Source organism: Podarcis tiliguerta (assembly GCF_965153285.1).
Source record: "Podarcis tiliguerta genome assembly, chromosome: 18".
Taxonomy (NCBI): Eukaryota; Metazoa; Chordata; class Lepidosauria; order Squamata; family Lacertidae; genus Podarcis; species Podarcis tiliguerta.
In genome coordinates, this window is record NC_139551.1 from 1,580,004 (window position 1) to 1,714,054 (window position 134,051).

Sequence of the window (134,051 nt, forward strand, 5' to 3'; positions counted from 1 at the left end):
GTCCCAATTCTACGACTCTATAATTTATTTGAGTGCTGGGTTCCCTCACAACTCTACGACTCTGTAATTTATTATGTCAGGGGAAGTGATTTTGGAAACATCCGTGCAAAAACTGGATACCAACCTCAGGATATCCGGAAAACTTCCTTGAAAGGAAAAGAAAAGGAAATTGTGTTCCGAGTGCGGAGGACTGAATTTGAAACCGGTAAAATTAGAAGCTGGTCGAAGCCAAAAATCACATCTTCAGCTATCCCTGTTCTCATTCTTATTTCATTTTGTACAATTTGCGCATCACTCGCTTGTAAAACAACAACAACAACGCCTTGAGGCAGTTTAAGAAAAGAATAAAAATAATTAAATGGCAGGTTAAAATGATCCCTGGCGAAGATATTTGGGTAAGTCATACCTGGAATAGGAGACAGCAACGCAGAGTCTTTCTGTATGACTTAGTTGGCAAAATTTAGGAGCCGAGGTTGAGTTATCAAGTTCAAGTTCAGGTCTGGCTAATAAATTCAGATTTATTCAAAAGCCACTTTTTTATTCTCCACTGCCGCCATCTGCTGGTAGCTTCGAGAACACTGTCCCACCATCTCGTCCTCTGTCGTCCCCTTCTCCTTGCGCCCTCCATCTTTCCCAACACCAGGGTCTTTTCCAGGGAGTCTTCTCCTGAGGTGGCCAAAGTCTTGGAGCCTCAGCTTCAGGATCTGTCCTTCCAGTGAGCACTCAGGGCTGATTTCCTTCAGAATGGAGAGGTTTGATCTTCTTGCAGTCCATGGGACTCTCAAGAGTCTCCTCCAGCACCAGAATTCAAAAGCATCCATTCTTCACCGATCAGCCTTCTTGATGGTCCAGCTCTCACTTCCGTACATCACTACTGGGAAAACCATGGCTTTAACTATACAGACCTTTGTTGGCAAGGTGATGTCTCTGCTTTTTAAGATGCTGTCTAGGTTTGTCATTGCTTTTCTCCCAAGAAGCAGGCGTCTTTTAATTTTGTGGCTGCTGTCACCATCTGCAGTGATCATGGAACCCAATGATCCCATTGATCCATGAAGGAGATATAATGTTTTAGGTAACGATATAACAAGGACAGGAAATGAAGCGAAATGCAAAGATGCAAAGTTTACCGTAATTTTGCAAACTGTCGGACAGGAGGGAGGGAAGTCAATAGGTTCAGTCAAGCCGAAGAGACAAAATAAGAGGGTACGAAGTGATTATAAACCGATTAAAATCATTTATAAGACTCTCAGGCTACCCAGCGTAACCTTGGGAACTCCCTGCTGGTATTGGGAATCGCTTGGATTTTCAGCATCTATTTAAGATAGGGGAACAAACCCACCTCCTTTGGCCCACAGGTGCGGAGCAGGCGAGAATACCTTTGCCCTGTCGGTACTTCGTTTATCGGCAATAGATATTGATGAATCGCAGAGTCGCGTGGGACCCCCTGAGATCATCCAGCTGAACCCCCTGCGAGGCAGGAATCTCGGCCAAAACACCCGTTATCGACAGCCACCCAACTACTGTTTTGAAACCTCCAAGGAACGAGAGTCTGAAGCATCCCGACAGTTTTAAAGTAGGATTGTCGTTTTCCCCTTGTTTTTATCTTTTCGTCAAACTGCTCCGAGGTCTTTTGTGCGCCTGTGTGTTTTACATCCAAGCGGAAACGAAAAACGAATTTGTTTCACTTCTTCAGATTTCATGCATGCACACAAAAGGTTATACAGTGGTGCCCCGCAAGACGAATGCCTCGCAAGACGGAAAACCCGCTAGACGAAAGGGTTTTCCATTTTTCAATGCACTTCGCAGGACGAATTTCCCTATGGGCTTGCTTCGCAAGACGAAAATGTCTTGCGAGTCTTGAGATATTTTTTCGCTCCCCACCCCTTTTCTAAGCCGCTAAACCACTAGCAGCTAATCCGCTAATCCCTTAAGCCTTTAATAGCCGCTAAACCACTAATAGTGCTAATAGCGCTAATCCGCTAAGCTGCTAATAGGGTTGCTTCGCAAGACGAAAAAACCGCTAGACAAAGAGACTCATGGAACGAATTAATTTCGTCTTGCGAGGCACCACTGTATCAAGAACAAACTTAGTTGGTCTCTAAGGTGCTACTGGACATTTTTATTTTTTAATAGGTTTTGACAGCATCAGACCAACACGGTTACCTACCTGAATCTAGAATTTGTTCCACGTTATTTGATTCTAAGGTACGTTCAAGGAGTTCAAGGTTGTGCGAATGTTTCTCTTCCTGAAGACACTGCGAAGTCTGCCCTGTCGCCTGGGTCACTGCCGGCGATTTATGAGTTATGTGCTTTGATTTGTGGGGACGGAAAGTGGGAAAACCGGGATGCTGAGAGTCGCTGCCCACAGGAAAGCCAGCGAGTAGGCGATTAGAATTTAAAGCTCGAAACATGTTTTAAAAGTACAATGGGACCTTGGTTCCAAAACGCCAAAAACCCGGAAGTGAGTGTTCTGGTTTTTGAACATTTTTCGGAAGCCGGATGTCCGGCGCGGCTGTCGGCTATTGTTTCCGGGGCGCCTGCACCAATCAGAAGCTGCGCCGTGGTTTCCAAACATTTCAGAAGTCAAACGGATTTCTGGAATGGAGTAAGTTTGTTTTTGCTATTTATTTTGCATTATTGTTTTTGAAGCTTTTTCGGTTCATTTGTTTTTGTGACTGTGTGGAACCCAGTTCAGCTACTGATGAATTGACTGTGCGACTGTGGAAATGGATAAAAGCCCCCCATCCAAACAATGACTATCATCAGTGCAGTAAGAAAAAAATATAGTTTAATTTTTATCATCTACAATACTGTCCTATTTATTTTATAGTACAGCACATTGATTATTGCTTTCATTTTATGGATCGATGGTCTCGTTAGCAAAATTCACATTAAATGGCTGTTTTAGGGGTTGTTCTTAAAAGTCTGGAACGGGTTAATCCATTTGAATTACTTTCTATGGGCAAGCATGCCTTGCTTTTGGAACGGACTTCGAGAACGGATTAAGTTTGAGAACCAAGGTACCACTGGATCGTATATGAATATCTCATAAGCGTAAATGTCTCCAACGGACGTTAGCTTGTGAGGTTGCCAAATGCACACATTGGCCGCAGCACCTCTGCTTATTCGGGTTGCCAACTTACCAAAGGACCCAGGTGCATTTTTAAATTTTCTGGCAATGTGGCTTGACAAGAGTTCCCAGGGCCAGACATTTGGCCCCCTCAATGCTAGGATGTTCCCCCCAGAATCTGTTGTAAGGCACGATACATGCTTAAACTTTGAAAGTTTACCCACAATAACGCCCAGACCCGACCCTGCCGGCTGCACGACGCAAGTGCTTCATCGGTAGCAAAAAAAGTCTTTATTCTTCTTATTGTTTTATTCTTATTATTAAGAAGGCTCTGAAAGTTCAAAAAAATAAATCTCTGCATACAATTCTCGTAATCAGCAAGTGATATCACCAAATATATATATGAGAAGAACTTTAGCCGCGGTCAGGTTAAAGCTCCGTCCCCCGTCCCAGCCCCCTTCCCTCCTCCCCCCTTCTTTAAAAAATAAAATATATTTTAGTTCTTAAAATTTATTCAATAAAGTAAATTATTCTCCCCTAGAAATTCCCTAAATATACACAGAAGTAAAAAATAAAAGTTTTCTTTTTTAAAAAACAAAACAAAACCCAGGCCGAGAAAAAGAAAAATGAAGAGATAGTGGGGTGTAACCAAGCCCCTACTCTTGAGTAGGCCCACTGAAATTAATGGACTCATTCGTTAAAATGGGTCTAACCCCAAATACAGGCAAATTTTCCTTTCTGTGTGTGCGTATTCATGACTTATATTGGCATAATGGGTGATTCGCCCCATCTTTTCCGATCGTGGTGAACCCCCAAAGGACCCCCCACTTCTGGGGGGGGGGTGGAGGGGGGACAGCGGGTTTTTATTTGTCTTACCAACAAAAATTATATATGTATGTCCACCTAAATATGTCTGAGCTCTAATGTTAGCTATAACTGGAGAAGACTCATTGCAAAAAACCAAGAGTTTGATGCAATTTAAACCCACTGAACGGGTTTACTCTGCGTACGGCTAAGGAAGATAGACACATCGGGCTGGATCGGGCATTTACACAGAGTAGACCCATTGCGATCCATGGGCATGGCCAACATCAGCCCAGGGACATGAATAACGGCTGCATTTGCGGCACCACAAAGTCCTGGGAAGCGTAGTTTGTTCAGGGCGCTGAGAGTGGTGAGGTGACCCCCCCGGCCCCCTTTGGAAAAAACTACAATTCCCAGAGTTCCCTGGGAAGAGGAGCTGGTTGCCAAACTACCTTGGGAACTATAGCGCGAGAGGGCAGCGGGGTGCGGGTCTCCTAGCAACTCTCAGTGCCGTAAACTATACTTCCCAGAATCCTCAGGACTGTTCAAAGCGGCGCTGTTCTGCTTTAAATGCATGGTTGTGGATTTGGCCCGTTGACAGAGGTTCTGCAGAACGGAGCCGAGCGCAAGCCACAAACCCGGAACCGCAGACCACCCCCCAAGAAAAATATGTATATGCAAAAATATTAATAGACGGTGTTCTCGATTAAAGAACAACATCCGTGGCCCCTTTCTTAGTGCATGCGGACCTCGGTTTTCGCTCGGTGCGTTAGTGTTCGTAAAAAAAGAGAGAACAAAAATACTGCTATTTGGAGGGAAAGGTTGCGCCCGGATTGAGTTAAAGCTATCCTGTAAACAATATTGTTTTAAAATACATTTCCGTCGGCCCAACTCTTGAAACCGGCGCGGCGCTTCCATCCCCGCCCTCCCACTCCCCTGAATTCATTTCACTCCCCTCCCGCCCACCTCCAAATCTCGCTTATTACGCAGCGAAGGCGTAACCTACGGATGCGTTTTGGGCGCCCCTCTCCCTCCCCGCCGCATTCCGCCGTGTTTGTGTGTGCTTTTTTATATATAAAAAAGGTTGATAGAAACAGTTTTGAAGTTCGCAAAAAGCCGGCCGTGTTTTTGTAAAGTGGGGTGGGAAAACGGGGCCGCCGGACCCCTGGGAACCCGCCGCGCCTACGAGAAAATGTGGATGGCTTGCGTGGCGGGCGTGTGGCAGGCCGGGCACTCGGGGTCGGAGCGGCCGCAGATGCGCATTGCGCACTCCATGCAGAAGAGGTTGTGGCCGCAGGGCACCAATGCGGCAATCACCTCGCTCTCGAAACAGACCATGCACTCGCGGGAAGCTTTGCGGGGGCCCTCGGAAGCGGTGGAGTCGGTGGGGGAACCCGACGCGGCCGAGAGGCTCCCGGGCAGCGACGACGACGACGACGAGTAGCCGGTGCTGTTGGAGAAGGACGAGAGGGATCCCTGCGGCGGCAGCCACGGGACGGCGCTGACCGGATCGCTCGGGATCCGGCGGGCCAGCGGGTGCTCCAGGGCCGCCGCGGCCTCCGGGAAGGTGGGCGAGTGCCGCGGCGTGCTCTTGCGCCGTTGCGAAGCGCCGCTGTGCGAGGAGGAGGAAGATCGGCTGAAGGCCTGGAGCGGGTCGGCGGGGGGCTCGAACGGAGACCAGATGTGGGCCGGTGCCGCCAGCTCCAAGGGGAGGAAGTCGAAGGCAAAGTCGCCGTCGTCCGAGCCCAGAGCGTCGCCGAAGGGGAAGCTGCCGGAGCCGCCGCCGAACGGGCTGCTGGGGGCTCCGTCGGGAACGGGGCCGCCGAAATAGGTCTCCGCCGGGGAAGGGTCGCTGCGGAGGCTGGGCAGGGCGCGGCGGGCCGGATTGGGGGCTTTGGACCAGAGGCTGGAGGGTCCGCCGGACAGGAGGTCCAGGCAGACGTCGGTGCCGTTGGAGTGGAAGTCGTTGTCGGTGTTGACGTCAACGAAGGAGCCGGTGCGCATGGTGATGTGGGCCTCGATTTCCTCCCGCGCCCGGTCGACGTTCTCGGGCATGCCGGTCACCTCGAAGACGGGCTCCTTGTCTCGGCTGGGGGTGACGATGTACGTGTGGGTCTGCTGCTGGATGCGTTTGATGGTGGCGCCTTTGGGGCCCACAACCAGGCCCACAACTCGGTACGGGACGCGGACCTGGATGGTCGTCTGCCCCGGGAGGTTCGGGGGGCCAAGGATCGAGCCCCCTGTGCCGCTGGCTTTGTTCCGCGTGGCTCGGATCATGGAGAAATGTTCTGCGGCCGAGAGGATCTCACGCTTGGCCATTTCGACGTCTTCTTTCCTCCCCGTCACGATGAAGACCGGCTCCTCGCCTCGCACCGGGGTCTTGATATAGGTGTTGGTTTTTGCCCGCAAGGCTTTGATCTTGCACCCTGGAGCCAGGCGGAAGAGAAACGGTCGAAATGTTAGCTCTCGGTCGAAATAAACATTCAAAAGCACCGTATTTTTCGCTCTATAAGATGCACCAAACCACACGACGCACCTAGTTTTTGGAGGAGGAAAACAAGAAAAAAAAATATTCTGAATCTCAGAAGCCAGAACAGCAAGAGGGATCGCTGCGCAGTGAAAGCAGCAATCCCTCTTGCTGTTCTGGCTTCTGGGATAGCTGCGCAGCCTGCATTCGCTCCATAAGACGCACACACACTTCCCCTTCTTTTTAGGAGGGAAAAAGTGAGTCTTATAGAACAAAAAATACGGTACTTTTCCAAGAAAACCAGCGTCCTTAAAGATTGTTTTTGTATGCTACAACTGCAGGTAGAATTTTGTTAGCTAAGAATTGGAAAACACAAGAAGTCCCAACAGTGAAGGAATGGCAGATGAAGATGATGGACTTTTCGGAAGAGTCCGCGACCAGGAGGAGGAGGAATACCAGAAGGAATGGATGAAATTCAAAGACTATTTAGTTAAATACGCTAAGGTAACTTAACTGGGAAAACTTGCAAATATCAGCTAGGCTTAGGATTTAAACAGGTGATGTTAGAGAATAAAATGTTTAAAGTCAAAATGAAAAGAAAGAATGATGCTAACTGATTTAAGTTAAATTTTATAAGAGATTTAGTTTTGGAAAACTCTTACACTGAAATTCAGCCAGGGGGATTAGAGGAAGTCACCTAACAATGTTATGAAGATTGGATTAAGTATAGATAAGATTTATGTTTGTTTGCTTGTTTTAAAATTTTTGGAAAATCAATAAAAAAATTTGAAAAAAAGAAAGAAAACAAACCAGCGTTGATTGGGGGATAATTCAGACCGAAATACCCAGGTGCCAAAAAGGTTATTTATGTATGTCACTACTGCGGCTAGGGCCGGATTCAGGTTTGATGTGGCCCTCAGCTCCTGAAGATAACGGGGCCCTTTCTATGTCCAGCTGTCCTTTGTCAACAACAAACTGTCACTGTTTTTGCGTGTGTTGAATATATGCTAGATGGTCATTGATGGACCTCATAGGTATCTCATACCATTTGCACGTAACAAAATATGTATTTTATCAAAGTAAGTGTTGAACTGAAATACAATTAAGAAGAAGTATATTAATAGTGAAATACAATTAAGAAGAAGTATATTAAGAGTGAAATAATTATTAAGCTCTAACTTAAAATGATGTTTTTTTTATCCACGACAAACTTAATAATGCAAACACATTGGCATTTGGCAATAACAAAAGTTCCTTTAGAAACACACTTTAGAAAGACTCATCATCTAGTCTCTGGAAACTTGCTATAAAGGTAAAGGTACCCCTGCCCGTACGGGCCAGTCTTGACAGACTCTAGGGTTGTGCGCCCATCTCACTCAAAGAGGCCGGGGGCCAGCGCTGTCCGAAGACACTTCCGGGTCACGTGGCCAGCGTGACAAAGCTGCATCTGGCGAGCCAGAGCCGCACACGGAAACGCCGTTTACCTTCCCGCTAGTAAGCGGTCCCTATTTATCTACTTGCACCCGGAGGTACTTTCGAGCTGCTAGGTTGGCAGACGCTGGGACCGAACAACGGGAGCGCACCCCGCCGCGGGGATTCGAACCGCCGACCTTTCAGTCAGCAAGCCCTAGGCGCTGAGGCTTTAGCCCACAGCGCCACCCGCATCCCCGGAAACTTGCTATAACGTGAAATAATAATAATACTGACATCACAGGAGCCTAGACAACCCAAAACACTGTTCCTGTATGGAGGTTTTATTTCATTTGCTTTTTATCTTATATTTTGGAAATGTACATCCAGGTATTTCCCCCCCCCTTCAATTTTTGGGGGACCCCCCAAGAGAGTGGGACCCTAAACTAGAGCTTGTTTAGCTTGTACGTAAATCTGGCACTGAACCCAAGGCATCCCTCCCTTTTCTTCTGTGCAAAAAAATTGAAGCTGAGAATGGTCTAAATTTAAGATGGGCGTGGCCTAGGGGGCGGGGAGATGGGTGTGTGAGCTCCCGGAACGGCCCAATCGGAAGCAGGGAGCGTGATGTCACTGCTTTCGAGACAGTGTGCACCTCTCACAAAGGGAACAAAGCGAAGATTAAACAAAGGGGAGGGGGGCGTGTTGAGAGATGCACACCCCCTAAAAAAAACCCGTTAGGGGGAAAATAAGAAAATATAAAAACACCCAAGCAAAACCCCAAAGCAAGAAGTTGGGAATTCAGGAAGATTGCACAGGAGATGAAGGAACAAAAGCAAGGAAGGTTGCAGAATATGGGAAGCCCAGCCTTAGATATATAGAGATTTGGGGAAATGCTGGGTGTGTGTGTGTGTGTGTGGAATTGCACGTCACAACCGGTTCCACGCTTAAAGCAGGAAGGGTGCGATACTGTACCATTTTGGGGTGTGTTTTTTTGCAAAACCTAAACGGATGCTTTAAAACTAGGTTTGCTTTCATCTGTATTTTATTTTTTTGCAAAAAGCAAAGGGGCGACGGTTTAATATTCGACCTACTCTCCTTTCTAGGCTGTTTTTTTTTTTAAAAAAAATCTATCTTCCTTTGCCAAGCAGGGAATCAAAGACATTAGTTTGCTTTTTAAAAAATAGAGAGGGGTTTTGTTTGGAAAAGGTGAAGTTTGGAAGCGCATCTCAAAACACAAGACAAAGACGCAAATGGCAACACCAAGGTTCATCAAGAATTTTGGGGGTGGGGGTGGGGAAATGACTGATGGCAAAGTTAGTCCTACTCAGAGTAAGCCCACTGAAATCCAGGCCCGTTCGTTCTAGGCCCATCGACCCTGAGCAGAGCTAGGTGGAATGCAAGCCTTTTTTATTTTTATTTTAATTTCAGTGGAAGGTTCAAAAGGTTCGACCGTTTTACCTGGGTCGTGTTGGGAGGCAAACCTTGCACACAGGCTGACATGGGTCTCCCAGAGAGGAGGGATTCCACCCACCCACTTCCAATATCAAAAATCTCTTCCCCCAAACTCTCTCTTTCTGCGTCTCTCCTTGTTATAAAAGCGAGGGCAGGTCTGAACAGATATAAAAACAGACACTGATTTATTTCACTTTGGGATGGGAAAAAAGTCAAGCGCTTCCCAAACTCCCTTCCCTTCTCGCTGTTCCTAGGATACAGAAGAACAAAAGGATTTGGGGTTTGTGTGGGGTTCCCCCCCCCCAGTCACCCCAAAGCAGAAATGGGATAGGCCTAGAGTTTAAGGCAGTTCATGGCTTGGGGGAATCTTTTGAGGCCTTAAAATCTGCGAGAAAAAGCTCTACAGGGCTGCTTTTATAAACTCAGGTGGTAAGCAATTTGGTGGGGGTATTTTTTTTGGTGGGGGAGGATGTCACTGAGAGGTAAACTACCCCCCTCTCAATTTCCATCCTACGTTGAAAAACGGTAAACATATATTTATGTTAGACCATTTTTTTGGAGGAAGGGTGTCCTCTAGCTTAGCTCCCAATATCCCCCCCCCCTGCAAGCATGCCTGTCCTCTAATTCCACCCTCGCCCCACGAAAATCCCATTTCTAAGAGAGAGAGAAATGGCTCTAACTTTGGGGTTTTTCTTCGTAAGGCACTGCCTAAAAGATGCCCATTTTATTTCTTGGTTAAAAGAAAGTTAAGGGGGCGGGAGAGAGGGGCAGGCTGCACTGAAAAAACAGGGCCTCCCATGCAAAAATAATAATGACCCCCCCAAAGGAAACTCACAAGTGAGTTTTACTAAGTGGGTGTCTTGGCAATGCAAGTGGGGTACAAATAATTTGCGCATTTTGGAAAGGGTCTCCCCGTCACGGCTCTTCACCTGCGGGGCTCCTGTTCCAAGGTGGGCAAAGCAAACCAGTGCCCCCCCAACCCCCCCCGGGGGTTCCCCATCAATTGAAGGTTTTGATTTACCTTGCCTGCCCACAATTTCGGCCACATGTTCCGAGCTGGGCACTGAGACGCACTCGGTCATGTTGACGCTCCTCTTGCGGCTTCCGATGCTGCCCAGGTGCTGCCCGGCCAGCAGGGGGGGCTGTGGGGCGTGGGGGGGCCCCAAGTGGGCCGGGAAGGCCCCGAAGATCTCGGGGGGCGGCGGGGCGCTGCCGCCTTCGGGGCCCAGGAGGGGCAGAGCCGACACCGCTCCTCCTGCTCCTCCGGCGTAGGCAAAGCGGTCCAGCCCCTCTGCCTCTTCCAGAAGCGGTCCATGGTCTCCGTCTTTCTCCTGGTGCTGATGTTGCTGCTGCGCCGCCGCATCCTCCTCCTCTTCTCCTCCTCCTCTACCCTCCTCCTCCGCCTTTCCTCTAGCTGCTTCCTCCTCCTCATCCTTAGCCAAGCCCAAGATGGAGAGCTGGTCCAGCGCGAAGCGGAGAGCGGCGGAGGGGTCCTCTTCTTCTTCTTCTTCTCCATCATTCTCAGCATCCTCATCCCTCTGGTGGTCCTCTGTCGCAGGCGGAGAGGAAGGATGCTCCGAGAGGTCTCCCTTGGGGAGGAGGATGCTGTTGGGGTCGAAGCAAGCGGGGGGCGGGATCTGGGGGTTCAGTAGCAAGCTGCCCAAGCCGGGAGGGGGGCAGCAGGTGCCGGGGCCCCCCTCCAGCTGGTAGAGGGCGCTGGGCATGGCAGGCCCCCGACCCCCTCCTTCCTCTCCCTCCTCCTCCTCCTCCTCCTCTTCCTCCTGCTGGCCCCCCAGCCTGGGACCCCCGGCTTTTGGGGGGCTGCGCACCGCCCCCAGCCGCCGCCCGCCTTTGCGCGCGCCCCAGCCCCTTCGCCCAGCCCCCCTCTTTTGTTTGCAAGCCCATCCAAGGGAGGAAGAGGAGGAGAGAGAGAGAGAGAGAGAGGGAGGGAAGGAAGGAAGGAGGAAGAGATGGAGGAGGAGGAGGGGATGCCAGCCACAGCTGCCCCGCACCCACCAGGCGCCCGAGCCTCGCCCCGCGACGCCCGCGCGTCACCCGGTGCCCAACAATGAGAGCCGGCGCCGGGAGGAGCGGCCGGGAGCGCGCATGCGCCCAGGGGGGGGAGAAGCAGGGGGAGGGCAAATCACAGCCACGCCCTCCTCGCCTCCTCCCCCTCCGTTGCCCTGGACTCTTGGGGGGCAACTGGCAGGGACTGGGGGGGCGATTGCTGCTGCTGCGGGTCGTCTGTCTGTCTGTTTCTTTCTTTCTTTTTCTCCACCCTCCCTCTCTCCGTCGCTGCTTCATTCCTTCCATCCCTCTTTCCTTTCATCCTTCCTTCCCTCCCTCTCTCACTTTATTTCCATCCTTCCTCTCCTTTCCTTCCTTCCTTCCCTCCCTTTCCTTTCATCCCTCCTTCCTTCCGTCTCTATCCTTCCTTTCTTCTCTCCCTCCCTCTTTCTTTTCATCCTTCCTTCACTTTCTCCTTTAGCCCCTTCCGTCCCTTTCCTTCCTTCTCTCCCTCCCTTTCCTTCCATCCTTCCCTTCCATCTCTATCCTTCCTTCCTTTTCTTTCCTTCTCTCCCTCCCTTTTCTTTCATCCTTCCTTCCTTCCCTTTCGCCTTTATCCCCTTCCGTCCCTTGATTTCCTTCCTTCCTTTCGTTTTTCATCCTTCCTTCCTTCCCTTCCATCTGTTATCCTTCCTTCCTTCCTTCTCTCCCTCCCTCCCTCCCTTTCCTTCCATCCTTCTCTTTCTCCTTCAGCCCCTTCCTCCCCACTTCCCTTCCATCCCTCCCTTTTCCCTTCCATCCTTCCTCCCCTTTCCTTCCTTCTCTCCCACCCTCCCTTTGCTTTCACCCCTCCTCCCTTCCCTTTTCCCTTCCAGCCCCTTCCTTCCCTCTTTCCTTCCTTCCCTTTCCTTCTCTCCCTCCCTCTTTCCTCCCCCCCTCTCTTTTTTAAAGGATGCTGATGCCATCTAAAAGGAAGCTGGGCATTTTAGAGTGTGTGTGTCCCCCTCCAATTACTTACAAAAGGATCCCAGATATAGCAGTGTGTGTGTGTGTGTATATATATACACACACACATATATATATGTGTGTGTGTGTGTGTGTATATATATATGTGTGTGTGTGTGTATATATGTGTGTGTGTATATATATATATATATATATATATGCTTTCGTAGATTTTCACGGGTACAGGAATGCAGGTTTTGGTGTCCTCGGGTGTCTTCCCGTGTAAAAGTTGGGGTGTCTAGGCGACGTTTCGACGAGGTCTCACTCGTCATCTTCAGGCTGGTGCTTTCGGCTTCTTGTTACTGGAACAGAGCAGAACACTGAGCAGACTGTTACTGGAACAGAGCAGAACACTGAGATCCTGCTCTGTTCCAGTAACAAGAAGCCGAAAGCACCAGCCTGAAGATGACGAGTGAGACCTCGTCGAAACGTCGCCTAGACACCCCAACTTTTACACGGGAAGACACCCGAGGACACCAAAACCTGCATATATATATATATATATATATTGCTTTGGGCTGCATAAGGAAACCCCCTTATGCAGAAGACCACAGGGTCCATGTGAAGAAATATCTCCCACCCTGCCTGTTGGCGATTCTCTTTCCGTGGTTCAAAAGGACAGTCCCACCCCTATTTAGATGCCAAGACTGGACCTGTCCCTGCGACCAAGCTATCTACCTCCTACTTTGTGTGTTCTGTTCCCTTATTTTAACTGATCACAGTTTAGGAATTCCTTATTGTAACTGACAAGTGCAAGCTGCTCTCATTATTATTCGTGGATATTTAATTTTGCCGCTCACGACTATATTCTAACGGATTGTCAAATGCTGCTTTATTTGATAGTTGTTTATTTTAAAGTTACTGTGGCGACTTTTGGTATTGGATCAGATTGTTCTGCCTGGATACGGAGGTCCAGCTCTGAGGGCCTCCTGGCGGTTCCCTCCCTGCGAGAAGTGAGGTTGCAGGGAACCAGGCAGAGGGCCTTCTCGGTGGTGGCGCCCTTTGCCATCAGATGCCAAGGAGATAAACAACTACGACATTTCCCTATTTAGGGAAGCTTTTAATATTTGATGTATTATTGTATTTTGCTGGAAGCCACCCAGAGTGGCTGGGGAAACCCAGGCAGATGGGCGGGGTATAAATAATAATAATTATTATTATTACTACAACGTGCACGATCTTTGTCGTCCATTTTGTTTGCAGCTTGCAAACCGCCTTAAGGCGGGATACAAATTAAAAGTGAAATGAAATTTATAAACCCCTCGTGGAGGGTGCCAAACTTTTTGGAGTTTCCCTGCTACTTCACTGGATCAGAACCACCCAAGCAAGGAGAAGCGAAGAGTGAGCTTGGTAAGCGATCTGGGCAAAATGCAGATCTGGTAGAATTAACCCGAGCCTTGAAAAAAGCACATAGAACTGAAACAGGGAGTGGTAAAGTGTGGAGCTCTTCCCAACTTCCTCCTTCAACACTATTATTATTATTATTAGAATCATAGAGTTGGAAGAGACCACAAGGGCCATCGAGTCCAACCCCCTGCCAAGCAGGAAACACCATCAGAGCACTCCTGACATACGGTTGTCAAGCCTCTGCTTAAAGACCTCCAAAGAAGGAGACTCCACCACACTCCTTGGCAGCAAATTCCACTGTCGAACAGCTCTTACGGTCAGGAAGTTCTTCCTAATGTTGAGGTGGAATCTTCTTTCTTGTAGTTTGGATCCATTGCTCCGTGTCCGCTTCTCTGGAGCAGCAGAAAACAACCTTTCTCCCTCCTCTATGTGACATCCTTTTATATATTTGAACATGGCTATCATATCACCCCTTAACCTCCTCTTCTCCAGGCTAAACATGCCCAGCTCCCTTAGCCGTTCCTCATAAGGCATCGTTTCCAGGCCTTTGACCATTTATTATTATTATTATTATTATTATTATTATTATTATTTCCAAATGGGCAAAGTACGGAACAGTCTGACCACCTCATTGAGCAAAAGCCCAGCGGGCTCAGAGATTTCCTGAGTGCCAGGAGGAGATCACAAGAGCAATTGCGGCAAATTTTTAAAAAGGCAAAATGCTTGATCCTTTTCCTCCACCTCCCGGTCCTTTTCCAACTCCACAGCCATGGGGTCGCATGACAACTTGCATTCACGCTCGACGTTTTCTCACCAAGCGTTGAAACACACCGGAAGAACGTATGCAAAACACTGTTTTCTTTTTTCCTTTTTAATTACAAAACTAATAGTTCCCCCCAAACAAATATTACAAATATGATCAAGGCTGAAAGGACATCATCGGTTAGTGCTAAGGAGGCGAGGCGGGGCTCCCAGATCGCTGCGAAATATCTAAAAGCTGCAAAACCGCACTACACCCCACCCCGCAAAAGCAGTCGATACAAAAGTCGCTTCAAGGAATAAAAGAAACTCGCTTCGGGCAGGGACCGTCGGGTTGTGACGAGACGCCGCAAAAATAAGTTGTCTGTGCGGCAGGAACGAGGTTTCTGCCACGGCAACATCGGAGGGAAAGAGAGAAGCTTGCTGGCGCTGTTTTTACTGCCGGCGAAAGCTTAAGAGGAAAAGGGTTTGCGTGGAGTTACCTGAAAAGGTGGAAAGGCAGGTGGAGAAAAAAAAGGAGAGGGAGGAAAGAAAGACAGGCATCTGTGTGTGTGTAAAAAACTGGCAAATCCCTCCATAAATTCACCTCTCCTAACATTCCCTACCCAAAAGGGAGTCTCAAAAACTGCTTCGGAACGGAGTGAAAACCCGTGCTTCTGGGATTAAGACAAACATACACAAATCCGAAATGGACAAAATTCAGTAGCAGGGATGGCCAGTGAACTGGGTGAAGGGCAAGGCTTCCCTCTCCAATAGGGAAAAGCAGCGTATCAGAAGCAGCAGCAGAGCCTCATTTCCCCCCCACCCCAAAGAAACAATCCCATATGTTGGTTTGGAAGCACCAATGTGGAGCTAGAAGGTGGGGTGGCACTGGAGATTGGATTTGGAGGGCAGGTGCCGCTGCGCTGACCCAAAACCGAAAACTGCATGGGTCCCGGGCGGCGAAAACAAGCCAGGATTTTCCGTCACAGGTTCCTGTCATTGTGTGTGCCTCCAGAAAGACATGGTTTAAATAGGTTCAGAACAAGCCTGGGTAAAAGTAAAAGCCACGGGTTTCTGAATGGCAACGGTGCAATTTAAACCTGCAGAGTTTTGCACGGCAACAGTGCGATTAAAACCTAGATTTCTGCATGGCAGTCGTGCAATTTAAATCAACAGATTTTTGCACGGCAACGGTGGAATTAAAACCCAGATTTCTGTGCGGCAACGGTGCAATTAAAACCCAGATTTCTGCATGGCAACGGTGCAATTAAAACTCGCAGGTCTTTGCACGGCGACGTGCCGGCTCCTCAGGCAAGGGCTGCGCTAATTCCAAGCAAGTCTGATTTGGGGACAGCTTTGTGTTGTGGGGTGTACGATGCTGAACACGTCTAATAAGCCAGACTCTGCAATCGTTGCAAAACCAGATCAGTTCAGCTCGCCTCTTCTGAGGACACGCGCCGCTTCCGATCTATCGCTTTCAATTGCGTGAGACGAGCAAAAGGCCACACCTGCCGCCCAAAAGCAAATGATTTGAATCTAGTAAAACGGATTTGGGGAGGTCAGTATATGCCCTCCTCCTCCTCGCAATGCAACGGTCGTGAAAAACACACAAATGATATAGCACCTTTAAGCTTACAAAAGTTTTCTCCGAAAGGGTCGTCCCCCCCGACATTGCCACTGGATAAATGGACTTTTGTGTGTGTAATCCCAAACCTCTGCGCTTTCGAGAGATCCACACAAACGGCTGGAAACTTTAGGGGTCCCCGAGACGGTCACCGTTCCCCTCATATGGGAAGGAACCCCCCCCGTTACACCTCTGGGAAGACCGGACAGTCTGGAAAAGTTAACATGAAAACACACAAACGCACACACAAATCCCATACCGAGATTTCGCAGAAGGAAGGATTATCTACAACTGGAGCAAACAAGCCAAGTCCGGGACAGGTGGTCCCCATTTAGAAACGGCGCCTCTACCTTAAGCCAAAAGAGGACGTAAAGTTTGGGTACGTGTGTGCTACCTAATAATAAAAAACCGAGAACCGGGGAAGCAGGCTCAAATTGCTTCGCTGCGCCCTGGAAATGAAAGACGGATCAGTTAACATTTGCAGTTTCTCTGCGTTCCTTCCCTGTCAACACTTGAGGAAATGACAATTGGGGGGTGGTGGGTTGAGAGAGGAGAGAGAGAGAAAGAGTTTGCGTAAAGTCCATCTTCAAGCTACCCAGGATCTACTGAGCCACTGGATTCTCGAGTGTCCGGCAAATAAAGGCTGAAGACGGCCGGAGGCTGAAGGCATCTCCAGCTGCCTGCGGAGACGACATGCGACGCTGTCCGACGGCAAGCTCGCCTCTTCGCGGGGCGAGGAAAGGCTAGGATTCTCAAGAGGGACTCCCTGAAGAAGAGAGGAAGAGAGAGAGACTTGATCCATCACAGAGGAGTAGGTAAAGGGACCCCTGACCATTAGGTCCAGTCGTGGCCGACTCTGGGGTTGCGGCGCTCATCTCGCTTTACTGGCCATGGGAGCCGGCGTACAGCTTCCGGGTCATGTGGCCAGCAGGACTAAGCCGCTTCTGGCAAACCAGAGCAGCGCACGGAAACGCCGTTTACCTCCCCGCCGGAGCGGTACCTATTTATCTACTTGCACTTTGCCGTGCTTTCGAACTGCTAGGTTGGCAGGAGCAGGGACCGAGCAACGGGAGCTCACCCCATCATTGCGGGGATTCGAACCGCCGACCTTCTGATCGGCAAGCCCTAGGCTCTGTGGTTTAGCGAGATAAGCTTGGCGTTAAATGCGGACTGAATCAGCTGCCTCGATGGCTGATCATTGACGGAACTCTATATCCGGGGCAGCCGACAGTCCAATCTTTCCACCGACCGAGATGAGAAAGCAACAAGGTCGAAAGCGGAGAGGAGGCGGCCGAGGGAACGCTCCACGAGGGAGGGGGTTCGGAAAAGGGTGAGGGGCTGCCAGCTCTGCAGGGAAGGGGGCTCCTGAGCCCCACAGGGACGCGGCAGGATGAACGCAATTGGTCAAGGGAGCTGTGGACCCAAAAAGGTTGCAAACCTCTGGCTTGCACTGACGGGCAGCAGTCCTCTAGGGATTCAGACATGGAAATAGCCTTTCCTGCTTGCATGTTTTGACACGGAGCAACAGAGATTCCCTCGGGGCAACTGAGGGTGTTGTTACCTGGACTATACGCTCTCCACCTCCGTCCCGCGATCCACCTCCTCTTCCTCCTCCTCTTCCTCCCCGTCTTCGTCCCCCAGGGCCTTCTCCTCGGGCGCCTCGCCGTCCCGCGCGATCTCCTCTACGTGAGCGAGCATGTCCGCCATCAGAGCTTCTTCCAGCCTCTTTCGCACTTGTTGAACGAGTTCTTCCTGTTTCCTGTCCGGGGAAGGGAAGGGAAGCTGGATGAGGCTGGGGGAGGGCGGCATAGCCCCCTCCCCAAACAACCGCCTGTCTTGGCAGCTGCTCTGATGTTTCCGCCACACGCCTGGGAGACCAGAGCAGAGGTCCCTTTGCGGTCAAGAGGGTGGAACCCTCAAGGTGCAATAATATTAATAATAATAATAATAATAAAATTTTTTACTTATATCCTGCCCTCCCCAGCCGAAGCCAGGCTCAGGGCGGCTAGCAACAATAAAACAGTACAACATTCTAAAATCATTTCATTCTAAAATTAATTCAAATCAAATTGATGGCAACCATTAGGCTAAAGTTCTGTGAGGATTGCCAAAGGAGGGAGACAGGCTGTGCCCTGGCCAAAGGCCTGGTGGAACAGCTCTGTCTTGCAGGCCCTGCGGAAAGGTGTCAAGTCCCACAGGGCCCTAGTCTCTTGGGACAGAGTGTTCTGCCAGCTCGGGGATGAAAAGGCCCTGGCTCTGGTCGAGGCCAGAACAGAAGAACAGAAATAATGGCCACGAGAGGAAGAAAATGTTGGTGTTTGGAAATACTAGGCACTGTTAAGGCCAGCTCAGCTAAACAAGGATATTGTAGAGATTGAAGAAGAAGAAGAAGAAGAAGAAGAAGAATACAGCGGTACCTCGGGTTAAGAACTTAATTCGTTCCGGAGGTCCGTTCTTAACCTGAAACTGTTCTTAACCTGAAGGACCAGTTTCGCTAATGGGGCCTCCCGCTGCCGCCGCGCAATTTCTGTTCTCATCCTAAAGCATAGTTCTTGACCTGAGGTACTATTTCTGGGTTAGGGGAGTCTGTAACCTGAAGCATCTGTAACCCAAGGGACCACTGTAATAATAGCAGCAGTAGTAATAATAATAATAATAATAATAGTGAAAGAGAGAGAGGATGAGAGAGATAAAGAAAGAGAAAGACAGAGAGAAAGAAAGAAAGAAAGAAAGAAAGGGGGAGAGAGGGAAAGAGGGGGAGAGATAAAGAAAGAGGGAGAAAGAGAGAGAGAAAGAAAGAAAGAAAGAAAGAAAGATAAAGACAGAAAGAGACACAGAGATAAAGACGGGGAAAGAGAAGGAAGGAAAGAGAAAGAGAGAGAGAGAGAGAGAGAGAGACAGAGATAAAGAGGGGGAAAGAGAAGGAAGGAAGGAAGGAAAGAAAGAAAGAAAGAAAGGGGGGAGGGAAAGAGGGGGAGAGATAAAGAAAGAGGGAGAAAGAAAGAAAGAAAGAGAAACAGAAAGGGGGAAAGAGAGAGAGATAAAGAGAGAGACAGAGAGAGATAAAGAGAGGGAAAGAAAGAAAGAAAGAAAGAAAGAAAGAAAGAGAGAGAGAGAGAGAAAGAAAGGAAGGAAGGAAGGGGGAAAGAGGAAAGAGGGGGAGAGATAAAGAAAGAGGGAGAAAGAGAGAAAGAAAAAGAAAGAAAGAAAGAAAGAAAGAAAGAAAGAAAGAGAAACAGAAAGGGGGAAAGAGAGAGAGAGAGGGAGAGATAAAGAGAGAGACAGACAGAGATAAAGAAAGAGAGATAAAGACAGAAAGAGACACAGAGATAAAGAGGGGGAGAGAGAAGGAAGGAAGGAAGGGAAGAAAGAGAGAGAGACAGAAAGAGAGAGAGAGACCTTCTCCCTGCTCCAGGGAGCGTCACTGACCTGATGTCCTCGTCGGTCACCATGAAGGCTTTGCAGAGGGGCTGGGAGGTGTTCAGCCAGACCCCGGGGTTCTTCTCCACGGCGGCCGAGAGCTGCCCGGTGATGGGCATCGTGCTGGTGTGCAGGGCGCTGGCGATGGCGGAGAGGAGGGTCTCGTCGGTGCAGCCGGGCCCCACGCCTGCAGGGGTGCCAGAGGAGACACGGGGCATGGGGTCACTGCACGGCTGATGGCATTCATTCCCACCCCCCAATATAGTCCGACCCCCACAAGGTTTGAGGGACAGTGGACCAGTCCCCTGTTGAAAAAGTCAGCTGGGTTCAGGCCTTATAAACCTGGGACCCGCCAGATATTTTGGACCACAGCTGGAGGGCGCCAGGTTGACAAACGCTGTTTTAGGTGTCTACATATAGGGCGGTCCCAAAACAGGCAAGGGGGGCACAGGAGGTATAACCAACCAGCAGGCTTTGAAAAGATCTGCTATCACCGATCCAAGTCCGTTGGTGTTTGTTGACTTAATTAATCTACAGCGGTACCTCGGGTTAAGTACTTAATTCTTTCCGGAGGTCCGCTCTTAGCCTGAAACTGTTCTTAACCTGAAGCACCACTTTAGCTAATGGGGCCTCCCGCTGCCGCGATTTCTGTTCTCATCCTGATGCAAAGTTCTTAACCTCAAGCGCTATTTCTGGGTTAGCGGAGTCTGTAACCTGAAGCGTCTGTAACCCGAGGTACCACTGTACATCATTCTAACTGGATCTTAAATAAATGGGTTAACGTTTTAAATTTTGCCGCACTGTTGTACAGTGGTACCTCGGGTTCTGAATAATGCTTTTTTATATATTAGGGTAAGGGGCACCCCGGGGGCGAGTTTACGGTGGCCCAATAAGGTTCTGCAACTGCTGTTTTTGGAATGCTTTATTACGTTTTCGTATATATTGGAAGCTGCCCAGAGTGGCTGGGGCAGCCCAGTCAGATGGGAGGGGTGCAAATAATAATGCGAGGAGTGAGGTTACAGGGAACCAGGCAGAGGGCCTTCTCGGTGGTGGCTCCCACCCTGTGGAACGCCCATCAGACATCAAGGAAATAAATAACTTACTTTTAAGATATCTGAAGGCAGCCCTGTTTCGGAAAGTTTTTAATGTTTAATGCTGTATTGTGTTTTTAATACTGTATTCGGTTGGGAGCCACTCAGAGCGGCTGGGGAAACCCAGCCAGATGGGCAGAGTATAAATAATAAATTATTATTACCCTATTTTTTGCTCTGTAAGACTCACTTTTTCCCTGCTAAAAAGCAAGGGGAAATGTGTGTGCATCTTATGGAGCAAATGCAGGCTGCGCAGCTATCCCAGAAGCCAGAACAGCAAGAGGGATTGCTGCTTTCGCTGCGCAGCGATCCCTCTTGCTGTTCTGGCTTCTGAGATTCAGAATATGTTTTTTCTTGTTTTCCTCCTCCAAAAACTAGGTGTGTCTTGTGCTCTGGTGCGTCTTATAGAGCGAAAAATACGGTATATTTCCTCTGGTGGCATCTAGTTGACCCCAGAGGCAGGATGCGGGACTAGGCAACTTATCGTTTATTTGCAGCGATCAAAAAAGGGCACAGTACCTTGCAAACCTTTCGGGAGGTCCATGGTCTTCACCAACTCCTCTGCGATATCGAAGGCGTTTAGGCCGCTGAGCTTCTTCTCCCAGAAGAGCTGGGAAAAGAAGGAGAGAAAAGAGTGTTAAGTGCATTTCTCTGAACATCACGAGCGCCACGAAAACACCAGCTGCCCACACATTTAAAAGCACACGGCGCGAATCCTTGGGAAAGGCTTGTTTGTTAAGGGTGCTGTGAAACTTTATTTCCCACGGTTCTTTTCTTTTTTTGGGTGCAGGTGGGGAGACGCCATGGGCACACAGTCCAATACTGGCTCTCAGGCAGAGAGAATCCTTTCCAAATGTCATTTATTTAAAATTATTAACTCCTACTTGCATGCCAACAAAGGTCCGTATAGTTAAATCCACGGTTTCCCCAGTAGTGATGTATGGAAGTGAGAGCTGGACCATCAAGAAGGCTGATCGCCGAAGAATGGAGGCTTTTGAATTCTGGTGCTGGAGGAGACTCTGGAGAGTCCCATGGACTGCAAGAAGATCAAACCTCTCCATTCTGAAGGAAATCAGCCCTGAGTGCTCACTGGAAGGACAGATCCTGAAGCTGAGGCTCCAAGACTTTGGCCACCTCATGAGAAGAGAAGACTCCCTGGAAAAGACCCTGATGTTGGGAAAGATGGAGGGCACAAGGAGAAGGGGACGACGGAGGACGAGATGGTGGGACAGTGTTCTCGAAGCGACCAGCATGAGTTTGACCAAACTGCGGGAGGCAGTGGAAGACGGGAGTGGCTGGCGTGCTCTGGTCTAGGGGGTCACAAAGAGGCGGACACGACTAAATGACTCAACAACAAAAACACTTGCATGCCAGTTGGATTTTATGGGTAAAGCAAAGGGAAGGAGAAAATATTTAACGGTTTGGAACAATAGCTTCCCCCTCCCCACAAAAACCCCCAGAAGATAACCACTAATGACCTTTTTCATCAACAGCTTTGAGGTTTCATTGCAACCGAGAGGAATGCAAATCGCGTGAAATAAAACACTGCTGACCTTTTTCTGATTCCGTAACATCTGTAGTTAACGTTTACCTTTAGACGGACAGCCGTAAGCGGCAAGAATTACTAGGTGCTATTCTGCATCCGTAAAGGGGTGTTATCCCTGCCACTAAAGTACTTCTGAAAGCAATTTAAAAGGACTGGAAGGGGGGGAAATAGTAATTTGCACGCCGCTGTTCTAGGCAGATGTTTCTGAAGCGACTCATGGCACAGAGGAAACATAATATGAGGACAGGGTGTCGGTTAAAGCATATTTTCATACTGATCGATTGAGGACAACTTATTCCCAAAATAGGTAAAGGGACCCCTGACCATTAGGTCCAGTCGTGGCCGACTCTGGGGTTGCGGCGCTCATCTCGCTTTATTGGCCGAGGGAGCCGGCGTCCAGCTTCCGGGTCATGTGGCCAGCAGGACTAAGCCGCTTCTGGCGAACCAGAGCAGCGCACGGAAATGCTGTTTACCTTCCCGCCGGAGTGGGACCTATTTATCTACTTGCACTTTGACGTGCTTTCAAACTGCTAGGTTGGCAGGAGCAGGGACTGAGCAATGGGAGCTCACCCCGTCATTGCGGGGATTCGAACCGCCAACCTTCTGATCAGCAAGTTCTAGGCTCTGTGGTTTAACCCACAGCGCCAACCGTGTCCCCTATTCCCAAAATACAGGTATCCAAAAACTTCATTGGAACGAGGACAGGAAGAAATGCCACGGACACACAGGAAATCCTGAAAATGTCCTGGGGCTGGAGGTCATGAGCAGCTCAGAATCCTTAGTCCAGACTCCAGCTCAGGCAAACGCAGACTCACTGAATACATATCACACAGGAATCCGGGTGACGACACTGGTGTCATTCAGATAACAGCTCTCTCGATAAATTTGGCAACCTTCTCTGTTGTCGAGCTGTTCTGGTTGGCTAGGAGTGAGAACAATTTGGCTTCGCAAGAGCGGCCCAGGATGGCAGATAGGAGCGGCGTAATGGTCTCGTCCCTGAGATCTTTATATAGGGAGCAAGACAAGAGGACGTGTGACACCGTCTCTACATAGCCAGCTCCACAGGATCCTATGATTATTATCATTATGTTTTATTATTATTATTTTATTACTTCTGCCAAGTTTTAAGTACTGAGATTATTAAGTTACCTAGGGTTTTAATAGGTCACAAGATTCTATGGCAACTATATCTGTAATGTACAGTGGTGCCTTGCAAGACGAAAAGAATCCGTTCCGTGAGTCTCTTCGTCTAGCGGTTTTTTCGTCTTGCGAAGCAAGCCCATTAGCGGATTAGCGCTATTAGTGGCTATTAAAGGTTTAAGGGATTAGCGGATTAGCTGCTAAAAGGCTATTAGCAGCTTAGTGCCTTAGAAAAGGGGGTGGGGAGCGAAAAAAAACCCCCCAGGAATCGCAAGACATTTTCGTCTTGCGAAGCAAGCCCACAGCAAATTCGTCCTGCGAAGCACCTCCAAAACGGAAAACCCTTTCGTCTAGCGGGTTTTCCGTCTTGTGAGGCATTCGTCTTGCGGGGCACCACTGTATTTCTGTTGGTGTTTGCCCTTTGATGCTATGGCCTGTCGGCTACGCAAATAAAGTCTACTACTACTACATATCACACAGGTGTGCGCCCACCAGGACCCGCTTACCTGGCGGGGTTGGTCGACTGCCTTTTGGGGGTCCGTCTTGACTTTATTGTTTGGGTGGTTTGTGATTTTGGTGACGGGCTGCTTGAAGATCGACGCCGTCTGCCGGACGGGGAGCGCCGTGTTCAGGTCGGGTTTGCCCTGGAAACAGAACGACGGAGAGGCAGGTGACCCCAACAGATCGAAAACGGCGCACCTTGATGCTTTGCCTTGCCCCTTCTCCCACTTATTAAACTTGTGCAGCTGTCGATAACCTTGCGAGCAAGCCCTTCTTAGCCTGCGAACCTTCCACCACCCCATCGTAAATCGATAACCATCATGCCAGCTCTGGACTTTTCACCCAGTGGCTTTTCTGTAACCTCCTTAATCAACCTTTGCCAAAAAAAATAATTGTACAGTGGTACCTCGGATTATGGGACGCGGGTGGCGCTGTGGGTAAAACCTCAGCGCCTAGGGCTTGCCGATCATCAGGTCGGCAGTTCGAATCCCCGCGGCGGGGTGCGCTCCCGTTGCTCGGTCCCAGCGCCTGCCAACCTAGCAGTTCGAAAGCACCCCCGGGTGCAAGTAGATAAATAGGGACCGCTTACTAGCGGGAAAGTAAACGGCGTTTCCGTGTGCGGCTCTGGCTCGCCAGAGCAGCGATGTCACGCTGGCCACGTGACCCGGAAGTGTCTCCGGACAGCGCTGGCTCCCAGCCTCTTAAGTGAGATGGGCGCACAACCCTAGAGTCGGACACGACTGGCCCGTACGGGCAGGGGTACCTTTACCTTGGGTTAAGTACTTAATTCGTTCTGGAGGTCCGTTCTTAACCTGAAACTGTTCTTAACCCGAAGCACCACTTTAGCTATTGGGGCCTCCTGCTGCTGCCGTGCCGCCGGAGCACGATTTCTGTTCTCATCCTGAAGCAGTTCTTAACCCGAGGTACTATTTCTGGGTTAGCGGAGTCTGCAACCTGAAGCGTCTGTAACCTGAAGCGTATGTCTCCCGAGGTACCACTGTACATATTTACACACCCACCACATGTGAACCTAAGTCCCTGTTTCCTGGCATCCAACATATCACACAAATAATCCTTGTTTCTTTGATTTGATACAACTGCTGTTCAATACCATCTCTAAACTAAACTTATAGATGCTTTATTTTAGAGTGGAACCTCAGTTCTCAGACGTCTCCACTGACAAATAATTTGGAACCCGAACACTGACAACCCGGAAGTGAGTGCTTCCGTTTTCGAACGCGCCTTGGAAGACGAACGGCTTCCAAGGTGTCCGTCTCTATTTTTTCAATGGATTTCGTCGACAGCCCTTTGATTTTCAGCTTTCAAACATTATTTATTCATTCCTTCAATTTATACGCCACCCTATACCTGGAAGTCTCAGGGCGGTTCACAAACAAGACCACAACATATAAAATCAAACCAAAAACTATAACCCAATAACCCCCCCCCCAAAAAAAAACCACATTCCAAAAGGGTGTTAGATGTCAATAAGATCAACCAAAGGCCTGGTTAAAAAGGAATGTTTTTGCCTGGCGCCTAAAGGTGTATAATGAAGGCGCCAGGCGAACTTCCTTTGGGAGGGCATCCCACAGGCGGGGAGCCACTGCAGAGAAGGCCCTGTTCTTCCAGAACGGATTACGTTCGAAAACCGAGATTCCACTGTATCATTTAGGGACAACTTTTTCAAAGCCCGTTTCTCGGAAGAGCGGGAAGCTTTGTGCTTCTGCAACAAAACTCCAGCCCCACGCGTTCCCCAAATCTCCTCCTCCTTGAGAGGATAGGAGCGAAGATTTATGGAGATTGCAGAGGTTAAGCATCCTTGCAAGTTGTTTTTTTGCGCTGCCTGCAACGTAGCAGGGCTGCCTTTCGCACAAAAGGTCTGGGGAGGCTGGCATGGCGAGGATCAAGCCCTAAGGGGCTCCGGGAAGGGGGGAGAGAGACCGGGACTCACCTTGGCCTGGCTGGAGCAGTCGTAACGCATCCGCTGCCTGTTTTTGTTCACTTTGCTCATGAGCATCTTTCCCGTCCGGAAGTCGAAGGTGCTCAGGTCCATGGAGTTGCCGAGGTAACGGGCCAGCTGAGGCTTGCTCCGGAATTTCTTCCCGCTCGGGCTGGGGGGGGGGGACAGAGGGAGAGAAATTATGGCTTCTGGGGGCGTCAGCACGAGGGCGAACCGGGTGCGGCAAAACAAAATCCGTTCGGGGCAGAGCTGCCCTAGGAAAACAACACAGCCGCAAAGCAAAGAAAAAGCAGAAAACTTCTTCCGTCTCTTCCCATTGCAGGGAACTTTTTGAGGGCCACATGGCTCTAGAGGGCAGGGCCGTAGGCAAATTTGTTGCAGCAACAGGTGAGGCTCTTACCGTTTTTTTGTTTTGCAACGGGACGGCACAAAACGAGGTTTCTGGACACCTCGACTTTTAATCCGGGTGAGTGAGAGGAATTATCACTGGTTAGGTATGCATTCCAGCCAGCCAAAAGCAGAGGAGCAGGCCCAGCGAGGGGGTGGGAGTCCCAAGGGCCAGGGAAAACAGCTTGGAGGGCTGCATCTAATCCCTATGTCCCTCTGGCAGGTGTGCAGAAAGCCCACAAGCGTGAAAGAGAAGCAACTGATGGAGGGAGATGGCGGAGAGAGTCTTTGTTAGAAATTAGCCAGGGGCCAGGCGCGTTTTGCACCCGGCTATCGGCAGCTTAAAAGGGACACAGGTGGCGCTGTGGTCTAAACCACAGAGCCTAGGACTTGCCGATCAGAAGGTCGGTGGTTCGAATCCCCGCAATGACGGGGTGAGCTCCCGTTGCTCGGTCCCTGCTCCTGCCAACCTAGCAGTTCAAAAGCACGTCAAAGTGCAAGTAGATAAATAGGTCCCGCTCCGGCGGGAAGGCAAACGGCGTTTCCGTGCACTGCTCTGGTTCGCCAGAGGTGGCTTAGTCCTGCTGGCCACGTGACCCGGAAGCTGTACACCGGCTCCCTCGGCCAGTAAAGCGAGATGAGCGCCGCAACCCCAGAGTCGGCCACAACTGGACCTAACAATCAGGGGTCCCTTTACCTTTATTTGCCACTTGCGACCAAGCGAAGACGCCCGGGCGCCAGGAATGTCGCCTGACGTCTCGGTGCATGCCTGGGGATGCTCGGATCTGGACCGTTTTGATGCACTTTGACCCCCATCCTGTGGAATTCATGTTATGAATGGCCAGCGTCACTTTTAAGAAGAAGCGCGGCAGGTCGGTATATAACGTTTGCAATCAAAACGATTCCCAATTCGCTGCGCAAAAGCGTCTTCGCTCCCGAAATTCGTTCCGATTGTGCAGATAAATCAGAACGGACAGAATTCTACAGGATGGGGTCTTAAGCGTGTGAGAAAAGCCAGGATCCAAGGCTCTCCAGGCATGCAGCTCCAAGGTGGCGGAGACACCCAGGAATCTTCACTTGGTGGCCATTAACTTCTCCCGTCTCCCTAAATCTGCACGAACAAGTTTGCTGTTCAGATACGTACACAAGCGTCGCATTACTGACCTCCTAGGACCGATTCAACTTTCCCAACAGGCTGAATTTTCAGCGCTTTGTTTCAGTTTCAATTCACAACCCCCTAGACACACACACACACATCAACACCCCACAAAAAGCCAAGCAAACGCAGAATTTTGTGCGCAAAAATAAAAGTGCGTAAAAAGCGCCCGAAACTCGAAACCCGCGCAATTCTGAAGTTTCGGGCGCTTCGGCGGGAGAGAGAAGCCTCCCGTCGTGGGGTTTGGAAACAAGGGAGTATGTCTCCCTTTTGTGAACAGCAAGCGCAAGGCTGTGCGACTCCTCACCCCCCCCCCCCGAGCCTGAAACCAATATTTTCCATTGTAAAGGAGCAAAAAGGAGAAAGCAGCTGAGAAACGATTCCGCACGCTCCCCTCCCGCTCCTCACAAGTACGCTCGCTTTGTGAGGTTTTCAATGGCTTGCCCCAGCCGCCGAGGAACAAAATATAAAAAGCGGGTTAAATCTCCCCCCCCCCTTTGCGATTCTTTCGCTCTTTTATTTAAAGCGCTCAACTTGCAAATTCAGACTTTTGGGAGCACGGGGCGGGAGATTAAGATGAATGCAGCCCCTATTCAAGGTGGCCAAAGAGCCTTCCGTATGTCCCAACTCTGTACGGGCAAGCAGAAATCTCTTTGTTCCCCTCTTTAGCGAGGAAGGGGGAAAAAAAAAAGGTTTTGCAAATGGATCCCGTCTCCTATTATCCATAAAAGCCAGCTTGGTTGCACCTCCCCTTTCTGGCTCCAGACGCCAGACATTTTTCAAAGCCTGGAAAAGAAAGAAAATACCACGCGAGGGGCTTGCTTTTTTGAAGAACACCCGCCGCCACTGCAAAAAAAACAAAAACCCCTGAGAATTAAACAATGGATTATGCAGAGGGGCCGTTTCCAAACTTTCTTTCTGCAAGGAAAGGCCTTCTGTGCTGCAGAGGATTCTGGGAAAGGCTCCATGACGGCGGCTGGATGTGGCCCCCGGGCTTCCGTTCTGGCCCTTGGAAGTGTCTTCCATGCGCGGGTGGAAATGTGCTGGAGAGGGAGAACCGGGTGTGTGTGCCCCTTGTGTGAAAATTGTACTGGGCCAAGGCAAAAATTGCAAACCTTTGCCCCGCCCACTTCCTCCCTGGCCCCGCCCACCGCTGGCAGGCGGCCCTCACGAGGCTGCCGGGAAGGAAAAACGGCCCCTAGGCTGCAAAGAGCTCCCTGTTCTACGTCCGAAAACACAACGGCATGAGGAGTTCGCCTGTGGCCCCATATCCCATCAGGTTGCATAGCCCAGGCGCCCAAATCACATCCGAATAATCTCGAACCCATAGCTCCAAGTTTCAAGAGATTCTGAGTCAACACCAGTCCCTCTATGGTGGTTGTGGATTCCCCTTCCTTGGAGGTTTCCAAGCACAGAGGTTGGCCGGCCACCGGTCATGGATGCGTCAGCCGAGATTCCTGCTTTGCAGCGGGTTGGAATGGATGACCCCTGGGGTTCCCTCACAACTCTGCGATTCAAACGCTTGTTACGCCCAGGCTGGAGGATAGATAGAGGTTCGCAAGCGCTTTGCCGCGGTGCAAAACCCAAAATTCGCATTGGTTCACTGCAACCCTGGCTCCGGGAAGGCTGCGGAAAACAGACTTCAACCTCCGGGTTGGAGAACATTCCCGACCCCGGTACAAACGACACGATTGTTGCATGAACGCTGTGGTTAGTCGGAACAAACTTTGCTGCAAACCGGCAAAGCAACACCAAGGCAGCCTTCGCCACCCACCCCAAGTTTCCTGTGCATGCTACCCCACGGAAACAACAGGAAACTATGTGATTTGCTGATCTTCAATTTCACTGTTTACTATTATAGTGGTGCCTCGCAAGACGAAATTAATTCGTTCTGCGAGTTTTTTCGTCTTGTGAATTTTTTCGTCTTGCGAAGCACCACTGTGCATTGACGGTTTCCCATAGGAATGCATTGGCGGTTTTAAGAAAAAGGCGCAAGACGTTTTCGTCTTGCGAAGCAAGCCCATAGGGAAATCCGTCTTGCGAAGCAATTCAGAAAACGAAAAACTCTTTCATCTTGCGAGGCATTCGTCTTGCGAGGTACCACTGTATATTCCTGTTTACTATTATATTCCTGACAGATCGTGAAGCTGAGGCTCCAAGACTTTGGCCACCTCATGAGAAGAGAAGACTCCCTGGAAAAGACCCTGATGTTGGGAAAGATGGAGGGCACAAGGAGAAGGGGACGACGGAGGACGAGATGGTGGGACAGTGTTCTCGAAGCTCCCAGCATGAGTTTGACCAAACTGTGAGAGGCAGTGGAAGACAGGAGGGCCTGGCCTGCTCTGGTCCAGGGGGTCACAAAGAGGCGGACACAACTAAACAACAACAACAACATTATATTCCTAGTGGATGAGTGAATATTGCTTTGTTTTAAACTTACTGTGACTTTTTTGGGATTGGATCAGACGGTCATTAGTAACGTTTGATGTTTTATTATGTTTTTATGCGTTTTGGAAGCTGCCCAGAGTGTGGCATTAACAACAACAGGAAAGAACAACAACAACAAGAACAACAACAACAGGAGACTTGAGAGCTCTCAAACCCAGCCAGATTGGCGGGGTATAAATAATAAAACAAAAATGGAACTTAGTAAGATTTTGGAGCGCAGAAATAAAGAAAATAATCAAATCTAGCGTGTGGATAAATATAATTTATCCAAATTATATCATTAGGTATTTGAACGACAGGTATTAATAATTGTATCGTAAACTGGCATTGTTCTAATGAGGCTGTTATTCGACTGCAATCAAAAACTACTAAAAATCATTATATTTTTAAAAAATCATTGTTATTCACAGTGGGGTATCCCTGAATAACTACAGCCATAGAAAGATGCTCTTTAACAGACCTCTCTCAATGCAACAGGCTGACACACACACACACACCCTCCCCAAATAACAAAACAGGCTGCAATTGCTTCTACTGCCTGCTGGCTATAATGGTTCTTATTAGACAGGAACCCCCCCCCACATGCCCCACAGCGCACCTATAGTCTGCACACAACCACATATCTAACCTGCGACAGCTGCAGTCCCCCCCCCCAAAAAAAAACGTGGATGCAATAGCATTTTGAGAGATCCAGCGAAACAACCCACCCCAGGTTTGCTTTGGAAAAGGGACCCCTATGAACCGTTCAGCCCCCCTCCCCAGCCTGTCCAGGGGGGTCCACTAGTGGGGGATCCACCTGCCTAGATCAGCCCCCTCCCCAAAGACCCTCACCTATGCAAGGGGGGGGGGTTGAGTCCAGCACCTGGCAAGGGAGCCAATAACCGGAAGACAATCTGCAGTGACAGCTTCCCAATTTTTTATTTTCTTATCTAATGGCTGCATTCCTCCTCTCTAATACACAGAACTTGGTTCTGTCCCTGACCCCCCCCCAATAATAAACCTTGGTGCAAGCAGCACTGGGGGGGGGGTTATTATTTCCTGCATTCATCTGTCAATCCGTTGCTATGTGAACGGCTCCCGAACTGTCACAGTGTCCCCATGCAGCACAGCCACAATTTTCTAGGCGGAAAAGCTCCGTGTTTACGTTGCCCCCCCCAGGGGGGGGCGCTCATGCATCAGAGACACCCCATGGCCAATGCAGACACCCCATAACCTCAATGCAAAAAGGCAGAGAAATTATATTTTCACTGCAGGAATATTCCCACTCCCCCTTTCAAGACCCGTACAACGGGGTTGCAACCCTCTAAAGCGCACACAGGCAATAATTCCATGTATTCTCTCCCCCCCCCATAAAAAAATCAATAGGGTGCCCATTCAATCTGAAACTCACCCCGTAACCCGCCTGCTCCCCCCCAAATCTTTTGCAAAATCAAAACTAGCTACTGGGTGGCGGCGATTTGCAACAGGACTATGACGAATTTTCTCTCTCTCTCCCCTTCCTTCCTTCCTTCTCTCCCTCTCAGTCTCTCTCTTTTTTCTTTTTCTCCCCCCCCCCACAGAAGCCGCGATCCGCCTGCAACGCTTCCCGCAGAACAGCCCCGATTCGTGCCACTGCAACTGGGGGTCGCCCCTCACAGCACCCCCTTCTTGCATAAGCAAGCAGGAAGAAGCAGATCTCGCTGGACCCCCGCCACCATCTGCAAGCCCCCCCCCCATGCAAAGAGGTGCCAGGCAGATTGTTGCAGTGAAAGGGCATGTTCACGGTTGTCTTGACAGCGTCTTTTGCAGCAGCGATTGAAGGCAGGCAGACAGGAAGAAAGGCCGGCTGCAGGCAGCGTAAACACCCCCCCTCCAAAAAAACCCACCCCCTCCTTCCTCCCGCCCCCCCCCACATTCACCTATAATAATAGACATCACTCTTGCCAGCGGAGAGCCCCGATTTCCTGGTCACTTCTTCCCTTTTCCATCCCTGCGGGAGGGCTGAGCACTCCCACCTCTTCCGATCCATCGCTTCCATGAGGCCCGGCGGGTCGGATTCGGCCTCGGCCCAGCCACCTCCTCCTCCTCCTCTGGCTCCTGCCTGCCTGGCAGATCCGTGGTCTCGCCCTGCCAGGGTTGCAGCGGTGCTTGGCTCGGCTTGGTTCTGCTTGCTTGCTGCAGCTGCTGCTGCTGGCGACTGCAAGGTCCGCTCGGGCTTGCAAGGCCAGCCTGGCTGCTGCTGCTGCCGCTTTGCAAAAGCGCCTCCGACGGCTGCAAACGGGAATGGAACGTTCCCCGGGAAAAAGCGAGCTGTCAATCACGCCGTGCGCTGCGCCACCTGCTCGCTAGGGGGCGCTGCGGCGACGTACGCGCCCGACGTACGGTGCGTGCGCCCCCATTGGTGCTTCTCGCCCCGCCCACCGCGGCGGCTCCATTCATCATCCCGCGCGCGATTCTCAAGCGTTCCATCCTCTCGCGTGAACTCGGCCTCCGCCGCGGGCGCGCGCACGAAAAGCCGTTGGCGGACGGTTTTTTTATATATACGTAAAGCGTCCGCCTTGTTTTCCCGCCAATTCGCTCGAGGCGCTTTTTTCGAAGGCGGTATCCCTCCGCTCCAGGCAGGGAAATATAGTCCCAGGTCGTTTTCCCCTCAGGGAAGGGAAAACACGTGTCGAAACAAAGACACGTGAACGCGCGACGAAACACACAAACACTCTTTCCCCCCAACACACACGGGGAATAAAAAACGCGACAGCCGCCTCACAACAAAACGCCCCGACGCGCGTGAACGAAGCCTCTTGCCGTTAAGGCACAAAGTCCGACACGGGTGTAACGTCGGAACGCGACCACAAGACGAGTTTCGCCTTTTCCCTCCTCATAAAAAGGCGGGAGACGCGTGTACAAGACGTCGGGACAGGCGAAGACGAGTCCCCGCTCCCGCATAAAAAGGCTCGACACGTATCCAACGTCACGGGTCTCGCTTTTCCCCTCACAAGTCTCCCCCCTTAAAAAGCGGGACACGTGTACAACGTCACGACACGCAAGTCTCGCTCCTCCGCCTCGCAATCTTCCGCTCGACGCTCGAACGTGTGAATGCGACCACCAGCTCCCTGACACGCGTACTAAAAAAAAAACCCTCGCCCCAAAGCAAGCCCCTTCTTCTCCCCACATTTAAATTCAATAAATAATAATAATAGTCTCCCCGCCCCAGTTTTGCCAAGAATCCCCACAGCCCCGCTATAGGGCTGGTCTGCCCCACACTTCCCCGCCCCAACCATCTCCCCGCCCCCTATGGCTCCTCCCCACGTCCCCACAACTCCCCTAGCCCCATAGAACCCACAACTACCCCCTTGATGTTAAACACACACCCCCGCCCCACATCTCCCTAGACCCCCTCCCTCTGCCGCCCCCTTGGCTTAAATGGAGCCCCTACCCATAGCCCCCTAACCTCCCCCTTCCATCCTCTGCCCCACAGATCCCATGCCCGCTTGCTCCCCCCATCGCTTGCCCCCCAACACTTGCCAGACCCACAAAACACTTCACCCCACACCAGCTTCCCCCACCCACCTGTTCCCTCTCCCCATAGCAGCCCCCCAACCTCTGCCCCCCTTGCTTCCACCCCGCAGCCCCCCATCTCCTTCCCCTGCAGCCCCCCACCCCCTTAGCAGCAGCCCCACATCCAAAACAAGCCCCCTGGATTTGACCCCCATATCCCTTGCCCTGGACCCCTTGCAACTCCATAACTCCCACCTGCCCCATATCACGCTCCCCCGACCCACCCCTGCCCCCCACTTTTGCAAGACCCCCTCCCCTTGCATGCACGGTGACCCACCCCCTAGATCTGACCCCCATATCCCTCGCCCAGGACCCCTTGCAACTCCATATCTCCCACCTGCCCCATATCACTCTCCCTCGACCCACCCCTGCCCCCCAAGCTCCCTCCCGACCCACCCCCTGCCCCCCACTTTTGCAAGACCCCCCTCTGCATGCACGGTGACCCACCCCCTAGATCTGACCCCCATATCCCTTGCCCTGGACCCCTTGCAATTCCATAACTCCCACCTGCCCCATATCAGGCTCCCCCGACCCACCCCTGCCCCCCAAGCTCCATCCCGACCCACCCCCTGCCCCCCACTTTTGCAAGACCCCCCCTCTGCATGCACGGTGACCCACACTGACCCCATTGTTTGCAGCGGGACCTTCTCCCCCTTTGCATGCATGCATGACCCCCCCCCAGCTTGCAAAAGTGCAACCCCCGCGCGCCCCCCCAAAGTTATCGCAAGCTCACCCCAAAGGAGGGCATCGGGGGCCCCCTCCTCCTCCTCTCGGCCCCCCAGCTCCCCCCGGCGCCTTGGCCATCTTCCTCGCCCCCCCACAACCCCCGGCAGTCGCCGCCACGTGGTCCCAAAGCACGCGACCCCCGCCCCTCTCCGGCCCAGAAGCCCCGCCCCACGGCAACCAGCTAGCCAGCCAGCCAGCCCCGAGGGGGTTGGGGGGCAGAAGAAGCAAGAGGGTGGGGTGGGATTTGGGGGGAGAGAAGCATCCCACTCTTTAAAAAACCCCCTTAAAATGGGGTGCTAGGAGCTGACACCTGCAGGGACCCACTGAATTCAGTAGCCATTTCAGTGGGGCTCGTTGCAACTTGGGACCCCCCCCCCAAAGTGGGAGAGAAGCCCCCCAATGCAATAGGGGGTGGGAAGAAGCACCCCACTCTTTTTTAAAAAATCTTCCCCCCCCCCCAAGAATGGGGGGCTAGGCGCTGACACCTGCAGGGACCCACTGAATTCAGCCATTTCAGTGGGGCTGGTTGCAACTTGGAACCCCCCCAAAGTGGGAGAGAAGCCCCCCAAGTTTCTGTTCTGCGCCCCCCCAACCAAAAAAACAAAACTTTCCACCTAATATGCAACATTTTGGTCTCTTTTTTTAGGGCAGGAGGGAGTTCAACAGGTGATGCAACAGTTCAACAGGTGAGGTTTTCTTCACCATCTAGGTGCTAAGAGGGGGGTGTGAATTACTGCCTTTCCCATCCTAGCTGCGCAGAGTAGACCCACTGAATTTGAGGGGCAGTCCTTTCAGTGGGGCTCGTTAGGAGTGCGATTTAATTGAACGGAACCCCCCCCAAAGTGAAAAAGAAGCCCAAAGTTTCTATTCTGCACCCCAATAAAAGCCTTTTCACCTAATATACAATATCCCCCCCCCCCTTTTTAGGGCTCCTGTGCTGTCAGAGCAGGAAGAAATTCAACAGGTGAGGTTTTCCCTCCAAGCGGTGTTTAACCGGGTGAATTTCTGCCTTTCCCATACTAGGTGCAAATTCTCCTTCCGCTTACCTTGACCAGCTCAATATTAGTTACATCCAGAATTTTTCCTGATTCTGCTGTCGGAAACACGTTTTTGGCAATTTTCCTTTAAAAAAAGCTTCTTGAAATAAAAATAAAAAAGTGGTTTTTTACTAAGCCAGAAAATAATAATTAAAAAAGCCTTTGTGTCTGGATTTTCACGTTTTGAAATATGGGGAAAAACCCTAAATATTGGCAAAACCCGCAGTTTCCATTAGGTGTTTTATGCCTCCTGTTAATTAACAACACCATTTAATACTTATTATTATTACCCCTAAATGTTGCAATAGACGCACAAATGCAACTCAGAATGTGAAAGGGGGAAAAAAAGGCTTTCTGGGACTCTTTTTACAGTGCTACTCAAAAGTAATGCTCAAAAAATAAGTCTCTTAACACAGAGAGTCAGCCCTGTGGAACTTACTTCCGAGTAGACGCGCTTATTCGGAGTGCTCTGCCAATGCATAAATTGTATGTGTTGCAATTTAGGAATTATGTGGCCTTAGCATGATGGAATCACTCTAAATTATGCACAGAAATGCTCCAAAACAGGAAAATAGTCTTTTTTTTATAAAAATAAATCAAAATTAAAAATATTTCGTGATGGGAAAGTGATATACCCCCACATCTCGCCTAGCGACCCCCAAATTTGCAAAAGCGTCGCCCACAACTTGGCAGAGAAAGATGTAACAAACTCCATTTAAAGGACGTCCTGGCAAAAGAATAATGGGAACTAGTTTCTTTTTGTGTGTGTGTGTGTGTTTCCTTTTTTGTTGATGCTTTATTGACAATCTTAAATAACAAATATAGTGCACACCTTCTTGAATCAGCAAAAATATAAACCGTGGGAACAAAACCCATATGCAAGCAATGTTCTATATCCTTACAGAATTTAAATTTTATATTTTTACTATCTCTTATTTTTCTTATCTGTTTGCTAACGTAAATTAAAAGAATGTTTTGATTTCAGTTGTTTTATACCTGGTGCTAGCTAGCCACCCTGAGCCCGGTCTTGGCTGGGGAGGGCGGGGTATAAATAAAAAATTATTATTATTATTATTATTATTAGTGGTTGAGGCTCCTAGGCCCGCAAAAGGCAGAGATTTTTTGCACACCTGTCTGTGCAAAGCAGGTGAGAAATGCACCTAAAGGGCCGATGGCTTGAGAACCCCATTTTGGACACCTTGCTCCCCTAAATCAGCCTCTGGGTGGAAAAATGTCTCCCCAAACATTGCTGCCGTAGAACTTCCTGGCCGTGGGCCATGCTGGGTGCAGGGGCTGATGGGAGCTGTAGTCTCTTGCTGCTTTTGTGTGCCCCAGAGATTTCCCATCAGTTCTGGATTAACCAATTTACGCGCGTCCGTTTTGATTAACCAAAACGGGTTCTTAAAATGTGATTTGAATCAAGAAAAGATGGCCACTTGCCGTCGTCCTGCGGGACAGATCGAGTGCCGCACTGGGACTGATTCTCCCGGTAATAATAATAATAATAATAATAATAATAATAATAATAATAATTTATTATTTATACCCCGCCCATCTGGCTGAGTCTCCCCAGCCACTCACCTGGGTTCAAATTCAACCCAAACTGCAAAATTTCTGGGTTCGAAATCCGCCTCGTGCATTTCGCACCCAGCTCTCAGCCCCCCTTGCAACCCGACGTCTCTGCAGTCTGCAAGTGGCCTGCCTGGTGAATCCTCGGATCCAGGCCGTTTTCACGCACTCGCGATACACACCCTGTAGGATGCCACTACCCGAGGTATTTTTACCCGGACAAATTCCAGGAAGCAAAAAGTTGTGTTGGGAAATAAGGCTTTGGAGCAGGGGTCAGCTGACTTTTTCATCGGGGGGCTGGTCCACCGTCCCTCAGACCTTGTGTGGGGGGGGCTGGACTATATTTTGGGGGGAAAAATAAACCCCACAAATAACCCAGAGATGCATTTTAAATAAAAGCGCGCGTTCTACTTGTGTAAAAACACCAGGCAGGCCCCACAAATAACTCAGAGATGCAGTTTAAATACAGTGGCACTTCAGGTTAAGTACTTAATTTGTTCCAGAGGTCCGTTCTTAACCTGAAACTGTTCTTAACCTGAAGCACCACTTTAGCTAATGGGGTCTCCCGCTGCCGCCACGCTGCCAGAGCACGATTTCTGTTCTCATCCTGAAGCAGAGTTCTTAATGTGAAGCACTATTGCTGGGTTAGTGGAGTCTGTAACCTGAAGCGTATGTAACTCGAGGTACCACTGTAAAACAATTACTCATGTAAAAATACGCTGATTCCCAGATTGTCTGCAGCCGGGTTGAGAAGGCGATTGGGCCAGATCCAGCCCCTGGGCCTTAGTTTGCCCCTCCATGCTTTAGAGCAGCCATCTTGCCCCAAAATGGCAACCTTCCGTTTTGGCGACCGCAATCCTGTTTTAAAGAGTCATTATAGATCTGAGTTTCTAACGACGTGGATGCAGGATTGTGACGCTTCACGGATATCGTGGAAGCAGCAATGGCGCAAGGTCTACTGCCATGCGCTCTACGTGGGGCTGCCTTTGAAGGTGACCTGGAAACTACAACTAATCCAGAATGCGGCAGCCAGACTGGGGACTGGGAGCGGAGACCATATAACCCCGGTCCTGAAAGACCTACACTGGCTCCCAGTACATATCCGAGCACAATTCAAAGCGTTGGTGCTGACCTTGAAAGCTCTAAACAGCCTCGGTCCAGTATATCTGAAGGAGCGTCTCCACCCCCATCGTTCTGCCCGGACAATGAGGTCCAGTGCCGAGGGCCTTCTGGCAGTTCCCTCCCTACGAGAAGCCAAGTTACAGGGAACCAGGCAGAGGGCCTTCTCGGTGGTGGCGCCCGCCCTGTGGAATGCCCTCCCATCAGATGTCAAAGCGATAAACAACTACCTGACATTCAGAAGACATCTGAAGGCAGCCCTGTTCAGGGAAGTTTTTAATATGTGACATTTTAGTGTATTTTTCATCTTTGTTGGAAGCTGCCCAGAGTGGCTGGGGAAACCCAGCCAGATGGGCGGGGTACAAATAATAAATCATCATCATTATTATTATTATAAGGTGCCCTGTGCATTTAAGGCATCATAAACAGACATGGCTTCCTGCAAAAAGAATGCCGGGAACTGCAGTTGTTAGACGACCTTTATTCCCCCCAACAGAACTACGATTTCTGGAATATAACTCCTCTGGAAACTGGAGCTCTGCGAGGCGAATGGGAGTCTCCTAACAGCCCTTTGCAAACTGCAGTTCCCAGGACTTTAGGGGGCAAAAGCCTCGATGATTCTACTTCAGATGTAAAGGGCAGATGGGACCTAAATTGCCGAAATTCCGATGGGAGGAAAAGGGCTGCACACCCCAGTCAGAAACATAAAGCAGGCAACCGCAAAGTGGCAATTTCGAACCCCAGACCTGTGCGCCAAAAAGGCTCCCCCATCGGCCGAGATTTTTGTGCCGTGATTTGTGTGACATTTGACTCTGCAGAGAAGCAAGACGTCTACAAGTACAGCACATTTTCCCGTGCGCTAAAAGAGGCTTTATTCATCGTGACATTATCGACGCACCATCTTGCCCGTTCGGCGAGAGGGAAAAGGAAGGTTTCGGCGGCGCTGGGAGGTTTTCAAGGGTTCACAGTTTCAAAGCGCCAGCATGCAGAGAGTAAAAAGGAAGCTTCTCTGAGACCAAATGGGTTGCTCTGCAAAGGGAGGGAAAAGGAGAACAATTAAAGGACGTCGCAAAAATGCTCTGGTGCTTTGCAGGAATCGCTCAGACAATGAGGACAGCAGATTTTATAGAGCAAAAAATTCAGTAATAATAATAAATTTAATTTATACCCCGCCCTCCCCGGCCAAGACCGGGCTCAGGGCAGCTAACACCAAATATAAAAACAATTGATTGAAATATAGCTTTAAAAACAAGACTAAAATATAACATTAAAACACAGAAGCGGAGTCGTTCCCGGGGCTGCAGAACCCCATTTGCAGGGACGCTTCCCAGTCCCAAAGTGAGGGACGGGATACCGTATTTTTTGCTCCATAAGACTCACTTTTTCCCTCCTAAAAAGTAAGGGGAAATGTGTGTGCGTCTTATGGGGCGAATGCAGGCTGCGCAGCTATCCCAGAAGCCAGAACAGCAAGAGGGATCGCTGCTTTCACTGCTTCTGAGATTCAGAATATTTTTCTTGCTTTCCTCCTCCAAAAACTAGGTGCGTCTTGTGGTCTGGTGCGTCTTATAGAGCGAAAAATAAGGTGTTTGCCAAGGGGAGTTGTGCTCCCCCCCCAAAAACCGATTCCATAGCATGAGAGTCACGGCCGCAAAAAGCCCAGATTCATTATCCGAAGAGGACCCACCTTCTTGCAGAGAAGGGGTCGTATCCACTCAGTCGTCCTTCTTAAACTTGCCGTTGATCCAAGGCACGTAGTCAAGGATCAGCCTCCAGTCCGTGGCCCAGACCAGCCCCACGGTGCCCACAGCCCCCCATGTGCTCAATGTAGGCACCCTGCGGGAAGGAGAGAGAACAGAAGCGGCGCTCACGTACCTCTGGGCATGTTTCAGGCGGAAGCATCGAGCTTTCGGAACTGTAGGGGTGTTGCGAGGGAACCCTAAAGGTTATCCAGTCCAACCCCCGCCCCAGCAATCTCGGCCAAAGCATCCCTGACATAGATGGCCACCCAACCTCTGTTTAAAAAGCCTCCAAGGAAGGAGAGGAGGATTAGTAGTAATAATTTATTATTTCTACCCCACCCATCTGGCTATGTTTCCCCAGCCACTCTGGGCGGCTTCCAACGAAAGATTAAAAATACCTTAAAACATCAGTCATTAAAAACTTCCCTAAACAGGGCTGCCTTCAGATGTCTTCTAAAAGTCAAATAGTTGTTGTTCTCTTTGACATCTGGTGGGAGGGCGTTCCACAGGGCAGGCACCACCACCGAGAAGGCCCTCTGTCTGGTTCCCTGTAACCTTGCTTCTCGCAGGGAGGGAACCGCCAGAAGGCTCTCAGGAGAGGGACCCTGGTGTCCGGGGTGGAGACGCTCCTTTAGGTCTACTGGACCGAGGCCGTTTAGGGCTTTCAAGGTCAGCACCAAGACTTTGAATTGTGCTCGGAAACGTACCGGGAGCCAATGTAAGTCTTTCAGGACTAGTGTTATATGGTCTCACTCCCAGTCCCCAGTCTGGCTGCCACATTCTGGATTAGTTGCAGTTTCCGGGTCACCTTCAGAGGGAGCCCCACGGAGAGCGCATGGTAGGAGTCCAAGCGGGAGATAACCAGAGCATGCGGGTGCCACCACCAAGAAGTTTTCTGAGTCAGAGCCATCCAGCCGTGGAATGGGAGGTGGCGGCCCAGTATCCTTGAAGGAGCGTCTCCACTCCCATCACTCAGCCTGGACACTGAGGTCCATCTCCGAGGGCCTCCTGGCGGTTCCCTCTCTGCGACAAGCGAGGTTACAGGGAACCAGGCACAGGGCCTTCTCGGTGGCGGCGCCCTCCCTCCAGATGTCGAGGAAATAAACAACCACCTGACTTTTAGAAGACATCTGAAGGCAGCCCTGTACAAGGACAGTTTTTTGACCTTCTGATCGACAAGTCCTAGGCTCTGGGGTTTAACCCGCGTCCCTACCTCTAAGGAACCCTCTTCCAGGTTGCTTCCTGTGGCAGTGAGTTCTGCAGGTTAACCGGAGGACGAAATGTCATTTCTGGCCCTGAATTTCCAAGCAAGCCTGTCCACGTGTGTCCAACTTCCTCCAATTTAAGGGATGGAGCTTAATTTTGGAAGTTGGGGGGGTTTAAAAATTTTTGGGGGGGTGACCCCCCCACCCTTTGGAGCATGGCTGGGAGGGGCCAAAGCGAGGCCCCGCCCCTCCCAAACCCCCTCCCCCCCCCACTCACCAGTTGCGCAGGAGCTGCCCGTAACGGGGACCCATGAACTTGCTCAGCATCCTTGGCTCTTGCGCCTTTCCGCCCGGAAGGTCACCTCTCCCTCGCGCCTGCGCACTACCGCCCCTTTACCCCCGCCCCCCCGACGTGCGTGCGCTTCCTTCCTTCCGGCGTGCGTGCGTGCCTTCCGCCCCGCTCCGTTGTTACGTCCGTGGCGTCTGTTCCGCTCCTCGTACATATAGACCTGATAGGAGAGTCGCCCACGCGCCGCCGGATTGCGAGCTTGCTTTTCGCGCGCCACAGAACGGGATCCAGCGCCATCTAGCGGCCCGAGCCGCGTAATTAATGGCACAAGTCCTAGGCAAGGACGTTGAGCTGGACGACAGCCTTGCAGTGTAGTCTATTATTATTATTAGCCTATGATAAAGCACCACAAATGCAGCTTTATTGTATTTATTTATTTCTGCATTTATTCGTTGCTATTATTAATATCAGCCTATGATAGAGCATCTCAAATACAGCTGCTGTAATAAGAACAATAATTAATAATAAACAAACTTATTATTATCGTGCTTGCACACAAACGGCTCATCCCAATAATTAACAGGGGGCGGGCAGGTGTGGGGGACTCCCTGGTCCTGAATGGGGCAACTGTGCCCCTGAAGGACCAGGTGCGCAGCCTGAGAGTCATTCCGGACTCAGCGCTGTACATGGAGGAGCAGGTCAGTTCTGTTTCCAGGGCAGCTCCATCTGGTATGCAGGATGAGACCATCCCTGCCTGCAGACTGTCTGGCCAGAGTGGTGCATGCTCTGGTTATCTCCCGCTCTAAGGTGCTACTGGAAGGAATTTTTTAATTTTTATTTACTTATTTTGTTTTGTTTCGACTATGGTGGACCAACACGGCTACCTACCTGTAAGTAATAATAATAATAATAATAATAATAATAATAATAATATGATCATCATCATTTGCTTAGTTTCTGGCCCAAAGGATGTAGTGCATTGCCAGTATTTACCCCTTTGATTTTTTTCATTTGCGATAACATGATTTTGTTGTTGAGTCGATTAGTCGTGTCCGGCTCTTCGTGTCCCCCTGCCTCCCGCAGTTTGGTCAAACTCATGCTGGTCAGTTCGAGAACACTGTCCCACCATCTCGTCCTCTGTCGTCCCCTTCTCCTTGCGCCCTCCATCTTTCCCAGCATCAGGGTCTTTTCCAGGGAGTCTTCTCTTCTCCTGAGGTGGCCAAAGTCTTGGAGCCTCAGCTTCAGGATCTGTCCTTCCAGTGAGCACTCAGGGCTGATTTCCTTCAGAATGGAGAGGTTTGATCTCCTTGCAGTCCATGGGACTCTCAAGAGTCTCCTCCAGCACCATAATTCAAAAGCATCCATTCTTCGGCGATCAGCCTTCTTGATGGTCCAGCTCTCACTTCCGTACATCACGACTGGGAAAACCAGAGCTTTTACTATACGACTGGGGATAACATGATAGAACATCACAAATACAGCATCATCATCATCATCACCATCATCATCATCAAATAATATAATAAACCGAAATCAAATCAAAGCATGCTAGGAATATATTAGCATTCTTGGAGCGCCGTACATGAGCCATGGACTTTCAGACTCTGCCTGCAACAACAACAACAATAATAATTATAAGATTTATTATTATACTGCCCTATTCCCCAAGGTCTCAGGGCGGTTCACAAGATAAAACCACAATGGAGATTCATTGACATTGTCTGGGGATTGTTGATGAATCCCAGGCAAAAATCTCCAAAAACCAAACAACACTCAGTTTGGCAGCAAATGCCCCAAATCTGGTATTCCTTTGATCTGAATGTTAGACGCTTTTAAGTATTTCTAAAATGCAAAGATATACGTTTGCCGCCTGCTTTTTAGTGAATGGGAGAGAGAGAACACACGCAAAAATATATATACTGTATCTATATATATTTTAAAATCAACCTCGCCTGAAGACTGTAGGCGCGCGACTCCACTTTAAAGATCTATGGTCAAGCATTGCCCTCTTTGCTTTAACGCGCCTGCGCGGCGCCGACTTTCTGCCTCATTCCATTGCCCTCCTCGTCGAAGGACCCCCGCCAAGTTGTTTTGTTTTCAAGGCGAGCGGGGAGTGCGCTGTCTACTGCAGTGCCTGATTAATATCAGGGAATTGGCTCCCTTTAGATATAATAATGTTGAATTTCAGCTATAACCGGCCAGAGGGGCTGCGGCCACAACCTGAAACACCTTAAAGCAGTATTAAGGGCAGCAAAACTTAACAAAATGCCTGCAAAAGTAATGCACCAGGCATAATTTCCAAATAGGTTTTTGACTTTTCAAAGCAATGAGAGCAGCAATGAGAGCAATGAAAGCTCCACATTTGTAAATCGCACCAAATGAACTTGTGCAAAGTTAATTTAAATATATCTTGGTGCAATACACACACACACACACACACACACACCTTGTGAAGCTGGGCCACTAATTTAATTTAAATATTTAATTTCATATTTAAATTAAATAGTGGCTCAGCTGCACAAGGTTAAGTGCAACCGGTTAACTTTGCACAAGTTCATTTGGTGTGATTTACAAATGTGAAGTTTTTGAAATTTCCTGTGGGATCCTGGCTGCTCTCATTGCTTTGAAAACTCAAAAGCCTATTTGGAAATTATGCCTGATGCATTATTTTCCCAGGCGTTTTGTTAAGTGTTGCTGCCCTTAATACTGCTTTAAGGAGTTTGAGGTTGTGGCCCCATTTTAGGTAAAGGTAAAGGGACCCCTGACCAGTAGGTCCAGTCGTGGCCGACTCTGGGGTTGCGGCGCTCATCTCGCTTTACTGGCCGAGGGAGCCGGTGTTCAGCTTCCGGGTCATGTGGCCAGCAGGACTAAGCTGCTTCTGGCAAACCAGAGCAGCGCACAGAAATGCCGTTTACCTTCCCGCCAGAGCGGTACCTATTGATCTACTTGCACTTTGACGTGCTTTCGAACTGCTAGGTGGGCAGGAGCAGGGACCGAGCAATGGGAGCTCACCCCGTCGTCGCGGGGATTCGAACTGCCGACCTTCTGATCAGCAAGTTCTAGACTCTGTGGTTTAACCCACAGCGCAACCCAGGTCCCTTCCAATCCCCATGTTACACCCCCCCCAAACTACATCACTCATACATCACGGCTACATCATGAAAGGGGAGGTCTGGTGGCCGTAATCTGAGCATCCTGGACCCTGCCCCATGGTTCTCCTTGCCCTCCACCAAACACCCATAAAGTGTAACAAAAAATATATTTACATTTCCCTGTTTCCCAGCCAAGTTCATCCCACCCTTTTGTCTTCATCTGGGTTTGTTCTTTCTGGAATGGCTACCTGTCTGGCACTCAGGTATCAGGATGCCAGGGGTTATCCGTAAGGCAGGGGGACTGCTGAGGAGCTGAGCTCACAGGTCTATAGGGATTTCTGAAGTTTTCCCAGTGAGCCAGTACATAGGTACATTGATCAGTGAATTCTTACATTTGGTATCCTGCAGCAGAGGCCCTTTGAATAGATAGGAAGAAACTGCGATAAAGTGTTTTGTGGGGACAAATCACAAAAGTCACAAAAGTGATTGTGCTGGTTTTGGTAGTGGGCTGCATGTGAAAGACATCTGCTGGAGGGGCAACCCCCCCCCCAACCTATACATAAATTCCTGCAACAGTGGGAAATTGCCTTATTCCAAATAGGATCCCTCGCAAGAAAAGGGAAAAGTTGACAGCTATGGGTGGGAACCGTTTATCCTAGAGCAAGCTGCCGGTTTCAAATGGGATGTCTTTCAGGAAAAGAGTGTCTATGAGTTGATCCCGGGAACTTCTGTATTTAATAGGCTTTGCTCCCAGGTAAATGACATGAGCCAACAGTGTGACGCGGCAGCTAAAAAAGCCAATGCAATTCTGGGCTGCATCAATAGGAGTATAGCATCTAGATCAAGGGAAGTAATAGTGCCACTGTATTCTGCTCTGGTCAGACCTCGCCTGGAGTACTGTGTCCAGTTCTGGGCACCACAGTTCAAGAAGGACACTGACAAACTGGAACGTGTCCAGAGGAGGGCAACCAAAATGGTCAAAGGCCTGGAAACGATGCCTTATGAGGAACGGCTAAGGGAGCTGGGCATGTTTAGCCTGGAGAAGAGGAGGTTAAGGGGTGATATGATAGCCATGTTCAAATATATAAAAGGATGTCTGCTGCTCCAGAGAAGCGGACATGGAGCAATGGATCCAAACTACAAGAAAGAAGATTCCACCTAAACATTAGGAAGAACTTCCTGAGAGTAAGAGCTGTTTGACAGTGGAATTTGCTGCCAAGGAGTGTGGTGGAGTCTCCTTCTTTGGAGGTCTTTAAGCAGAGGCTTGACAACCATATGTCAGGAGTTCTCTGATGGTGTTTCCTGCTTGGCAGGGGGTTGGACTCGATGGCCCTTGTGGTCTCTTCCAACTCTATGTTTCTATGAAATGGGAGTCAGGGCTGTAGCCCTCAAAAGTCTCTTAAAATACAGATTCTTTCACAGACAAAAGGAAATCCTTCTTCTTGAGTTGCCAAATAATGTCCTGGATTAAAGGGGCGAAAATAAAGTCCGGGGGATATTCGGAAAATCGGCAAAATGAGCTTTTGCATTTTTAAGGAAACACAAAGTTCTTCAGTTTGCTAAACTCAGCTTTGCTGAACAAAAGTGATTGCAAACAACTTTGAAAGCCTGTTGCCGATTTAACAGGCTGCTTTCGCCGGTTAAATCCCAGACGCATGGCAACCCTAGATAAAAACTCCCCAAAACATTATCTACTCAGGAGTAATTCCTATTGAGTTCAATAAGTGGAATCTAGGATGGCAGCCTTTTATTCCCACCTAAAAAATAAAAGGAAGAACTCAACGTTCCCGTCAAGGTTAGGAATGAGAGGGATGGTGGAGTGAGAGAACCAGGAAAAAAATGCGATTTTAGTACAAGGTAGAACCTTTATTACAACTTTTTCAATGATAGGTATACAACATCTGAGAGACAGATACGGGGAGGGGGGGGGAAGGTAATATTGTTATAAAATGTCAAATTTATTGCTACATTACTGTTATATACAGGACAGTTCTCAAAATTCTACTTTTAAAAAAGTTAAGGATTATTTAAAAATTCCAAATAATCCAGCCAGCTGTGTTTTTTTTTTTCTTGACACTTGTATAAAATTATTATTATTATTTTTTTAAAAAATGAACACAATCCATATCTTGAGGCACTCGGAAACACAATTTTTAAAACCCCCGTGCTAGCCCCAACCCCAACCGCCCGATCCCAGAAATTTGTGATTTCAGCCCAAAAATGTGGGTCCACCCCCTCTATTCTGTGTTGCCCTCCCCCCCCCCACCCAATACTCTTTTTCTTTCCATTTTCCTCCTCCTCCTCCTCCTCTTTTTTTTTAAACTGGGGTTAGGCATATATATATATTTATACCATATATATATCTTTCAAAACTATAATGTGTATCTGATTTAATAACAAGGATTCTCAGCCACTTACGTACAGCTGGATTTTACAATGTAGGCAGCAAAAAGAGGGGGAGATAAAACAACACCCTATAGCGGCCCCCGCTCCCCAAATCCAAATTTCAGCTAGGCATGACTTAAAACCGCCCCCCCCCTTGTCCACTGAAAGCAAAAAAAGAGAGTTTCGTCGAGTCCATTCATTTCCCATTAAGACTTAAGTCATGGCTAACTGTAACTACTGGATCGGGGCCACTCACCCCTCCCGCCCCCCCATGAAAAAGCAAGGATCCATTTTTATCTTTTTTTTTTTTAATATATATATAAAAACCCCCAATAGCAACAAAGAGAGAGAGAGAAAGAGCCCCCAAACAATCTAAACAGGCTGAAAAGGATACACAGCCTCGCCCATCCCATCTAAAAAAATATAGCTTAACGGGAACCAAGGTACAATTTGTTCTCTGCAGTGCGCGAGCCTCTTTTTTTAAACAAAAAGTTAAGATCCCCCCCCCCACGGTGCTGTTTCTCCTAAAACGCTCCCCACCCGGCACGAAAAATTTAAAAAATATGGAGTTCCTTTCCCCCCCCTCCTGTTTTGTTTCGTTTCGCTGGTTGTCCCTTTCTTAAATTTCCTAACCCCCGCAACAAAAATAAATATCCCAAGATCATTTGGGACATATCTATATTACAAACTTTAAGAAAGAAAAGAAGAAAAAGAAAAAAGAAAAACAGTTTCAAACCCGTTTTTAAGCTATCATAGCGACCTAAATGCAGAGGGCGCTGGTGGGGGGGGGTTTGCAAGGAATGGGGAGGGTCTGCTTCTCCGGCCAAAGGGTCTCTGAGCGCACCTGGCGGAAACGGAAGGATTCCTTTTTAAGATAGTTAAAACCGGTCTGAAACTGGTTTAAGAGTTTGTAGTGTAGACACGCCCCGGCCGAAAAGGCGAGCTTCTCTCCCCCCCCCCCGCCTTTTCCCGAACGGAACAAAAACACAATTAAAAACAGAACCAAATTGTTCAAACAAAATACAACTTTGAAAAGGAAGGGAGGAGGAGAACGTGTTTGGATCCGGCGGACTGGAAACTTTTTTTCCCTGGGGGGCGTTTGAACTGGAAAACGAAGTTGTGGCGACTGTCTTTTAGAGAGAGATTTAGTCAGGGTGGGGTGGCAACGAGGAGACGCCAAAAGTTATCCTGTCCTTGGCTCCTGCAAAGTTGCTTTGACCCAGGCCGACCCCAGAAAACACCCCCTCCCCCAAAAAACTCCCAGTTTGGCACAGAACCGCCAACCGGTTTTGCCAGAAATCAGATTTGCAATGGGAGATGAACCAAGCCGGGTGATGGGTGGAAAAGGGGGGGGGGGACCGTGGCTGAGCGGCGGGTGGCACGAGGACACCCGCATCGCAAAAACGGGGGCCCTCTCCCCACCTTAGCAAGGACCTTTTCCCACCGCCCTGCATGGCTCTACCGAGAACTTTCCCCCGTCTCTGCTGGTAAAGCGCCCCCCCGGATGCCACGCTCTCTGCCGTCGGAGTTGTGTGAATGTGTGTGTTTCTAGCGGGATTTACCCAAAGTCAACTCTCCGGGATGTTCAAAACCTCCGAGGTCACAGCACCCATGGGAGAGTCTCCAAAAGACCTGCCACCCCCCCGGAGGGCAAATTTGGGAGGACGAGATACCAGGACAAGTCGACACACCCTCCCAAAATCCGAGACTGCGGCAGCCATCTCCTCTCGCCGGAAACAGCGCCCTTCTCCGGAGGGGCGCAGAGTTGCTTTCCTTCCGCAAACTGGCGGGGGACTGGAAGTATTCGCCCCACCGGCCGGCAGCAGTTCACCCCGTGCTCGCAAAATGCAAAGCGGGTCCATCTTCGGTTTGAAGTCCTGCGACTTGGGGGCTTGAGGGTCTCCGGCTTGGAAACCTTAGCGTCTCGCGCATGCACCCCGCATCCCACCGCAAAATCTCGCCGTCTCGCCTTTTCCTCGTTGCGGCTCGTTTGTTCTTCGTTCTGCCTCCGGCAGTTCTTTTAATATATTTTTTAAAAATCGCGCCCAACCTCCCTCCTTTTCCGTTTGTTCCGCGCCGGTTTTGCTCAGGTGCTTGTTTCCAAAAATGGAGTAGGAATCGGTGGGAACGTGAGCCGGTCGTCCCGTCGCCATCCTGCTTTTCAAAGACGGCACTTTCTTCCAAAGTTCTCCGCTTCCCGCTGTCTTGAGATCCACATCTTCCGTAAAGAGAACTTCGCGTTGTAGTGTCTTTGCTTTCCATTAAAGGGGGACCACAGATGGCGTTTTTTGGGGGGTGAGGTTTACGATGGAAGCAAAGGGCACAATATAAGACTTTTTGAGAATCGTGCGGGATGGAGGAAACTCTTCTGAATCGCTTCGCCATCTTCCCCCCCATCCCCTTTCAAAATTCGACAGAGACGATTATCAATGCACCCTTCGCCGTGGAAGCTCATAGCCAAACGTACCTGCCTATTTCAATTCACGCTTGTGACATTTTAGCAACACTCTCACCGTCCGTGTCTCCCCCCCCCCACAATTCCGTCCTCGAATTCAGTTTCCGTTTTTGTGTTTCGTTTTCAAACATCCAGTCCTCTTAATACAAACTTTTAATATTTCTGGTTGATCTTAACTTTTTAAAAAATAATATGCAACATTAACTATAGAAACAGCAGCAGAGAAAAAGAGATAGAGGGAGGGGGCGGAAATAAAAAGCGGTTCGATGCGGGGGGGGGGGGTGAGAAACAAATCTCTTCGTCTTTTTTTTTTTACACGTCTTTTCCCCTCCCCGTCGTTGCTTACAAAACATATACGCAAAAGAAGCTAAAAAAACAACCCAAAACGAAACAACAAACCCCCCCCCAGCTCCACAAAAGGCATTACTATGTTTGTTCTACGTTTAAAAAAAAATTATTGTAACTAATGTTCTCTTTTTTAAAAAAAGAAAGAAAGAAAGAAAATAAAAATAAAATGCGTAGGCACAATTTCTTTTTTTCTTTTTGCTGGCCTTATGTGAACACAAGCCATTTGTAATGTTACACATCCCCGCAAACAACAACCCCCCCCCCCCGAAATTCGGTAACTGAAGGATATGCACTGAAAGTTCGAGAATATAGACTTAAGGCAATCTTTGCTGTTGATTTTTTTGTTTCGATAAAACTTGTTGCTTTTCCTTTAGAGAGAGAGAGAGAGAGAAAGAAAGAGAAAAGTTCCTTCTAGGACGCTGAACTTTTCTCTGCCCGTTTCACCCCCTCCCCAAAAAAAGGACCGCACGTCGGTATTTGAAACAGGACTAGAGTTTCTGGTGCGGACAGGCGGTGGTTTTCGGGGAATGGAGGAGAGGGGGATGTGTGAGAGATCCAGCTTTCTCTTCTTCCTACAGACGTCTGCTTGCAGGGCGAAGAAAAGAAATCACCTGCGGGGAGGGAGAGAGAGAAAGGGTGAGAAGAGAAACAGCCCAGAGGTTCGTCGCGCAAAAACACAAGTCTCAAAAGCAACGCCCACAAACTCCACCATCCTAGGCTGCATCCGACCCAGCCCTGAATCGCTTAGCTCAGGGGCCAGCAAACCTTTCCAGCAGAGGGCCGGTCCACTGTCCCTCAGACCTTGTGGGGGGCCGGAGTAGATTTTGGAAAAATAATAATGAACAGATTCCTGCTGCTCCCAAGTAAAGACCCAGAACAGGTGCAAAGAGTACCTTTACATGTGCCCGACAGGGTTGTGCCCATCTCCTAGACCCGGATGCGATGCCGAGAGCGCCATCTGAGGGTCCCCCACGACGCCAGACACTTTCTCCTCTTCGCGGCGCTTTAGGCAGGCTGCTTTTGGGTTCAGGTTACGTTCTGAGATGAGAGGAGAGAGAGAAGTGGAGGGGAGGAGGAGGAAATCTGGAGGTTCGGGTCTGACAAGAGCCACCTGCAACCCCAACACAACACAACACAACACAGCACAACACAACACAACCCAACCCAACCTAACCCAACCCAACCCATCCCAACCCAACCTAACTCAACCCAACCCAACTCAACTCAACCCAACCCAACTCAACTCAACCCAACCCAACCCAACCCAACCCAACCCAACTCAACCCAACCCAACTCAACTCAGCCCAACCCAACTCAACCCAACTCAACTCAACTCAGCCCAACCCAACCCAACTCAACCTCTCAACTCAACCCAACTCAACTCAACCCAACTCAACTCAGCCCAATCCAACTCAACTCAACCCAACCCAACCCAACTCAACTCAGCCCAACCCAACCTAACTCAACCCAACCTAACTCAACCCAACCCAACCCAACCCAACTCAGCCCAGCCCAACCCAACCTAACTCAACCCAACCCAACCCAACCCAACTCAGCCCAGCCCAACCCAACCTAACTCAACCCAACCCAACCCAACCCAACTCAACTCAAACCAACTCAACTCAACCCAACCCAACCCAACCCAACCCAACTCAACTCAGCCCAGCCCAACCCAACCCAACCTAACTCAACCCAACCCAACTCAAGTCAACTCAACTCAACTCAAACCAACTCAACCCAACCCAACTCAACTCAACTCAACCCAACCCAATCAGCATCCAAGGGAAAGAGGCAAGATGGAGAAAAGGATAAGGATTGCACAAAGTGCGAGAAGGTTGGCATCTGAGCGCTCGGCCCCCTCCCCACCTTGCTGCTCAAAAGCTGTAATGGGGGGGGGGGTCATCTCTGCACAGACCGCGAACCAGAGAGCGAAGGGAGGAGAAAAGAAGCGACGCAAAACCTAGAGCCCTGAGCAAAGGGTGGAAGGGAGAGAGGCAGAGACACTTGTGCGAGCGAGAGAGCACAGACAGGAGATGCGCACAAAGCATGGGGGGGCGAGACCTCGGGGTGTGGGGGGGTGAGCCCCCCGGCGCCGTACCTCGTACTTGCTGCTCCAAGCCTAATATGACTTGCACCGCTTGCTGGAGGATGATGAGCTTGGTCTGCGCTTTGTCTGTTTTTAAGTGAATTTGGCACATGCGTCCCAGCTCTTTAAAGGCCTCGTTAATGTCCCGGACGCGCACCCTCTCCCTGGCATTATTGGCCATGCGCCTTTCCCGGTCCCTCAGGTCCTTGTCTTCCAGTGAGAGCGCCTCATCTGTACTGCTGGGTTCACACAGCACCATGGGGAGGGTTAGTCTGGGGAGCGACGGAGGGCGGGTTCGGGGAGACGGTGCCAAGGTGGGCAGCGGGGGGGAAACGTCCACGTCAGCGGCGAGCCACGGCGGCACGGCACAACTGACGGACGATGAGGACGAGGAGAGCCCTTTCGTTCCACCGCAGAGACAAGGAGCTGCCGAACGCTGCGCGCCCGTTTTGCAACACGGGCAAAACCAAACTCGAAAACCTTGTTGTCCCCCTATCCTCTGGGACGATACTCTTTTGGCACTTTGGAACCGTGGAATCGTAGAGGCGGAAGGGAGCCCCCCAGTGGTCATCCAGTCCAACCCCTAGCCACGCAACGATCTCAGCTCAAGCACCCGGGACGGTTGGGCGCCCAGCTTCCGCTCGGAAAGCTCCAAGGGAGACTGTTCCTCTTGGGGCAGCCGATTACAGAAGCGACACAATAAATCGGGGACGGGCGTTTTTGGACTCCAGTTCCCATCAGCCCCCAGCCAGCCGGCGTGACCAATGGTCACGACGGAAGCCAGAGTCCCGCAAGATCTGTCTAAGTCGCTTAGCAGTTTCTCTAAGCCGGGGTAGGCAACCTAAGGCCCGGGTAGAATGTGTATTTTTAATGCATCTCTGGGTTATTTGTGGCCCCTGCCTGGTGTTTTTACACGAGTAGAATGTGTGCTTTGGACTGGGGAACTACCCGCTACTAGAACATGGGTAGGCAAGCTAAGGCCCGGGGGCTGCATCCGGCCCCATCGCCTTCTCAATTTGGCCCACAGACTGTCAGTCGTGTTTTCACATAAGTAAAACGTGCCCTTTTATTTAAAATGCATCTCAGGGTTATTTGTAGGGCATAGGAATTCGTTCATTATTATTTTTTCCAAAATATAGTCCGGCCCCCCACAAGGTCTGAGGGACAGTGGACCGGCCGCCTGCTGAAAAAGTTTGCTGACCCCTGGACTAGAACCTTTCTGTCTTATCCATATTGAACTTCAGTTCAAGCAAACAAGCCTGGGGAACCACCTGCTACTAGAACATGGGAAGGCAAACTAAGGCCCGGGGGCCGGATCCGGCCCCATAACTTCTCAATCCGGCCCGCCAACAGTCCGGGAACCAGTGTGTTTTTACACGAGTAGAATGTGTCCTTTTATTTAAAACGCATCTCTGGGTAATTTGTGGGGCATAGGAATTGGTTCATTCCCCCCCCCTTCAAAATACAGTCTGCTCCCCCCCCCACAAGGTCTGAGGGACGGTGGACCGGCCCATGGCTGAAAAAGGTTGCTGACCCCTGGCCTAAGCCTTGTCCCCGGAGTCCTTATTTGGTGATGTCGATTTTGGATGTTTCAATAACAGCCCAACCGAACCACGCCGGCCTTTGGAAATCTGAACCTCGCCGTTTGGAAGGAAGGAGATTGTCATGCCTCCAGGGAGATTCGGGAGCGAATATCCCGGGGGGGGGGGGTCTCTGTTCAGAGCTGGAAAGTGTGTGTGTGTGTGAGAGAGATGTGTCAAGACTGGGCGATGGTTCACATCCACCCCCCAACTGACAGGTCTACTGTGACTGGAGGAGTAGCTCAGCTAAGACCACAACCCTGGTTGTGGTGGCATGGCCATCCTCCAAGGTTGCGGTCCCTCCCTAAATATTCACCATAATAAGCATTGTGCGGGTTACTCGTAGAATTGTGGAGCTGGAAGGGACCCCCAGCGCTCGCCAAATCCCAAGGGAGTCTGTTCCACTGTTTAATGGCTCTTAAAAGATAATAATAATTATTATTTATATTATTTACACCCTGCCCATCTGTCTGGGTTTCCCAGAAGAAGGTTGTTATGATGAGTATTCGTATTTTAATAATGATCAGGGCTGTTTTTTTCTAGAAAAGGGTCCATGAGTTTACCTTGTTCTCTTAGAAAAAATATTATTATTATTATTATCATTATCATTATTATCATCATCATTATTATTTATTATTATTATTATTAGTTGCAATCAAAATCATCCAACTCTCCCCCCCATTGCAAACCACATTTATTCTCAACATCTGCAAACTTACAGCTGTTTGCAAGGAGCGGAATCCCACAAAAGCCATGGAAATAGCTCCTCTGTTTCTCCCCAAATTCGGCTGAAAATGCAACTTAAAGAGAAGCCCGCCGAGGTTCCCTTTGCAGCAGAATTTCACCTGATTTGCAAGCGGGGGGGGGGGGGCAGGTTTGGAACAATTTTGACTGCGCCTATAGGTGTTGCTTAGAATCAATCTCTCCCGTCTCTTGGCATTTGATATCCGGACCAAGGCAGGAAAAAACGACCTACGCCTACCCTCATAATTCATAAAGAACGTGAGAATTTTGATGCTTGATCCGGCCCACAAGCGGACAAGACTTCCCTCACCTGCGATGTGCAAATAAAGTGGTACCCAACGGCATCTCCTGCATCCGACAAGAGGATGCGGACTGGTCCCATGTGGTTTAGGTAAAGGTAAAGGGACCCCTGACCATTAGGTCCAGTCGTGGCCGACTCTGGGGTTGCGGCGCTCATCTCGCTTTACTGGCCGAGGGAGCCGGCGTACAGCTTCCGGGTCATGTGGCCAGCAGGACTAAGCCGCTTCTGGCGAACCAGAGCAGTGCACGGAAACGCCGTTTACCTTCCCGCCAGAGCGGTACCTATTTATCTACTTGCACTTTGACGTGCTTTCGAACTGCTAGGTTAGCAGGAGCAGGGACAGAGCAAATGGAGCTCAGCCCGTCGCGGGGATTCAAACCGCCGACCTTCTGATCGGCAAGTCCTAGGCTCTGTGGTTTAACCCACAGCGCCACCTGTGTCCCGTCCATGTGGTTTGCATGCTTGCAAATTTTTGCTCGAAGCCACCTTATGCATTGTCCTGGGACAGGCATGCCCAACAGATAGATCGTGATCTACTGGAAAATCGTGGGGTGTTCCTGGTAGACCTTTGACCCTTCAGAGATCTTCTCCCCCCCAAAAAAAGGGGGGTGAGGAAGCTGAACAACTGTGGCCCATCCAACGACAACGGATAAATCACTGCCAGATTTTTTAAATACTGCGAGGAGATCACAGTCTATTGGGAGCTGGCCTAGGAAGTTCATATTGCATTGGGGGGCAGCTGTGCCCCTACTGGAACTTGAGGGGGGCTGAATTTGGACGCGGCACAAAGCTCAGACCCGTGCCGACATCGGACTCAGAACCAGCGCTGTTTCGGAGTCCCCCTGGTTTATTTGGTGGGAGGGACTGTTTGGGGACCCCCCCCCAAAACCTCAAGCAGAATTTGCGACAGAAGCAGCGGAGGGGAAATATTAGAGGGGTTTCCATATTAGACGAGAGTTTGATATATACAGCGATGCCTCGGTTTCCGAACGTCTTGGAACCTGAACGCCGTAAACCTGGAAGTAAACGCTTCCGTTTTCGAACGCGCGTCGGAAGTCGAACCTCCGAGGCGGCTTCTGTGTTGAGTTTTCTGTTTCAAGGCTTCCCCTACCGAGTTTTCGAACCTGAACCGTCTTCCAGAACGGATGCCGTTCGGAAACCGAGGTACCGCTGTATATAAGGCAGCGGGAAAGGGTTTGAACGAAAACACTGGGGAGGTTGGGGGCAAGAAACCAGCCCACGAAACTGTTTAATTTGAAGTCGACTTGGAAGTAGGATAAACATTGTATTATTAAAGAGAACGCGGTGGTTTTGAAACACTAGGAATCTTAACGTTTGCCTTTATTTCCAGGGGGGAGAATTTCCAGAGGGAAGGTTAGCGAGGCCCGCTTTTTTAAAAAATAAAAAAGGCTGCGATTCATTTTTAAAGTTATGCAGCAGGGGCAGAAAATGCTTAAGTCTTTCTGTGGCTAACGAAGTGACGGGGATCATCCGGCAAACCTTAGAAAACTACCTTCCACCATCGGCCCATCGAGACCAGTGTCGTCTGCACAGACTGGCAGCAATCGTCCAGGGTTTCAGAGAGGAAGTATCTGCCAGCCCCGAGCAAGAAAGGCAGGGAATCGAACCTGCGACTTTCTGCAAGCAAGGCAGCTGTCCTGCCGCTGCGTCTGTTCCCCAGAAAGATGGATGCTGGGAGATTTGGAGAAAAGGAAGCGATTCTCCACGTAGCGACATAGCTAGCTAGTCTTTGGTATGAGCTACCCCAGACAAGTTTTTTTAATTATTATTATTAGAAAACCTGCGGACCTGAGATTACGAGCCTTGTGCTTTGCCGACTGAGCTATCCCAGCAGACGGATAGGTCTTGGGTCTGACAGCGCTTGCAGGTCTCTCCTGATGTTCTTATAAAAAGGTAAAGGACCCCTGGACGGTTAAGTCCAGTCAAAGGCGACTGTGGGGTTGCGGGGCTCATCTCGCTTTCAGGCTGAGGGAGCCGGCGTTTGTCCACAGATAGCTTTCCGGGTCATGTGGCCAGCGGGACTGAACCGCTTCTGGCGCATGACGGAAACCAGAGCGCACGGAAACGCCGTCTACCTCCCCGCCGGAGTGGTACCTATTTATCTACTTGCACCTGCATACTTTTGAACTGCTAAGTTGGCAGGAGCTGGGACAGAGCCATGGGACCCGTCAAGGGGATTCGAACCACCGACCTTCTGATTGGCAAGCCCAAGAGGCTTGGTGGTTTAGACTACAGCGCTACTATCTCCCCTAAGGTAAAGTAAAGGACCCCTGGACAGTTAAGTCCAGTTGTGGACGACTCTGGGGATGCGGCGCTCATCTCCCTTTCAGGCTAAGGGAGCCGGCGTTTGTGCGCAGACAGCTTTCCGGGTCACGTGGCCAGCAGGACTGAACCGCTTCTGGCGCATGACGGAAACCAGAGCGCACAGAAATGCCGTTTACCTTCCCGCCGGAGTGGTACCTATTTATCTACTTGCGCTGGTGTGCTTTCGGACTGCTAGGTTGGCAGGAGCTGGGACAGAGCAACGGGAGGCGGGATTCGAACCCAAGCCCAAGAGGCTCAGTGGTTTAGACCTGTGTCCCTGATGTTCTTATAAGGCTGCTGATAACTACGAGTTACGCCAGCTGTCTATTCCTTCCAGTACCGGAGGCAGTCGCGGAGAGCAAGTTGTCAAACTCAGGGGGCTGTTCACTTTGGGGCACCTGCAAGAACAGCATTGGCAACCTGGTCCTTCCTACACTCTGCACATGCTCAGGAGACACACCCCACCCAACACAGTGCAATGTGATTTTCTAAACATGTACGTGCCCTTCTAAGGAGAGACATCCCCTTCATCCCCTTCTTTTGTGTTCGTAGGGAAAGCTGCTCCTTCGACCGGGGCTGCCTGCCTGTGTCTGGACTTCAAAAACACGCCTCTATCTGGAGGGCATGACATTTGGCACAACCGCGTCGCGGGGGGTTGGACTGGATGATCCTTAGGGACCCCCCTCCCAAATCTACGATTCCACAGGCGACCCGCCTGCGCCAAAAGGCTACAGCCGGACAGTGGGCCAAATCGGAGAGCTCTTCAGCTGGCCGGGTTTCGGCTTGGGGGACGCCAGCGGCCAACCCGTCCCAAATGCGTCGCCTTTGGGAACGTGGTGAAATAATAACTTTTAAAAGGAGGTGCGCCAGAGACTTTAAGATTCGGGGAGGGTGCGCCTGCCTTTCTGCTCGTAGGCTATTCCTTCCCCCACCCGACTGCTGCCCGCCTGGGTTTTCCTGTCTCTCTAAGGACGCAGCAAGTGCAAGGTACAGGGTAGGAACCACCGAGGAGGTCACGGCTGGGGTCTGTCTGTAGGAAAGCAGAGAAGGGGTGGCAGAGAGGGTGGCAGCAGCAAACGAAGCGTATACATGAGAGAAAAAGGGGGAGCAAAATAAAAGAGTTATACATGTTGCGGCAGACGAAAAGGGGGAAATTAATGGAAGCTCCAGAATGGAAGGGGGAGAAGGAGCGGAACAGAAGAACGGGGCACAGGTTCTGTACGGTCGAAAACCAGCCACTGCCCCCCTGCCCGCCCACCTCTGTCGAAGAGGAAACTGCATTGAACTCAAGATGCACCCATTTCGCAGATTGCGAGGAAGGAAAAGTTAAGTGCTTTCATGCACGGCCAAGCAGGGGGGGAAGACATTGGCAGAGAGGAAGGGAAAGCAGCCCGACTGTCTTCCGCGGGTGCCCGCCTGGCAGAGAAATGGGCACACGTTTTTGCCTCCGGCTGAGCTCCCCGCCTGGCTCCCCAACTATCTCTGCGCAGATGATTTCATCCCTAACTTGGCAGCTGGGATGGAGGAACAAAGGTTGCAGAGGGGGGGGGGGTTCAAAATACAGCCATACCTCGGACCCTGAACGCCTCGGCAGTCGGGACGTTACGGCTTCCGAATGCCGCAACCCCGGAAGTGAGTGTTTGCAAACGTTCTTTGGGATCCGAACGTCCAGCGTGGCTTCCGATTGGCTGCAGGAAGCTCCCACAGCCAATCAGAAGCTGTGCTCTGGTTTCCGGACGTAAAACGGAGTTCCGGAACACATGATGTTCAAGAACCAAGGTACGGCTGTAGTAATAAAAAGACCAGGCTCATCTCTCCAGAGCATCTTTCGTTGGTGTAAGATGAGGGGGCGCCCGCTATGACTTGTTTAGGGAAGCTTTTAATGTTTGATGTATTCCTGTATTTTAATATTTGGTTGGAAGACATCCAGAGTGGCTGGGGAAGCCCAGCCAGATGGGCGGGGTATAAATAATAAATTATTATTATTATTATTATTATTATTATTTATTATTAAAGCAAAAACCCAGCAAAGCTCAGACCGAGCGGCTTTCCCGCAACACAGGGGGTCCCACGTGTGAATAGGTTTCCTCTCGCGCGATGGATCTTTCCCTCTCGCGCACCCCCCCCCCCCAAAAATTTGGCAGGGGGTTCCCCTAACTCTGCAGGGTACGGAGGCAAACTCACGGAGGGAGGACGGGGAAGTTTCGCTCCACAAGAGGAAATCCTCGTGCGGACGGGAGAACTTGTTTGGATTAGCATTGTTGTTGATCGAGTTTGTATTTATTAAATTTGTGGCGTGCTTTGTGCAGCCACCCCCCCTCCCTGAAGCTCAGCGAATCGCCAAGGGCACTCTAGTAAGGGGGGCTGCCCCCCATCCTCCAAGTCCGAAAGCCACGAGGGATGGAAATAGTTTCATTATTTATTCCTATCCCCAGTAACGGAAGGAACAGCAGGCTACGCATAGGAGCTGGTCTTGAAACTCACTGCCGCAAGGCGAGAAACACAATTAAGCACCGTATTTTTTGCTCTATAAGACTCACTTTTTCCCTCCTAAAAAGTAAGGGGAAATGTGTGTGTGTGTCTTATGGAGCAAATGCAGGTTGCGCAGCTATCCCAGAAGCCAGAACAGCAAGAGGGATTGCTGCTTTCGCTGCGCAGCGATCCCTCTTGCTGTTCTGGCTTCTGAGATTCAGAATATTTTTCCCCCTTGTTTTCCTCCTCTAAAAACTAGGTGCGTCTTGTGGTCTGGTGCGTCTTGTAGAGCGAAAAATACGGCATTTCTTTAAAAGCAAGCCCCCGCCTCATGCAAAAAATGCCAACAGTTTTTTGGGGAAAATACATAGGATTTGCTGGAAAGGATTTGTCCGGTGGGATCTGAGCATCACCTGCATGATCTTTCCGCCTCTCTGGAAAAACAAAAAATAAAAAACACCTCCCGTCTTTGATACGCAGCAATTTAGAGCCCCAAAGAGCTGCCCTTTAGCGCTACAGCTTTTCACCCTCTGCTTTGTAAATCAGGTTTGTTATCAAAATCTGCAGTGTTCTTCTGGGGTTTGCAACAGGCATTTTCAGCTGAATTTTGGGGGGACCGCTTGGTTTGCAAACCTCTGCAAGCCGCCAGAAGCCTGCAAATGTTGATTGATCAACCCGATTTTGCAAAGGTTGGGGTGGTGGAAGGATTCAGACTGTAGCTGTGTGAGGCAGTTTGGGACAGAAGAAAACGATAAATGCGGAACCCGCCTGGCAGAGGCGCGAGGGTTGACGGCATGCTTTCCCTTATTTCCGGTGCGGGAAAACAAAAACGGGGAAAGCGAGGGGTGCGAAAAGTCAGCAGAGAGAAGCAAAACGGCGGCGACCCGCTAAAACCCCACGACAACAGAGACCCCAAAACGGCAAACAAAAAAAAAGGCGTGAGAGTTTCAAGGGGTTGGGAGGCGAGGGGGAGAACGTCAGCAGGAGAGGTGCGCCGGGGACGGATTCGGGAGACGAGACAGACAGCCCCTTGCCGCTGGGAAAACGTCACCACATCGGAAGCCTCCACTGACCTCTAACTTGTTGCTCCAGATTCAGGATAACCGAGACGGCCTGGTGTAGAATGAGCAGTTTGGTCTGCGGCTTTTCGCTGTTTAGGTGCAGTTGACACATGCGCCCCAGCTCTTTAAAAGCCTCGTTGATGTCGCGGACGCGGAGGCGCTCTCGGGCGTTATTAGCCACCCGTCTCTCTTTCTCGCGCTCGGCTTTTTGCTCTGGGGGAAGGAGGTCGTCGTCCTCATCCTCATCTTGACTGAGGGTTGGAAAGGAGAAGGAGACAAGGGGGTGGGTGGGTGGGGGGCGTTTTTTCCACACCTCGGCACCGGAACGCATTGTGCACAAATAAGGGGAACAGGGAGGCACAAAACACACAGGGCAACCCGCCACCCGCCACAATAATATTATATATATTTTTGCAATAACTGGAACGACCGTAAAGCCAACATTTCCCACCCACCGACCGCACTTCCCAGGGCCAGATGGTTTGCAAAGTGTGTCCCCGAAATTCAGTGGAATTCAGAGTCAGTGGAAGAAGATTGGAAGAAATTTAAAGATTACTTACAGAAACACTGCAAAATTAATGAATGTTAGAATGATGCTGGATTGAAGTTAAGTGGGAATTTTTAGCAGTAATGTCAAGGAATATGAAAAAATGGATTGTTAACAGGTGATACTTTAAAGCTATAATATATTAAGATAAAAGATTAAGATAACATTAAAGAGGGAAAGGATTTGCTGAATTAACCAATTGAACTGGAATGCAAGAAAGGGAGATGTGAGGTGGTCAGGGAAATAAGTAAAGGAAAGATAAGATATGGAAAGACTGGTTTGTTTTTAACTGTTTATATTTTGTATTTTCTTTTTCTTTTTATTCTTCTTTATTCTTTCTAATTTTTGTAATATGTTGAAAATGTTAATAAATATCTTTAAAAAAGAAAGAAAGAAAGAAATTCACCCCCCCCCCCCCGAAAGGAAAAAGCTGACTGGGTAAAATTGCAGTAAACCAATCGCTGTTCATATTTTCCCTATGAACCGCCATAGATTCCCACCATGGTGTTTTGGTCGCTACTGATTTTTTTCCCTCCTCTCCCACACTTCATATATTGCCCTTCTCACAATCTGATTTAAGAATCCTTTGTGGGATTTAACCTCGTCATGCCCCATGTAGCTATGTACACAATAGGGGAACCCTTCAATTTATGCGTGAGCCTGCGTATTATGACTTTGGGCGGTTTTTGTGTACAGCCGCGCCTCGGTTCCAGTGGTGTAGCGTGGGGGGTGCAGGGGGGGCCGGCTGCACCGGGCGCAACATCTGGGGGGGGGGGGCGCGCTCGCACTCGCAGCTCTCTGCCCCTACCTGGCTCACTCACTCTCTCTCACTGCAGTGCTGGCTGTGCGAATCTGATCCGAGCCGCCGGGTCGCCGCCCACTATGGAGGGGAGGGTGCCAGGCATGCGGTGCGGAGAGAGAGCGGGGGACTATCTGGGGGAGGGACAGTGCAGGGGGGGGCGCAAATTACTTGCCTTGCCCCGGGTTAGGGGGCACAAATTACTTGCCTTGCCCCGGGTGCTGACAACCCACGCTACGCCACTGCTTGATTCTCGGACGGAATCCATCCCACAAGTCCGTTTGGCTTCCCAAAAACACAGGCGCGGCTTCCGATTGGCTGCGGGAAGCTCCTGCGGCCAATCAGAAGTGGCGCCGGACGTTCGGATCCCAAAGAACATTTGCAAACCGGAACACTCACTTCCAGGTTTGTGGTGTTTCGGGAGCCGAAATGTTTGGGTTGCAAGGCGTTGGGGAACCAAGGTACAACTGTAGAAGTATTTACCGCATTTTTTGCTCTATAAGACTCACTTTTCCCCTCCCAAAAAGTAAGGGGAAATGTGTGTGCGTCTTATGGAGCGAATGCAGGCTGCGCAGCTATCCCAGAAGCCAGAACAGCAAGAGGGATTGCTGCTTTCGCTGCGCAGCGATCCCTCTTGCTGTTCTGGCTTCTGGGATTCAGAATATTTTTTTTCTTGTTTTCCTCCTCCAAAAACTAGGTGCGTCTTGTGGTCTAGTGCGTCTTATAGAGCGAAAAATAGGGTATTTTTTTCTGATAGGGTTTGTATGGTTTTGCCATGGCCTCTGGCTAGTACAACAAAGATTATTTACAGTGTGGGCCCACCCCCAAAAAGCCCCCGGGAGATACTCAGAAGAGGGGTGTGTTTGCTTAGGGTGAAGCGTCCAGGAAATCTGATTCCCACCAGTGCTGCGGAAAGGCTCTAGCAATAGCGGTCCGCTTTCCCCTTTTCTTGCGAGGAATCCTATTCGGAATAAGGGGATTTCCCTTAAAAAGAAGGAAAGGTTGACAGCTATGGCTCTTCCATCCACCCTAGAATTCCCTCCTGGGGCAGGAGACGGGACGGGTGCTTCCGGGACACAGTTTGAAAACCACCGAGCTCGCGGCTGCGGGGACGAACGCAGCGCCTTTTGGTCTGCCTACCCAAACCGCCCATAAACAGGGAGCAAAATACGAAACACGGACACAGGCAATAAATAAATTTTGAACGCACACAGACGTCCATGCAAACATCTATAGGTTCGTCAGCAGGGCTGCAAAACGCCATTACCCCTAGAAAGCTCGGAGGGCGACGCTGCTCTCCCCTCTCCCCCAAAAAGCGAGTCTCTCCTGGGGGTGTTGGAAGCGAGCTGCTTTTCCATCCCTGCTCACCAAGTTGTCGTCCACCTTGACCTCCCGTCTCTCAAGGGGATTTGCTGCCCGGCTGCCCCAAAGACCTAGGATCCTGGGGGTCTCCCCGCGCCCCCCCCCTGGAAAGGGAACAGAGAAAGGGCTGAGACCTGTTCAACGAGCACCTTGTTCGGTTCCGCGACGCCTTCAGCTCCTTCTTCTCCTCCTCCGAGTTGTCGGCCACCGACGTGTTCTCATCGTCTTCCTTGTCCTCCCGCTTGATCTCGCTGGTGCCGGACGAGACACTGGCCCGGCCCAGGCCCCCCGTCAAGCCTGGAGAGGGAATCAGATGGGCAAAGGTGAGAGGGGACCGGAGCCTTCGAGATCTCGGCGCGTCTGCTGCAGCGCAAGAGCTAGAAATCTGCCTTTCTTTACGAAATATCTCCCTCCAAACCTGAAACTTTTATTTCAGGGGGTTAACAGGGATAGACGTCGGAGAATCATAGCGTTGGAAGGGACCTGAAGGGTTAACAACACACTGCACATCAGTGGTGGCCAAACGTGGCCCTCCAGCTTTTTTGGGACTACAACACCCATCATCCCTAGCTAACAGGACCAGTGGCCATGGATGATGGCAACTGTAGTCCCAGAGGGAGCCGGCATACAGCTTCCGGGTCCTGTGGCCAGCAGGACTAAGCCGCTTCTGGCGAACCAGAGCAGTGCACGGAAACACCGTTTACCTTCCTGCCAGAGCGGTACCTATTGATCTACTTTGACGTGCTTTCGAACTGCTAGGTGGGCAGGAGCAGGGACCGAGCAACGGGAGCTCACCCCGTCATTGCGGGGATTCGAACCGCCGACCTTCTGATCGGCAAGCCCTAGGCTCTGTGGTTTAACCCACAGCGCCACCCGCGTCCCTTCCAATCCCCATGTTACACCCCCCCCCAAACTACATCACTCATACATCACGGTTACATCATGAAGAAGAAGAAGAGTTTGGATTTGATATCCCGCCTTTCACTCCCTTTAAGGAGTCTCAAAGCGGCTCACATTCTCCTTTCCCTTCCTCCCCCACAACAAACACTCTGTGAGGTGAGCGGGGCTGAGAGACTTCAAGGAAGTGTGATTGGCCCAAGGTCACCCAGCAGCTGCATGTGGAGGAGCGGAGACGCGAACCCGGTTCCCCAAATTACAAGACTACCGCTCTCAACCACTACACCACACTGGCTCTCCAGTGTGAAAGGGGAGATCTCAGAAATCTGAGCATCCTGGACCCCATGGTTCCCCAACCTTTGAACCGCCAACCTTCTGATTGGCAGGTCTTAGGCTCTGTGGTTTAACCCACAGCGCCACCTGGGCATCTTCACCCGGTGTGCAAAACACGCCTGGTGAATTCCGGCCAACGTTTGAACTATATATCGCCCGCCCTAACAGTCCTCTTGGACCCGAACGCCGATTTAGCTGCGATCCCTGCAATTCAAGGGGGTTCGGATAGATGCCCCTCCGTTGCCCTGGCAAGGACGCCAGGACTTTCGAGCCCCGTGGCGAGGAGAGAGGACGGCGCGGCGAAACCAGCCACTCAACCTTACCGCTGAAGGCATCTGAAGACTGGCCTCTGTTGAGGTCCGGGAGCGAGCTGGGCTGGGCTGGGAGAGGGACGTGATTGTGGAGGAGACTGGGGTTGCTGGGAAGGCCGTCTTCCGAATGGCCCCCCGCCACCTGAAAGAGCAAAGGGAGAGCCGCACGTTATTTTTTTAAAACAGTTTTTATTTATACGAAGCTGAGTGAGAGATTTGACTTTCTTGGGCTCCATGATCACTGCAGATGGTGACAGCAGCCACGAAATTAAAAGACGCCTAATTCTTGGGAGAAAAGCAATGACAAACCTAGACAGCATCTTAAAAAGCAGAGACATCACCTTGCCAACAAAGGTCCGTATAGTTCAAGCTCTGGTTTTCCCAGTAGTGATGTATGGAAGTGAGAGCTGGACCATAAAGAAGGCTGATCGCCGAAGAATGGATGCTTTTGAATTCTGGTGCTGGAGGAGACTCCTGAGAGTCCCATGGACTGCAAGAAGATCAAACCTCTCCATTCGGAAGGAAATCAGCCCTGAGTGCTCACTGGAAGGACAGATCCTGAAGCTGAGGCTCCAAGACTTTGGCCACCTCATGAGAAGAGAAGACTCCCTGGAAAAGACCCTGATGTTGGGAAAGATGGAGGAGAAGGGGACGACGGAGGACGAGATGGTGGGACAGTGTTCTCGAAGCTACCAGCATGAGTTTGACCAAACTGCGGGAGGCAGTGGAAGACAGGAGGGCCTGGCCTGCTCTGGTCCAGGGGGTCACGAAGAGGCGGACACCACTAAGCAACAAATTTATACTTCTCAAGTTTACACATTTCGTGACAGTGGGAGGACCTTGGTTCTCAAGTGCCAAAAACCCAGAAGTAAGTGTTCTGGTTTTTGAACATTTTACGGAAGCTGAACGTCCAACGTGGCTGTCGGCTCTTGTTTCCAGGGTGCCTGCGCCAATCAGAAGCCGCCCCTCAGTTTCCGAACATTTCAGAAGTCAAACGGACTTCCGGAACGGATTAAGTTTGGCGCTTTTGTTTTCGCTCTTTATTTGGCGCTTTTGTTTTTGAGGCTTTTTCGTTTCGTTTGTTTTTGTGACTGCGGAAATGGATAAAAGCCCCCCATCCAAACAATGACTACCATCAGTGCAGGTGAAGGAAAAAAAATGTAATTTTAATTTTTATCATCTACAATACTGTCTTATTTATTTTATAGTACAGCGCACTGATTATTGCTTTCCTTTTGTGGATCAATGGTCTCGTTAGATAGCAAAATCCATGTTCAATTGCTGTTTTAGGGGTTGTTTTTAAAAGTCTGGAACGGATTAATCCGTTTTGCATGACTTTCTATGGGAAAGCGCTGCCTCAGTTTTGGAACGCTTTGGTTTTGGAACGGAATCCATGTTCAATTGCTGTTTTAGGGGTTGTTTTTAAAAGTCTGGAATGGATTAATCCTTTTTGCATGACTTTCTATGGGAAAGCCCTGCCTTGGTTTTGGAACGCTTTACTTTTGGAACGGAATCCATGTTCGATTGCTGTTTAAGGGGTTGTTTTTAAGACTCTGGAACGTATTAATCTGTTTTGCATGACTTTCTGTGGGAAAGCGCTGCCTTGGTTTTGGAATGCTTTGGTTTTGGAACGGATTAAGTTTGAGAACCAGCGGACCACTGTATAACGGTTTGAGCAACCTGACTTTCATTACAGGGGGAAAAGAGAGAATAAAATATTATCGTATATCAAAAATCCCCCACAAGAGCTTTCGAAACGGCAGAAGGATAGACTGGCACCCTCGGCTCGCCCCTTACCAGGTTTGAGTGCCGATTGGCGATTGGCAAAACAGAGGCGGGAGGGAAGGATTGGCTGAGACTGCTGACCGTGGTGCCGTGAGCCGACGCCGCCGACGCCAGCAAGTCGTGGATATCCCTGTGGTTGCTCTGCCCCACCGCGTGGTTCCGGAGGACGTGGATGGCTTCGTCCAAGTGGTCTTCCATTTTGTTTTGCTTGGGGGAGAGAAACGAGAAAGGGTATCAGCCAAGCTGGTTTCCTCCTTGCTCCGGAGGGTAGGACTCGAACCCATGACTCCAAGGGACGAGGAAGGAGATTCCGACTCAACGTGGTGGGGGTTTTTAAGCAGAGGGTGGGTGCCCATCTGTCAGCGGAGATTGCTGCATTGCAGGGGGTTAATAATAATAATTATTTATTTATATCCTGCTCATCTGGCTGGGTTTCCACAGCCACTCTGGGTGGCTTCCAGCAAAATATTAAAATACAATAGTCTTTTAACATTAAAAGCTTCCCTAAAGAGGGCTGCCTTCAGATATCTTCCAAAAGCCAGATAGTTGTTTATTTCCTTGACATCTGAAGGGAGCCACAGGGAGGGTGCCACCACCAAGAAGGACCTCCGTCTTGTTCCCTGTAACCTTATTTCTTGCAGGGAGGGAACCGCCAGAAGGCTTTTGGGAGATGGACCCCGGTGTCCGGGCTGAACGATGGGGGTGGAGACGCTCCTTCAGGTCTACTGGGCCATTTAGGGCTTTCAAGGTCAGCACCAACATTTTGAATTGCGCTCAAGACCGGTTATATGGTCTTGGCGGCTGCTCCCAGTCCCCAGTCTGGCTGCCGCATTCTGGATTAGTTGCAGTTTCTGGGTCACCTTCCAAGGTAGCCCCACGTAGAGCGCATGGCAGTAGTCCAAGCGAGAGATAACCAGAGCATGCACCACTCTGGCCAGACAGTCCGTGGGCAGGGAGGGTCTCATCCTGCGTCCCAGATGGAGCTGCCCTGGACACAGAACTGACCTGCGCCTCCATGGACAGCCGTGAGTCCAAAATGACTCCCAGGCTGTGCACCTGGTCCTTCGGGGGCACAGTCACCCCATTCAGGACCAGGGAGTCCCCCACACCCACCCACCCAGATGGGCAGGGTATAAATAATAAATTATTATTATTATTATTCCTTCATCGGAGTGGGTTTTGGGCCGGATGACCCAACTTTACGATTCTAGGAGTCTACGAATCTCGTCACGAGCTCCCTTTTCCGGAAGCGGAGGGGAAGCGGAAGGAATCTTACCAAAGTATGAAGTGTCCCTTCGTAGCTTGGGGATAAGGCCCCCTGTCCGCCAGCCCGGGGCCACTGCGAAGAACCTGGGGTGGCAGGAAAAGAAGACGATTAGTGCCAGGGGCCCAGGACAAAACACAGAGGACTCTGCCGCTGGCCAGATTTCTTTCGTAGAACACTTAAAACTTTAAAAAGCCGGGCCGCTTGCGAAGAGAGCAAAGCCATGATGTTGTCGGTCAAAATAATAATCAAAAGCCACAGTGTAAAACCGTGCAAAAATAATTAAATCTAATGGGGGGGGGCGGAGATTAAAATGAACGCCAGCACCCAACAGGTCTGAATGTTTTGCCTGAGCAAAGTCCCCTTTCTAAAAAGCACTGCAAACCCAGAAGTAAGTGTCCTGGTCTGCAAACTTTTTTTCAGAAGCTGAACATGCTCCGTTTTGAGTGCCATGCTTGTGTTACGCTGAGGTCTGTCTGCTTTTGCTATTTATTTTGTGTTTCTGTTTTTGCGGCTCTTTTTTTTTGCGGCTGCGTGGAACCCAGTCTAGCTACTGGTACCTCAGGTTACATACGCTGCAGGTTACATACGCTGCAGGTTACAGACTACGCTAACCCAGAAATAGTGCTTCAGGTTAAGAACTTTGCTTCAGGATGAGAACAGAAATCATGCTCTAGCAGCGCGGCAGCAGTGGGAGGCCCCATTAGCTAAAGTGGTGCTTCAGGTTAAGAACAGTTTCAGATTAAGTACAGACCTCATCAGATAGTAAAATCCATGTTCAATTGCAGTTTTAGGGGTAGCTTTTAAAAGCCAGGAACGGATTGATCCATTTTGCATTGCTTTCTGTGGGAAAGCACGCCTTGGTTTCGGAACGCTTTGGTTTTGGAACGGACCTCCAGAACGCATTAAGTTTGAGGACCAAGGTACCACTGGAATAGCTTTTTTCTTTTTAAAAAGGCTGCTTCTTTAGGGGGGTGGTCCTAATCTCGTGCTCTAGGTGGGCACTCCAGGACCTATTCTAGGGTTGCTACATAACCCCCCCCCCTGCAAAAAATAAATAAATACAAAAAGCTCACCTGTTATTCCCTGAGGGGACCCCACCGGTGTGGATGGGTTCGAAGAGAAATTATTGCTAGAGTGATCTGGGGAGTAGATCTGAAAAAGGGGAAAACAAAATCAACAACAACACTCCAATATTGGAGTACTACAATATACCCAAAACAATGGGAGAAATTGGAAGGATCTCAAAAGCGAAGACAGAGAGGGACTGGAAGGTGTTTAAAGGATACTTGCAAAACCATATTGAAAAATCGGAACTCCTATTAGAATAAACAAGTTCCGTTTTAAATACTGAAATACTAAATAAGATGGATAACAATGTGTAATAGAAAAAGGAGCATGAAATTAGGTTAAAGGTGTGTGAGAGAAAGTAATAGAAGTGGAAAGAAATTGCAATTGAGTAGATTGGAAGTCTAACACAAAGGGTGAGGGGTGGTGGATGGTGATGGGAATTATCTGTGGGATTGAGTGTAGGTATGTTTGAACATTTTTTTAGGATTGTATGAAATGTATGTTTGTATGCTTGCATATTCGCAATATGTGTGTATTAATGCTGAATTATTTTAACAATAAAAACTTTTCAAAACAAAAAAAGGAAAAAATTTTTAAAAATCAGCAACAAAAAGGTTTTGCCTTCTTCCGGGAGCCAGGCAAAGAATACGGGGTGAGCCCTTTTATTCCCCCAAAAGGCAAAGCTTCTCTTAAACTTTTCGGGACTTACCGAAGCCAATGCTTTCCCAAGCGCATCTCCTGAACTTCCAGCGGTGGTTCCTCGGTTACCTGGCACAAGAGGAAAGGAGGAGGGTGAGGGAGGAGGAAAACGTGCGCACGCGAAAGGAGAATCGCCTGTGGAAATGTGGACCCGAGGCGGCTGCTTTGACCAGGCCCGATTCATTTTAAATACTCATGCAAGGATAGATTTATTCAGTGGTTTTTTTTCCTGGGGGAATGCAAGCCTCGGAGGACCGAAACGGATCGTGGCCTCTGGGCTTGCGCCCGTAATAAATCCGTCGGACTTTGAGTGTGGCTTGGAAACTTAATCTTACTCATTGAATTTATATACCTTATTTTTCACTCTATAAGACGCACCAGACCACAAGACGCACCTAGTTTTTGGAGGAGGAAAACAAGAAGAAAAATATTCTGAATCTCAGAAGCCAGAACAGCAAGAGGGATCGCTGCGCAGCGAAAGCAGGAATCCCTCTTGCCGTTCTGGCTTCTGGGATAGCTGCGCAGCCTGCATTTGCTCCATAAGACACACAGACATTTCCCCTTACTTTTTAGGAGGGGAAAAGTGAGTCTTAGAGGGCGAAAAATACGTATTTTGTGAATCTCTGTACTTTTGTCCATTTGCTGTATTTATTTTCCCTTATTTGAACTATAAAATGGTGGTTTTCTTGGGTCAAAACGAGAGCACCCCCAAACATTTTTTAAAGAGAACTGGATTTAGGAACACCTGTGTCCCAAAGGCTAAAAAGGGAGATAAACATCGCAGCAAAACCAAATGGAAACTTAGGACGTCAGGGAAGAATAGGCCTTCTTGTGATAGGAAATAACTTGAGATGTTTCAGGGTCGCAATCGATAATCGCCATCATTATTAGGTTGTTGCACCGGTTGTCGAGCTAATGGAATATTATAGGGAGAGAGACGAAGGTTCGTAACCGAAAATGCAAAAATAAAAGCCGAGAAAAGAGAAGAGAGATTAATAGCCGCCGGGGTTTTGCAACAGGTTCATTGCAGGGTGAGGGAGATTAGCACGTCCTGCGTTTCAGGCCCCTTCACCCGTGTGTGTTTGTGTGTTTTCTCACAACAGAGCCCTTGGCCTTTCCGAGCCTTGATCCCACCCCACGCCCCTTCCCACCCCGTCTGAGTAATCCCCTCCTCCTCATCTCCTGCAATGGGTCTGCATTTCGCCCCATGATTGCTTCTTTATTTTTGGGTCTGTGTGTGGAATTTGCACGCTCAGAGACAAGCACCCTCCACCGTCCAGGGTGCAAATATAAAAACATGCATCGCTCTTCTTGCAAAGACACCGTCTGGTTACCCCGTGGCAAAGACAGGCGTGCTGAAAGCCTGTGCGCACCGATCCCTCTTGCTCTCCCGCCTTCGCTTCAATGGAGAGGCACTGAGCAGAGAGGGAGAGAATATTTTTCCCTTGTTCTCCTCCTCTAAAACTAAGTGCGTCTTATGGTCGGGTGCATCTTACAGAGCGGAAAATACGATATATAAAATAAACCTTCCGTTTCTCCTCCCGCTTTGCTGGAGAGGCGCTGAGCAGAGAGGGAGAAAACAGTTTTTTTCTTGTTCTCCTCCTCTAAAACTAAGTGCGTCTTATGGTCTGGTGCATCTTACAGAGCGGAAAATACGGTATATAAAATAAACCTTCCGTTTCTCCTCCTGCTTTGCTGGAGAGGCGCTGAGCAGAGAGGGAGAGAATATTTTCCCCTTGTTCTCCTCCTCTAAAACTAGGTGCATCTTATGGTCGGGTGCATCTTACAGAGCGGAAAATACGGTATATAAAATAAACCTTCCGTTTCTCCTCCTGCTTTGCTGGAGAGGCGCTGAGCAGAGAGGGAGAGAATATTTTCCCCTTGTTCTCCTCCTCTAAAACTAAGTGCGCCTTATGGTCTGGTGCATCTTACAGAGCGGAAAATACGGTATATAAAAAAAAACCTTCCGTTTCTCCTCCCGCTTTGCTGGAGAGGCGCTGAGCAGAGAGGGAGAGAATAGTTTTTTTCTTGTTCTCCTCCTCTAAAACTAGGTGCGTCTTATGGTCAGGTGCATGCATCTTATAGAGTGAAAAATATGGTGTATAAAATAAACCGGCTTCCAGTTCCCAGGCAGAGGGAGGCTGCGTGCTTGCGGCTGCCGTACAAGGGGGGAGGCATTAGCGTCGGGCGGCCCCTAGACAGCGGCTTAAACCCAAACGCATCTATTTCCGTAGCACTAATGGCTTTCCGACACTCCCCAAGAGATTAACCTACATCCAGCAGGAAAGGACGAGAATGGGAGGGGTGGGGGTGGGGGGGGCAGAGTGCCTGCAGGAGGAAAAGGCCGGAAGAGGGGTTTTTTTTTGCACCTGAGACAGGTGATGGAAGGAAATAAACCTGTGGGGAACCTAGGTTTCGAATCGCCCAAAAAAGATGTTTTTGTGTGCTGCAACTGCAGTTAAAATTTTGTTAGCCAAGAAATGGAAAACACAAGAAGTCCCAACAGTGGAGGAATGGCAGATGAAGATGATGGACTTCGTCTAAACTCAAATCCCCCCTGGTCTAATATCCCGAGTGCTGCAAGATCCCAAAAGCACCTGGTCTAAAATGGTCTATCAAAAACTTCACTCTTGTGGTTTATCACCACAGCAGCTACTCACTCTGGGTTTAGCAAAGCAAACAGACTTATTTGTCAGCGCCTAAATGATAATCGAGCATCATAACAACTTGGCCACAATAAGGAAATTTTGCCCATGGTTTGGCTATTTTCCACCTTCCCATTTCGACTCTCCGGCACCCTCTCTGCATAACCGAGCAATCCTGAAATATAGACGCGCTTTGACTCTCGCGAGATTGAATGTCTTGCCCTTATCTGGACTTGAGGGACGATTCCAACGAAAAATGCAAGCCCCACCAACTTTGGCCTGCTAATTTCTGGAACGCAAGGCGGCTCGAATCCTCGATTATCAGCAACAACAGGAAAAATAAAATAAAAAGGAAAGGGTTTGGATACGAACCCATAACACTCTCCGTCCCACTGATGGGGGGCGTGTGGCTGGAGACTCCGTACTGGTTGGAGGCCGAGGAAAAGCCAGAGACTGAAGGGAGTCCGCCGTTCACTTCTCCTGAATGCATCGGGTAATTCTGAAAGGGGACAAAGGGGTCGACTTGTTTTTTTAGTAAAATTGCCCCAGAAGATTCCTGGACATTTAAGCTGCCATTCGATTATTTTCGTCGGGCTATATCTGGGGAATTTTGTCCATACGGCCTTCTGGCGGTTCCCTCCCTGCGAGAAGCAAGGTTGCAGGGAAGCAGGCAGAGGGCCTTCTCGGTGGTGGCACCCTCCCATCAGATGTCAAGGAAATAAGCAACTCTCTGACTTTTAGAAGGCATCTGAAGGCAGCCCTGTTTAGGGAAGCTTTTAATGACTGATGCTTTATTCTGTTTTTATACGTACTGGAAGCCGCCCAAAGTGGCTGATGGGAAAATCAGAGAGCCAGTATGGCTTAGGGGATAGAGTGACTTACTGGGAACTGAGAGACCCGGGTTCAAATCTCTGCTTAGCCCTGAAGCTCACTGGGTGGGACTTTGGGCCAGTCGCTGCCTCTCCGCCTGACCTAGTGAGGTTACAGGGAACCAGGCAGAGGGCCTTCTCGGTGGTGGTGCCCTCCCATCAGATGTCAAAGAAATAAACAACTATCTGACTTTTAGAAGACATCTGAAGGCAGGCCTGTTTAGGGAAGTTTTTAATGTTTGAAGTTTTATCGCATTTTTAATATTCTGTTGGGAGCCGCCAGAAACCCAGCCAGATGGGTGGGGTAAAAATAATAAATTGTTATTATTATTATTAGTAAAAGTAAAGGGACCCCTGACCATTAGGTCCAGTCGTGGCTGACTCTGGGGTTGCGGCGCTCATCTCGCTTTACTGGCCGAGGGAGCAGGCGCACAGCTTCTGGGTCATGTGGCCAGCAGAACTAAGCCGCTTCTGGCGAACCAGAGTAGTGCACGGAAACGTCGTTTACCTTCCCGCCGGAGCGGTACCTATTGATCTACTTGCACTTTGACGTGCTTTCGAACTGCTAGGTTGGCAGGAGCAGGGACCGAGCGACGGGAACTCACCCCGTCATTGCGGGGATTCGAACCGCTGACGTGATCGGCAAGCCCTAGGCTCTGTGGTTTAACCCACAGCGCCACCCGCGTCCCTATACCCGCCCCCCAAATCTGTGCCATTACCATCCTTTCGTGCTGATGAAGACTGCTGAAGTTGCCGGATTGCGGGAGAGGAGAGGATGACGCTCCCAGGATGGCCCCGTAATTAGACTGGCTGATGGAGGTTGAGGAATTCCACAAGTCCGCCGAGTTGTGAAGTCCATCTGCAAGACGAGGACAAAAAAAAGAGGGTTTCTTTTCTCCTCTCCATTAAAAAAAATAAAAATATTTATGCTTTTCAAATTTATACATTTCACTAATTTTGGAAAAAAAACATTGAATTTGGCATAGCTCACTCTTGCCCCCTAGTGTCGCATTTGTATATTGCGCTTTGCAATACGTTTATAAAGCGTTTTACTTGCAGCTGTGTAGCTGAGTCCAGAAAGAAAGAGATAGATAGAATGAAAGAGACAGAGAAACACAGAGAGACAGAGAGAGGAAGGAGAGGAAGAAATCCTCATTAAATGTTTCTTCCTCTTGTTCTCTGTGAAAATGCTTTCTTTAAAAAAAAGTTTTGAAAATTACATTGAATTTGGCATAGCTCGCTTTCGCCATCTAGTGTCGCTTTTGTGTTTTGTGCTTTGCAACACATTTAAAGTGTTTTGCTTGCAGCTGTGTAGCTGAGTCCAGAAAGAGAGAAAGAAATAAAGGGAGAGAAGGAAGGAAGGAAGGAAGGAAGGAAGGAAGGAAGGAAGGAAAGAAAGAAAGAAAGAAAGAAAGAAAGAAAGGGAAAAAGAGGATGGAGAGAAAGAAATAGAGAAAGAGAAAGAGAAAGAGAAAGAGAAAGAGAGAGAGAGAGAGAGAGAGAGAGAGAAAGAGAGGGGGGTGGGAGAAAGAAAGAGAGAGAAAGAGAGAGAAAGAGACAGAGAGGAGGGAAAGAAAGAAAGAAAGAAAGAAAGAGAGAGAGAGGGAGAGAAAGAAAGAAAGAAAGAGAGAGAGAGAGCGCAAAAGAGAAAGAGAGAGAGAAAGAAAGAAAGAGAGAGTGTGTGTGAGAGAGAAAGAGACAGAGAGGAGGGAGAGAGAGAAAGAAAGAAAGAAAGAAAGAAAGAAAGAAAGAGAGAGAGAGAGAGAGAGAGAGAAAGAAAATTGTCTTTATGGCAGATCTGGGGACCATCTGTGACCCTCCAGAGATGCTGTCGGGACTCCCAGAGCCCAGTAGGTCTTGAGGGCCGCTTTGCGTTGCAGCCCAGTAACAACTCGAGGGCCACAAATGCCTCCCCCTCCTAGGGTCAGGGTCCCCCCCCCCCGACTCAGACCAGCCTCGAACCCCCATGCTCCGGAGGCCCACCTGGCAGGGGGGTCGTACCTGGCATGTAAAAGGCTCCAGGGTAGACAGTGCTGGGGGCTTTGGAGGGGGGGTAGCTGGCCGGTTCCCTGCTGTAGTCGTCACCTGAGTTGGGTGGATATACCTGTTAAAAGAGAGAAAAACAGCCGTCACCCATTTAATCCCCAGTCGGCAGCATCTGCGGAGTGGGTGCCGAGTGCGAATCCCAACCACCTCCGGAGGAACCAGCGATTCCCGGGCAAGTTATTATTATTATTATTATGCGTCCTCCCCCCTTTTTCCCCCTAGAGGGCCAACCCAGCCAAATGAGCAAGGCATCAAGAACAATTTAAAAATTATTAATAATTGGCGGCTCGCAGATCTAATAATACAGTGGTGCCCCACAAGACGAATGCCTCGCAAGACGGAAAACCCGCTAGACGAAAAGGTTTTCCGTTTTGGAGGTGCTTCGCAGGACGAATTTCCCTATGGGCTTGCTTCGCAAGACGAAAATGTCTTGCGAGTCTTGAGATTTTTTTTCGCTCCCCACCCCCTTTTTCTAAGCCGCTAAACCGCTAATAGCCTTTTAGCAGCTAAACCGCTAATCCCTTAAGCCTTAATAGCCGCTAATAGCCGCTAAACCGCTAATGGGCTTGCTTCGCAAGACGAAAAAACCGCTAGACGAAGAGACTCACGGAACGGATTCTTTTCGTCTTGCGAGGCACCACTGTAATAATAATAATAATAATAATAATAGCTGTTTACTTGGTCGTTTTCCTATGTCGTGAAGGCTGAAATTGCAGTTCGGTGGAGCAGGGTAAAGATATTAACTGATACGCATGAAATTTCATATATAGCTATATAATCCCTAGTGTAGTAAGATAAGACCTTTGAAGGAGGCATTTTTAAAAAATAAGTTTTTCATGAACAGCCCTAATATGGATCCTTTATGCGCTCCTCATTCCTTCTTAAATCGCACCCAGGGTGTTTTTTTTTGGGGGGGGGAACCAATTCCCGGGGGGGGGGGTTGCACATTCAGAAATGACCGATTTTGAGACGCCAAAAAACCACAAAACCGAAACTGGCGTCAGGGTTTCAAAAGGAGCAGAATTTAGGCTTCTGGGAAGATTCTCAGACTCTTTTAAAATGACGTGGATCTTTCGCTCGCTTTGCATATATCACGGGGGGGGGAGTGGGGAGAACGGTTTGCTGCCCCCCCTCCAAGTTTTGCACCCATGCTAAACAGCTTTTTTTTTTTTTTTTTTAAATGCTCCTTCTTTTAAAAAACCAAACAACCCACCCAACTCAAGGGGGACGGATTTGCAGGGAACCAGGAAAATAAATAAATAATAATAAACGATTCCAAAATCGTACACCCCCCCCCCAAGTTTCGATGGCGCGAATCTTGCACCCATGCTAAACAGCCTTAAATAATTTGCCTTTTTTTTTAAACCCACCCAACTCAAGGGGGATGAATTTGCAGCGACCCAGGAACAAATAATAATAATAAACGATTCCAAAATCGTACACGCCCCCCTCCAAGTTTCGATGGCGAGAATCTTGCACCCATGCTAAACAGCCTAAATTGCTTTTTTTATAAAAAAAAACACCACACCACCCAACTCGAGGAGGGAACGGATTTGCAGGGACCCAGGAACAAATAATAATAATAAACGATTCGAAAACCGTACACACAAACACACACACACACCCTCCAAGTTCCGATCACGTTTTTTTTTTAAAGGATCTTGCACCCATGCTAAACAGCCTTTAAAAAAAATATAATATAACCTTGCATTTTATTTATTTTTAAACCACCCAACTGGAGGGGGGCGTTTTTGCAGGGAAGAAAATAAAAATACGATCTCCCCCCCCTCCCCACATTTCCCCCCCTGCAGCGTGTTCTGTGTACTGGAGCGAGAGGTGCAGGGTTTTTTTTGGGGTTGGGGGGGGTGAAGAGGGAGAAAAAAGAGAGGGGAGTCTGAGCGGGGGGGAACCGTAGCCGTCTGCAAAGAATAAGAAACCCGGCAAATTGCCTTTTCCTATAATTTGATTACATAGCAGGAGCCGGGGAGCAGAGCAGGAATAATAGCTCTGTGCCATCTGCCAGGGCTTGGCAGGCTGCCAGATTTGCAGGCAGCTGCGTGGGGCTGGGGGGGGGGCGCGAGGAGGAGGAGGAGGGGGGAGGCCCAATAAAATAAAATAAAATAAAAGAGGGTGGAGGCAGCGGGAGAGAGGGGAAAAAGAGCAGCTTCAAAAACAGGGAGGTGCAAAGGGAGAAAACCCCAATATAAGGGGAATCTGCAAACAGGACGGTGTGTTTCTGCATGCAATGTGTCGTCGTCGTCCCCCCCCCCCAAAAAAAATTCTGCAAACTGAAGCAAGGATGATTTCTTTGCGGGGAGAATAAAATAACGATGCAGTTCTCGAATTGGAGAAAGCGAATTCTTTGCAGACTTGCCTTCTGCGGTCTTTTTGGGGGTACCCCAATTGGCGATGTGTCCCCCCCCAAAAAATTATGCAAACTGAAGCAAGGATGATTCCTTTGCGGGGAGAATAAAATAACTATGCAGTTCTCGAATCGGAGAAAGGAGAATTTTCTGCAGCCATTGCCTTCTCCTGTCTTTTTTGGGGGAGCGGGATAAGATTGGGGGGGCGGTTGCGGGGCTTGAGGGTTTCATTAAGCACCCCCCTAAAAAAATGCAAAATTCTGGACATATACCCCCTTCCCCATATGCGGAAAATAAAACAGAAAACTCAGGCGCGGAGGCGTAATAATAATAATAATAATAATAATAATAATAATAACAACAACGTATACCGCCCTATCTCTCTCAGGGGGGATTGTGAGATAAAACCTCAACATTAAAAACAGAAAACGCGCCGTCGAAATAAAAACGAAAAACTAACCCAAAATAAAACACATTTCAAAGGGGACCTGGTAGAAGAGGAACGTTTTCGCCTGGCACCTAAATTGAGGGGCCAGGCAAATCTCCCCGGGGAGAGCATCTTGCAAAAGGGAGCCACCACCAAAAAGGCCCTGCTCTCGAGTTGCCCCCATACGGACCTCTCCTGGCATCTAAAAGAGATCTCAGGGTCTGGGATCCCTTGATCCATAAAGGGATCCCCACTTCCCACCTTGGTCCCGATGTAGAGCTTTAATTCTCGCCCACCCAACTTTCCCCACCAGACGCCCAAATGTCTCTGGCCGGCCCTGCCCACCGTCCACCGTTTGCAACCCGCCGGGCATTCGGTGACATCACAGAAGCCCGGCCAATGGGAGGCCCAGGCTGTTAGCGCCGCCCCTCCCTTTGACTACACGGGGGGGGAGAACCACACCCCAGTTGCGGCCGCCTTTTGCCAGAGAGTAAAACGGAAAAATGGCTTACCGAAGAGGGAAGTCCTGGAGGAACTTTCCGAACTTTTTTCGGCTGTCCGTCTGAATTTGGGGTGCGAAGAGGAAGAGGGGGGAAAAAGGGGGGGGGAGAGATTTTTTTTAAAAAAGGGTTAGCACACATAATTACAGATTTTTTTAAAGAGCAGATTAGATTTCGTAGCGCCAGGGGTGCCTTCTGCCAACCGAAGCCCCCCCAACTGTTGCACCCCAGATTTATTCATTCTTATTTCCGTATTTTTCCGTCTAGAAGACGCCCCGAAGTATAAGACACCCCTATTTTGGGGGGACTCCGGTTTAAGAAAATGGGGGGAGATACTATCTGTGTATAAGAAGAGCCCAGATTTTGAACATTATTTTAGAGTAAAAAAACACTGAAAAGTACGGTATTTTATTTATTTGCTGAATTTATAGACCGCCCTAAACACGTCTCAGGGAGATTCACAAGCAGATCTCGAAAGATTACAAAATGCATTTTGGGGTTTAAAGGGGCTGAATGTTGCTGCTCTAAATAACCTCGCCGACTTCTGTCAGAATCAGAATATTGGGGTGTTTTTTTCCGGTGTTAATATGTGCTATGGGGCTGTTCTTTTTATTCTGATGGTGCATTTTGCGTTTTTATATTCCGATTTCCTTCTGCCACGCTCAAAGTCCGATGGATTTATTACGGGCACGAGCCAAGAGGCCACGATCCGTTTCGAAAAAGGTCCCCTGAGATGTTTCGCTCTTCCAGTTATGACCACGCAGCTCGCTATTTTGGGACGGGCTGAGGGTATTTTTAGTATTCCTGGTTTCGGTGCTGTAATCTCAAGGCTTTCGCTCTCGAACTCAAGACCCGAAAGCTGCATAAAAGAGCCTCCCCTAAACATCTTGTTCTCACGGGGGGCGGGGGGCGCAACTAGATGTCCCAATGGGAACCCCCCCCCAAACTGCATACTGCTACCTGTATACAGTGGTTCCTTGGTTCCCAAACCCCGAAAGTAAGTGCTTTGGTTTTTGAACGTTTTTCGGAAGCCGGACGTCCGACGCGGCCGTTGGTTATTGTTTCCGGGGCGCCTGCGCCAATCAGAAGCTGCGCCTCGGTTTCCGAACATTTCAGAAGTCAAACGGACTTCCAGAACGGATTAAGTCTGGCGCTTTTGTTTTCGCTCTTTATTTTGCGATTTTGTTTTTGAGGCTTTTTCGATTCATTTGTTTTTGTGACTGTGCAGAACCCAGTTCAGCTACTGATTGATTGATTGTGTGAGTACAGAAATGGATAAAAGCCCCCTATCCAAACCATGACCATCACCAGTGCAGGCAAGAAAAAAATAATAATTTTAATCTTTATCATCTACAATACTGCCTTATTTATTTTATAGTACGGTACATTGATTCTTACTTTCGTTTTGTGGATCAATGGTCTCATTAGATAGTAAAATCCATGTTTGATGGCTGTTTCAGGGGTTGTTTTTAAACGTCCGGGGCGGATTAATCCGTTTTGCATGACTTTCTATGGGAGAGCAGCGTGCCTTGGTTTTGGAACACTTTGGTTTTGGAACAGACTTCCGGAATGTATTAGGTTTGAGAACCAAGGTACCTCTGCCTATCTCCAGGGGAGACAAAGGACTCTGTTGCCCCTTTCTCCCTGGGCGCTAATAATAATAATAATAATAATAATAATAATAATAATTTATTATTTAAACTCCGCCCATCTGGCTGGGTTTCCGTAGCCACTCTGGGCGGCTTCCAACAGACTATTAAAATACAATAATCTATTAAACATTAAAAGCTTCCCTAAACAGGGCTGCCTTCAGGTGTCTTCTAAAAGTCAGATAGTTGTTTATCTCCTTGACATCTGGTGGGAGGGCGTTCCACAGGGCAGGTGCCACCACTGAGAAGGCCCTCTGCCTGGTTCCCTGTAACCTCACTTCTCACAGGGAGGGAACCGCCAGAAGGCCCTCGGCAGATGGACCCAGGTGTCCGGGCAGAACGATGGGGGTGGAGACGCTCCTTCAGGTCTACTGGGCCGTTTAGGGCTTTCACGGTCAGCACCAACACTTTGAATTGTGCTCGGAAACGTCCTGGGAGCCAATGTAGGTCTTTCAAGACCGGGGTTATATGGTCTCGTGGCCGGATAGGGGCTCCGGAATCTGGGAAAGTTTTAAATATCCTTTTTTTGTGTGGCACAACCCCTTTTGGGAGACAGGTCCCCAAAAGCTCAGCCCTAAGACCCCGCAGGCCAGAGCAGGCATTTTACAGAGTGAACCTGCTCTGCGCCAGAACAGGTGGATTACATTAGTTCCAAGGCGGGGGGATGAAAGCAAAAAAGAGGGGGAGGGAAAGGGGCCGGAAATTGTGCAGGAGGGAGACCGTGGGGGGGGGGGTCGTGCAGCGTTGCGCAGGCAGAGCGGCCCCACGCCCCTTTCCAGACAGGGAATGTTCATGGGATTTTATTATTTTGTTTTTTTTAAAAAAACGGTTTTGCAAGAAAATGCCTCTTGGCTGGGGGGGCAGGGGGAGGAGGAAGGAAAAAAGGATAATAGGGCATTTTGGAAGAAAATGCGTCTTTGCTGGAGTGGGGAGAACAGGCAGAAAAAGCTAGATTTTGGGGCATTTTTCAAGAAAACGCGTCTTCGCTGGGGAGGGAAGGACAGGCAGAAAATAGCAAAGGCTGCTGCCAGTCAGAGCTGGACGAAGCGATGTTTCGACTCGGTGCAAGATGCCTGCGCTTGCCAACTTCTGGAGAATCTGGGTTGTGTTTTTATTTCCGGGACGGCAGGTTTCTAGACCTCATTGTGCAGAGAAAACGGGACTGAAAAGGGCGGCTATTGAAGGCTTGATTTATTTGGGGGTGGGGTATTGTCTGCTTCCTCGACTACTGCCGCCCCGAAATAAAGTAGAATAACTTAGGCAAGGTTTAAAAAAAAAAAAAAGGGGGGGGGAGAATGAAGCTTGCTTTTTTTTTTTTTTGCACATGGCTGAGTTCTCCAGCAAGACTCCATTCCAGAGATTCCTTTCCCGCAATGAATGCCAGATGTCTGGAAGCGGAGCGGAGCGTTTCCTGTACGCACCTCTCTCTCTGTTCTGCCCCGTAATAAATGTGGAAGGGGGGGGGGAATAAATGAAGAGCTGGGGGGTGGGGAAAGGAGAGCAGCTGCCGGTCCGTGTAGGCAATATTCAACTAGATGGGCCAATGAACAGGTCTGATTCTTGGTATCTCTAAGCAGGGTGGGAAAGGAGAGCTTCTGCCAGTCCGTGCAGGCAATATTCAGCTACATGGGCCAGTGTACAGGTCTGATTCCTTATATCTCTGAGCAGGGTGGGAAAGGAGAGGGGCTGCCGGTCCGTGCAGACAATATTCAGCTAGAGGGGCCAATGAACAGGTCTGATTCCCGGTCTCGCTAAGCAGGGTGGGAAAGCAGAGATGCTGCCAGTCCGTGCAGGCAATATTTAGCTCCATGGGCCAGTGTACAGGTCTGATTACCAGCCTCTCTAAGCAGGGTGGGAAAGGACGGCTGCTGCCAGCCTGTGCAGACAATATTCAGCTAGAGGGGCCAGTGTACAGGTCTGATTCCCGGTCTCGCTAAGAAGGGTGGGAAAGGAGAGATGCTGCCAGTACGTGCAGGCAATATTTAGCTAGATGGGCCAATGAACAGGTCTGATTCCCGGCCTCTCCAAGCAGGGTGGGAAAGGAGGGATGCTGCCAGTCCGTGCAGGCAATATTCAGCTAGATGGGCCAATGAACAGGTCTGATTCCCGGCCTCTCTAAGCAGGGTGGGAAAGGAGAGCGGCTGCCGGTCCGTGCAGGCAATATTTAGCTAGATGGGCCAATGAACAGGTCTGATTCCCGGCCTCTCCAAGCAGGATGGGAAAGGAGGGCTGCTGCCAGCCCGTGCAGGCAATATTCAGCTACAAGGGCCAATGAACAGGTCTGATTCCCGGTCTCGCTAAGAAGGGTGGGAAAGGAGAGATGCTGCCGGTCCGTGCACGTACCTATGCTGCTGTCTGCCCCTCTCCGGCGAGGGTTGTTGGCGTACGGGTAATATTGCGAGCTGCCCTTGACCCCCGTCGGCGACAATGCGCTGGGGCTCGAAATCCCCATTTCGCCAGGCAGGAAGCCGGGCTGCGGGGACGAGAGAGAGAGAGGAAGACAACAGTGTCCGTGAAAAAAAGGGAATAATAATAATTAATAATAATAATAATAATAATAATAATTAAACCCCGCCCATCTGGCTGGGTTTCCCCAGCCACTCTGAGCAGCTTCCAACAAAACACTAAAATACAATAACCTATTAAACATTAAAAGCTTCCCTAAACAGGGCTGCCTTCAGATGTCTTCTAAAAGTTTGGTAGTTATTTTTCTCCTTGACATCTGATGGGAGGGTGTTCCACAGGGCGGGCGCCACTACCGAGAAGGCCCTCTGCTTGGTTCCCTGTAACCTCACTTCTCGCAGGGAGGGAACCGCCAGAAGGCCCTCGGGAGATGGACCCCGGTGTCCGGGCAGAACGATGGGGGTGGAGACGCTCCTTCAGGTCTACTGGGCCGTTTAGGGCTTTCAAGGTCAGCAGCAACACTTTGAATTGTGCTCGGAAACGTCCTGGGAGCCAATGTAGGTCTTTCAGGACTGGTGTTATATGGTTTCAGCAGCCGCTCCCAGTTCCCAGTCTAGCTGCCGTATTCTGGATTAGTTGTAGTTTCTGGGTCACCTTCAAAGGTAGCCCCACGTAGAGCGCATTCCAGTAGTCCAAGCGGGAGATAACTAGAGCACGCACCACTCTGGCCAGACAGTCTGCGGGCAGGGAGGGTCTCATCCTGCGTACCAGATAGAGCTGCCCTGGACACAGAACTGACCTGCGCCTCCATGGACAGCTGTGAGTCCAAAATGACCCCCAGGCTGCGCACCTGGTCCTTCGGGGGCACAGTTGTGGCCTGGTTGTGGGTGCGAGAGAAGCAGCCAGGTAGCATATGCCATTGTGCGACCCACGGCTCGGCTTCAGAGAAAGCCTAGTTTCAGCTTCCCCCTGAAACCATGAGGACTAGCGCCTTTGGGGAGAAGCGGAAAGTTGCTCTCAGTGCAGAGCTATAGGGGCAGCCTTGCTGCTGCTGCGTTCGGATAATGCACCCCATCTTCGCTCCCCCTCCCCACGCCTCCTCCCTGCAAACAAGCCCCCCCCAAACCCCACACAGAAACACAGAACGTTAAAACCCGCCGCTGGCATTTATGCACCTCCGCTTTTAAAAATTAAACTGCACCGAGGAGCCGGTCCCCACGCAGCTGTTTCGGAAACGCAACGCCGGGGGAAACCGCTGTGGGTTTTTAGGCAGCGTCTTGGTTGGAGGGAGAGAGAGTACAGGATTGTGAAGTCGGGAAGGGTCCTACAAAGGTCATCCAGCCCAACCCGCTGCTTTCTAAAAAGGAGCAAGGAAATCTGATTTCTCGGGTGCAAAGGCATCTTGGAGTTGGGAGTTTTCTCCACAAACCGCTGGGGGGTCTCGCAGCCGAGCGAAACCTCCACATCCTGCAGCAGTCTACCTGCATAAATACCCGCAAATATCCAAGCCTTTCTGCCATTCGCTGGCGGGCTCTGGGAAACAAAACGCCTGCCAAGATCCGTACCGGCAAAACACCGAACAGCAAGAGGAGATATTGGATAAGTTAAGGAATTTTGCTCACCTGGTTCAAAGCCGGCATGTCTCTTCCGAATGGGTAGGCGCCTCTTTCTGTGCCTTTCCCTGGAGATAAGAAGAAGAGGGAAGGAAAGAAGAGTCTGTGAGCACCCAAAACCAGGGGGCTGGATTGCATGACCTCACGATGGGGTGAGCTCCCGTTGCTCGGTCCCTGCTCCTGCCCACCTAGCAGTTCGAAAGCACCTCAAAGTGCAAGTAGATAAGTAGGTACCACTCCGGCGGGAAGGTAAACGGCGTTTCCGTGTGCTGCTCTGGTTTGCCAGAAGTGGCTTAGTCCTGCTGGACACATGACCCGGAAGCTGGACGCCGGCTCCCTCGGCCAATAAAGCGAGATGAGCGCCGCAACCCCAGAGTCGGTCGCGACTGGACCTAATGGTCAGGGTCCCTTTACCTTTACCTTACTAACAAACAAGTAAACTGGCAAAAATGTAATATCGCTTAGGAATGCCGTACGGCCGTAATTCCCCAGACGTAGCCAGGATCCGTCCGCCGAAAATGGTGTCTGGGTGGAATTGTTCCGAAAAGCGGGAGAAAACCCGGTAATAGGGATCGGAATCGCTGACTTTTATTTTTTGGCGATGTCCCTTTAAAAAAAAGGGGTGTGTGTGTGTAAAAAAACTTCATTTTTCTTTTGGAGATTTTGCAAAAATAAAACCACGCAAACAAACGTTGAAATACGGCCACCCTATGCTTTTCCCTGACGCCCACATTCCCCGACTCTCTGGAGAGGCTTAGCGTTAAGTCAGCAAGAGGTCGTGGGGTTGCAGGGCAAAATCTTTTAACTGACCTAATTCCCCCCGCCTCTGTCAAAGCGGTTTAGGAGCTAAATTTGCCACGCGGAGGACGGCCTCTCGCAGGGCCCCCCCTTATTTCTCTTTCCTCTCTGCGCAAAAAAATGAACGCCGCCGGCTTTCGTCACCAGATCTTGGGCCTAAATCGCCTCTGCCTGGTGAGAGAACCGTGAGTTTTCCCCTTATTTATTTTCTCACACACATACACACAGCACCAGGGTTAAGGCTAAACCGTGGTTAAGAAAAGCAGGCGCAAAACCCAGAGCTGACGCATTTGCCCAGGGTCCCAGGGACCAGAACGAAAAATGTCTGAACATCTCTCTCTCTCTCTGTCCCTCTCTATACCAGCTAAACCATGGTTAAGAAAAGCAGGTGCAAAAATCCAAACCTAAACCGTGGTTAAGAAAAGCAGGTGGAAAGCCCAGAGCTGACCCATTTGCTCAGGGTCCCAGGGACCAGAATGAAAAATGTCTGGACATCTCTCTCTCTTTCTCTCTCTCTCCCCCAGCTAAACCATGGTTAAGAAAAGCAGGTGCAAAAATCCAATGCTAAACCGCGGTTGAGAAAAGCAGGCTCAAAGCCCAGAGCTGACCCATTTGCCCAGGGTCCCAGGGACCAGAACGAAAAATGTCTGAACATCTCTCTCTCTCTCTCTCCCCCCAGCTAAACCATGGTTAATGTCTGAACATCTATTACATTACAACAACAACCAGGGTTAAGGCTAAACCGTGGTTAATAAAAGCAGGCGCAAAGCCCAGAGCTGACGCATTTGCCCAGGGTCCCAGGGACCAGAACGAAAAATGTCTGGACATCTCTCTCTCTCTCTCTCTCTCTTTCTCTCTCTCTCTCTCCTCCGCTACCAGCTAAACCATGGTTAAGAAAAGCAGGCACAAAAATCCAAAGCTAAACCGCGGTTCAGAAAAGCAGCCGCAAAACCCAGAGCTAATGCATTTGCTCAGGGTCCCAGGGACCGGAATGAAAAATGTCTGAACATCTCTCTCTCTCTCTCTCTCTCTCTCTCTCTCTCTCCCGCTACCAGCTAAACCATGGTTAAGAAAAGCAGGCACAAAAATCCAAAGCTAAACCGCGGTTCAGAAAAGCAGCCGCAAAACCCAGAGCTGATGCATTTGCTCAGGGTCCCAGGGACCGGAACGAAAAATGTCCGGATCATCTGAATATCTATTTTTAAAAACCAAACCAAACCAGGGTTAACGCTAAACCGCGGTTAAGAAAAGTAGGCGCAAAACCCACAGCCGACACGTTTGCCCGAGGTTCCAGGAAGCAGAACGGCTCCAATAATTCAGGCACGTCCAACAGGTAGACTGTGATCTATCGGTAGATCACGGGACGTCTGTGGCAGATCACTAGTAGATCGCTGGCTCCTCAAGCGCAACAACTTTAACCCCTAAAAACAGGGTTTTCCTTGCTAAAAAAAGCTCAGCAACTGTGATCCCTGAACACCCCAAAAAAGGGGTAGATCTCTGCCAGTTTTGAACTCTGTGAGTAGATCGCGGTCTCTTGGGTATTGGCCACCCCTGCAATAACTGTATTAAAAATGCAATTTTTTTGGGGGGGGGAAGTGGCAAGAGAGGAAGGAGGCGAGATAAAGTGGAAGAGATTAAAGGCAGCGATTGGGGGGAGGCCGGGTGTGTGTGTCTTGGTCAGCCTGAACCGATTAAAAACCATTGTCCAATACGCTAGCGGCTCACAACGCCAGCTAGATTAGCAGGCCGGGTCTTTTCGGAAAAGGAGTTAATTGCTAGAAATAACGATCCACCCGGGGCTTATCGGCTCCCAGACTAGTTAACCGCTATTCGCGACCCCCCCACACAATAAAATAAAACCCAAAATTCGTTTGCAGGTATGCAATTTTGCAAAAGGGAGCCGAGATCAATGGAGATTGGATTGGCATCTATTTATTTATCGATGCGGGTGAATTAACAGACACCCCCCCCTCGGCCTTCCCTCTTTCTCTCCCCCCCCAAAAAACACCCGGATTAGCGGGGATTAGCAGAGACTCAGACTCAAGAGGGGGGGCGTTTCGGAAGAGCAGGATGCAAACTGTTGCGGTCGGTCAAAGGTGGCTCCCCCAAAAAAATTCACTTTGGGGTTCCCCCTTAGGGCGGTTCATAAAAAATTGTGGGTTTTTTATATATATTAAACTCCTGCTTCAAAAGTCTTATTTTACTACACTAGGGATTATATAGCTATATCTGAAATTCCATGCATATCAGTTAATATCTTGACCCCCCCTCCACTGAACTGAAATTTTGGCCTTTACGACATAGGGAAACAGTCAAGTAAACATCTATTTTTGTGGAGGGGGGGTCAAGATATTAACTGATATGCATGGAAATTCCAGATATAGCTATATAATCCCCAGGGTAGTAAGAGAAGACCTTTGGAGCAGGTATTTTCAATAAAAAGTTTATTATGAGCCACCCTATTAAAATAATTAAATGAAATTAAATGAAATTTTATTATTATTGAATTGATTTTAGAATGAATTGATTTTAGAATGTATTTCAATTAATGGATTATGATTTTATGTTATTTTTACTGATGTTAGCCGCTCTGAGCCTGGCTTCGGCTGGGGAGGGCGGGATATAAATAAATTATTATTATTATTATTTTATTATTCCCCGTCTTTGTGGACCGCACCCATGTGGTTTAGAGGTTAGGGTGGCAGACTAGGACGCGGGTTCGAATCCCAAAAGTCAAGCCGTTCGGCCACATCCCTCCCGGCTCTGTGTGTGAAAGCAGCCGCCCCGGTACTAAAAAAGCTCGTTCCGGCACTCGGCGCATGCTCAGAGGCACCCTTGTTCTCCCATTCTGCACGCAAAGCGAAACGCAGAGCCGATCCAGCACACCCGAAGCGACCGCCCTCGGCAACCCCGAACACAGAAAGCTAGATCTGGCCTGTGCCGCTCGCTGCCCCAAATGTCCCATTGACTTTAGTGGTGTCAGCACTGGCTGGCAGCAGCTACTGCTGCGAAAAATAAAGTTTGGGACACCCCAGCGGACATCTAGCCCACCCCGCATTGTGATGCACCTCCGGCGAGAAATTTGGGAACAGGGAGCTTTTCCCCGCCAATGCAGCGGCTCTCACCTACGATCCCGGACCCCAGGAATGATGACGAAGATAGGCTATTATGGGATGGGAGATCTCTGTGCTCGCCGTAGTGGGAGCCCTCGCCGTAGCCCTGCTGGAAGAAGGAGAAAGAAAATATTGTAGGAGCAGGTCCTTAAAAAACAAAAGCGACAGGGTGGGTAAAAATCAATGGTTAAAAAAATAAATAAATCAGATTTTTAAAAAATTTAAATCAGATTTTTAAAATAAAATAATGCTCTTTTTGGGGGAGGGGAGATTTTCTATTTAAGTTGCATTATACAGTGGTGCCCCGCAAGACGAATGCCTCGCAAGACGGAAAACCCGCAAGACGAAAGGGTTTTCCGTTTGCAGAGGCGCTTCGCAGGACGAATTTCCCTATGGGCTTGCTTCGCAAGACGAAAAATGACGAAAAATTGCTCCAAAACCCCTTATTTTGAATTAGCAAAACCGCTAATCCCCCACCCCTTAAAAAGCCGTTTTTAGCCCTTAAATCGCCAATAGCGCTAATAGCGCTACTCCGTCAATGGGCTTGCTTCGCAAGACGAAAAAACCGCAAGACGAAAAGACCCGCGGAACGGATTCTTTTCGTCTTGCGAGGCACCACTGTAGTCCAAAGGCTACAAGGAAATAAGGATTTGTTTTAAGCTTTTCATGCCTGCTAAAACTCAGCCTAAGTTTATTATTATTATTGTTGTTGTTTTCATTCTAAGGTATAATCGTTTAACCACATCAGTTAACAAACATATGCTACAAAGTTACTGTTTTAGTTAACTAAATTGTCCAAATTGTTATTCACGAAACGATTATTTTTCTCCTTCCAATAAAGTACAGCAGAAAAAGTCGTCTGAATACACACAGTTAACTCATCAAACCTCGCCATAATTTCACAATTATCTGCCTTCTGTATTGCTAATCGAATCACCAAATCAGTAAATTTTTGATAGAACTGTAAAAACGACTCTGGAAATTTATTCTTCCCAAAATGAAACCTCCATCCGGTTGTCAGTATTAAGAGCAGACCAGCAAGGCTGAGTCTTTCTGTAAAGAAAATTGATTTAAATCAAGTCTTACTGACTAGTGATTTGACCTTTTCTTCCTATTCTTTTTATATTGTGTTGTTGTTTTATTACTATGGCTGACTCAAATAAAGATTCATTCATTCAATTGCATGCACCCTTATTTGCAACCCCCCCCTCTCAAAAGGCAAGAGATTATTATTAATTTTTGCTCTATTTCAAAGTGGTTTTCTAATTATCCTTACCCTGACTTGGTCAAAAGTGGAGTTGTTCTGATCTCCAGCTGCCCAGGAGCCAGAGGCCGGCCGCTCGTCCAAACCTGCTGGAGAAGGGGAGTGGAAATAAAAATTAAACCAGCCCAGAAAATTATTATTATTATTATTTAAAGGAATCAGCTTTGATAAGCAGTCCCATCACACAAAGCCAGCGTTCTCCTGAAGCTGAAAGCACTTTCCTTCCACAAACAGAGCAATATTTGGATGTTTAAGAGAGAATAAAGACTTTTTCCTGTTTTGCAATGTTCCCATGCAGAACTGGATGATAGATTTTTAAATTCCATCATGGGATGGGATTGCATGCAGAAAGTTAGGGTGTCAGGATGAGGAAAAGGTTCTGTTTTGCGTTTAAACGACAGAGAAGAGGGGAGAGGCGGAGTGGGGAAAACGGCGAACTTCCCATCTTTAGTTAAATCCATATTATTTTCAGTAGCCTTCTGAAAAAACAACACACGAAACAAAATATTGGAGGGGCGGAGTTGCCCCACACTTAATTTGGTTAAACTGAATTATTGTTATGGTTCCAGTGGTTTCGTATTCCCCCAGAAACAGACCCTATTGGCCCACGCCCTGGGCTGCTAGCTTTCTGCTTGCAGGGAGTCAAAGCCAAACAGCCCTCCTCAACTTGCCCAGCTGGGGAGTGCAACCCGACGGGCAGAGGCGAGGGGGCTGAATGGGCAGAGCCCGTGCGCCGGGTTCGAATCCCGGCGCATCCAGATCGGGCGGAGAATGTCCATGGCCCGAAAGGCAGGAGAGATGCTGCCAGCCTGTGTAGGCAACACTGCCCTGGAGGGACACAATGGCAATTTTCTACAGGAAAATGGGTCCATTTTATGGTGTTGCAGTGGTACCTTGGTTTCAAATGCCTTGGTTCTCAAACGCCGAAAACCCAGGAATAAGTGCTTTGGTTTTTGAACGTTTTTCGGAAGCCAGACATCCAACGCGGCTGCCGGCTATTGTTTCTGGGGTGCCTGTGCCAATCAGAAGCCGCGCCTCGGTTTTCGAACATTTCAGAAGTCAAACGGACTTCCGGAACGGATTAAGTTTGGCGCTTTTGCCATTTATTTTGCGGTTTTGTATTTGAGGCTTTTTCGGTTCATTTGTTTTTGTGACAGTGCGGAACCCAGTTCAGCTACTGATTGATTGATTGGCTGCAGAAATGGATTAAAAAAAACCAAGCAATGACCATCATCAGTGCAGGTGAAGGGAAAAAAATGCAATTTTAATTTTTACCATCTCCAATATTGCCTTATTTTATATAGTACAGGGCATTGATTCTTGCTTTCATTTGATGGACCAATCGTCTCGTTAGATAATCAAATCCATGTTGAATCGCTGTTTTAAAAAATCGATCCGTTTTGCATGACTTTCTATGGGAAAGCGCTGCCTCGGTTCTGGAACGCTTTGGTTTTGGAACGGGATTTCCGGAACGGAACCAAGGTATCGCACTGTGTGTGCAAAGGTCTTCGATGCACGCCCCGAGGCGAGTGTGCAAGGCTGGGTGTGCAAAAGTGCAACGCACAAAAACACCCCATTGTGTGAATTGTTTCTCGCCCCCCCTTTCCATCTTATTATTATGTGAATCACAGCCCTCCCCATCTCCCCTCACTGTTCATTTAACCAGAAACTTCTTTCAAAATTGCAAGGCTTCCATTCCGCAGCCTTTTGTGTTAATCATTTCCCCGGAGAATCGGTGTTTAATTGCTGTCTAATTTGCATAATTATGCATATTAATCTCCACACCTAATGAATATTCATAACCCTCATTTAGATTTTGTTTCCTAATCAAAAAATAAAAAATAAAAATACCCCGCTCCTCCTTTCCCCCCCCCAATCCCTGCTCTCTCCAATGTGATTACTTTGCGGAATCGCGGTGGCGGAAAAAAAGATGTTAATGCGAATTGGGATAGTATTTTTTTTCAGGGGGGTGAGCTGTGCATTCCTGTCGCCTCCGACAATAACTTTTGCTCTAAAAAATGCGCCATTTACTCCCTCCCACCCCCGGTGACCCCCCCTTTTTTTTGACGCTCTAGAAGAGTTTAATCTGCGTCGGCCAAAAACTTGAAATTTACAAAACCCACTAATAAAAAGCAGGATGTGAGAGCTTCGGTAAATCAGTATACAGCCGGGTCAATGGACATGGGTCTCTGCCCGCAAGGAGCTTACAGATCCTACATTCTGACACAGAGGAACGGTTAAAGGAGCACATGAAATGATAGAATCGTGGAACTGTGAAAGGGAACCCCAGCGGTCATCTATTCCAACCCCCTGGCAATGCAGGAATCCAAAGCATCCAGGATAGAGGGCCATTCAAACTTCTGCTTAAAATCCTTTGAGGAAGGAGAGTCCGCCACCGGGTGTCAGAACAGCTCTGACTGCCAGAAAGCTTTCCCAGATGTTGAGTTGGAATCTCCCTTCTCATCGCCCGAAGCCACGGGTTCGAATCCTACCCTCGGGAGCCAGAGGAAACCAGCTTGCTCCCTCTCCCATGTGACAGCCCATATTGGAAGATGGCTCTGCCGTCTCCTCTTTCCCAGGCTAAACATCCCCAGCTCCTTCGACCGTTCCTCATCAGGCTCGGTTTCCAGACGCTTGATCATCTCGGTCTCCCTCCTCTGCCCACCTTGTCAACATCCATCTTAAATTGTGCTGCCCAGAACTGGAAGCATTATTCCAGGTGTGGTCTGACCAAGGCAGAATAGAGCGGGACTATTAATTTTGCTTAAAAAGCAGAGACATCGCCTTGCCGACAAAGGTCCGTATAGTCAAAGCTATAGTTATCGCAGTAGTGATGTATGGAAGTGAGAGCTGGACCATAAAGAAGGCTGATCGCGGAAGAATGGATGCTTTTGAATTCTGGTGCTGGAGGAGACTCTTGAGAGTCCCATGGACTGCAAGAAGATCCAACCTCTCCATTCTGAAGGAAACCAGCCCTGAGTGCTCACTGGAAGGACAGATCCTGAAGCTGAGGCTCCAAGACTTTGGCCACCTCATGAGAAGAGAAGACTCCCTGGAAAAGACCCTGATGTTGGGAAAGATGGAGGGCACAAGGAGAAGGGGACAACGGAGGACAAGATGGTGGGACAGTGTTCTCGAAGCTACCAGCATGAGTCTGACCAAACTGCGGGAGGCAGTGGAAGACAGGAGGGCCTGGCGTGCTCTGGTCCAGGGGGTCACGAAGAGTCGGACATGACTAAACGACTAAACAACAACAAAAATTAATTCCCATGATCTGGACACTAGACCTCTATGGATGCAGCCTAGAACTTAATTGGCTTTTATTTATTTATTCTGCTGCATCACACTGATTCATGTTTGGCTTGTGGTCCACCAAGACAACCAGATCCAGTTCCCGGTTCCCCCTATCCTATATTTCTGCGACTGATTCTTCCTGCCTCAGTGCAAAACCTGACATTTATCCCTATTGAAATGCACATTTTTAGCTTGGGACCAGTTCTCCAATCTGTTAAGGTCGCCTCGAACGCCGATTCCGTCTTCTGCGGCGTTTTGGGGCCCCCTCCCAGTTTGGTGTCACCTGCGAATTTGATGAGCGTCAAAACCAGAATATTCTCCATGCAGGCACTCAGCCATTAAATGGAGGCGGCTTGAAAAGGAACCGGGCACAACACACGCCGGCCAACCTTACAGGGAGGGCGTTGTGGGAAATAAAGCGAAAAAGCCATGGCCGGTCTCTTTATAATGAACTAGAAGCCTCGCACACAAGGCTGCTCAGATATTCAAATAAACCCCCAAACCAGTTTCGAAAATGCCCGCCTGCAACCCAACAAAATCTGACGGCACGAAAGCCTGCTCCTCAATTATGATTAAAGCTAAAGGTAAAGGGACCCCTGACCATTAGGTCCAGTCGTAGATGACTCTGCGGTTGCGGCACTCATCTCGCTTTACTGGCCGAGGGAGCCGGTGTCCAGCTTTTGGGTCATGTGGCCAGCAGGACTAAGCCGCTTCTGGCGAACCAGAGCAGCACACGGAAACGCCGTTTACCTTTCCGCCGGAGCGATACCTATTTATCTACTTGCACTGGTGTGCTTTTGAACTGCTAGGTTGGCAGGAGCAGGGACCGAGCAATGGGAGCTCACCCCGTCACGGGGATTCGAACCACCGACCTTCTGATCGGCAGGCCCAAGAGGCTCAGTGGTTTAGACCACAGCGCCACCTGAATGGAAAATAGACAGGACGCAGCAGAATATCCAAATGCACACAACCATAAAAAGTAAAGGTACCCCTGCCCGTACGGGCCAGTCTTGCCAGACTCTAGGGTTGTGCGCCCATCTCACTCAAAGAGGCCAAGGGCCAGCGCTGTCCGGAGACACTTCCGGGTCACGTGGCCAGCGTGACGAAGCTGCTCTGGCGAGCCAGAGCTGCACACGGAAACGCCGTTTACCTTCCCGCTAGTAAGCGGTCCCTATTTATCTACTTGCACCCGGGGGTGCTTTCAAACTGCTAGGTTGGCAGGCGCTGGGACCGAACAACGGGAGCACACCCCGCCGCGGGGATTCGAACTGCCGACCTTTCGATCGGCAAGTCCTAGGCGCTGAGGCTTTAACCCACAGCGCCACCCGCGTCCCTGCACACAACCATAGTGTGGCGTTAAAACCCTTGACAGCTTCACCCTTGTCCTTTTAATTATTCCAATTACTTGAAACGTTTTACACTGTGATGCCAGTAAAGGTATTTGATTGATTGATAATAGAATTATTATTATTATTAAAATTATTATTATTATTGCTGAAATGAGTAGGCATGTGTTATTTTCTTCCAGCATGTCTTCTCTGAACAACCACCTAACTGGCTACACGGTCCACTGTAAATAAAAATCAGGATTTTTCTTTAAGCAGAGACCAGCGAAATTAAAAAATATGATGGCTTCCAGGAACTTCTAAGCGCCACGTCCCGTCCTGTCGGCATGAAGGGACAATAACAGAGGGCTCCCTTTATCCCTCCCACCATGGCTACGTTAATAGAGTTATTAAAACGGGGGAAAGAGAGAAACAGAGAGAGACCCCACAGATTAATTATGCATTTTAATAACCCCGATCATGAATATTCATAAAGCATTCGTGTGTTCGTGTTCTAATTAAATACGTACTAATAATATAAAATGTAGCTTGTCGGGGGGGGGGGAGAGTATGTTTCCCACCACCAACCCGTATTTAAGGGTTTTGCCGCTGCCTGCAAACCCGCCGTCTACTGTGGGAGAAAGTGGACAGACAGAGAGAGACAGACAGACAGACATCTTTCTCCCTTTGTCGTAACACTTGAACTCAGGGTCAGCCAAGGAAGCTAAACGCTGGGAGGTTCGGGAGAAATCAAAAGGAGGAATTCTTTCTGCAGAGTTAGACTATGGAACTCCCTGCCACAAGAGGCAGGGATGGCCAATGACCTCGAGGGCTTCAAATGAGGGTTAGAAAACTTGGGTCCCTTGCGATTCCTGGAGGATAAGACTATCAATAACGTGCAAATTCCATTGCAATATTCATATAGCCTCCAAAGTTTCTCCCCTGAAAATAGGGACGTCCTATTCCATCCCCTCCAACGTTTCTCCCCTGAAAAGAGGGACGTCCTATTCCATCCCCTCCAACGTTTCTCCCCTGGAAATAGGGACGTCCTATTCCATCCCCCCCAACGTTTCTCCAGTGAAAATAGGGACGTCCTATTCCATCCCCTCCAACGTTTCTCCCCTGAAAATAGGGACGTCCTATTGCATCCCCTCCAACGTTTCTCCCCTGAAAAGAGGGACATCCTATTCCATCCCCTCCAACGTTTCTCCCCTGAAAAGAGGGACGTCCTATTCCATCCCCTCCAACGTTTCTCCCCTGAAAAGAGGGACGTCCTATTCCATCCCCTCCAACGTTTCTCCTGTGAAAATAGGGACGTCCTATTGCATCCCCTCCAACGTTTCTCCCCTGAAAATAGGGACGTCCTATTGCATCCCCTCCAACGTTTCTCCCCTGAAAATGGGGACGTCCTATTCCATCCCCTCCAACGTTTCTCCAGTGAAAATAGGGACGTCCCATTCCATCCCCTCCAACGTTTCTCCCCTGAAAATAGGGACGTCCCATTCCATCCCCTCCAACGTTTCTCCCCTGAAAATGGGGACGTCCTATTCCATCCCCTCCAACGTTTCTCCAGTGAAAATAGGGACGTCCCATTCCATCCCCTCCAACGTTTCTCCCCTGAAAATAGGGACGTCCTATTCCATCCCCTCCAACTTTTCCACTAGCCATGATGGCTTCCCTCTGCCTCCGTATTGCTTACCTGAATTGCATTCTTACATTCACAAATCCAACCTCGGTAAGTGGCCCTGCTAACCAGGGTTAGAAACTTGGATGCATAGCCTAGGCTCCTTAAACCAGGGTAGGCAAACTAAGGCCCAGGGGCCGGATCTGGCCCAATCGCCTTCTAAATCCGGCCAGTGGATGGTCCAGGAATCAGCGTGTTTTTACATGAGTAGAATGTGTCCTTTTATTGAAAATGCATCTCTGGGCTATTTGTAGGGCATAGTAATCTGTTCATCCCCCCCCCCAAAAAAATTATAGGGGGTGGAGACGCCCCTTCAGGTCTACTGGGCCGTTTAGGGCTTTCAAGGTCAGCACCAACACTTTGAATTGTGCTTGGAAACATCCTGGGAGCCAATGTAGGTCTTTCAGGACTGGGGTTATGTGGTCTCCACTCCCAGTCCCCAGTCTGGCTGCCGCATTCTGGATTAGTTGCAGTTTCCGGGTCACCTTCAAAGGCAGCCCCACGGAGAGCGCATGGCAGTAGTCCAAGCGGGAGATAACCAGAGCATGCACCACTCTGGTGAGACAGTCTGCAGGCAGGGAGGGTCTCATCCTGCATACCAGATGGAGCTGCCCTGGACACAGAACTGACCTGCGCCTCCATGGACAGCTGTGAGTCCAAAATGACCCCCAGGCTGCGCACCTGGTCCTTCAGGGGCACAGTGACCCCATTCAGGACCAGGGAGTCCTCCACAGCTGCTCGCCTCCTGTCCCCCAAAAACAGTCCTTCTGTCTTGTCAGGATTCAACCTCAATCTGTTAGCCGCCATCCATCCTCCAACCGCCTCCAGGCACTTACACAGGACCTTCACTGCCTTCACTGGTTCCGATTTAAAAGAGCGGCAGAGCTGGGTATTGGTTACCCAATTGCAAAGGGTTGGGCTGGATGTCCCTCGGGGTCCCAACTCTACAATTCCACTGCTGGTTGCTCTTGAGCGCCCCCTCTAAGGAAGCTGGCCAGAAGGCGGAAGTGCAGATCCACCCAACCACGCACAATTTAAAACCCACACAAAAAACTGCATTTTCCGCGGCTGGCCAAGCTTTTGAGGATGTCCTTCGGGGCCACAAGCACCTGAGAATCGCGCACAGCAAACAAGTATCCACAGATGCGTGGATTTTTCGCAAACTTAAAATAAGACACACAGCAGATGTTCAGCAGAGCGATCTGAGTTTTGCTCAGATTCCTGGGGTGTTTTCCCCCCCCTTAAAGGGGGAGAGACCCCAAAGGCAGGTGGGGACGATAATTTGATTTAAACGAAGGTAGCAGACGGCTGCCATGATAAACACTTCCCTATTAAGCTGCTTTTAAGTGGCTAATCGGAGCTGGAATTGGGGGGGGGGGGAGAGATGGTGCCGAGTGAGATTTGGGAAGGGCAGGGGAATCAATAAAAGAAGCCAGCCGATAATTAGGTTTAGCCTTCGTCACGAGCAGCAAAGTTGTTTTCTCACTATGCTCCATCCCTCTGCCCTCATCCCGGACAATCAGGTTACAATAATTTAATAATGATATTTTTTTCTATATTCCGTCCATCTTATTGGGTTGGCCCAGCCACTCTGGGCAGCTACCAACACGTATAAAAACGTAATAAAACACTGAACGTGAATAGTAAGAACGCAACGTAAAAAGTTGCAATAACTTTGACATAAACCGCTTACGCCGAACAAAGCAACATTCCATCATCGATCCGAATCGAATGGTAAACAGGAAAACCGAACGTCGGCAAATAGTAATTAAACAGGTTGCAACGGACAGGCCTCACGGGGACGCGGGTGGCGCTGTGGGTTAAACCACTGAGCCTAGGGCTTGCTGATCAGAAGGTCGGCAGTTCGAATCCCCGCAATGATGGGGTGAGCTCCCGTTGCTCGGTCCCTGCTCCTGCCAACCTAGCAGTTCAAAAGCATGCCTGCGCAAGTAGATAAATAGGTACCGCTCCGGCGGGAAGGTAAACGGCGTTTCCGTGCGCTGCTCTGGTTCGCCAGAAGCGGCTTGGTCCTGCTGGCCACATGACCCGGAAGCTGTACGCCGGCTCCCTTAGCCAAGAAAGCGAGATGAGCGCCGCAACCCCAGAGTCAGCCACGACTGGACCTAATGCCGTTTACCTTCCCGCCAGAGTGGTACCTATTTATCTACTTGCACTTTGATGTGCTTTCGAGCTGCTAGGTTGGCAGGAGCAGGGACCGAGCAACGGGAGCTCACCCCTTCATTGCGGGGATTCGAACTGCCGACCTTCCAATCAGCAAGTCCTAGGCTCTGTGGTTTAACCCACAGCGCCACCCACGTCCCACCAGGCAGATAGGCAGGCTATAAATAATAAAATTATTATTATTATTATTATTATTATTATTATTATTATTATTATTATTAAGCAGATTCACACAGAAGCATCATTCAACACTTTGCCGGAAAGACGAAAAGGGGAACACTACCCAGACCGCACGATGGATCGGCAGGGCCTTTAACTCAGCAATAAAGCCCCACCTGCATTGAAACGGTGCCTACTCACGAGTAAAGGGGCTTGCCGCTCACCTGGGAGACAACTTCTGAAGATGGGAAGAAACACCACGGGGGGGGGGGGGGGGGTTTGGAGACACCCTTCTGAGAGAGTCACTTCTGAGTCTGAAAGCGCAGGATCGGGCCAGGCAGCCCTAAGCGAGCTCCAAGCCAGAGGTTTAATGCAGCCGCTCGCCTGGGGCGAATCACGGATCTCCGGAAAGAAGCCGTTCACGAACTAGACCGCAGACCAGTGGCTCCCAGTGTATGCAGTGGGATAACTGGGAGGGGGACTGGAATAGCAAAAGACTAACTCCCAGATTCTGCAAAGCTTGCTATCGCTGGATCAAGTCCATCAGTTCCATTGAATTAATTAAACGAAACCGTTTTAATTGGATTAATGTGCAATTAAGTGCCGCTGTTTCGAATCGTATTCCGTTACGCTCTTTCTTAGCAGGGAGTATTTTTTGCCTGTTTTTCACGGGATAAGGGGGCAACCGGGTACGGATTTATGGAGAAAGCTGCGATAAGGTTCTACTCGAAAGGAGAGCTAGCCTCCCCGACTCGATTCCCTTTCCGCACAACGCAACCCCGGCCTCCTCCCTTTGAAATCCCTAAAGCAAAGTTCAGCCAAACGCCGGAGACGATATCTGGCAGTAATTTGGGCTCGGTTCCAGCGATCGGTTAGACGTCCGGCTCAAAATCCCATTCTGAACCAAAAGTGAAAACGGCAAACGACTGCCTTTTAAAATAAATAAATCACATTTTCATAGTGTGGAAAATAAGGTATCTCCCCCTGCAGGAATTAAAGAGCCTTTTAATGAGGGTGAAAGAGGAGAGCGCAAAATATGGTCTGAAGCTCAACATCAAAAAGAAAGATCATGGCCACTGGTCCCATCACCTCCTGGCAAATAGAAGGGGAAGAAATGGAGACAGAGATTTCACTTTCTTGGGCTCCATGATCACTGCAGATGGTGACAGCAGCCACAAAATTAAAAGATGCCTGCTTCTTGGGATAAAAGCAATTACAAACCTAGACAGCATCTTAAAAAGCAGAGACATCACCTTGCCAACAAAGGTCCGTATAGTTCAAGCTATGGTTTCCCCAGGAGTGATGTATGGAAGTGAGAGCTGGACCATCAAGAAGGCTGATCGCTGAAGAATGGATGCTTTTGGATTATGGTGCTGGAGGAGACTCTTGAGAGTCCCATGGACTGCAAGAAGATCAAACCTCTCCATTCTGAAGGAAATCAGCCCTGAGTGCTCACTGGAAGGACAGATCCTGAAGCTGAGGCTCCAAGACTTTGGCCACCTCAGGAGAAGAGAAGACTCCCTGGAAAAGACCCTGATGTTGGGAAAGATGGAGGACGCAAGGAGAAGGGGATGACAGAGGACGAGATGGTGGGACAGTGTTCTCCAAGCTACCAGCATGAGTTTGACCAAACTGCGGGAGGCAGTGGAAGACAGGAGGGCCTGGCGTGCTCTGGTCCAGGGGGTCACGAAGAGGCAGACATGACTAAACGACTAAACAACAACAACACCTGCATACCAGCCCTGCAAAGCAGACCAAGCAGGCGTGGAACCGCAGGAAGGTTGCCAAATGAGTTGGTGGCCGGGCAGTAGATTCGAACCCAGATCTCCCGAGAGTGAGAAAGCGAACTAAGATCCGGGGATGAGGCAGCTTAAATAGGGTCCACCCCCCACCGGGCTGCACCCCACCCTGTCTCGCTTGGCCGCGCCCACTGGCCCCACCCACATTTTTAGATTTGGAGGCTGGGAAAAGAAAACTTTTTCTTTTATAGGGTGGAGAAAGCCAGGGGGTGGAGGCAAAATTCGACGCAGATCGTACCAGAACGGGAAGGGAACCCCAGAGTCATCTAGTCTAACTCAATGCAATGCAGGAATATTTTGAACAACGCAGGACTCAAACCCACAACCCGCTCAAAGCGGTTGTGGTGTTTGGAGCTTTTGAGCTCGCGAGGAAATGCAAGGAGAAGAGGCATCGCATGGGTTGGGGAAGAGAAATGACTGGTGGTTTTTGTTTCTTCGATTATGAATTTTGTGTTTTTATATTGTGGTTTTATCCCGCGGTGCAGCCTGAGACCTGCGGGGAGAGAGGGCGGTATACAAATTTACCGTCTTTTTTGCTCTATAAGACTCCCTTTTCCCCTCCTAAAAAGTAAGGGGAAATGTGTGTGCGTCTTATGGGGCGAATGCAGGCTGCGCAGCTATCCCAGAAGCCAAAACAGCAAGAGGGATTGTTGCTTTCGCTGCGCAGTGATCCCTCTTGCTGTTCTGGCTTCTGGGATTCAGAATATTTTTTTCCTTGTTTTCCTCCTCCAAAAACTAGGTGCGTCTTGTGGTCTGGTGCGTCTTATAGAGCGAAAAATACGGTAACTAATAATCACAATCCTAGGGACCATAAGGGACATCTGGCCCTCTGCAATGCAGGAATCTTTTGCCCGACTCAGGATTCGAACCCGCAACCCTCAGATAAGGAGTCTCTGCCTCAAACGGTTGCATCGCTTGGGACGTTTTACCTTAGAGGAACCGCAGGGAGAGGAGAGGAGGAGGTACCCACGGGGGTCATCCAGCCGAACCCCCTGAAATGCAGGAATTATTTTCCCCCATGCGGAATTCGAACCCATAACCCCAAGATTAAGAGCCGCACACTCTACCCGCCAAGCTCTTGCGAAGTCATGGGACCATGGTCCTGAATGGGATAACTGTGCCCCTGAAGGACCAGGTGTGCAGCCTGGGAGTCATTTTGGACTCACAGCTGTCCATGGAGGCAGAGGTCAATTCTGTGTCTAGGGCAGCTGTCTACCAGCTCCACCTGGTACGCAGGATGAGACCCTACCTGCTCGCAGACTGTCTGGCCAGAGTGGTGCATGCTCTGGTTATCTCCCGCTTGGACTACTGCAACGCGCTCTCCATGGGGCTACCTTTGAAGGTGACCCGGAAAGTGCAATTAATCCAGAATATGGCAGCTAGACTGGTGACTGGGAGTGGCCGCCGGGACCACATAACACCGGTCCTGAAAGACCTGCATTGGCTCCCAGTACGTTTCCAAGCACAATTCAAAGGGTTGGTGCTGACCTTGAAAGCCCTAAACGGCCCTGTATACCTGAAGGAGCATCTCTATCCCCATCGTTCAGCCCGGACACTGAGATCCAGCGCCAAGAGCCTTCTGGTGGTTCCCTCCCTGCGAGAAGTGAGGTTACAGGGAACCAGGCAGCGGGCCTTCTCGGTGGTGGCGCCTACCCTGTGGAACACCCTCCCAGCAGATGTCAAAGCAACAAACAACTATTTTACTTTTAAAAGACAACTGAAGGCAGCCTTCTTTAGGGAAGTTTTTAACGTCTGATGCTGTACTGTTTTTAATATTCAGTTAGAAGCTGCCCAGAGTGGCTGGGGAAGCCCAGCCAGATGGGCGGGGTATAAATAATAAATTATTATTATTATAACCAAGAGCAGAATTGTAAGGCTGGAAGGGGGGTCATCCAACCCAACCCCGTGCCATGCATGGAATCTTTTGCCTGATACAGGACTCGAACCCGTGACCCCAAGATAAAGAAACTCACGCTCAGCCAACTCAGCCTGTAAATATAAACCCGGCAGAGGAGGGATGGGGGGAAAGAGATGACGACCAAGAACAGAGTACAGATAAGCCGGAGGGTTGAAAACAATTAAAAATAAGGAAAACTCTGCAGCCCCCAAAACACTTCCTGGCAGCTGTGAAAACAAGGTCGCCCCACGGTGACCAAACAAAAGACCTCAAAGGGGAAAGCCGCTGAGAAAAAGGGGGGGAGTTTTTTTTTTAAAGTCAACACAATAAAATCAATTGTGTGGTTTGTTTTCTTTTTTTTAAGAACGTTCACACCCAGACGGAACCTGCAATTAAATACTTGCCCATATGTCTATGCATAGATAGATAAATATATATCCGAGGATAGATGTAAAAAAATAGTTTTGCAAGTTGTGGGACCTTGTTTCCCCCACCTGGATTTTTTAGAAACCCGTGATTTTAAGAACAGGGATTTTCTGCAAAGTTTTCCAGTTTGCTTTTCGAACGGACGACTTGGGGGACGTAAGTCTCCGGAAAACTGGGTTGAAGTTTTTCCTATTTTCAGAACAAATTTTATTATTATTTGCAGCTGCTAAGCTTTAACATCTCTCCCTAACTTATACCGAAACAGCCTACCTAGCCCCATACTGTATGCACTGACTTGCAGCACCTCCAACTAAAATTCTGAATAAACCTAGTGGCAAAAAGCAGTAAAACCACTAGCAAATTTGGAAAGCTAAGCAGGGGCCGGTCTGGTTTCAAATTGCGATGGGAAACTCATCTCGGCGGATGCCATATTTCAAGAAGTGAAAAATCCAGACACAAAAAGCTGTGCCGCTTTTTTTTTGGTGGGGGAAACGGTGGATATGGCCCAAAGAAAGTTGTTTGTTGTTGTTGTTGTTGAGCCGATTAGTGGTGTCTGCCTCTTTGTGACCCCCTGGACCAGAGCATGCCAGGCCCTCCTGTCTTCCACTGCCTCCCGCAGTTTGGTCAAACTCATGCTGGTCGCTTCGAGAACACTGTCCCACCATCTCGTCCTCTGTCGTCCCCTTCTCCTTGTGCCCTCCATATTTCCCAGCATCAGGGTCTTTTCCAGGAGTCTTCTCTTCTCATGAGGTGGCCAAAGTCTTGGAGCCTCAGCTTCAGGATCCGTCCTTCCAGTGAGCACTCAGGGCTGATTTCCTTAAGAATGGAGAGGTTTGATCTTCTTGCAGTCCATGGGACTCTCAAGAGTCTCCTCCAGCACCAGAATTCAAAAGCATCCATTCTTCGGCGATCAGCCTTCTTGATGGTCCAGCTCTCACTTCCATACATCACTACTGGGAAAACCGTAGCTTGAACTATACGGACCTTTGTTGGCAAGGTGATGTCTCTGCTTTTTAAGATGCTGTCTAGGTTTGTCATCGCCTTTCTCCCAAGAAGCAGGCGTCTTTTAATTTCGTGGCTGCTGTCACCATCTGCAGTGATCATGGAGCCCAAGAAAGTAAAATCTCTCACTGCCTCCATTTCTTCCCCTTCTATTTGCCAGGAGGTGATGGGCCCAGTTGTTGAATTTCCCTATTTCCCCCGTAAGTTGGTTCTGCCACTGAAATCCTATGCAAAGCAGAATCTTGTATGAATCAGCTCAAACTTTGAGGACTAGAATCTTATTTTGGGCTTTGCATGCAAAGGTCTGAGGTTCAATCCTCTGGGTATAGGGCAGAAAATAAACTCAATAATTAATAATAATAATAATAATAATAATAATAATAATAATAATAATAAATAATCCACAGTGCCTGAAACCCTGGAGAGTAGGGAACTCTGAACTCGATAGACAATTGGGTTTGATTTAGGAGAAGGCAGCATCCTATCAGCTAGTCATGAGGACTACAATCTTAGCACGTTTTTACGAGAAGGAGCCGAGCCGAGCACTGCCTGCAAGAGGGACTTTGGTATTTTTTGGGGGGTGGGGGGTGAAACCAAACAAGGCAAAAGTGCTTTGGGGTGGCACAGGGTCACTATCCGCAGCACGCCGTCCGTCCGACGGGTGACTCACAGAGCAGGAAAAGCAGATAAGGACTTGAATTGCTCCTTGCCAGGAAAGCGCCTATTCCCCAGCCCAGAAAAACAAGCTTGCCCCTCCGAGAAAGAAAGAAAAAAAGCCCTCTTTTCTTCCGTAAACAAAGTTGTTCCCTGGCGGCCACCTGCTTTAAACAGAAAACAGGGAGGTGGGAAGAAAAGGGGGGGAGGCAAGCAGGCAGCCTGGGAAATCCTTTGTCTTAAAGACTGTTTTTCCTAAACTTCAGTTGCCACAACAATACGGTGAGCGCTCTTTTCTTGCCTTGCAAAGAAGCTCTGCAAAGAAGGACCCTGTTCCGTTTGCAGGTCTTATTCCGTTCCCTCGTTTGCACCCTGCTTTCCTGGCCTGGGAGATTTTCCCTCCTTCCTGGCACATTCAAAACATTCCTGCGAGGTAGACCAGGCTGCTTACCCTGCTTTGGGGGGCTTTGGGTCCAGGCGGCGGACGAAATCCCCCAGACAGCGTTCAAAATCCCCTTTTGCTACTGGGAACGGGGTCCAAATGCTACTGTGTTGCAGGAATTTATGTATAGGTTGGGGGGGGTTGCCCCTCCAGCAGATATCACGCACATGCAGCCCACTACCAAAACCAGCACCATCGCTTTTGTGACTTTTTGTGATTTGTCCCCACAAAACACTTCATCGCAGTTTCTTCCTATCTATCCAAAGGGCCTTTGCTGCACGATACCAAATGTAAGAATTCACTGATAAATGTGTCTATGTACTGGCTCACTGGGAAAACTTCAGAAATTCCTATAGACCTGTGAGCTCAGCTACTCAACAGCCCCTCTGCCTGAGGGATAATCCCTGGCCTCCTGATACCTGAGTGCCAGACAGGTAGCCAGTCCAGAAATAACAAACCCAGATGAGGACAAAAGGGTGTGATGAACTTGGCTGGGAGACAGGGAAATGTAAAGATCTCTTTTGTTACACTTGATGGGTGTTTAGTGGAGGGCAAGGAGAACCATGGGGCAGGGTCCAGGATGCTCAGATTACGGCCACCAGACCTCCCCTTTCATGATGTAACCGTGATGTATGAGTGATGTAATTTGGGGGGTATGACATGGGGATGAGCAGCTAATAAAAGTTTGGGGCTGTTTTGTTCAGGGCTTCCATCCTGTTTCACCTGGTGGCAGGTGGGAGTCCTGTCGCGACAGTCTTCAATAAAGACCATGTCTATGGTTTTCCCAGTAGTGATGTATGGAAGTGAGAGCTGGACCATAAAGAAGGCTGATCGCCGAAGAATGGATGCTTTTGAATTCTGGTGCTGGAGGAGACTCTTGAGAGTCCCATGGACTGCAAGAAGATCAAACATCTCCATCCTTAAGGAAATCAGCCCTGAGCGCTCACTGGAAGGACAGATCCTGAAGCTGAGGCTCCAAGACTTTGGCCACCTCCTGAGAAGAGAAGACTCCCTGGAAAAGACCCTGATGTTGGGAAAGATGGAGGGCGCAAGGAGAAGGGGGCGACGGAGGACGAGATGGTGGGACAGTGTTCTCGAAGCTACCAGCATGAGTTTGACCAAACTGCAGGAGGCAGTGGAAGACAGGAGGGCCTGGCGTGCTCTGGTCCAGGGGGTCACAAAGAGGCGGACATGACTAAACAACAACAACAAGTTTGAGAACCAAGTTACCACTGTATTTATATCGTGCCCATCTGCTTTTGTGTACTTGCCCTGAGATTCCCAGAGGTCCTTTCGTCGCCTGATGATGCGTTAACAGGAAAGTTTGCTAAGCTGGGATTCTGGTCCAAATTGAGCTGAGCGAAACCCCAAACGGTAGTCCCAAAAAATTAAAAACAAATAACCGGCAGTTCATTCACCATCCGACTTCTGGTTCTCGCCTGCCGAACTACAAATGGGTGTTTTATTTTTAAAAAATAAGTTTACCAAATTTGGAGGGGGGCGTTGAGAGAGAGAGAGAATTCCCCAGCCGATTTAAAATAGAACGGAGTTTAAATTTAGGTTTCGGGCCAGCTTCCTGACTTGAAACGGCTGCTCTCCGGATCTGGAATCATCATCAGGTATATAAAAAAGACTTGGCACATTTTGAGAATCAAACTCTCAACCAGAGGAATTTGCCTGGAAGGTCCCCCGCCAAGGCAGGCCTGTCCTGCTTGCAGAAGGAACGATCTGGACATCTAAAGTGGTTCCTTGGTTCTCAAACTTAATCCGTTCCGGAAATCCTGTTCCAAAACCAAAGCGTTCCAAAACCAAGGCGCGCTTTCCCATAAAAAGTCATGCAAAATGGATCGATTCGTTCCAGACTTTGGAAAACAACAATTCAACATGAAATTTACTATCTAATGAGACCATTGATCCATAAAATGAAAGCAATAATCAATGCACTGTACTATAAAATAAAAAAGACAGTATTGGGGACAATTAAAATGAATTTTTTTTCTTGCCTGCACTGATGATGGCCATTGTTTGGATGGGGGGGGGGGCTTTTATCTATTTCCGCAGTCACACAATCAATCAATCAATCAATCAATCAGTAGCTGAACTGGGTTCCACACAGGCACAAAAACAAATTAACTGGAAAAGCCTCAAAAACAAAAACGCAAAATAAAGAGCAAAAATAAAAGCGCCAAACTTAATCCGTTCTGGAAGTCAGTTTGGCTTCCCAAATGTTCAGAAACCAAGGCGCGGCTTCTGATTGGTGCAGGTTCCCCGGAAACAATAGCCAACAGCCGGCTTCCGAAAAATGTTCGGAAACCAGAACACTTACTTCCGGGTTTTCGGAGTTTGAGAACCAAGGCGTTTGAGAACCAAGGTACCACTGTACTTAAATCAGTTCTTTGCTGAGAACAATGAGGACTAGAATGTTGCTTTAAATTCAGTTTTGGATGCCGAAGGTTCTAGATTCCATCTCTAGCTGGGACTAGGAATGTCCGGCACCCCCCAATCTGTTTTATCATAAAACCGATTTATCATAAAACCGATCCACATTCCCCATTATATTTCTCGCGAGCCGCCAGGGTGGATTTGGTTTAAATGAAATCGATTTAAATCACTAGTCAGTAAGACTAGATTGAAATCATTTTTTTTAACAGAAAGACTCATTCTTGCTGGTATCATCTTAATATTTTACAACCAGAGGAAACTTTCATTTCTGGAGGGAGAATGTAAGGCTAACCTGTGGAACTCCCTGCCACAGTGCAGGCCGCAATTTGCTTTTTTAAAAACCCAAGCAGAACTGCTTGCCTATCAAATATTAGGGTGCGGTACAGATGTTTTATGGGGGGGCCAATCGAACACAGGCCCCCAATTTCTTCCCTCGAGAATCGTTTGTAGATGCCGCGACGAGGATAACAGCAAATTCCCCGCTAAAAAGAATAATTCAAAACAAAAACCATTCAGAAAACCCACAGAGATTTCAAGTCAGCAGGAAAACACAGCGTCGGCGTCGCGCCCCCCCCCAAACCAAACACGCTCGCGTTCCCCATAGCAACCCCCAAACTTGGAGGCTTTTCAATATGGCGAAAATCCCATTTTGAAACACAGCCGGACTTTCAAATGCAAATAGCGACAGAGACGGAACATATGGTGGAGGTTAGTTCTTATTTTTCCTAATTAAATGGCACACTGCTGTTTTGTATAACAATGTTAATAGGGCATTTGCAAGCTTTCGGGAGGGAGGCCGAACAGTCTCTCTCTCTCCCCCCCCCCCCCCATTTTTTAAGAGAGAGGCGGCAATTGGCAGAGAAAACTGAAGGCCGCGAGACACACACACACACACACCGTCCCCAATCTCCCTCGATATCAACACGGTAGTTTGGCACGTTCCCAATTTAGGGGTGGTGCTGGGGGGGGGGAGAATAGTCCCCTCACATCCCATTGCCACTTTTTTTTTTTTTGCAGACCGCTAAATGTAACCCGCAATGACAAACCTAGACAGCATCTTAAAAAGCAGAGACATCACCTTGCCGACAAAGGTCCATATAGTTCAAGCTATGGTTTTCCCAGTAGTGATGTATGGAAGTGAGAGCTGGACCATCAAGAAGGCTGATCGCCGAAGAATGGATGCTTTTGAATTCTGGTGCTGGAGGAGACTCTTGAGAGTCCCATGGACTGCAAGAAGATCAGACCTATCCATTCGGAAGGTAATCAGCCCTGAGTGCTCACTGGAAGGACAGATCCTGAAGCTGAGGCTCCAAGACCACCTCATGAGAAGAGAAGACTCCCTGGAAAAGACCCTGATGCTGGGAAAGATGGAGGGCGCAAGGAGAAGGGGACGACGGAGGTCGAGATGGTGGGACAGTGTTCTCGAAGCTACCAGCATGAGTTTGACGCAACTGCGGGAGGCAGTGGAAGACAGGAGGGCCTGGCGTGCTGTGGTCCAGGGGGTCACGAAGAGGCAGACACGACTAAAGGACTAAACAACAACAAACGTAACCCCCTCCCTTTGGCAAAAACGCCCCCCTCTCGCAGATTCGCATACCTAACATGGACATCTCCAATGGGTGAATTTTGCAATGGACATCTACAGTGGCACCTTGGTTCTCAAACTTAATCCGTTCAGGAAATTCCGTTCCAAAACCAAAGCGTTCCAAAACCAAGGCACACTGCTTTCCCATAGAAAGCAATGCAAAATGGATTAATCCGTTCCAGACTTTTGAAAACAACCCCCGAAAAAGCAATTGAACATGGATTTTACTATCGAACGAGACCATTGAGCCATAAAACGAAAGCGAGAATCAATGTAGTGCAGTCACACAATCGATCCATCAGTAGCTGGACTGGTCGTGAAAATGAAACGATAAAGAGCCGCCAGGGCAAAAAAAGCAAAACAAATAGCAAAAACAGGCAGACTTCAGCGTAACACTCAAATCGGAAGTGTGGCACTCAAAACGGAGCACGTTTGGCTTCCGAAAAGAGTTCACAAACCGAAATATTTTCTTCCGGGTTTGCAGTGTTTGGGTTTGAGGTTGTTTGAGTACCAAGGCATTTGGGAAACCGTGCGCTTCAATTATGGGTTTCTGAAAATCCCAGATAGAGCAGGCTTTTGGGTTAGCAGGACGGTGAGTTGCTGTTTTGAGTAAAGAAGTTTCTCACGCAACACTCCCTTTAATCTCGACTGGATGTTAATATTCTTTTTTTATAAAAAACAAAAATAAATAGAGGGTGTTTCTAATCAGAGGGATCCATCTTGTCAGGGCGGCACGATGGCATCTCCCAGCTCCTGCCAGCTCGGCAGGTTTGGCAAAGTTGGCATCGTTGCAAAGCCAACGCCGAGCGAGGGTGGTGCTTGCTTGCCCTCACTCTGAATGGGCATGACTCCCCCCCCGCCCCGTCTTGTGGGAGAACGCCAAGCTCTTGCTGAAATCGGGGTGGGGGGGGAACGGGGCCTATTTTGTGGCAGCGTATCACTGTCAGAAGGGACACGGGTGGCGCTGTGGGTTAAACCACAGAGCCTAGGACTTGCTGATCAGAAGGTCGGCGGTTCGAATCCCCGCAATGACAGGGTGAGCTCCTGTTGCTCGGTCCCTGCTCCTGCCAACCTAGCAGTTCGAAAGCACCTCAAAGTGCAAGTAGATAAATAGGTACCACTCTGGCGGGAAGGTAAACGGCGTTTCCGTGCGCTGCTCTGGTTCGCCAGAAGCGGCTTAGTCCTGCTGGCCACACGACCCGGAAGCTGTACGCCAGTAAAGCGAGATGAGCGCCGCAACCCCAGAGTCGGCCACGACTGGACCTACTGGTCAGGGGTCCCTTCACCTTTACCTTTATCGCTGTCAGATGTGGGCAGGTGGGGATAGACGCAACCGTTTCACCTGATTTTTGGGCAGGACTTTCAAGGGGGGGGGGGAATCTTTCGGCTGGGGGCCATACTGGGTTGTTGACTGCAATCTAGCAGTGGGTGGGAGGGGGCTGATTTACTAGGGAAATTTGGAAGAAGGGTTTAAGCCCACTTCCTCCCAGAAATCGCAGCGCCAAGTCCCAAAACGCGCCTGGTCGTAAAACACGCCGACCAGAAGGTAAGACAAGGTTCTAGTTCTCGTGCTCCTGACTTAAGTAGCAACTGTGGCTGTTGCAAGGAGGGTGGCAATTTTTTATTGCGAAGATCTGGAACCCTGGGTTGTCTCGACATGCCAAGACGGGTTGCCAAGCCCATTTCATTTACCTGTTATTCTGCGAAAATGTGCCCAGGTTCCAGCCCTCAGTCTGACTTATGCAATGTGCAATTTATGCCATTTAAAAAAAATAAGTTAAAAAAAAAACCTTAACGGCCCGGAAAGTTTTTCTGGAAAATGAAATCGTCTGGGGTTGCAGCCAGTCCTGGCCTTACTCAAGAGTAGACCCGCCGAAAACAACCGGCACGAGGTCTATTAACGTCAGTGGGTCTACTTCTGAGTAAGGCAAGGGCCAGATGCAGCCGATGATTTTAATCTTTAGACTGAGCCAACACAAAGGATGAAACGAGGTGTGTTTTTTTCACGGGGGGGGGTGGGGCAGAGAAGGTGTTGCTAAAAAAAGAGAGAGTTGAACCAGGAGATAACACTCACTTTTAAAGCGTGTCAACTCTAATTTGAAAAATTCCAGATTTATACGCAATTCGGAACGATACCAGTGATGTGCTCCTCCGAATTTTGCAGCGGGTGCGAAAATGAACATTTATGGTGCGAACTTGCACCATTTGCAGTAAATGACATTTTTTAAAAAAAAATCTCAGTGGGCACAAAAGCATTTATTACGGAGCACATACAGAACAGAAGCGAAAACATGAGATTGGCGGCCAGGGAATGTGGTCACCTCTGGAGGCTGCAAAGCTACGATTGCCACATTTTGTAGAGGAAAAAAAGACTTCTACTTTTAACTACGGATCGCTATTATGACGACTCTTGTTCTAAACACCCTTCCCATACGTAGGGCTTCAGAAACGGCGACACACCACATTTACTTGAGTCTCATGCGACGTCGAATCTAAAGCGCACTGCAATTTTCGCAACATCACTTGGCCAAAAAAGGTGAGCAGTGGATTCAAGGAAACTTGGTCTTGCTGGTAGCAAAGTTCTTCAATTTCAACAACAACAATAATAATAATACCTATTGCTCCCTCGCTTGCCACATGAAAGTATTGAGGTTCATGTTCCCCTCTTTGGGATTATCAGTATGTTCAGAACAATTTAATAAACATGTACGTATTGACTTTCCTGAAGGACAAGGGGATGGGAACACTTGCCCTCCCAGACTCCTTCTCCGAAATCTTTGAGTCCCCATCGTTCTGCCCGGACACTGAGGTCCAGCTCCAAGGGCCTTCTGGCGATTCCCTCAATGTGAGAAGCGAAGTTACAGGGAACCAGGCAGAGGGCCTTCTCGGTGGTGGCGCCTGCCCTGTGGAACGCTCTCCCATCAGATGTCAAGGAAAGAAACAACTATCTGACTTTTAGGAGACATCTAAAGGCAGCCATGTAGTAGGAAGCCTTTTAATGTGTAATGTTTTATTATGTTTTTATATATGTTGGAAGTGTGGCTGGACAACCCAGTCAGATGGGCAGGATGCAATAAAAATTCTTCTTCATCTTCTTCTTATTACTACTAATAACTACTACACAGAGCCTAGAGCTTGCCGATCAGAAGGTTGGTGGTTCAAATCCCCGGGACGGGGTGAGCTCCCGTTGCTCGGTCCCTGCTCCTGCCAACCTAGCACTTTGAAAGCACGCCAGCACAAGTAGATAAATAGGTACGGCTCCGGTGGGAGGGTAAACAGCATTTCCGTGCGCTGCTCTGGTTCGACAGAAACGGCTTAGTCCTGCTGGCCACATGACCCGGAAGCTGTACGCCGGCTCCCTCGGCCAGTAAAGCGAGATGAGCGCCACAACCCCAGAGTCGGCCACGACTGAACCTAACGGCCAGGGGTCCCTTTACCTTTACTACTAACAAAGACTAGCACATCTACAGCCAATCCATCACGGACATGCATATATCTGCCTATAGACATAAAAACGTAAGGCTGTCGTCACGCTGCATTTCGCATGATGAAGGAAGGGCTTCATCGGCCAAATTAGAGGACTGTTGAGTTAGAAGGGACCCTGAGGTACACCCCTGGGGCAATGGAGGAATATGCAGCTGCCCCATGCAGGAATCGAACCCACAACCAAGGCGTTATCACGTTCGCAACCCGAGCGTCCACTGTACTGTTAGAGGGTGTATATACGGAAAAACCAATAAATTTTTTTTTTTCAAAAAAAAGGTAGTTTTTATGGCTTTGCAAAACTGAAGAGCTGCCACCTTCAAAACAAGCTCGCTTCATTTTATTTTATTATTAAGCCAGAGTGGCTGGGGAATGGCAGAACCCTTTTGCAATGTTTTTTTTTATTTTCATTTTTAAAAAGCCCTCCGTTTCCTTAATCACGGGACCATATATATATATATATATATATATATATATATATATATATATATTATAATATATTATTTCAGGCATTACCGAAATCCTAGAAAGGGATGCGGAACAAGCTGGCAACAAGCCCCATTTGAAGCTTTTGCAGATCAGGTGAACTTTCTTGCACCCCCAGCTCCACAATAAAGGGCGGAAGAGATTTATACCTAGGTGCGTGCCTACATATAAATATATCTTCCTACAGATATAATCCAGGGTGGCGTTTTAATTCTTTGTTTGGGAGACGAAGGGGGTGGGCAGGGAGAAAGGAGTTGGACGGAGGGGGGGGGGCGAAGCAACCCTCAGATGAAACGCCAACCTTCCTTTTTGGAGAGAGATCAAAGTGTACCAAATTAACAATTAAAGATGGGGGGAAATCCACAAAGAAGGAAAAGAAAACAAGCCCTTGATATGCGGTTGTTGGTTTGGGGTTGTTGTGTTTCCTGGTTTTTGCCCAAAGGTAAGCTGCTGTTTTAGGGACGCAGGTGGCGCTGTGGGTTAAACCACAGAGCCCAGGACTTGCCATTCAGAAGGTCGGCGGTTCGAATCCCCGCAATGACGGGGTGAGCTCCCGTTGCTCAGTCCCTGCTCCTGCCAACCTAGCAGTTCGAAAGCATGTCAAAGTGCAAGTAGATAAATAGGTACCACTCTGGCGGGAAGGTAAACGGCGTTTCCGTGCGCTGCTCTGGTTCGCCAGAAGCGGCCTAGTCCTGCTGGCCACATGACCCGGAAGCTGAACGCCGGCTCCCTCGGCCAATAAAGCGAGATGAGTGCTGCAACCCCAGAGTCGGCCATGACTGGACCTAATGGTCAGGGGTCCCTTTACCTCGATTCTTGCTTTCGTTTTATGTATCAGCGGTCTTGTTAGAGAGTAAAATTCATGTAAAGCTGCTGTTTTAGGGGTTGTTGTTAAAAGCCTGGAACGGATTAATCTGTTTTGCATGACTTTCTATGGGAAAGCGCGTCTTGGTTTTGTAACGCTTTGGTTTTGGAACGGAATTTCCGGAACGGATTAAGTTTGAGAACCAAGGGACCACTGTATTGAGAGAAGGCATTCCTTCCTGATAAAGAGGAGGTTGGGATATGGGGATGTGTCTGCCAAATTCTCAACATCCCCAGGGTGAAACAGCCAAGGGCGCTGCAACCCGTAAATCTTATCAACATCTGGAAGACTGCAGACTAGAGCTTGTAGCTTTTGATTTTATTTTGGCAACCGCTTGTTCCTGCAGTTTAATGCAATGAGCTTTTGGCTGAAAGCAGAGGAATGAAAACTGTCCTTTCGAAACCGGGGTTTTTTTGGGGGGGGTCACCCCCAAATCATCGATTTTTGTGTAGGTAACTGCATAACACACTATGAAATTGTACATAATAATTATGCATTGGGATACAGGGGAATAACAGAGGTTGCGGGTTTTCTGATACTTGCACAATGTTTTGTGCATTGTACAATGGGACCTTGGCAGTCGAACAAATCAGCTCCCAAATGCCGCAAACCCAGAAGTGAATTTGCAAACGTTTTTCGGAAGCCGAACGTCTGACGCGGCTTCCGATCTGAGTGCAGGAAGCTCTTGCATCCAATTGGACGCCGTGCCTTGGTTTTCGACCGTTTTGGGAGCCGAGCGGACTCCCAGAACGGATTAAGGTACCTCTGTACATCCCTTCTTACTGCTTAGAATAAATCAAACTTGCTGTTTCTCTTTCTTTGCGCTGCAAACTTCCTGCATCGCTTGGATTGCGCATTCTGTGCACAAATTACTGTATTTTTCGCTCTATAAGACGCACCAGACCATAAGACACACCTAATTTTTGGAGGAGGAAAACAAGGAAAAAAATATTCTGAATCTCAGAAGCCAGAACAATAAGAGGGATCACTGCGCAGCGAAAGTAGCAATCTCTCTTTCTGTTCTGGCTTCTGGGATAGCTGCGCAGCCTGCATTCGCTCCATAAGACGCACACACATTTCCCCTTACTTTTTAGGAGGGGAAAAGTGAGTCGTATAGAGGAAAAAATACGGTACTTCTTGGGGTCTGGGGCACGGAGGACTCCTGCTTCCAGCGATTCTCCAATATCCCCAATGGTGTTTTTTTGGCAAGGTTTCCATATTTCCGACAAATTCTTGCAATCGTTTTCATTGAGTTACCTATACGGCGATTCTAGCTTTTCATTTTGGGGCGACCATTCCCCCCACCACTGAGAAGAAGCAGGCCCTTTTTCAGTGTTCCTAAGCCATGGGTAGGCAAACTAAGGCCCGGGGGCCAGATCCGGCCCAATCGCCTTCTAAATCCAGCCCGCGGACGTTCTGGGAATCAGCATGTTTTTACATGAGTAGAATGTGTGCTTTTATTTAAAATGCATCTCTGGGTTATTTGTGGGGCCTGCCTGGTGTTTTTACAGGAGTAGAATGTGTGCTTTTATTTAAAATGCATCTCTGGGTTATTTGTGGGGTATAGGAATTCGTTCATTATTTTTTCCCAAAATATAGTCTGGCCCCCCACAAGGTCTGAGGGACAGTGGACCGGCCCCCTGCTGAAAAAGTTTGCTGACCCCTGTCCTAAGCAAAAGCTCCCCCCTTCATGATACAGGAAACTGATTTTTTGGAAAAAGTCAAAAAGTTTTAACCCTGCTGCAGACAGAAAGCAGCCTCTGGCTTCCTAGGGGACCCAATTTTGGGGCACGACAGCTTCAACAGCCCCACTCAGGTAGACTGCTCTTGCACATGGAAGCTCCACCTGGCCACAAAACAGAAGCTTCGATCAAACCTTTTGCTTCCCCTCTTTCTCAGAAAGGACGAGCGCTGCCAAGGAGAAAGGAAAGACTACAGAACCGCTCAGCCCATCCCGGAATCTCAAACACAGCTGGGGCGGTTGCGGCCAAGAAGCCCAAATTATTTTGCGAAAAGCATCAAAGCCGGGAGTTGGGGGTTGAAGAAGCCTCCTCAGATGTGACAAGCTCCGGGCAGAGGGAGTGGAAAGGCTTGGCCAGTGTGTTTGTGTGTTGTGGGGGTGGAAAGGAGAGATTACACTTTGCTGCAACCACCTGTAGCTTCAAAATTCGCGAACGTGCAGCGACTCGCCCCCACTCCCCAGACACGCACGGGCGCAGAAGTCTCCGTAAACACACGCCCCGTATTCAAAGCAAACCCCCTCTATCAAACGAAGCACATTTTGCTTTCATGCTCAAAATCAAAGGACGCACAAAGTCGGGAGACCCCCTCCCCCCAAAATGGGGAAATGTACCTTGAACTTTTGCACCTGCGGTTAAAAATAAAAAACACAGCCTTCTATCAAACCGTTCTTGCAAACCGCATTGCCCTAGACCAGGCATAAGGCAAACGTGGCCCTCCAGATTTTTTGGGACTACAACTCCCATCATCCCTAGCTAAAAGGACCAGTGGTCAGGGATGATGGGAATTGTAGTCCCAAAACAGCTGGAGGGCGGGGTTTGCCTAGGCCTGCCCTAGACCCCTGGCCTGGGATTGGCTGCTGGAAGTTGGGGGGCGGGGTCTGGCACAACCTCTGGGAGACCCCTGGGGTTTCCCCATATCCCTGGTCTAAAAAGAGGCATTCTCTGCTCTCGAGAGGGGAAAGCCTCTTTCTAAAAAGCGGTCGTTCCTTTGGCTCTTGGGGTTATTTGTGGGGCATAGGAATTCATTCATTTTATATTTCCCCCAAAAATATGTCTGGCCCACCGCTAGGTCTCAGGGACAGCCCACGGCTGAAAAAAGTTTGCTGACCCCTGTAAAATTCATGTTAAATTGCTGGTTTAGGGGTTGTATTAAAAGTCTGGAAGGGATTAATCCATTTTGCATGACTTTCTATGGGAAAGTGTGCCTTGGTTTTGGAACGCTTTGGTTTTGGAACGGACTTCTCGAATGGATTAAGTTTGAGAACCGAGGTATAGCACCGTATTTGTCACTTTAAGCCGAAAGCCTGCCTTCACGGATCGCATTGTGCTCTGCCTGATGGCGAGTAAAACCTCTTTTTGTTACTTACGAATAAAACTGCGGTGTCTTTATTCTTTTAGGAGGGGTCAAAGGGGTATCACCAGTAAGAACAGAACGTATCATATGCTTATTGTCTTAAAGAGACTCACACAAGTCTGCAACCAGCTTTCTGTAAATGGGGGCAATGCTCTCTGCTGTATAAAGAAACTTGCCAGAGCAAGTATAAAAAGGTAAAGGGACCCCTGACCATTAGGTCCAGTCGTGACCGACTCTGGGGTTGCGGCGCTCATCTCGCTTTATTGGCCGAGGGAGCCGGCGTACAGCTTCCAGGTCATGTGGCCAGCAGGACTAAGCCGCTTCTGGCAAACCAGAGCAGCGCACGGAAACGCCGTTTACTTTCCCGCCGGAGTGGTACCTCTTTATCTACTTGCACTTTGATGTGCTTTCGAACTGCTAGGTTGGCAGGAGCAGGGACCGAGCAACGGGAGCTCACCCCGTCATTGCAGGGATTCGAACCGCCGACCTTCTGATTGGCAAGCCCTAGGCTCTGTGGTTTAACCCACAGCGCCACCTGCGTCCCTTAGAGCAAGTTAGAAAGGGCAATATTAATCAATATATCCTCTCCTGTTCCCCGCAACATTCCCACATGTCACCCCTCTCCAGATGTTGTGCCCGAGTCCCCACAACTTCCATCATCACCTCTGATGCTGCTTGCGTCATTTATATTATTATAAATTATTATAAAATTGCCACGCAGGAAACTGGAGGGCCGGCAACAGCAAACGCAAGACCTCAAGATCCTCGTTTGCGCAACCCTGGAGGACAAAAACCAGAAATAAGGGGAGATATCTTCATGGTTACCTGATCCTCCGAACTGCGTGCTAGCCAGAGTCGTCGGTCTGTTTTTCCCGTTGGCTACTGGCAGCGGAAACATCTGGGGGAAAAGAGGGGGGAAACAGCGTTAGACTCAGATATATATACGTCAGGCGCCAAAAGACTCCTTAAACCACGATTGCAGTCGCAAAAACGAAATTTTCCGGTTGCCATTTTGGGGACAAGCTGGCTCTAACGTCTTGATTTTTCATCATCATCAACCTTTATTATGGTCCAGAGACACCCAACAAATCGTTACAAAGCAATACACATAGAATCCTAGAGTTGGAAGAGACCACAAGGGCCATCGAGTCCAACCCCCTGCCAAGCAGGAAACACCATCAGAGCACTCCTGACATATGCTTGTCAAGCCTCTGCTTAAAGACCTCCAAAGAAGGAGACTCCACCACACTCCTTGGCAGCAAGTTGGCACACAATTCAGACAAGCCTACCTCCAGGTTAAATAAGCATTTTGTTCAGAATATAGGGATCATTGGTTCTTGCAACCACCGAGAAAAACTTGTTGGTCCGGTCTTCCGATAGGAACCTGACATAGTGAGCCTCTGATTTTCCCAGGAAAGGTACCAGCAAGAGTAATATCAGTTCAGCCCTGGCTTGCTCGTATTTTGCACAATGCAACAAAATATGTTTTATGGAATCAATGTCTTGAGCACACGAGCAAAGTCTGTCCTGGCAGGGAACTCCTCTCAACACTGCAGAAGGAAAGACGTTTAGTCTGGCTTTGGTGAAAAGCCTTCGATAATTTGGTACTGTCAGGGTTTTTAATGTAAGATGTTAACTTAAAGACATTCCCATATTGGGCATTAGGTCAAGTCGTGGCCGACTCTGGGGTTGCAGCGCTCATCTCGCTTTACTGGCTGAGGGAGCCGGCGTACAGCTTCCGGGTCATGTGGCCAGCAGGACTAAGCCGCTTCTGGCGAACCAGAGCAGCGCACGGAAACGCCGTTTACCTTCCCGCCGGAGTGGTACCTATTTATCTACTTGCACTTTGTGCTTTCGAACTGCTAGGTTGGCAGGAGCAGGGACCGAGCAACGGGAGCTCACCCTGTTGCGGGGATTAGAACCACTGACCTTCTGATCGGCAAGCCCTAGGCTCTGTGGTTTAACCCACAGCACCACCCACGTCCCATGCGCCACCACCCGCATCCCATAAGTGGCCGATAGCCGGGTGCAAAATGTGCCTGGCAAATTTTGAACATTGGGCAAGAGGTTACCTAGACACTGAGAAGGGGGTGCCAGGGTATTTAACACCTCCCAAAATCTGGCACAGTTTCTCCTCTCTGGGTTTAAACACACACATATATAACACACAGAATAAGAGTTGGAAAAGGGACCCTTCAATGTCATCTAGACCAACCCTCCTGTAGTGCGAGAATCTCAGCTAACGTGGCCATGAAACACAGCCTCCCAAATTCTGCTTCAAAACTTCTAAGGAAGGTTTTTTTTTAAGGTCTTCTAAGGAAATCTGTTCCGCTGCTTTTTAATAGATTGGGTGGGGAAGCAAAATTAAAAAATTAAAAAAAACAATGCCCAGGAAATTTCTGCTCGCCTCTAGTTGCAAACTAATCTGACCACCCCCCTTGCTTTTTTAAGTATGCTACACCCCCCCCCACAAGAACAAGAGTCAAAGAAGCAAAATCTATTGCTGAAAAGTCGCACAAAAAGCAGACAGCTCTGACACCAATCAGAAATTTCAATTTATCACCTAGGGTTGAAAGCAAAAATTCGGATGCAAAAGTTTAGCTTTTTTTTTTAATGGCCAAAGTTGCAAATGAAGTTTTGACGTACGGCAACCCTAACTTCAACAACCCCCCCCTTCAAAAACATTCAGATAAATCGGAAACTGCCCATGTGATCACAGCAATATAAACAAGTTTTGGCCCCAGATCAATGAATAAGCAGATCTCTCCAACTCCAAACACACTTGCAGTCTTCCTGGTCAACGTTTTGCAGGAAAGACCTGTGAAAATATGCATCTTTGATTTGTTCCTCTTCTGTGCTTTCTATTCAACTGGGATCTGGGAAGAGGAATGATTTGTTGTTGTTGTTTAGTCGTTTAGTCGTGTCCGCCTCTTCGTGACCCCCTGGACCAGAGCACGCCAGGCCCTCCCGTCTTCCACTGCCTCCCGCAGTTTGGTCAAACTCATGCTGGTAGCTTCGAGAACACTGTCCCACCATCTCGTCCTCTGTCATCCCCTTCTCCTTGTGCCTGGTGCTGGAGGAGACTCTGGAGAGTCCCATGGACTGCAAGAAGATCAAACGTATCCATTCTGAAGGAAATCAGCCCTGAGTGTTCACAGGACGGACAGATCCTGAAGCTGAGGCTCCAATACTTTGGCCACCTCATGAGAAGAGAAGACTCCCTGGAAAAGACCCTGATGTTGGGAAAGATGGAGGGCACAAGGAGAAGGGGACGATGGAGGACGAGATGGTGGGACAGTGTTCTCGAAGCTACCAGCAGGAGTTTGACCAAACTGCGGGAGGCAGTGGAAGACAGGAGGGCCTGGCGTGCTCTGGTCCAGGGGGTCACAAAGAGGTGGACACCAGTAAACGACTCAACAACAACAAGACTTCCAACATTGGATTTTCGCAGACCTTTCAGCGCTTTCTGCCTGGGCGCTGCTTCCGGGAACTGCAGTGTTCTGGCTACGTCCAGGAAATTCCAGACATAGGGCAACCCCTAGCGCTGCCGGTCAGTGTAAGAAATACTGCACTAGATGGACTTCCTATGTTCTGTCTTAAGATCAATTCCACCTGCGGCGCTTTAAAGCATCGTAACCAGACCAGGCATTTAAGAAAGCAGAGATATTCCCTGAAGTTCGAGGGATGCAAAACTACGCCTTTAAATTTTCCCTCCACCGCCACCTTAAAACGCAGACAACCTCCATCCTCCCTTCTGAAGCTTTTTACGCAGCGTCAGAAAAAGAAACAGATTTGCAGACGTGCAAAGGAAACAAATTCAACAACAGAACGCAGGAGTTCCCTTAAGTTTCTCCCTCCCTCCCTCCCTCCCTCCCTCCCTCTCTAATTTCCCATGCAGTGTGGAAAAACCACCTTCAATGCGTGCAGCGCTGGAGGACTACAGCTCCCATGATGCAGTGTGCTAAAACAACGACACATACACACAGAGAGACCTGGCACAGAAATACGAAAGGAGCCATTCGGAATCCCAAATCTACAATTCTATGCATCTAGGTAAAGGGACCCCTGACCATTAGGTCCAGTCGTGGCCGACTCTGGGGTTGCGGCGCTCATCTCGCTTTACTGGCTGAGGGAGCCGGCGTACAGCTTCCGGGTCATGTGGCCAGCAGGACTAAGCCGCTTCTAGCAAAGCAGAGCAGAGCACGGAAACACCGTTTAACTTCCCGCCAGAGTGGTACCTATTTATCTACTTGCACTTTGACGTGCTTTCGAACTGTTAGGTGGGCAGGAGCAGGGACTGAGCGACAGGAGCTCACCCCGTCATTGCGGGGATTCGAACCGCCAACCTTCTGATCGGCAAGTCTTAGGCTCAGTGGTTTAACCCACATGCATGGAAACGCCGTTTACCTTCCCACCAGAGTGGTAGCTATTTATCTACTTGCACTTTGACGTGCTTTTGAACTGCTAGGTTGGCAGGAGCAGGGACCGAGCAATGGGAGCTCACCCCGTTGCGGGGATTCGAACCGCCGACCTTCTGATCGGCAAGTCCTAGGTTCTGTGGTTTAACCCACAGCGCCACCCGCATCGCTCTATGCATCTAGCAGGCACCGAATTTCGAGAAACCGTGTTCATATAATGTGCAGAATTTAGCAACCCGGGTGACCCCTTGCCTGACCAAATGGACTAGAGAAGAGAAAAGAGACCGACGCTGTCAGCTGTCACTCTCTGGGTTGAGTTTTATCTCTCTCCGTGACGTGGCGCCTCTCCCTGGCCTCCTTCCAAGGCTCCTTATCTTAAAAAGTCAAGACCACACGCCCTTCCAAGGCGTGACACAACGCTCTCCTCTGACCGCATGTCACCCGCCATAAGTCTGCCTCCGTTCGGCTTCCCTCAAGAAAATCAGCAGAAGGCGCCCGAGAAATGGGAGAATGCCTCTTCTTAGAGGAGGCACTCCTACTTGAGAAAGGAGAAATCTCCCCAATATCTAAAGCCCACTTGATCATTACCTCCTTGACCTGTTCGTCTTTGACCTCCCACTCCAATAATGTATCATACTTTTTTGATATTACCTTAGTTTTGTTTCGTAATAACACTTTTTCTAATAACAAAGGTTCGTTTGAGAAACCTCTTTTCTTATCTGACCTGAACACTTCACGCAATTGATGGTACTGGATCCAACCTGTCAGATGTTGTTTAATTTCCTCATAATCTTTAATTACCAATTTATTCTCTTTTTCCTTAGATCTCTTTTCCTTAATCAGATCTTTATATGTAGCCCATTCTAATTCCATATTTTTCTTTTTTTATTGTAATTGCTTTTAAAGGTGATGCCCACCATGGTGTTTTTGGTTCTCCTTCCTTCTCTCTCTCTCTCTCTCTCTCTCTCTCTCCTTCCTTCCCATACGCCTTCCTTCCTTCTCTCTCTCTCTCCTTCCTTCCTTCTTTCTTCCTTCTCTCTCTCTCTCCTTCCTTCCTTCTTTTCCTCTCTTTCCTTCTCTCTCTCTCTCCTTCCTTCCTTCCTTCCCTCCCTCTCTCCTTCCTTCTCTCTCTCTCTCTCTCTCTCTCTCTCTCTCTCTCCTTCCTTCCTTCCTTCCTTCCCCCCTTTCTCTCTCCTTCCTTTCTTTTTCTCTCTCTTTCCTTCTCTCTCTCCTTCCTTCCTTCCTTCCTTCCTTCCTTCCTTCCTTCCTTCCCTCTCTCCTTCCTTCTCTCTCATTCTCTCTCTCGCCTTCCTTCCTTTTCTTCCTTCTCTCTCTCTCTCTCTCTCTCCCTCCCTCCCTCCTTCCCCTACTCCGCCCCCACCCTCTCCAAGCCTTCACAACAAGGAGACCGTAGCAATTACACGTCCCCCTTGATACTGCGACGAGGAACAAACAAGTTGGTACCCGCAACCGCTCGCCTCCTTGTGAGTTGCCTCCGTCCGACTCCCTCACTCCAACACACCCAATCCAGCGTAACGCCACCGTTCCCTCCCCTCGTGTTCACATGTGCTTAAAACCCCTCCGCAAAAAGACAAATAACTAGAGTCTCACTTACCATACTGAAATCTAGGAGGTCACTCAGCTCTTTGTCGGTCCCGGCTGCGGCCATTCTCTGCTGTTGGTTCATATTCCCCCCAGATTCAAACGTAGTCCGTCCTTTTTATTATAATTATTCCACACCGACAAAGAGGAGGAAGAGGATGGGATGGGAACAGAGAGAGGAGAGGAGGGAGAGAAAGAAAAAGAGATTTGTTTATATATTTTTTACTTTAAAATAATATTTGCGAAACGGAGGAACAAAACCACCCAGAAATACCGTATTTTTTGCTCCATAAGACTCACTTTTCCCCCTCCTAAAAAGTAAGGGGAAATGTGTGTGCGTCTTATGGAGCGAATGCAGGCTGCGCAGCTATCCCAGAAGCCAGAACAGCAAGAGGGATTGCTGCTTTCGCTGCGCAGAGATCCCTCTTGCTGTTCTGGCTTCTGGGATTCAGAATATTTTTTTCCTTGTTTTCCTCCTCCAAAAACTAGGTGCGTCTTGTGGTCTGGTGCGTCTTGTAGAGCGAAAAATACGGTAAACGTTTCATTTTGCAAAACTATCCCCTCATGCATGGATCTGCTTTCAAATCCACAAGTGAAATTGAATGGAGGATCGGCAAATTCACCCCCGCAAACACTTTGATTTATTTTTCTCCAAATGTTCCACCCCTGATTTCTGGGCTAGACGGACTGCAAGGTGACATCCACAGTTTCTGCCCCCCCCCAAAAAAATTATTAGTTTTCTCTCATAACACACAGACAAAAACACAAAAGAAAAACATTACATTTGACACAACATAAAAACTTAACAACAATAAAGGTAAAGGTAAAGGTACCCCTGCCCGTACGGGCCAGTCTTGACAGACTCTAGGGTTGTGCCCCCATCTCACTCAAGAGGCCGGGGGCCAGCGCTGTCTGCAGACACTTCCGGGTCACGTGGCCAGCGTGACGAAGCTGCTCCAGCGAACCGGCACCAGAGCAGCACACAGAACGCCGTTTACCTTACCGCTAGAAAGCAGTACCTATTTATCTACTTGCACTTAATTGTCCTTTCAAACTGCTAGGTTGGCAGGAGCTGGGACCGGACGACGGGAGCTCACCCCGCCGTGGGGATTCGAACCGCCGACCATGCGATCGGCAAGTCCTAGGCACTGAGGTTTTACCCACAGCGCCACCCGCGTCCCTTAACAACAATAAAACCGCACAAAATAAAAGAAGATTTCTTTTCTTCTTATTCCCCGGTATATTTACATTGCTGAAAGACTTCCTGGACAGCCTCCGATCTGGATTTTATCATATCACATATTTAGCAGTTCCCAATTTCATATTTATAACATTGGTATCTGGTGAAGTCCACAGTTTTTGCAGGGGTGGGTGGCAAATTTGTGAAATGAAAACAGAATTTTTATTTTTGCAGGAAGGGAAGGGAGTGGGAAATAGAGAGCACTTCTATCCTGGGTACCTTTCGAGGCTCTACATCATCCATGGAATGGCAATCCATGGAAAAACGATAAACTATCACTACTCAAGAGAGAAGAAAAGGTAAAGGGATCCCTGACCATTAGGTCCAGTCGTGGCCAACTCTGTTTACCTTCCCGCCGGAGCGGTACCTATTTATCTCCTTGCACTTTGAAGAGCTTTCGAACTGCTAGGTTGGCAGGAGCTGGGACTGAGCAACAGGAGCTCACCCCGTCATTGCGGGGATTTGAACCGCCGACCTTCCAATCGGCAAGCACAGGAGGCTCAGTGATTTAGACCACAACTAGACTAAAGGTAAAGGTAAAGGGACCCCTGACCATTAGGTCCAGTGGTGGCCGACTCTGGGGTTGCGGCGCTCATCTCGCTTTACTGGCCGAGGGAGCCGGCATACAGCTTCCGGGTCATGTGGCCAGCAGGACTAAGCCGCTTCTGGCGAAGCAGAGCAGCACACAGAAACGCTGTTTACCTTCCCGCTGGAGCGGTACCTATTTATCTACTTGCACTTTGAGGTGCTTTCGAACTGCTAGGTGGGTAGGAGCAGGGACCGAGCAACGGGAGCTCACCCCGTCATTGCGGGGATTCGAACCGCCGACCTTCTGATCGGCAAGTCCTAGGCTCTGTGGTTTAACCCACAGTGCCACCCGCGTCCCTTACTCAAGAGAGAAAACAGCACGCAAATAGAGATGCTAAAGCCTTGGGAAGGAGGAGGTTTTCAGAAAAAGAAGGGGTAGGGCCAGTTTCCCCCCTTTAGGTAAAGGTAAAGGTACCCTTGCCCGTACGGGCCAGCCTTGACAGACTCTAGGTTTGTGCGCCCATCTCACTCAAAGAGGCCAGGGGCCAGCGCTGTCCGGAGACACTTCCGGGTCACGTGGCCAGCGTGACAAGCTGCATCTGGCGAGCCAGAGCCGCACACGGAAACGCCGTTTACCTTCCCGCTGGTAAGCGGTCCCTATTTATCTACTTGCACCCAGGGGTGCTTTCGAACTGCTAGGTTGGCAGGCGCTGGGACCGAACAGCGGGAGCGCACCCCGCCGCGGGGATTCGAACCGCCGACCTTTCGATCGGCAAGCCCTAGGCACTGAGGCTTTAACCCACAGCGCCACCCACATCCCCTTCCCCCCTTTACTCCCCACCAAAATAGGCATGAGAACTGGGGGGCAGAAATACCCCACAAACCTTCACATAATCATGCCCAACGCTTATTCTTTTGACGATAGCAGAATGCTTTTCTCAAGTTTGTGCGTTTCTGAGAGTGTTAGAAACTCAGATATATAAGCTTGACACCAAACGGCTCCTGGTTGCCAAAGCGGAACCTAAGATGGTCCTAAAGTCCTATTTTGCAAAGGATGGGCTGGCTGAGACGGATTCTCAGCTGAACATCTGGCTGGGAGTTTGGAGGACAACCTTGAACTGGGCTAAGAGGCCTGGGAACTTAAAAGGAGGAAAGTCCCTGATCCAAGGACAGTCCAGGTGTATCTTGGCCTCTTCTGACTTCTTCTTCTGAATGGGGACACGGGCCATTCATAACGTGGGAATATTCTTCCCAATGGTGAACAGGGGGAAGCGAAAACAAGCGACAAGAATTCGCTAGAACGCCGTTCGCAGCTCTCACTCAGGCTGCACAAAAGTAGAATTTTGGTCTCTGAAATTCATTTAATAATAATAATAATTTATTATACCCCGCCCATCTGGCTTGGTTTCCCCAGCCACTCTGGGCGGCTTCCAACGAAACACTAAAATACAATAACCTATTAAACATTAAATGCTTCCCTAAACAGGGCTGCCTTCAGATGTCTTCTAAAAGTCTGGTAGTTATTTATTTCCTTGACATCTGCTGGGAGGGCGTTCCACAGGGCGGGCGCCACCACTGAGAAGGCCCTCTGCCTGGTTCCCTGTAACTTATCTTCTCGCAGTCAGGGAACCACCAGAAGGCCCTCAGGAGATGGACCCCGGTGTCCGGGCTGAACGATGGAGGTGGAGACGCTCCTTCAGGGATACTGGACCTAGGCCGTTCCGTTCCAATGGTGCGGATAAAATATGGCAGATAGGATTCTACGGGGTGGGGTCTTAAATGTCCAGATCTGAGGATCCCCCGATGGCGGAGACGTCAGACATCATCCTGGCACCTGGGCGTCTTCACACGGTCGCAAGCGGCCGAAAGCGAGGTGCAAAATACGCCTGGCAAATTTCGAACGCCGTGGAAGAGGTCACCCAGAGAAAATACACCTTGCAGATCTCCAACACTGGCACGGACACTGGGAAAAGGCCACTGAGGGCACAACGTTGGAGACCCCCCTGTTCTGGCTTCTAGGGTTGTCCGACCGCCAGGTGGGCTCGAATCTCCAGGTGAGCGAGAGGGTCTTTAACATCGACAGTAAAGGTATTAAGTATGTCCCACAGAGGAACTTACGGTCTTCAAACCAAAACATCTTGAAGGTCCCAGACCACAGAGAGGTTAGGCTGGCCTCAACTAGAGCCAGGGCTTTTTCGCCTGTGGCTCCGATCTGGTGGAACGCTCTGTCACAAGAGACCAGGGCCCTGCGGGACTTGACATCTTTCCGCAGGGCCTGCAAGACAGAGCTGCTCTACCAGGCCTTTGGCCAGGGCACAGCCTGACTCCCTCCTCTGGCAATCTTCACAGAATTCTACCCCAATGGTTGCCATCTATTTGATTTGAATTAATTTTATAATGATTTTAGAATGTTGTACTATTGTATTAGGACGCGGGTGGCGCTGTGGGTAAAAGCCTCAGCACCTAGGGCTTGACGATCAAAAGGTTGGCGGTTCGAATCCCCGTGGCGGGGTGCGCTCCCGTTGTTCGGTCCCAGCGCCTGCCAACCTAGCAGTTCGAAAGCACTCCCGGGTGCAAGTAGATAAATAGGGACTGCTTACTAGCGGGAAGGTAAACGGCGTTTACGTGTGCAGCTCTGGCTCGCCAGAGCAGCGATGTCACGCTGGCCACGTGACCCGGAAGTGTCTGCGGACAGCGCTGGCCCCCGGCCTCTTGAGTGAGATGGGCGCACAACCCTAGAGTCTGCCAAGACTGGCCCGTATGGGCAGGGGTACCTTTAACTTTACTATTGTATTGTTGTTAGCCGCCCTGAGCCCGGCTTCGGCTGGGGAGGGCAGGATATAAATAAAATTTATTATTATTATTATTATTATTATTATTATTATTAGGACTGTGCCTGCAACTTGCAAGCTTCAGTGTGGATGGAACAAGCCGCAAAGCATTGCATGGACTCTGAAAGCAAGTGGCTGCCCCCCATCACTTCCCTTCTCCCAATTAACCTCCGTCTCCAAAGCTTAGTGGATGGGGGGGGGGGAAGAATCACCAGGGTGCACCCCTGGGTGTTACCAACCAGCTGCTTTTCTGACACACACATGCATTTGGCAATTGTGTACTGCACACTTCAGCGTGGCAGGAACAGGCCACAAAGTATTGCATGGACTCTGAGAGCGAGTGGCTTCTCCCCACCACTTCCCTTCTCCCAATTAACCTCCGTCTCCAAAGTTCAGTGGATGCAGGGCATAGCTGTCAAGCGTCCCTTATTTGGCGGGACAGTCCCTTAACCCAGCGCCATGTCCCGCTGCTGTCCCTTATTGATGATGTCCCTTAAATAAGCTACTGAAGGTAATGGGGCCCTTTCTATGTCCAGCTGTCCTTTGTCAACAACAAATTGTTGCTTTTTTTGTGTTGAATATATGCTATATGGTCATTTATGGACCTAATAGGAATCTAAAGCCATTTGCACGCAACAAAATATGTACTTTATCAAAGTAATTGTTGATCCCTTATTTTGGCTGCTGATCCCTTATTTTCAAGGCTGCTGGTCCCTTATTTTCAAATTTGTAAGTTGACAGCTATGATGTAGGGCTTCTTCTTTTTACACATATTTGCTCGAGAAAACCTACACACAACTACAGAATCAGATAATCCTTTAATACCGTGCAAACCTTACCGGTGTCCGTAAGACCACCACCCCACGCAGGAATATTATAAATATATATTCCCTGGAACACTTACGTCCAGCCGGAATGAGCCCTTAAAACTCCGATAATGGGTTGTTATCCAGAGCCGGTCCAACTCAGAATAGACCCATTAGAGAAAGAAAGTTATGGCTCCCTTGCTTTCCTTACTCAAGAGGGGAAATGAGTTGGCCACAGCCCAATACTCTATTGCAGGCACCCCCAAACTTGGCCCTCCAGATGTTTTGGGACTACACTCCCATCATCCCTAGCTAACAGGACCAGCAGTCAGGGATGATGGGAATTGTAGTCCCAAAACATCTGGAAGGTCAAATTGGGGGGGTCTGTCCTATTGCAAACCACCCCTACATACAAACACACACACAAAACAGAACCACCCACAAAATATTTAATCAGGTATAGAATTGGATCTTGCAGGTTACAACTTTGAGGAAAGCCTTTCGGGATCATAATGTCTCCGACAGGTGCAGTGCAGTGCTAGAAACTCAAGATATATAACTAGGCACCCCTCCCAATGCTACAGTTCTATTATCTCAACTATATCGCTTGCTAGTACAACAATTCGCTTGTCCCGGGTCTAACAGAGCTGTCATATGTCTGCCACTCTAAGCCCTAGACCATAGTGGCTCTCTGATTTTCCCATCAGCCACTCTGGGCGGCTTCCAGTACATAGAAAAACAGAATAAAACTTCAAACATGAAAAGCTTCCTTCAACAGGGCTGCCTTCAGGTGTCTTCTAAAAGTCAGAGAGTTGTTTATTTCCTTGACATCTGATGGGAGGGCGCCACCACCAAGAAGGCCCTCTGCTTGCTTCCCTGTAACCTCGGTTCTCGCAGGGAGGGAACCGCCAGAAGGCCCTTGGGAGATGGACCTCAGTGTCCGGGCAGAACAATGGAGGTTGAGATGCTCCCAGTAATAAACCATACTGGCTCTCTGATTTTCCCATCAGCCACTCTGGGCGGCTCCAGTACATATAAAAACAGAATAAAACTTCAAACATTAAAAGCTTCCCTAAACAGGGCTGCCTTCAGATGTCTTCTAAAAGATAGCTGTTTATTTCCTTAACATCTGATGGGAGGGCGTTCCACAGGGCGGGGGCCACCACAGAGAAGGCCCTCTGCCTGGTTCCCTGTAACCTCACTTCTCACAGGGAGGGAACCGCCAGAAGGCCCTCGGGAGATGGACCCTGGTGTCCGGGGTGGAGATGCTCCTTCAGGTATACTGGGCCATTTAGGGCTTTCAAGGTCAGCAGCAACACTTTGAATCAGGGGTCAGCCAACTTTTTCAGCAGGGGGCCGGTCCACTGTCCCTCAGACCCTGTGGGGGGCCGGACTATATTTTGGGGGAAAAAATGAACGAATTCCTATGCCCCACAAATAACCCAGAGATGCATTTTCAATAAAAGGACACATTCTACTCATGTAAAAACACACTGATTCCTGGACCATCTATGGGCCGGATTAAGAAGGCGATTGGACCAGATCTGACCCCAGGGCCTTAGTTTGCCTACCCATGCTTTGAATGGTGCTTGGAAACATCCTGGGAGCCAATGTAGGTCTTTCAGGACTGGTGTTATACGGTGTAGACAGAATTGGCTGAGACAGCACTGAGCAAGGATCTGATTCAGTTTAAAGCAGTTTTCACTTTGGAAACAATGAGGACTAGAACCTTGTTTAATTTCGGGAAGAAGCGTCATGAGTACCTACTTTGAACGCTTAAGTTCCCAGGTTCTGACACCCCCCACAAGCATCTCTAGGTGGGGCTGAGAATGACCCTGGCCTGAAATTCCCCCAGGGAAGAGAATTCCTCTTCTCTTCTTAGAGAAAGGACGGGTCCATTCAGCGATAAAACTGCTCACAGCTTTGCAAAGCTAAGCAGGGCCCGGCATGGTTTGGAATTGGATGGGAGACCGTGTCTTGAGACCCCTGGCATTGCCGCGGGCTGGGATAGATGTCCTTTGGAGTTCCCTTTCAACTCGCAGGTTCTCGGTTCTTATGAAACCTGTATCCCTTCAGATGTTGAAGGATTTGCTCAACCACAGCCAGCAGGGCCAAAAGACAGGAGTCCAGAAATATCTCGAAGCCACCAGCCAAAAAACAGCAGCTTTTCCCCCAGCACAGAAGCTGCTCCAGCAACTTCTGGATCCGACACTCCAAAGTTGCAATCGAGGGCTTTTTATCCTACGCTCCTTTGGTCCATAATGCGCCCGCGGTTAAGGGTCACAGATCCACCAGTTTCAAGGGTCGGTATGAGAAAATAAAAATGGAACTGCGGTCATTTAGTCCATGGGTAGGCAAAGTAAGGCCCGGGGGCCGGATCCGGCCCAATTGCCTTCTCAATCTGGCCCACGGACGGTCCAGAAATCAGCGTGTTTTTACATGAGCAGAATGTGTCCTTTTAATTAAAATGCATCTCTGGGTTATTTGTGGGGCATAGGAATTCGTTCATTATTATTTTTTCAAAATATAGTCCAACCCCCCCCCCAAGGTTTGAGGGACAGTGGACCAGCCCCCTGCTGAAAAAGTTTGCTGACCCGATTTAGTCCAGCCCCTTGGCAACGCAGGAAGCTTTTGCCCAATGTTGCCCTGCGACTGCGGGTTCGAGAAACACCACCAAGCTCGGGGTCACACGACGGACAAAAGGAAACAGACGCAGAATGAAACCTGCGGAACTCACTGCGGTAAAACGTCCATTTAATGCAAAAACAAAATAGATATGCTTGTTTCTGAGAAAGGCCGGGGTGGCGTTGCAAGGAAATTGCACTTTGCGCATGCTCTGTTGCCAGCAAACATTGCTGGATACACACACAGGAGAGGACTGGCTAACATCTCCAAGAGTATTACAGCAACAGGACCAGATCCCCAGATTTACCGTATTTTTTGCTCTATAAGACTCACTTTTTCCCTCCTAAAAAGTAAGGGGAAATGTGTGTGCGTCTTATGGAGCGAATGCAGGCTGCGCAGCTATCCCAGAAGCCAGACCAGCAAGAGGGATTGCTGCTTTCGCTGCGCAGCGATCCCTCTTGCTGTTCTGGCTTCTGAGAGTCAGAATATTTTTTTCTTGTTTTCCTCCTCCAAAAACTAGGTGCGTCTTGTGGTCTGGTGCATCTTATAGAGCGAAAAATACGGTATTTGCTTTTCATTTGTTTTGGAAGGAAGCAGATTTCCTCTTGACCACAATGGCCACACTAAAATGAGATAGCTGTCGGTTTCTACTCTGGCCTCCCCAAATGTGCTCGGTTGCTGCAAAGTGCAAGGTAAATTTATTCTTCGTGCGGTTAGAGCGCGGGACTAGGGACCTGGGAGAGCAGGGTTCGAATCACACTCCAGCCCAAAGCTGATGAGGAGACCTCGTCTCGGCCAACATCTCTCAGGCTAATCCACCTCACAGGGTTGTCGTGAGCTTTGGTAAAAAGGTGGGAGCTAAATGTAATGATGATGATGATATAAAAGTAAAGGGACCCCTGACCATTAGGTCCAGTCGTGGCCGACTCTGGGGTTGCGGCGCTCATCTCGCTTTACTGGCTGAGGGAGCCGGCGCACAGCTTCCGGGTCATGTGGCCAGCAGGACTAAGCCTCTTCTGGCGAGCCAGAGCAGCACACGGAAACGCCGTTTACCTTCCCGCTGGAGCGGTACCTATTTATCTACTTGCACTTTGACGTGCTTTCGAACTGCTAGGTTGGCAGGAGCAGGGACCGAGCAACGGGAGCTCACTCTATCACAGGGATTTGAACCACCGACCTTCTGATCGGCAAGCCCTAGGCTCTGTGGTTTAGACCACAGCGCCACCCGCGTCCCTACTTGCAAAGCTGTTAGTCCACATTAAACAGACATTTGAAGAGTGGAAGAATCGAATGCATGTTTACTCCGTGGGAAATCCCACTGGGTCCAGTGAGGGCTTACTCCCATGTAAGCAGGCTCCGGACTGAAGCACAACAACACAACATCTCCCCTGTTTACTTGGTGCAGGATTAAGCCTTGTTAAAGGCGGAGGCCTTACTTCTGAGTATGCAAACCCATCCAAACCTGCCTTCGTTTTTTAAATAAAACAACAAACCTGCTATTTAGATTGCGTGTGTGTCGTCGTCCCCAGCACAACCCGGCTTCTATTTTACATCATGTTTAAGAATTTAGAAGGGGCATCTCCAAAAACACCTGGCAATTTTTATCTTTTTCTTTACGCCGGCTTTCCTCAGGCCGCATTTAAAACTGAGAAGCCAACTGGGGATTGGGGAGGGGGGCAAAAAATAATGTGTTTTTTAAAAAATCTGTGCTCAAAAGCAATATATTCTTTGCTGATCCGGAGACCTGTGTGTTCCTGGGTTGGGAAGAGAAATTTACTAGCAGGTGGCAATTTGGGGGGGGGGGGGGAGAGAAGCAAGGTAAATATGTATCAAACCACACGCCCTTGGGGGGGTCAGGTCAGTCAGGACACAGGGACCCGTGCCACCCACAAAGAATTTCGCTTCCCCATCGAATGTTTCTACAGATATGGATATTGTTGCATGGGTGAAAAATGTAATGTCAATATTGACTGCTTCCTTGCATTCTGGGATGGTTTGGGGGGGGGTCAAGCTGTGGGGAGGATTTATCCCACGCATACATTCCTCCACCCAGCGGGCAAAACCCCCCAAAACAGCTTATGCATCTTGCCACCCTAAGGCGTTGCTGGAAATGTGTGGGATACCGGGGTTCTCGCTGGTCTGGGAAGGAGACCGGGGGTCCCAGGCCTTGGGGGTGTGTGTGTGTGTTCCCAGGCCTGCCCCTTCGCTCTCTGCAAACCCCACCCCCCACATGAAAAAAGGGCAAGGACAGATCAAGACCCAAGGGCAAAAAATATGGGGGGACGACGACGACACGGGCAAGGCCCGGTTCTGCTCTGCACCTGCCTCCGTAAAAAATAAAAAAATTCGGTATACGGAAAGGCCACGCCTCCGCACACAAAAAATATTGTGGAATTAAAAGGGGGATTTCTACCTTCCCGCCCCCCCCAAAGAAAAAAACTCCCTCCCCTATTGCACTTCAACCTGACTCAGTTCGTGAGCCTTCTCCTGCCAGGGCTGAGAGTTTTATGAGTTTAGGACAAAGAGTTTCTAGCCAGTCTCACCCAACCCTCCTCCTTTTTCGACTGCATCCCTCCCCTTCTCCCTCCCTCCATCTCTCTCTCTCTCCCCCCCTTTCTTGTCCTCCAAAACCAATTCCCACAGCACCCACTTTTGTAATAATATATATATTTTAAAAAAACCCAGCAGGCAGGGTCACCAATACTTCACAATCGAAGCGGTCGACCCCCAGTGCAATTTAACACACACTCTGGGGGAAAATGGGGTGGGGGCGAGGCGGCGGGGGGGGGGGGGAGAGGAAGGCATCGCACACAAAGCAGAAGAAGGGGGCAGGTCCGGCCTCGTGTGCACTCGCAAGAAAAGTTTGTAGAAAGGCACACACACAAAGCTCCCTGCAGCTGCCATTCACACACAGTGAGAGCTTTTTACTACTGGGGGGGGGGGAATCCCACAGACAGGCAGACCTCCCCCCCAAAAAAAAAATGAGTTTAATTCAGCAGACAAGACATCTCTTTTGCATGCAGACCCCTCCAAAATAAAAATAATTGCAAAATAATTGCAAGTGCCACCATTATGGTATTACAGTTCAGCCCAGAGAGACAAATATGAGCTATCCTATTTTTGCAAGCTACACACAAACAGAGTTGCTAAATCAGAGGATTTACGGCGCAAACCTTGCTGGTGTCCGAAAGATCAGCACATATACAGAAATACCATAAATATGTCTTTCCACGTTTAAACAGAGGATTGTGGGCCTGGGGTGTATGGGGGGGAAACGGCGACTCCATTAATATTACGTCCTCGTAATTCCACATGCACACAGAAATATAAATATATCTTCCGACAGCAACTTGTGCTAAACAAGCGTCCAGGTTGTCTGCATAGACAAGGCAGAATAAAATGTATTTTGGGCTCCCTGGTTAAGGCGCAGACTACCAGGAGGTACAGGAAATTTGCACACACAATGGGACTTTGGACAAAACTTAGGATGGTGTTGTGTGTGTGTGTGTGTGTGTGTGTGTATTTGGGAGGGAGGGAGGGAGGAGACAGAAAAAGGCAAACTGATGTCCACAAACAGGCTAAATCAATTGTTTCAGACAAGCAAACACGTGCAAAACCCCCCCAAAAACATCAAGCGGCCTTTTAAGAAAACCACCAATGGCCCAAACTTCCCTGAAGTCATTTCTTTTTGTCCAAAAGCTCAGCTTTATCTGGGGAGCTCCTTCGTAAGGATTGTTTTGTGCCCAAAGAGCGATGCATTCTATGGCTTCATTTTGCTAACAATAAGGGGAGGTGTGGGGTGTGTGTGTGGGGGGGGGGGACAGAGAATAAAATCCGTGGTGGGTATTAAATTTGGGGAGCGTATCTGGGAAAGGCTGGCTTGTGAGAAGGGGGAGACTGGGAACCTGTAAAAGAGGAATTATCTGCCCATGTGGTAGAGGCCTACCTGGGAAAACACAAAACTCAAGCCATTCGTAATTCTTATTTACTGGATCTTTCAGGGTCAGCGGGCAGGCGTGGGATGGTGCACAGTGGCCGGCAGAAATTATGGGACGTCGAGCAAGAGGAATAAAAAATGGGGGATTAAAACGGGAGAGATTATGATGTAACTATATACATTACTTTCTCAGACGCACTAGCCACCAGCAGCAGAAAGTCCGGATAGGCAGAAGTGTATATTCGAAGGGACGGTTAAAAAAACTCTCTGGGAGACAAACTCTGGATCACGCCCACCTTTGGGAACAACTCTGGGGTTGCCCCACACCTCCCCATCAAGCATCAAGCCATTTGCACAGGTAAATTTGTGGGGGAAAGTTGCAGCCAGGGAACTGTACAATTGTACAGTTTGATAGAATTTGATACAATCTGATATACTGTAGGTGGTTGTTAATGGGGTGAATTGGGTGTGAAATTCGGGGTATTTCCCCCCCCCACACACACACCTCAAGGAAAAATAAACTCCTGGAATTCAAAAGCTGCTAGTGTAAAAAATATAAGACAACAACAACAACAACACAACAACACACACACAGAGCCAACAAGCACAATGTGGCCTGACTCTATTCCTTAAGTCCACGAGGCAGGAAAATGGGGAGGCTGGACCCGCCCCCCCCCCCGACACAAAAAACAGAACTTTCAAATAGTTCTAGATACAGTAGCAGTAGCAACCCCCCACCAAAAAAAGAACATTTAACTGGGAGGTGGAAAGAAGACCCCCTCTCTCTCGCCCCCCCTTCCCTTGCTTCCACTAACTTCCCGCCCCATAAAGTTTAACACCACT

The 134,051-nt window shown here is 49.2% G+C and overlaps 4 protein-coding genes across 23 annotated transcripts; all 4 read right to left on the reverse strand.

Moving 5' to 3' along the window:
- Window positions 1-4,971: 4,971 nt before the first annotated feature.
- Window positions 4,972-11,029, reverse strand: MEX3D (mex-3 RNA binding family member D). Its single transcript, XM_083422078.1, has 2 exons — window positions 10,225-11,029; window positions 4,972-6,300 (listed from the first exon to the last, which is right to left on the reverse strand). Exons 1-2 carry the CDS (start codon window positions 10,925-10,927, stop codon window positions 5,057-5,059), a joined length of 1,947 nt encoding a protein of 648 aa, XP_083278204.1. The 5' UTR covers window positions 10,928-11,029; the 3' UTR covers window positions 4,972-5,056.
- Window positions 11,030-14,417: 3,388 nt separating this feature from the next.
- MBD3 (methyl-CpG binding domain protein 3) lies at window positions 14,418-33,987 on the reverse strand. Of its 6 annotated transcripts, none has more exons than XM_083421885.1 (8): window positions 33,844-33,987; window positions 25,577-25,736; window positions 23,631-23,768; window positions 20,958-21,048; window positions 19,357-19,534; window positions 17,489-17,686; window positions 15,544-16,693; window positions 14,418-15,439 (listed from the first exon to the last, which is right to left on the reverse strand). In XM_083421885.1, exons 1-6 carry the CDS (start codon window positions 33,912-33,914, stop codon window positions 17,494-17,496), a joined length of 831 nt encoding a protein of 276 aa, XP_083278011.1. In that variant the 5' UTR covers window positions 33,915-33,987; the 3' UTR covers window positions 14,418-15,439; window positions 15,544-16,693; window positions 17,489-17,493. The 6 variants fall into 6 exon arrangements, with proteins under 6 accessions (XP_083278011.1, XP_083278010.1, XP_083278009.1 ...); XM_083421884.1 differs by having other exon boundaries at window positions 15,510-16,693; window positions 33,844-33,949; XM_083421883.1 differs by lacking the exon at window positions 33,844-33,987 and adding an exon at window positions 31,475-32,409.
- A 4,429-nt stretch (window positions 33,988-38,416) lies between these two features.
- On the reverse strand, window positions 38,417-40,894 carry UQCR11 (ubiquinol-cytochrome c reductase, complex III subunit XI). Its single transcript, XM_083422022.1, has 3 exons — window positions 40,783-40,894; window positions 39,246-39,394; window positions 38,417-38,590 (listed from the first exon to the last, which is right to left on the reverse strand). The coding sequence occupies exons 1-2, from the start codon at window positions 40,830-40,832 to the stop codon at window positions 39,274-39,276; spliced, it is 171 nt and encodes a 56-aa protein (XP_083278148.1). The 5' UTR covers window positions 40,833-40,894; the 3' UTR covers window positions 38,417-38,590; window positions 39,246-39,273.
- Window positions 40,895-45,731: 4,837 nt separating this feature from the next.
- TCF3 (transcription factor 3) lies at window positions 45,732-121,393 on the reverse strand. 15 transcript variants are annotated; one of them, XM_083421564.1, is made up of 19 exons: window positions 121,255-121,393; window positions 116,047-116,119; window positions 88,414-88,487; window positions 87,150-87,243; window positions 83,236-83,294; window positions 81,554-81,683; window positions 77,574-77,623; window positions 74,227-74,329; window positions 72,945-73,084; window positions 71,729-71,855; window positions 68,722-68,780; window positions 68,018-68,096; window positions 66,954-67,027; window positions 65,690-65,884; window positions 63,905-64,034; window positions 62,486-62,648; window positions 59,656-59,894; window positions 49,968-50,112; window positions 45,732-49,685 (listed from the first exon to the last, which is right to left on the reverse strand). In XM_083421564.1, the coding sequence occupies exons 1-18, from the start codon at window positions 121,324-121,326 to the stop codon at window positions 49,970-49,972; spliced, it is 2,004 nt and encodes a 667-aa protein (XP_083277690.1). In that variant the 5' UTR covers window positions 121,327-121,393; the 3' UTR covers window positions 45,732-49,685; window positions 49,968-49,969. The 15 variants fall into 15 exon arrangements, with proteins under 15 accessions (XP_083277690.1, XP_083277686.1, XP_083277682.1 ...); XM_083421560.1 differs by lacking the exon at window positions 59,656-59,894 and adding an exon at window positions 51,173-51,399 and having other exon boundaries at window positions 62,501-62,648; window positions 87,150-87,246; XM_083421556.1 differs by having other exon boundaries at window positions 62,501-62,648; window positions 87,150-87,246.
- Between the last annotated feature and the right edge of the window lie 12,658 nt (window positions 121,394-134,051).

Excerpts from the sequence above, each read along its gene's own strand:
- TCF3 (XM_083421555.1), bottom strand. The coding sequence starts at position 121,326 with ATGAACCAACAGCAGAGAATGGCCGCAGCCGGGACCGACAAAGAGCTG. Across the intron at positions 81,684-83,235 it reads ACATGCCGGCTTTGAACCAG|CCCGGCTTCCTGCCTGGCGA; the intron begins GTGAGCAAAATT and ends TCGTCCCCGCAG. Across the intron at positions 65,885-66,953 it reads AAGGGACACTTCATACTTTG|CAAAACAAAATGGAAGACCA; the intron begins GTAAGATTCCTT and ends CTCTCCCCCAAG.
- MEX3D (XM_083422078.1), bottom strand. The coding sequence starts at position 10,927 with ATGCCCAGCGCCCTCTACCAGCTGGAGGGGGGCCCCGGCACCTGCTGC. Across the intron at positions 6,301-10,224 it reads CGAAATTGTGGGCAGGCAAG|GGTGCAAGATCAAAGCCTTG; the intron begins GTAAATCAAAAC and ends GCCTGGCTCCAG.
- UQCR11 (XM_083422022.1), bottom strand. The coding sequence starts at position 40,832 with ATGCTGAGCAAGTTCATGGGTCCCCGTTACGGGCAGCTCCTGCGCAAC. Across the intron at positions 39,395-40,782 it reads GGGCAGCTCCTGCGCAACTG|GGTGCCTACATTGAGCACAT; the intron begins GTGAGTGGGGGG and ends TCCTTCCCGCAG.
- MBD3 (XM_083421883.1), bottom strand. The coding sequence starts at position 31,593 with ATGGAAGCGATGGATCGGAAGAGGTGGGAGTGCTCAGCCCTCCCGCAG. Across the intron at positions 19,535-20,957 it reads CCTCCCGAAAGGTTTGCAAG|GCGTGGGGCCCGGCTGCACC; the intron begins GTACTGTGCCCT and ends GCACCCCTGCAG. Across the intron at positions 17,687-19,356 it reads GTGACCGACGAGGACATCAG|GAAACAGGAAGAACTCGTTC; the intron begins GTCAGTGACGCT and ends TTCCCCGGACAG.